Genomic DNA, 122,806 nt, shown 5'->3' with positions numbered 1-122,806 from the left:
AAAAAATACTCTTAACATGATGTGATATTGTCATTAACTTTTAAGCTTAAGTTAGCGGTTTTAAAAAGCCACATCAAGAGTATCTAACAACTTATAAGTAGGCTTTTTTTTAAAATTTCTTACCAATGTGGTACTTTCTTCGCACACCTAACAATCTCCCCTCGAACTACGTTCCATATGGCTCATTACCATAACTCACAGGTTAGAGATTGAACATGTCTGTGTGCCACCCACATTGTCAGAGTATTTATGGTTATCGAAGCCCAAAGGCTGTATATGCGTTTTCAAAGTTATAGGTAAAGGTCGTTTACCGGCCCATAGACGGGCAAAGGCACTAAGCCGGTCCCCACGCCACACTCTGCTATCTTCATACTCGTCCCGCCAAATCATTGGCTCTGATACTAGTTGTTAGGCAAAACGGCCCAAAGAAACTCTTAACATGATGTGATATTGTCCGTTTTAAAGTTCGCGTATTTTTACTAAAAGCGCCTCACATCATTAAGAGTATCCAACACCTTATAAGTAACTCTTTTTTTTTCCAAATGGCCGAATTAAGATTTTTGTTATTTCAGGCAACAAATCTCTAGTACATAAACCACTCTCTCTTTCTCTTGCATTTTACATGATATTATTAATAGTTGAAATTTAAATAGCTTTTTCTTTTATCATGTTTTCCATCTTTTTTATTTGTGCAATAGAAAATTAAAGATTTGTTGCTTATCTGTGGTTGTTGTAGTTGAATATATTTGAAAATATCATTTTTATATTTTGATGAGTTTGACTATTGAAGAAGACAAAGTGGTCTAATGATTTTGAAGGTTTGGACTAAATCTAACACTTGAGAATTGTTAAGATTGGTATTAAAATATTAGATATCAAATCCGGAATCATTTGAAGGTTGGATCACTTTTGAAGCAAAAACGTGTGGTAAACTTTCTCAGTAGCTAATGATGATCTGACGGAAATTGTTAATAGTTAGTTCCAACATGGTGATCCACCAGAATTTATGAATAATTCATTTTAGAGCTATGAAACAAATTGTACTAAACTGTTGGTGATTTATTAGGATTTGTGGTTAGCCTGTTCATCAAAAACTCCTAGTGATCCGTTAGGACATTTGGTGCTAAACTTTTGGTGAGATCTGCTATCAGTTATGGCCATGCAAGTTTTACTTTTTCTTGCGCGGATTGCCCTTCAATTGGGGTGGTCTTTAAATTTTGCACTTCAAATTAATGGTTTTTAAGTTTTGCTCTTCGCCTAATACCCCGAGGTTGGGGATTTCGAACCCTATCTCAGTTTAAAAAAAAATAAAAATCGCAAGGCAAAATTTCGCAAATCTGGCGCAAAAGGCAAAATTTGACAAAAGTTAAAAGACCACAAATTTGAGGGGTAAAAATTAAAGACCACCCCAGCGAAGGGCAATCCTGCAAATTGCCCCAAGTTTTATGGCAGTCTGCCAAGAAATAAACTTAAACTTCTGAGTTCTGACCCAAAATTTATTTTTGCACAACTTAATTTAAAGAAGTCAGAAAATTAAATAACGGCGCAAAATAATCATATTCGTGCAAATCGCACGAAGAATTATGTAGTCTACGCATGTTCGCCTATCACGTTGGGGGCCCTGATTACATAGTTGTGTCATGTCCATCTTCTTACTTTTTGTATACATGTTCCTTTGCTTTTGATGAATTATTGTCCATCATCCTTCCTTTCTCTTGTGAGTGTCGGTGCAAGATTAAAGTTATTTTTCATGCTATTCATAAGTTACATATTCCAGATATGAAATTAACCGGTGATGTTTGTATTAAGGTATGCCTACCTTACACTTTTAGGGTGCAACTTTTTGGCAAACGCTACGTGAATACAAAATGTTTCGTCAGACCGAACTGCCCTTTTTCTTTTGTGGGTGACTTTCTCTTGCTTCTACTTTTTCATCTCATTGGATAAGCAAATTCATGAGAAGTTAAGTAAAATGTTCTACGTGCATCAGGTTAGGAAACAACAAATAATTGAGAGTAATCTTAGTGGTATATTCTTCCAAATTTTCCACACATTAATTGTACATGTGCTTTTTTTAGTCAGGCATGCTCAAGGTTCTATCTTGCAAGAAAATTGCGAAGCAATTTCCACGGACTTCCCATTGGTTGTCACTTCTCGATAGAGATAAATTTTATTGGCGGCAAGGGAGTTCAGAGACGAAACTACATTGTTACACACATCGTTTTCATCTTAGAAGGTAATACATAGTCATTTTCATGCTTTAATCAACTAGTTTTTTAGTGGTGACTACTGTAATGTTAATAATTAAAATGTATCGTAACATTTCTATGCATCGTGATTCGTGAGTTAAGATATTTCTAATAAAAGTAATTTACTCAAGAGCCTCTTCGAGAGACAAAAGAAGGATTGCCATATAAACAACATGATCAAAGGTGTGTTTCTTGGCTCCTTCCGTTTGGGGTGCTTTAATGCCATTTCCCAAAACGAAAAGATAGAATTATGGGTTCAAAGAATAACTTTTTTTGGTTTAAATTCCAAGCGTGTTATAACATATTAAATTACATTAACAATTCAAATTATTACATTACTACTCCATAACCTAAATACTTTGTATATTTACTCGTGGTCATGTTTACGTCAAACTAATTAATTAAGTGCAAGTGCACAACTTAAAATATAAGCACAGAGGTATTGAAATTGACACTTTCTTTAGAAGATACATAATCAGGGACATGAGCAAGTGAAGGAATGAATTTTGTCGTCGATTATTTCACCTAGATTGACCTTCTCTAAAATGATGTGATAATCAAACTCGAGATGCTAAGTTTTATCGACAATTTAGTTAAAGCTTTTGTTACACTGGGAGTACATAATTATTTACTCCATCATAGACTATTAACACCTTTTCATTTTTACTTTAATTTTGTATAGTGTTTGTGGCAGATGAATTTAAGTGGCAAAGTGTGATTAGTGAGGACTCTTGTTTCAGACTGAGGCATTAGTTATGATTGCAATATTTTTTGTCATTTTCCATTTTGGGGCCACAAATCTGAGCGTGATTTCCACTCTTCAATTATCATAAAAAACCATTGTAGAAAAAAAAATCATAACCTTGTCCTCTCCAGTATCATAACAAACAGTTCTTTTCACCTTTTCGTCCAAGTTAACGTCCTTGACCTCGAAGTCTCCACTGAAAAAGCCTTCTTATTAATCTTGTCTAGTTTGGATCAATTTAACCAAAACATCAATTTACCCTGTGTCCAATCAGGCGTGCACACAGAACTAGTTTCCGGCTCTATATTCGATATCTACTGTACGGCCTGATTAATTTGGGTTCTCGTCGGAAAGTCCCACTTTAAAAATAAAGCACCCTCAATAAAAGATAACTCCATACAAACGACTCAAATCCGACACCTCCAGTTACGGATGGAGGAATACATATCACTTCACCACAATGTTTGATAGTAATAGCTTATTGTACTTAATTAATATTAACCGATGTAGCTCGAACTCCTCCAAAAGTCTTTAAGTATCAACAAAGCAATCAAGGACAGAGCTATAGTTCTGCTTACGCGTTTGGCAGAACTCAATAGCGTTGATTCAAATCCTATATTCGTGTTTAAAAATTCACTTAATATGTATAAATAGTTGGGAATTTTACATAGTGTAGAGAACATATAAGAGATATTATTATTATTATTATTATTGACTAAGAATCTTAGGGCTAGATTTGAGATGCTTCTTCTCCCTCCGCCGCCGCCGGAGCTCCGGCAAAACCCACTGCTCCCTCTTCTCAGATCTGGCGTCGTTCCATCACCGTCTCCTCCTCATCATCAACAACAAAAGCAATGACAGTGGCATCGACAGCTTCACCGCCGAAGTAAAGTCGCGGTTGTTATTCGACCAGGAAGCAGCAACAACTTGTGCAACACCGATGTTGCTACATATTCTACGAGCTTTAACGCTCAGCTGCCTCACAAAGTTTGGCTGAAACCTTAGGATCATAGAAGACATACCACCGTTGACGGCGGAATGTATTTTTCAGATCTGAATGTATTTCTTAGATCTGAGTATTTATCGTTATTGTTGCTATGTAATTGTTTGAATACATAGAAAGAACTGGTTGGATCCTTACTCGATGACGGCGCCGCTTCCGGCGGTGGAAAAATCTCAGGCGGTGTATTTAAGATCTGAGTGTATTTTATTTTTTGTATCTCAAATTTGAGTGTATTTTATTTCTTGTATTGCAAATCTAAGTGTAGTTTTTTTTCTTGTATCTCGGATCTGAGTGTATTTCAGTGTATTCGTTATTTTTTTAGTGTAAATATAGTGTTTCTTTATGTATTTTTCGCCTGTATTTCGAAGAAGGGTTTTTTGTATACAATAAATACAGTGAATTTGAATACAGCTGAATATCCCTATATTTTTTGCACTTATGTTGTTCGAATACAACCGAATTTAGAATACAATAAGTTGAATACAGTGTTAAAGTAGTTACGAGTGAATACAACAAAATTGAATACATCCGAATTGAATACAACGAAATACATGTGAATTTGAATACACGTTACTATAGCTACGAAATGTAATTAGTAAAAGTGTAGGTATGCCTAAAAAAAAACCCCAAAGTATAGCCATTTGTGTAAGTTGCCCTAAATAGTTTGTCGAAAACCTAGTAAATAGTCAATATCACAGGATGTAGCTCGAACTCCTCCAAAAGTCTTTAAGCATCAACAAAGCAATCAAGGACGGAGCTATATTTCTGCTTACGCATTTGGCAGAACTCAACAGTGTTGACTCAAATCTTATATTCGTGTTTAAAAATTCACTTAATATGTATAAATAGTTTATCGAAACCCAGTAAACTCTCAATATTACAAGATATAGCTCTAACTCCACCAAAAGTCTTTAAGCATCAACGAAGCAATCAAGGACAGAGCTATAGTTCTGCTTATGTGTTTGGTAGAACTCAATAGAGTTGACTCAAATCTTATATTCGTGTTTAAAATTTCACTTAATATGTATAAATAATTTATCGAAAACCTAGTAAACTCTCAATATTACAGGATGTAGCTTCAACTCCTCCAAAAATCTTCAAGCATCAACAAAGCAATCAAGGACAGAGCTATAGTTCTGCTTACGCGTTTGGCAGAACTCAACAGCGTTGGCTCAAATCTTATATTTGTGTTTAAAATTTCAATTAATATGTATAAATAGTTTATTGAAAACCCAGTAAACTCTCAATATTACAGGAAGTAGCTCGAACTCCTCCAAAAGTCTATCAACAAAGCAATCAAGGACAGAGCTATAGTTCTGCTTACGCATTTGGCAAAACTCAATAGCGTTGACTCAAATCTTATATTCGTGTTTAAAATTTCACTTAATATGTATAAATAGTTTATCGAAAACCCAGTAAACTCTCAATATTCTAGGATGTCGCTCGAACTCCTTCAAAAATCTTTAAGCATCAACAAAGCAATCAAGGACAGAGCTATAGTTCTGCTTACGCGTTTGGCAGAACTCAACAGCGTTAACTCAAATCTTATATTCGTTTTAAAAAATTCACTTAATATGTATAAATAGTTTATCGAAAATCCAATAACCTCTCAATATTACAGGATGTAGCTCGAACTCCACCAAAAGTCTTTAAGCATCAACAAAGCAATCAAGGACAGAGATATAGTTTTGCTTACGCGTTTGGCAGAACTCAATAGCGTTGACTCAAATCTTATATTCGTGTTTAAAAATTCACTTAATATGTATAAATAGTTTATTGAAAAAACCCAGTAATCTGCCTTGGCTTGTCTAGAATCCAGGACTCAAAAACTGCCGTATATCGCGCTAAGCCTCGTGGGAGGGACAACAGGCCGACCGTCATTGCACACTGGCTGATCAGTGGGGTAAGAGTGTTCCGTTGAATAATCCACCCAACCTCTCTTCTATAAAATAAGGGTCTTCACCACCAGTTGAGTAATCGAACTTGTCTTTTATAAAATAAATTTGAATTGAAAATTATTTGAAGCGATTTGTTTCACTTTCAAGTTTTGCAATTTATTCTGAACATGAAAATTTTCAAGATTTGTAGACTAACTATCCCACTTTTAGAGAAAATCAGATAATTAATGATTAGAGATGTTAAAAGCAGTACAAAGGCAGTTCATTTTTTTTTTTTTTTATGACAAGGGGACCCGCAACCGCTACCCTTCAGGCCACAAGGGGCAGTAAACCCCCGCCAATGCAGCCCGCAAATCACACAAGTATAGATAACCCATATTAGGCAAGCCTCGTGCGACGAATTCGACCGAAAAGGCAAATCCCCTACGACTGTCGTGGGCAGGGATTTTGAACCCGTGCTCAACCAACTGAGCCACCCTAGCGGGTAGGCAGTTCATTTTCTATAAAGAATTCTAAACCACACAACCAGATTATAAGTCAAATTCACTGACCTTTGAAGCATTACAATGAAATAGTTTAGTCTAGTTTTTCTCAAAATTCCCTACAATAGCACATCATCCTTGACTTATCACGGATTAATTGGTTTTATGGCTCTATATAAATTTATTTTTAGTTTTATCACTTTTTTACAAGAGATTTATCTTTACATATAAAAGAAATCTTTACAAAGTCATGACTTTTCTTCTATTTAAAGCGTAAAGGGGAAATGTATTCATTAGCATCTTCAAGAATTTCCTAATGTTATGCTATTAAAAATAAGAATAAACTTATCACAGGTGACAGGACAGGCTGTTGTGCACTGTGCACCCCTCAAAGTAAATTATACGTATACCTCATTATCAAATGCTTTTTGGATTGAAGTGCGACCAAAGGGGTACAAGTGATCTGTTTTGAAGTATTAAGAGTTCCATCATTACTAGTACTAAAAATAGATTGAAGAGGGCAAAAGAATGTTCACTAGACCAAAGTTTAAAAGGCTAAGTTGTACCTTAGCCCGGGGTGGCGAAACTAGCTCATGGAAACACGACCCACCAGACCCACCAATGACCCTCCGTGTATTAACCAGTCCAATTTGGCTTGGCCGATTTAGCACATCTAAAAGTTGAACTAATTTGGACGAAATATATAGCCCAAATTGACCAATGAGAAACCTTGTTAAATATTTATAGAAAAGTTTTTTTATTTTTGAAATGCTATATATAGTCATGATAATATTTTATTAGTTTGGTTTAGTAATTAAACCGACTATAGGAAAACAAATATAGAAATTAAACTTGGTATGAGTTGACAGATTGGTTATGACCCAATGATTGGCACATCTTAACCCAACCCTTTCGGCGCAAATAACTTTGGGTGGATCATACCCGTCTATTTATTAACTCAGGACATTTTGACTCGCCCAATTTCAGTAATCCGCCTATTTGGAGCCCCTAATTAGTCTTACCCTATGTTGCTCCGACTCTCCAAAAATGTTGCCGCACACGTATCGGATTATCCAAAAATGCACTACATTTGAAGTATCTGACACGAACTGGCGTCGACATTTTTAAGAATTGAACATAGGTCTTACCCATGACTGATTACACTACAACCAAGTTTCGGTAGTCAAGAGTTTGTTAGTATACTTGGTTTAAGCAGTATATAGAGTTAAAAAAAATAAAAAATGAATGAATATTGGGAAAGGATGCTAAAAATTAATAATGGCTGAATACTTGCCTTACTTTAATAACTACTAACATAAACAGGACTTACAAAGGTAATTAAAACATCAAGATACTAACTTGAACCTCTTCCAAAATGCATAGAAAATAAATGTATATAATTTTTTTTAATCAAAACTCAAGTTCATGCTCCACACATACTGAGGAAAGTTGCCAGGTTAATGTCTCTGGTCAAGTTTTATCCCGGTAAGCAAGCTGCCGTTCAAGGAAAATTTGAGACGAATCATCCCAGAGATCTTTTGCAAGTTTGGAGTTATAAGAAAGCCGAGAAGATCTTAGAGTTCTACCATTTCCTCCGAAGAAGTATACTCCCGAGGTTTCCTGGTACAGTCATCAAAGAATGAGGAACCCCAGATAATAGCCAAGAACATTTAATCATAGTTCAAGATGAAATAGAAGTAGTAACAGCAATAGCATAAATGTTCCAATAACTGAATGCATAAAATTAGCTAATGCGAATAGCAATTATAAGATGTTCCGATAAGCACCCCCTTGATGCGGTGAAATCAAGATCCTAATATCGGAGGGTAGATTCAGTGAAAAGATGAAGAGAAAGAGGTAGTTTAACATGAACACTGGCTGAAGAAAGATGGCATAAATAGGTCACTACACAATGGTTAATGGAGTCTCATAGGGGCAAAAAATAAAAAGGACGATATCGATGTGTCCAGTTGCATTTATCTCGTAAATGATATGCAACTCATAAGAGTAAAGTGTGATTGCTAGAGCGATCAAGGAATTGTACTAGATTGCTATAGCCTGAGTCGAGCGGTATAGCGTGCGCAGTGGGGGTAACGCCTCAGATGAGGCAGTAGTGTACTGTGTAACACTGAAAAAATTCAATGAGATTGCTATACTGCCGGAGTGATCTCTATAGCGATAGCCTTATAGTGTCGAGAGTATAACATGATCTCTATAGCATCGTTAATGCGACCCGTTATCAAGAAAGCACTAACACAGGTGTTCCCCTAGTTTTACCCCAAAATGCTTTCCAGATAGCTAGGACACATATTATGAGGGGGAGAACAGAGCTCCATTCAATCCAAACAATTAAGGTGAATTAAGAAAGGGCTATTCTAACTATCAAAACTTGATTCTTACCATGAATTCTTGAAATTACATATATTTCATCACTGGGAGAAATCTACCATCCAAACACAAATTTCTTCAGTCATTGACCACAAGAGGTAATTGTTTTTTGTTTGGTTGTTAAAAAGTGAGACACAGACAACAGAGAACCTGAGGAAAAGAAGGCTTATGTCAGTTAGTGCTTTGTGTACAGTTGGTGATGCGCAGTACAGTTATCTGTACGTTGCACAGTTAGACATCTAAAAGCAGGAAGAGAAAATCAAGGGTGTGGAAGGTTGCCCCTTTAGTCCTTTTCTGGGTAGTATAGAAGGACAGAAATAGGAGAGCGTTTGAGGGATTGAATATGACTGTACATTTGAGGGAAAGTCTCTTGTATCTAATTTCTATTTGGTGCACCGACTGAGATTCCGTGTCTTTTGTAGACAAACCATATTTGGAGGTAGGTGCCCTACAATTTTTGGTATATTGCTTGTATACGGCAGCCTTTCCTTACATTAATAAAATTATCTATAAAAATGAGAAGAGAACAATAAAGGATTGTTTACTCATTCCTATGGTAGTGATATGCTCACCCGTTAGGTGTGATGAAATTCACTAGCTACTTGGTGATTGATAGTTGATGGGAATGTATCTCTAGACACTAGGTGACTGAAAATGGACATGGATGGTTCACCTAGCTGCTCAGTTAGGAGCAGACATGGATGGTTAAACTAAGAAACGTGAAGCTAATGCACTTAAGAGCAATTACCTAATTATATGTTAACTAGTGGCTTGTCAGGTCCCAGATTTTGGATTGTGACGATACTCTGTGAGAAACTGTATATACAGTAGCACCTGTGCTCTACGAATGAAATGAAGAAAATAAACCTGCCAAGTGCATGGAAACCAGTTATTCCCGAATGTAGCATTATTCAGCGTACATTAACTCTTATTAATTTTTTAGCAGTTGCTCTACCGTGAAGGGTAGCCTTGAAGCAACGGTAAATGTCTCTGTGTGACCTATAAGTCACGGGTTCGAGCCGTAGAAGCAGCCACTAATGCTTGCATTATGGCAGGCTGTCTGCATCACACCCCTTGGGGTGCGGCCCTTACCCGGACCTACTAACGCGGGGATGCTTTGTGCACCGGGCTACCCTTTTTTTATCAGTAGCTCTACTTTAACTCTTATAATTGATCACCCCTTGGGGTGCGGCCCTTCCCCAGATCCTGCTAAAGCGGGATGCTTTGTGCACCGGGCTAACCCCTTTTTCTTTTATCAGTAGCTATACCTTAACCCTTGTCTGATCAGAAATTTCACAATGCACATGATTTATCAATCCCATTTTCTGTCTTGAACTAGCAGGACTACTTCCAAAGGAGCATTATTAAAAAATAAAAAATAAAAAAATAAATGAGGGGAATCCATCAACTATACAAGTACTTTAGCCTAATGTCACAGAGAAACAAGTTCGAAAGAATTTTGTGCTTCGGCTTCAACTTGAAAATTGTAGACATTGACCAAACAGGAAATTAAATCAAAGAAATGAACCAATAAATTGAGAGCCAATTGATACATATCACAAAACAGATGATAGGAGGACAGACTCACTGGGGGCGCATGTACTGCATCTAGAACAGAGTCAATTCCTACTTCAGGAGACTGCAAAAGCCCCAAAAGATTTAAAATGTAGAACGCAAACCATGAGAGGCATGAAGGAATTTCTCGCATAATGTTGGTTTTCACTGCTCCAGGATCTGCAGCACTTCATCATTCCAGAAACCAAAATAGAAGTGTTCAGGCAAAATAAAATCACCACTTGAGACACATGAAAGAGTTCTTCAATCAGTTAGGATTACATGATTTAACTTACAAAAGTAAGACAGATAAAAAGTTAGAAAGAAATATTAGAAGCTAAAAAGCTGAAAGTAACAAACATTTCACTGGTTTTCACCGTGAATCCAACGCCTGTTACTGACTGAGAGGCAGGCAAAAGTGAGGCTGAAAGTAGATTAACATGGTGGAGCAATTTTCTATTACACACTCTTTGCTCCAAAACCACTTTACTTTAGATGACCAATTCAGGTGTCACAGACTCGATTACTTTCCAAAATATGTCATAGATTGCAAGGGAAGGATCTGAATTAAGTCCACCCACCCATCAACTGCAATTAAGACACAGCATCAGCCTAAATTTCATGCCTAAACACCTCAGTTAACTTCTCAATGGGCATGAAAATGCGTATTTCATTAACAAAAACTAAATGAGCACAACATGACTTCTACTATTCTATTGCAGAAAGTCATAGAGACTAACTAGATGCTTCACAACCCTACAACTGAAGCAGTCCATAGTAGCCATTGTTTATATAAAATATGCTCCTTTGAAGTACGATAAGCAAACGCAGTGAGCGTGCAGCCGAACACTACTCTTGATATCAATATCTCCTTCAGAAGGTATCATAGTTCCGCCCTCTCTGTGATGCAACTATCATGTTGCACCAAGAAAGCTCAGTTTTTACTTAAACATATGCATAAACTTGAAAGAAGAATTAGCCTATAATTTGGCTTCTAAGTAACTGGATATGGAAAAACAGATGTATGACACCATAGGACAAGTACAAATTAACCTTTAGAAACCCACACAAAAGATAAGCTTTACCTTAATAAACAAATACATTCTTGAAAGGTATAGAATTAAATTGATAACTATAATGACTTTACGAGGTGATATAGAGAACATAACATTTGTTTGATAAAAGAGAACATAAACATACATGACAGAGACACTATGAGATTTCTCCACCAGACAAACTTGCCGATGAAGCTCATATGTGAAGAGCAGAACGCATACTGCAAGAGAAATGGCCAGAGTTTTTAGCAGCCAATCAGCTCAAGGATAGCAAGAGTAACTTTAATCTGGAAAATTCAACTTACATTTGGAATACTCATACACTTGAGCAAATGGATACAAACTTAATTTTGAAAAATACTGCCCAGATATTGTTTCTCCAGTGACCTCCATGCTAGACACTATCGATCAAAAGTAGAAAATGTCAAATGAAAATCTTATATGTAAGCTCACCAATAACAGCCGAAAGACCACTCCAAAAACAAATATCAATTCCCAATTCAAAACTACCCTCGTCGATTTATATTCTACTATATTTCCGGAAAAAAGCATAAACGAACAGGATACAAGAAGCATTCTTAGCAGAGACTTTATTAACACAAACTATGTTTCAATGACATCTGTCGATTTAGCAATGAAGAATCTATTATAATCTAGCTCATTATCTCAGGCAACCTTCGTCCCCATATCTCGAGGGCTGAGTTGTTAATCAGCTAAAAAACTTCAAAATGACGGAATGACACTAGCCCTAACACTGAAGAATATAGAGTAGAGGAACAAAATAAAGACTGTCAAAGATATAACCACAGATGAACACTTGAAGCAACATACTATGCACTAGAGTAGTTTACAAATATGCTTTTGAGTTTTGACACAAGCCAACACCTTTTCTGTTTACAAATCGAGTGTCCATGATGCTGATAGACATTGAGTTACATAGTACTGATAGCATATGAATTATACCTACCATTCCGATGAGTGAATGAAGTAACATTAACAACACGAGAAGGGACAGGGCTCTGTTCTAGTAGCGGCAAAAGCAGTTTTGTAAGACAAAATGGACCAATATAATTAGTTGACATCATCCTGCAGACAAAAATAAGAATGTCCAATTAGCACGTTATTTATGTTTCTCAGGATCATTGCAATCCTCATAGCAGAAAAACGGGAGACGGTGAGAGAGACAGATTAGCTCCTAGGTGCCAAGTTTGCCATGCAACTCACCAATGCAGGATTATAACATGCAGAAATGGAAAGCGAATGCACAAAAACAGAGCCTCTCGTTGTGGAGTGACAAAGTTTCTAAGCTTGTCAGCTCCTTTTAATAAAAGAACTCCACAAATGAAAAAGATGAACTGCTACAATTTTTCCATTCCTCCAGAAGGATTAGCAATGAAATATCAGAGTCTGGTAAAATACTAATTAATGTTTTTTCCAACAAAATTAAGGCAAAATGCAGAGCTTCTTGCGTGTTGAAGGCAAGTGGATGGTGTTGATTCCAATGCAGCATTATCTAAAACGCAAGAACACACTACTAAAGGTCTCGCCACTTATCTGATAAAGTGAACTTGGGATAAATAGAGTCGATTAAAGTGATCTTCTATATTGTGTTTCATGTCTCTGTACGTAAGATTTGCTCTGTTCCATTAGTGCAAGGATTAGCAGAAAGAGTTTTTCCACAAGAACAAAGAATGAAACGCATATACTTGCAGTTTTGTTGAGAAGAATGCTCAAGCCAACCTATTGCAAGGATAATAAGCTTGAATGAAGAAAAGCAATATATAAATATTTAGGTGGTTTACTGATCACATTGTTCTGCAGTGATTCTGTACGATGTCGCAAGGATTCCAGCATTATTTATTAGGAGCTGGACAGAGCAATGCAAATCTGAGTCCAATAGCCACTGTTGAAGGGCGTGTTTGAAGCTCAAGATTGACTTGTATGATGACAAATCAACCTGAAAAGCTTTTACGCTAGCATCATCTATCTGTTCTTGGATTTCAGACACAATCTGTGAAACAAGAATAATGACAATATCTTAAAGCAGAATTAGAATGAGGTTAATAAAAGCCAACGACTTAATTACAGTACCATTGACAATGAGTGCAATGATCTTCCAGCTGCAAGTATTAGAGATATTGTCATCATTCATGTATTGCAAAGAAAATGGTTGCATGGAAGAGAGAAAAGAAAGCCTCTTTCAAGAATATACTTGTAATAAAATTATCAAGCCATGACTAGGTAAGATTGGTTTCATAGTCAGCATGCACATCAAATCGTTAAGTCATCCAAGATTCATGATTCCTGTCTATGAGAGAATCCTTAAAGGAATCAAATGGTAACTGCCTCCTTATGGCGTAAGTCACCGGACATAATTAACAGAATTTGATAGAAGGCACACCAACAACACAAAATCGTCAACCAGGAAATAATGTCTGACACTCTCCATTTGATTTCTTAAATAAAACATATATCTTAACTAAAACATCTCTTTGAGTTCTTCAATCAATAGATTTGTAAGTTTGCAGCGTAGTTCTCATGGAGACTGCTTCTCCATGCACACATTTGATCTTCTTACAAGTAGAAATAAATAAGTATAAATAAATGAGAATGGCATTTCATTTTTAATCTATATCAAGGAAGCACGCACGAAGAAACCCACCAACAACAACATAATAACCTTCTTTAGCAAGGGCATAGGAAACAGCAGCACCTAAACCAGATGAGGCCTGTAAACGATTGCAAATTAAACGCCAATAAGAACAAGACACAGATGGTAATGTGAAGCCTAAATAGCTTGTAGCAATTGGCACATATATCAAATAGCACTCGGCTACAGATCCAACACTGGCACATTTAATTTTCCATGCTGGAATTATAAAAAATTGGTAAGGCCGAAAAGACTTTGTTGGAGGCAAAAATTAAGATAGCTATGGCTCAAACATGCTGATAGCCGAAAAGAATACAAAGTTTTCTCATAAAATAGCTAATGCCCATCAAAGATATAATTGCATCAACAAAAAATAACTCTCTGTTCCCAAGTCATTTACCATTGAATATGAATGAATACAGTAGGCAAAATGAATAGTCAATGTGACATAGGTTAGAACTGAATCACATAGAACTACCAACATAAACTAAAAGAAACCAAGACGGCCTACAGAAAACTTACACCTGTAATTATGCAAATTGGCTTTTTGATAGAAGCAATAGCAGGATTAGATGATGCTGTAAACAATAATGGTGAAGAACGCTCATAGAATTTGGATTTCCGCGAGTAATGCCTTTGGGCAAACACCTGCAGGTATGATAGGATGAGAGAGATAGTCCACATAACAGCCATTCTCCAGAATTGTCCTTTGCATAGAAAGATTAAGGCCTCCTTTAACTCATTCACCCCCATTTTGCCGTCTCTGAACAAGTTATCTATACCTTGACAAGAAAAACAAACAGGTTCCACTATTTATTAATTGAAATCTTTCAGAGAGAAGCAAGAAACGCTAAGTACAAATTGGCATTTTTGTGGGCACCAATATGGGACAATCAGATAGCCATAGCCATGAGGCTTTAGAGTTTCTAATATGTGTTGCGCCCTCTTTTTTCGAGGGAGTTGAAAAGTCTCGACAATTTGATTCACAAGGTTTTTGAAAAAATAATTTGGAGTCACCAACAACAACAACAACAAAATACCCAGTGAAATCCCACAAAGTAGGGTGCGAGAGGGTAGAGTGTACGCAGCCTTACCCCTACCCTTGGGAGGTAGAGAGGTTGTTTCCGGTAGACTCTCGGCATAAGGACAAACAATTAAAAGTAGTATGCAAAAGGATATAACGAAAACGAATAAATCATGGCAACATACTATAAAAGCACGCAACATAAAAATGAGAATTGTTGACTAAGTGTGTCGGGTCAGTTCGCTAACCTTTTGAAAACTTTGAATTCCTCTTGATTGAAACCAACAACAACAACATACATAGTGTAATCCTACAAATGGGGCCAGGGGAGAGTAGGATGTACGCAGACCTTACCCCTACCTTTGTTTGATTGAAACCTATTTGAATTATTTTATTCCAAGACTAACTTGATACACAAAGATCGGGTTAGGTTCTAGTTGAGACACCAAATTTGTCGATCGGCCAAAGCATGTTTCTCACAATACAAGTCTAATCACGAAGTTTTTTCGAGCTTATTTCAACTGCATTGCCTATCAAATGCAGTTTGAATTTACTGGTTTTGTTGCATTAGATCTTCACATGTAACTAACATCATAATGTGTCTTCTATTATTAAACTGAACCTGCAAATTTAGACTAGTTGGCCAAAAGACAAGTGATTACTAAGAATAATTTGTAAGCACAAAATAGTAGGAACTTTTGAGTATAAAAATAAGTAGGCGTTTGGCCATAGAAACCAAATAATTCACTTTATTTGAAATTCTTAAAGTTGGAATTGAAGATGAAGATGGAGTTGTGTTTGGTTATAGTTTTTGCAAAAAAAAAAATTTGGTTATTTGAATATACTGAAAGTGAAAAAAGTGAAAACAGGGTTTTAAGTGTTCTCCAAATTCAAACTGTCCAGGTAAGCCTGCCTGTACCGGTACAATTATCTCCCTACCAACACAAATACTGAAAGAAATTACCTACTCTCTCTGTCCCAATTTATTTGATATACTTTACTTTCTACTCTGTCCCAAAAAGAATAATACACTTCTAAATTTAAAAATAATTTAACTTGAAACTTACATTATTACCCTTAATGAAATGATTTACAGCCACACAAATATTCTTATCTTATTTTAGACCACATATTTCAAAAGTCTTTCCGTTTTTTCTTAACCAGCATGTCTAGTCAAACTATATCACATAAATTGAGACGGAGGAAGTATTATTTTTGCTTCTGCTAGGATTGAACTTAAAACATCATGGTTCTCAACGCACTTTATCAACCACTAGCTCAAATCTTTGAGTGCAAAAAAGTGAAAACAGGGTTTTACGTGTTTTTCAAATAAAGCGAAAAAAAAAATCCGGAAAAAAGTGAATGAATTTCCCGGAAAAGTAATAGAATTTTATTGTTTGAAGCTCTACAAAGCTACAAGTCAGGCAATTATGGAGAAGAGAATTCTAATTAACTCTAAACGAAATAGTATTATGTTGTGAAATACCTGAAATTAATTACCATACCATGCTAATACTAATTATTATAATACAAAGAGTAGAAGGCAAAAAGACACCTGAAATGCGGTAAACGGCGAGAAATGCAGTTTGTACTTGTATAGAAATGAGGGGTTGGGGAATTGGGGACTATTTATACTTTTCAAATTTTAGATTCTGTTAAGGAAAAAAAAGAAGATTAAATTTTGATGTAGGAAGATCATGAGGGTGTATCGACATTAAAAATATAGATAAAAAAAATTGAAAATGATATTTGAAAATTGGTGTTGTGTTTGGGAGAAAAGGCCAAATAGTCCTTGCTCCTACATGGGAGTAGATAAAATGAAACTATACTTTTTAGTCCTTTTTAACTAAAAAACTTATTTTGATTATATTTTTTATATAAACGACAAACCCATAAACCTTGAGATTAATGTTAAACCGTTCCTCAAACATGTCTCTCTCTCTCCCCGCATTTTTCCCTCAGTTCATTCTTTAACCTCAACTTTTTTCCTCGAGTTCTCTCTCGCTTTTCGGTTAAAGCAGGCGGATAAACAAACGTCCATCGGTTTTGTAAAAAAAAAAAAAAAAAAAAAAAAAAAAAAAAAAACCGATGGACTCGTCAGTATTTTTTTTTTTTGAAAATTAAAGAATGAAATGTAGGAACTTGGAATAGAACCATGTTCCTTGGCAAAAGGCTTTACCACTAGAAAGCGATATTCTTTGTTCATATACTTACATTGATTTAATTTATACTTTTTTTTTCGTCGGTTGGTTTTTTATAAAAAAATTTAAAAAAAAAAAAACTGACGGACTCCATCGATTTATTTTAGAAAATAATTATATTTTTTTCGCATTTTTACTCAAAAAATAACCGGACGCGGTGATCAGTCGGTTTTTGCCGCCTTTTTTAGTAGTGTTTGAGAAGAATGGTTACGAAATTGTGTGCTCCGAGTTTGTCTTTTTGAATTTCAGAGACTCGAGAATGACACCAGTGCCAAAATGCTCTTTTTTTTTTTTTTTTTTTAACAAGAGGAACTCGAGGAAAAAGAAGTGGGGAGAGAGAGAGAGACAGGTTTGAAGAATGGTTTAACATAAATCTCATGGAGGTTTATGCGTTTGTACGTTGTTTGTATAAAAAATAGACGGAGACCAAATTTGATAAGTTTTTAAATAGTTAAAGGACTAAAACCGGTAAGTGTATAGTTAAGGAAGTTTGAGACCTACTCCCATAGATAAGGGACTATTTATGGCCTTTTCTCTTGTGTTTGGATATGAATGAAATTTGAAAAAATATTGAATATCTATGAGTGATTTTGAGTGAAAATGTGAAAACCAGTATTTGGAGTTTTTCGCATCGCAGGATATTCTGAATTCAACTTGAAAATTGTCCAAATAAAATTCTGGGAAAAAATGAAAATTATCCATGGAAAAAAGGGGTACTATATAGCTCTGTTTTTTCGAAGAAAGATAAAAGGCCGAATACACCGATAACTTTTTAAGTTTAACAGCAAATTTTATCTAGACACTCAAACTGCGGTATGTTTCGATTGAGCACGACACATGAAAAAAGTGTTCTACTAGACACTTCCGACTCAGATATTGGAAAAGTTTTTGCATGTGTTCTCAAGCGGCCAATTCGCAGATAAGTTAACCACTTAAAATATGACACCTCCTTTAATTGTACGCATTAGCCTCAATAAGTCGTAAAATCTCAGGCTTGTTCCAATTGGATATGATTTGTATAATCAAACGAGGTGGCATATCTTTTGTGATAAATGTATCTTCGTAATGGACGCTTAAAAACGCGCGTAGAAGCTTTTTCAAAATTTAAGGCAGAAGTGTACAATAGAACCATTTTGTCATGTATTCATGTGTTTAAGTCGTAAATCGAAACAAGCTGTAATTTAAGTTTCTAAGTGCAATTTACTAACAAATTTGGGGCTCGTGATGTATTTCCGCCAAGAATATATATATATATATATATATATATATATATATATATATATATATATATATATATATATATATATATATATATAATATTATTTGTTTTTTATAAAGTGGATTTTTAAAAAAAAAAAAATTATTATTATTACGTAGGAGGTAGGGGAAGAGGAAATGCGTGAGGGGAGTACAAGTTACTGTTAAAAATTACTAACAAGTTAACTGTTAAAGTTGATTACGGGAATTTTTTCGTTCACAAGTTAGTTATGTTGGAATTATATTACAAGATTTTTTATGTGAGAAAAACAGTGTAAAATCTTTTAATGAGACAATTTTATTAGAGAGCATTATAGGATGGATAATTTTCTATGAACTGTTATGTATAGATTTTATATTTAGGGAATTTGTCTGCATAGACATTTGTATCTAGTTAGTATTAATACATGTATGATGTTTCATATTCTAACTCGTATGGAAAAATATATGAGACAATGGTCAAAAACATACCTCAAGCATCACCTTTTTTTGAATTTCTTACCTGAACTATCAGGAGAGAGAATTTCCTACCTAAGTTATCACCAATTAATTTGCAAAACACATATCAACTATCACTTGTTCACTTTCCCTACCTGAACTATCACCAACTAGTTTGCAAAACACATCTCAACTACCAGTTTTAATGTGTGTTTTGCAAAGTAGTTGGTGATAATTGAGGTAGGAAAAGTGAACAACTGATAGTTGAGTGTGCTTTCTGTGGTGGTGATAGTTTAGGTAGGAAACTCAAAAAACTGTGATTCTTGAGGTGTGTTTTTGACCCTTAACCCAAACTAATCTTATAGAATTTCCCGACCTGAAATACTGCGTAAAGTGTCTTTCTTGCTTGGTGATCAGTTAATGAAAAGTCATTTTGGATCCCTGACTCGTCTCATTTATGAGCCTTTGGCCAGTTTGACATTGGGTGTTCCTCTATAAATATCCATACACGCTTTCAGTTCTTCTTCTCCATTATCAGTTTTTCTTTCTTTCTCCACACAACATAAGTGAAAACAAAGGAAAAAAAGTGTCTTCCACGGGAAAAGCTAATGGAGCTGTTTAGAGAAAGCTCTTTCTTATTGATTTTCTTGTTTGCAGTTTTATTATTATTATCCAACTATGTTGTGTTTGGTTCATATGAAATATTTACATGTTTTCAATCTTCAAGAGATGTTAATGTCAAAACTAATTACAAGACGGGTTACCATTTTCAACCCCCCAGAAACTAGATAAATGGTACGTTTTATTATATTGTGTAGCTAGATCAACTATTTTTTTTTTATGCATATAGGTTGTATGTCGAATCTCGTCCCCTTGATATATTACGTATACATACATTTTTATATTTTGATTCACCTTAATGAAAGTTGTGGTTTCGCTACCGCTCATCCCCCTCCCCCCAACACACCACCTTACCTTCTATTGCTTTGTGTATACAAAGATGTTCGTTCGCACATGCGTGGTATATTATGGCTATGGAAGTGTGTGTTTGTTTCCTAAAAAGAAACAACATATTAGACAAAAGCATATTTTTATCTCCTTATAATAAATAGAACGGAAAAAGGGCTTAAAATGCCTTTGAACTATCAGATTTAGTACAAAAATGCCCTCCGTTTACCTTTGCGCTCTGAAATGTCCCCGCCGTCAAACTATGAGGCCTAAATTGACCTTATTTTTAACGATCCTCTTTTAAAAAATAATTAAAAATTTCATTTATTTTGTGGCACGTTCTTATTGGTTAGTTTTAAATTAACCTAGACTAATTATATCCCAACCCAAAATCTGGATCCACCTAACCCGCCCTGACTGTAGCGCCACCCGTCCTCGCCGGGGAGCCCCGTTAATCTCCACCGTCCCTTTCCTCCATTGAAACAACCCAAAACCTCTATTAAAACCACCACCGTAACACCCCTCATCCAAACAACTATCGAGCCACCATTAAATAACCATTGAACCACCAGTTATCAATGACTCAAAACCACCAATCGATTCCTCCATTGAAACATTGACCAATTTCACACTTATTGCAACCCCTTTGATCCATTCTCTTCTCTTTTTCATTTTAGTCTTCTTCCTCCCATCAACCTGTCCCTCCTCCAATATTTTCTCTAATTACTTATTTGTTTGCTCATTTTTTAAAAGTAAACTGCTTAATTATGCAAAATTATTTTGATTATGACCAAAATAATTAAATTAGTTGAGTTTGAATCTGATCTTAAGTTTTTATTGAGCTTATTTGTGTTGAAATTTAGTTGAATACTGCAACAAAAAAAAAACTTGTTTAATCTCAGGTTACCTCCATAAAATTTGGACATTCATTGATGAACATTGACCTCAATTTGAAAATTTAATTTCGAGATTTGTTGGCGATTTGAACTCGGTATGTTGGAATTTGGTGCTTGAGCTCAAGCGTGATTGAGTATATTTTGAAAAATAAATCCATTAAAGATGTGAGCTAAAGCCGCCATTGAAGGAGCTTTTCGAAGCTTGCTTTAAAATTTCTAAATCTGTAAATTTGGGTGTTTAAATCAATTGGGTGATACTATTTTTAAAGTTGGTAGCATGAAGAACCATCGAATTAGGGCTTAGAACCTGAAGAAAGAAATATAAAACTCCATGGAAGTCATTAATGAAGCTTGAAGCTTCAAGTTAGAAGATGACATGGTGGTGGTAGAGATTTTCTCACATGGGCCGGGTCAAAATACAGGTCATGGAAGGATTTTTTTTTTTTTTAATAATTTGGGAAGGTTTTAAATTTGAGCCAATCAGATTTGAACACGTAATGAATAAATATTTAAGTATTTTATTTTAATGTGACCGTTAAAAATAAGGGCAAAGTAGACCAATAGGTTAACGACGGGCATTTTTGGCCCGATAGATGGACGGAGGGCAATATTGTACCAAATTCAATAATTCAAGGGCATTTAAAGCCCTTTTCCGTAAATAGAAAATTCGTGTCTTTAATAGAATAATAATTTGTTTTCTTGAGAATTTTAATTGCAACACAAGAACACAATGTGATTTTATATATATATTTATTTTAATTTTTTTTTAAAAAAAAAAAATTGTGAAAGAAGAGAAGTATATAGTCACAAAAATAGATTCATATTTCAGTGTTTGTGTTTGGAGACAAACACAAGTATTTATAGTACTTTATTAAAAGTTTAATTTGTTATGTCAAATATGAATCTATTTCTGTGTGCTTAACCATTTCTCAAGAGACACTTAAATAACAAGCATACTTTTTCACTAAAAAATCGAACTAGTATTCTCTTCTCTTTCCAATTAATAACTGGGTCATAGAGTAAATAGACATCGTATAGTCTATGATTTAGATTGTCGATCGGGCAGTTTGTAGTAATATTAAGTACATTTAATTTAATACTATGTAAATCATAATGAACGTACAGATAGAGTTCCAAAAAAAAAAAAGGACCAGGACCCTAATAATGTAATAAAAATAAATGCATAGGATAATTGGGAAAAGAGGACCACAAAATGATTCTTTTTCCATTTTTAATCCGAATTCCCGCTAATTAGGGAACTAATTACAGCAACTAGTGATATTCTAGCATATTGTTCTAATTGACGTGATTTTTTTCTAAATTTTCCTTAATATCTTCTTAAGGGTTAATAGCATTTTTGGTTCATTAATCGTTGATAAATTTAGATTTCAGTCCTTGTAATATGAGGCTAAGCACATTGGACCTTTAATTAGTTGAAGCACTTGGGCAATTCGCGGATCCCTTCTTTAAATGTGGTATTTAAATTTTTCTGATTTTTTCATGTTGTGGCTTTAAATTTTGCCCTTGTTAAAATCATAGGTTCGGTTCGAACCCCCGCTAGACCAAAAATTTAAAAAAAAATTGCAAGCAGTTTAAATTTAGTTAAATACTAAATTTTATGTTTAACTAAAGCGGGAAAAGAACTTTGAAAAGATATATATATATATATATATATATATATATATTTTAACTTTTCAAGGTAAATAACTTGTGCCCTTAAAACATAACTAAAAGTATATTTGTGGCGTAAGTTTTCCTTAAGGCATAACTAAAAGTTTGCCTTATAAGACAAAGTTTAAATTTTGTATGTGTGTGTGTGTGTGTTTTGTTGTTTGTAAAAGTGTGTTATGTTTAATTATAAGTGTTAGTGTGTGTGTGTGTGTGTGTGTGTGTGTGTGTGTATGTGTGTGTATGCCTTAAGTGTTCTTATCTTATGGGGCATAATTTTGTTGTGTTAACTGTGTGTGTGTGTGTAACTAAACTATGTCTTAGGAAAAATTCTGGGGCGGACTTTTAGTAATACGGCATAACTTTAGCTTTCTAAAAATTTCACACACACACACACACACACACACACACACACACACACAAATTATTTTTATTTTATTCTTGAGCGGGGTTCGAACCCCGGAAAACTTCATGTATTCGCCCACCTTTCCAAGCGAAGGACACAACTTAAAGACCACGGATATGAGGGCAAAATTTAAAGACCACAAATTTGAGGGCAAAATTTAAAGACCACCCCGAAGGGCAATCCGCGCAAAAAATGAAGCACTTTGATCCTTCGCTAGTAAATATTTACAAATTTACCATGATTATAAATTGTTCGCCGCTTAGTGGGATAACACTGGGCATGTTGTTGTTGTTATCCACGTTTTAGGTTAACCTTGTACTGTTACTCCATATTTGCTAGTAAGTAGTTCTAAAAACAATACAAATATAACATATTTCCATAAAATGACTAAAAACACGCTATGTCAATTAATTGAATGTTTGTACTTAGTCAAATATCACAAAGTAAAATCAATATTTACCAATAATTGAGGACCAAAATTATCCCTTTTCTTAATATATTTGTGGGTGGGTGGTTGGTGTGTGTGTGTTTGCGGGGGGGGGGGGGGGGGTTGTACGTAAGTGGGAAATGAGGTTTATCTTAGATAAAGAATATGCTATTACAAACTTGCTAGGGGGATCTTGGTGAGTTTTTTTTTTTTTTTTTGTAGTTTCACCTTTTATTGTATTTACTAATTGTTTCTAATTATATGTTTTTCTCTATGGTCTCTCTGGACTCTGCCAAACAATACAATAGACCCCAATGGTGATTAAGATATTAAATTTTATTTTTTCATCTATTTTTCTCTAACACCATACACAAGCACTAATTTTTCAATTATGTTATTGATTTTCATGTAATTGACAACAGCACCAGTGTACTACAACGGAGTCTATCATCTATTTTATCAGTACAGTCCAAATGGATCAGCAGTTGGCAACACTGTTTGGGCCCATTCAATCTCAATGGACTTAATCAACTGGACCCCATTGGAGCCTGCAATTTATCCATCCAAAGAATTTTGAAAAATTTGGAACTTGGTCTGGATCTGCAACTATTCTCCCTGGTAACAAGCCCATTATCTTATACACAGGTAAAAATTAGGTGGAATAACCATTTTTTTTGCATATTCGTCAATATTTATCCACTCTATGAAATATTAAAAAAAGAATCACCTTTTAATGCAAAAATAAAACTTGAACAAAAATGTTGCTACTTAAAACACGTAGAACTCTAGTAGTTATTTTTACAAGTGAATCTTTAGCAAAATTGTGTTGGAATTCCAAAATTTCTCTACAAGGAGAAGACAAAGCTACGTTTGAAGCCAATGGATTTCAGGATTTTAGTCCTTTTAAATATTGATTCTAAATTAATAAATGTACATATTAAATGAAATTTTAAGACAATACATTGTTTGAACTAAGGTTACTAGATTTGTCCTAACATGTAGCTTGGTCTCTCGCTCCACCCTGTCTACAGGTGCAACTCTAGCACTATATGCTGAAAATTTGACGAAGGTAAAATTAGGTGGAATAACCATTTTTTGCATTATTCGCACATTTCAAACTCAAGAACAATTCATGGAATTGGACAATTGGTATTCGTTCATGTGATTTTTTCGTATTTTTGTTAGGAATATTTTATCTAAATATTTATTTGTATCAGAAAAATGACTAAAAGATAATAGCTTTTAAAATGGTGATTGATGCTTCACTACAGGTGTATTAGACGCCAACATGACCCAAGTCCAAAACTATGCTGTCCCAGCCAACTTATCCGAATCATATCTTCGTGAGTGGATCAAGCCCAATAACAACCCCTTGATTGTTGCTGATACCAACAACATCAACAAAGTCCAATTTCGTGACCCAACAACAGCTTGGATGGGCCAAGATGGGTATTGGAGAGTTTTGGTTGGAAGTTTAAGAACCAAAGTGGGCTTGCAATATTGTATAAAAGTAAGGACTTCATGAATTGGGTCAAGGTTGAACAACCACTTCATTCATCATCTACCAATAAAGAAATCACAGCGTCGCAGGTTTAGTTTTTGACTTCTCTTTTTTTTTCTACTAATTTTAGATTTATGTTTCACAAGTCAAGCTCAGTTAGGACATAAATTAAAATTTGGCAGGCTGATGTTGAAGTGACATTCTCCTTCTTTAGCTTGGACAAGGCAGAGATATTTGATCCTAGTTGGGTTGATCTTTATGCACAAGATGTTTGTGCCATTAAAGGCTCAACTGTTCAAGATGGGCTTGGGCCATTTGGGCTTGCAACATTAGCTTCTCAAAACTTCGAAGAATACACACCTGTTTTTTAAGAGTATTCAAGGCTCAAGAGAAGTACAAGGTTCTCATGTGCTGTGATGCGACATGGTTTGTATCTTGAAATTACATTTTAAACATGTGTAATTTGTCAATATAACTAAACATCAACATAGATTAAAATCTTTTAGAATCGGTTAACCTCGTAATTCTCCTTATTAATTGGCAGGTCAACCCTTCACCACCATAATGCAAAGTGCAAATCTTCATTTGCTGGATATGTAGATGTAGACTTGGTGGACAAAAAGTTGTCTCTTAAGAGTTTGGTAAGTTTTCTTTTCATTATCTTTTAGTAAATAGGCTCTACAGATATCCTCTTTTCTGAATCTTTTTGTTAATTTTCTTGTTTATGTGTTCGCAGATTGATACCTCGGTAGTGGAAAGTTTTGGTGTTGGTGGCAAAATATGCATAACATCAAGGGTTTATCCAAAGTTGGCAATTCATGGGAAAGCACATTTATTTGCCTTCAACAATGGCAGACAATCACAATTGAGACTCTAGATGCCTGGAGCATGGATGCACCTAAAATAAACTAAAAAATTTAAGGAAATAAACTTAGGCAAAACAAAAAATGAAAAGAGAGAGAGAGATAGCTTTTTTCCCTTGGCATTTGATATGTTAGCATCTACTCGTTCCTATATGGAACCTACCATTAAAGTATCTCTGTACGTTATGCAATTTAAATCGATGAGAATAATACAACCTATTTTTTTCAAAATAAAACAGAGAGGAAAATTACTCACCTAACTTTTTTGCATCATCCAAGTTGTAAAGGATCAAAAAACCCACGACTCAATGAAATCTCCTCTCCCTTGGCCTGATCAAAGGTACTGAATTCGGCCTGATAATAGATATTAGCTTTTCTTGTTTTATCATTGCGAATAAACTATAGGAGCAGGGGATTGTCTTAACAAATACCACATAGGTTATATGCCATAAATTTACTGAATGATCACAACAATCAGAAGGCAAACTTACATAAAAAATAACAAGATATTTGCCACTGACACTTCAAATGTTAGGTTACACCAGGTCACTTTCATATGATTGCTTCATGAAATGAAAAGAACAAATAAAGGCACCGGTAAAATGAAGAACCTATTGATGCAACAAGGCTACATTCACCACAAAAGATTCCAGAGAGCCAGCAGGATTCACCACGTATGAGATTATATAAACTTGAAGTAGTTGTCCAAATTAGATTTTCCAATATCAAGAAAAACAGCAATCAATGGACAATATTGAAACATGAAATCTCCAACTGAAATAAGGTGCTAGGTTCTTATCGTATCAGGCACACCTCAACATTTCTTTCCTATGTCAGGACTGAAAATAGACAACGTTAGCTAACATCAAGAGATAGGCACTACATTCAATCATTGAAGATAACCCTTTTAAGAACTAAAACCAGAAATCACTCTTTAGAGTTAAAGATGGCTTGCTAGTTATAACTTAAGACCGCAGGCACAGAAGTCATTGGGCATTCGGCTCTTCGGTTTCTCGATAGTAATATACCAAATACCGAACCATAGGTTCGGTTTTTTCTTGTTCAATTCTCCGGTATGGGCCTGACATGGTGGACTTTTTGGTTAAAAAATAGGCCATTTTTAATTTGGCATGAAGGCATTAGTTGGTCACGCTCAAGATATTTATTATGGTTGACATGTCTGTTGATAGAATTTTGCATCCATGATATTTCAAGGTTCTAGAGACGCATAATTGGAACGAATTTTTGAATCCAAGACAGAGAAATATATTTTCCTCATCAATGACTAATATATAGCATTTCACATTTAATATGAGCATTAGAAAGAGCAACACCAAAATGAGCTTAATTAAGTTAGGAGCAGTTGATGGGAATGCACTCTGTACATGGTGCTGCTTGAGTCAACAAAGGTTTCTATCAGTTCAAAAATAATAGAGAAATGAAATGAGACAAATATAAGCACACAATCTTAATACTTAATCGATGAGAACGAAGTAAGACAGTTAACACATCTCCTACTTTTTTTCTTCAGATTGTATTTGTTCATGTATACTTTTTCTAAAGAAGTTTGCCAATTTTTCTTGGCACAGTTCTATTAAGAAATTTTAGAAATTAAATTGTCTCGAGATCCACATATTCCTCTATTCTTCGTCGACGTGATTCAAATTAAGTGATTAAACGAGAATTTTTCTTCCTACTACCATACAAGTCAATCAACTTCAGTTTTCTTCCAAGTTCCACCTTGCAGTCCATTCTTTACAGAATGATATGCAAATAACTTTTCTGCATTATACAGGCAAAAAATGAAGAGGACTGTTCTAAGTTGGAAACAATGCTGAGACTAAGTAGTTTGGCATCATTTGATTTCTCTCTTTTAAACAAATTAACTCCACATCCAGTAAACAAGGAAAACACACATAATTCCACGAACAAAACTCAATAACTTGACGGTATAAAGAAGGTAACTTACTGGAGTAGAAGATTTGAGTTTATAAAAAATGACAGAGCTTAATAACAGACCAAAGAAATAGATATACGTTGTGCCCTCAAATATTTCTTATTGTAGTGCTCTATATAGAAAATTCTCAAAGCTTCACCCTGTTGAAGTGAGCAAAGAAGCATAGGAAAAATAGTTCGGTATTTCGATTTAATTCTAAAACCTTACCCCAACCTTTGTGGGGTAGAGAGACTTAGACCCTCGGCTTGAAAGAAAAGAAAAGAATTTGAAGCACGGCATCAAGTAAAATGTGATAGCACAATAACAAGATACGAAGCAAATGAAACAACATATAGTAATACATATTGAAGAAAAGAAACTACGAGATAAGGAGAACACTCGCTACCTACTAACCTTCTAGCCTAATCCTCGACCTCCACATCTTCCTATCTAGGGTCATGTCCTCAGTAAGCTGAAATCGTGCCATGTCCTGTCTAATCACCTCCCCCAGTTCTTCTTCGGCCTACCCCTACCTCTTCTAACTCTTGTTATAGCCAACCTCTCACACCTCCTTATTGGCGCATCCACGACCTCCTCTTCACATGCCCGAAACATCTTAGTCTCGCTTCCCTCATCCATTATCAAATGAATTCCAAGTTACCCATAACATTATTTCATCAAAATGGACTATTCCATTCAATTAACTCCCTTCTTCTATTTTATTTTTATTTTTAGAAGGTAACATATAACTCCCGGTTGTCAATCCTTTAATTCTATACAATTCAAAGGAGGTAGCACAATTGAAAAATTATCTATCACTTCGACCAATTGATGTTTTATTCATGGAACATGAAAAAATTATCTATCTAATGGTCGAAACCAATTGATGTTTGACAAGTACAGATTTAACAAGTACAGGAGAATATACATAGCATAAAGCTATTTGTATACCAAATGACAGCACAACATAAGACAGTAAAGAAAAGCCTACTTTAAAGCTATAAAAAGATAGCTTTAATCACAACTCAGAGGTAATGAAGTTCTTCCAATCACAATAATATAACAATCTAACAAAACTATCTTCCATTTAAATTCTCTTGATCTCCATTGCCCAAAATGTACACCAAAATTTCCAAGAATAATATTTTCAATTCCCATTAATACAGGAAAACCCCATAAACTGATGAAAAAGCATATAGGACTATCTCCATTGTATAATATTAACTAAGTGATGGACTCCATGACTGAAAGTTGGCTAGAAAAATTCACCTCAGTCCAGATACTTTTAACAATATGTATAACTCGTTCAGATGTATCAATCTAGAAAACCTGTTTGGCGGAAAACGGCATTGCGAACTCGACGAAGATCTCTCCCTTTGAGTGTTCTTCCCACGCCTTCGAGCACAGAAAACGTGGTTTTAGGTGATCTAGATGATCCTCCTCTAGCTACAATCTCATGTGGCGGAAGCATCTCATCATCTCCCTCCTCATCATCATCGATTTCCACATCAACCATCTCACCTCTTCTCGGCGCCTTCTTCGGCATCATCGGCACATTCACTGGCGCCGAGTGTTGGAACTTCCTCGCCGGCATTGTCTGTGAATAATTACGGTTATAGCCACGTTCTCTATCCAATGGAGGCTTGGGAATAGCTCGCGAAAAAGGCATCGCTGGTGAAGGCGAAGACGAAATCGGCGGTGAATGAAACAGCTTTGTACCTGTTGGAAAAAGTAACTCAAAGTTAATAGCTCCACATTATTGGTTAATAGAGAATCAAAATCGGTTTACCAATGAATCACCAAGTGCTGTAGTTCTTACATAAAATTTCTGAATTTATACAGAAGTAATTTGTGAGATCATGCACCTTGGAAACCAAAATTGATTAGGATTTGATAATTTTAATTCATGTCTAGCTAGGATTTATAATCAAATTTATATATAGAAATAGGTTTTCCATTTTAAAGTCAAAATAGGTTTCATACTACTCCCTCTGTCCCAATTTATGGGATAACTTTAGCTTTTCGAGAGTGAATTTGACTAAACTTTGAAGCTAAATTGCATCAGATTAGAATTTATATATTCGAAAAACTACATTAAAAGTATTATAAGTTAGCAATTTTTCTCATATCAATTTGGTGAAAAAATGCAGTTTGAATCTCGGAAAGCGAAAAGCATCACGTAAATTGGAACAGAGTGAGTATTCTAAATAGCAGTGCTGCTAGCTATTTTAATAGTAGAGGTATCGTGGAGATTGATTTAAGAGTTTATGAATCAAATATCTGGAAATTTTCAGAAACATACAGTTTTTGAAACTCGGTGCATACATAATGTATACAACAACATTGTACAAAAGTGTATAACAGTGTATTAAGGTGTTTATACACAAATATGAGCTAAATACGTAACAAACTCAACGTATATTCTACGTGGCGAAAATATTTTCAAAAATAGACATAGAGCGTAATTCTACTTCAATCAATGAGTACCAGTAGGTGAGGAAGTTATGGAAGGTTTCCGGTAAACAACTGGACGGTTAATTGTCTGGTGATCCTCAGGCAATGCAGCTAAAATACCGAATTTCTCCGGTTCACGGAAGATAGTAGAGTGGCGGTGAACCGCCGGTTCAGTGAAGTCTTGTCCGGTCCAGAAAACTTCATCTTCGTTAAGCTCATCGCCACCGCTAATAGCGCTATCAGTTTGAGGGGGAGAGAATACGCCGAGAAATCGATCGGAGGACGGCGAGCGACGGTGCCGAAACCTTACGACGCCGTTTTGCTCCATCCACACCGTCACTCCACTCCCGTTTTTGCCGATGAAATGAAACCTCTTTTTCGATATTAAATAAAGAGTTAAATGGTTAAAATACCTAAATTATCCTTTTTCTTTTGGAGTTTCACAACACAAATGGTTCAAAAATGCCCTCTTCCATATGCTCTTAACGTTTTCTTTAGGATAAAAAATGTCCTTAAGTTAACAGAAAAATGACATAAAATTTAAGTAAACAAGTTGAAACTTTTTATTTGTTCACATAAATTTCTGACTCAATTAAAAGATCTGATCCGACTCAACACCCAAATCCGTTTAGAAATGAACATAACTCATCTTTTACACCTCTTGTTCCTCTGATATGGTGATTTAAACTTTTCATATATCTTTTAAATATTTTGAATTGTTAATTATTGTAAATTATAGTCTTTTTTTATCTAGTTTCTAAATATATTTAAAATTTGTATGTTAAAATTCATAGTCAAAATTAAACTGTTTAACTCTTGAAATCCGAACGTAATTGGAATACAGGAAGTAATTAACATGAAAGAAACATAGATTATGAACGGTAGGTCACACTTTTAACTTTTGCCCCAAATTTCAATCACATTTCATATGGTGATTGGTCTAATAAGATGGGGCAAAAGACATAGATTGACCCTCAAACTATACCCGAAATGTCGATATTACGCTTAAACTTTCATGGTGACCTATTACACACCTATACATTTAAAATGTGAATTTATTTACCCCCTGCAAGCTGATGACCACTTGCAGATAGAAATGTGTTGCACTCGCCATTTTTCCTTTTTTTTTAATCCCACCCCCACCCCATTTCTTCCTGTTTTTCCACCACTACTGCCTTCTCCCCTCCCTTCTCCTCCTCCTCCCCTATCTTCACGCCTCCCGCCCCTTTCCTCCATTTTCCTCATCACATTGTTTAATTGGGCAATTAATTGTTACTTTCTAATTTCATTATATAAAAAAATCCACAATCCAATGGAGTTTGCAGAGATTTAGTAGTAACCTAGGTTTCATGGCTACAAAATTCCAAGTTTTAATGGCTCCAAAATCTGAACCTTTTCTTGTAGTATTTTGATATTTTTTTCAAGAAAGGAAGAGAAATGGGTGAAATTGATGGCGGTGGTGGTGGTGTCTATGGTGTTTTCCGGTGAGATGATTTGTGGCAGATGGAGTATTCTTCGCAGAGCTGAACAGGGGGGTGGGGGGATGGGGTAGAGGGCGGTAGTGATGTTGGAACATATGGAAGGCGGCAGTGATGTTGTTCTTTGTGAAGATGAAGAAGAGGGAGGGGCTTGGAGATGGGGAGGAGGGGGAGGGAGGCGTCGTCGGAGCTCCATCAATGGAGGAAAAATGAAGAAGAAATGGGGGTGGAAGTGAGATTGCAAAAATGAAAGAAGAATGGGGGTGGGTGGGATTACAAAAATATGAATTTTGCAATTCAAAAAGAAAAAGAAAAAATGAATTAATTTTAATCAAAACACGTCTATTTTTTTTAATTATTTTTACATTTTATGCCACATCAGTTCAGAGGGTATTATTAGTTTCACTTTTTCATATATTAGGCGTGTAATAGGTCACTAGTAAAGTTTAAGTGTGATATCGATATTTAGGGTATAGTTGAGGGGTCAATATATGTCTTTTGCCAATAGATGGTAAAAATTTATATTAAATTAATAATTTAGTTTGAGTAATTAGAAGCACAATGATCGTCGGAGGACGGCGATTGATGGTTCATCGAGCGTCACTCCAAACTTCATTTAACGGCTAAGATCACTCCAGTGGGACCTACTGACTAATTGATGGTTGATGCTTAATTTTTCCGCGTTGATGCTTAATGAAGCTGAGAGGTAATAATAACACCAAATAAAGAGATTATGAACTGTGGGCCCAGTTCCAATCACATTTAAAAACTTACTTTGCCTCAAGTATAAATTAAGCAATTTAATTTTAATGTTAGAATTAAAATTAAAATCCTATCATTTAAATTATATCTAAGTGAGAAATATGTATATCAAAAATTTGTGTCCAACATTTAATTGGTAGATATAAATATTATAGAAGTCAATATTATATATTTACTATAGTACTTACCATCAAATATATAAATGTATAATACGTATTTTTTATATAAAATTTATCACTTAACAATAGAGCCAAATTAGATCATGAATTTATAAGTCTCGTGAGCTCAATAATTTGAGTTCAAAAACTATTTGTGTGTTTAAATAAGTACAAGTAAATTGACATACATTTCAGAATTCACACCGTAACTCAAAATTTAGAAGACCCAATTTTTTTTCTTTTTCTTTCATCACTTATGTCTATCAGAAACAACCTCTCTATCCCTACAAAGATAGGGGTAAGATCTGCATACATCGTATCCTTTCCAGACCCCACTTGAGAGAATACACTAGGTATGTTGTTATAAAGAGTGTTGGATCTAACGTAGATCGTCTCCAAACCATTTGAACAATTTGAAAATAATTTTATCGGTTCTCAAATTTCTTTTTATTATGTTCATTTATTACTTATAAAATATAATACTTTTTATGAAGTTTTTAAATACATAAATTTTATTTAAGTAATTCAAGAGGCAAAGAGTTGAAAGATGTAAGATTTATTTTAGTGGGAGGAAAATTTAACGGGGGACGATTCAGGCTCGTGATCTGATTTCATTTATTTATTTTCACTGGTTTTCTGAGGTGGGGTCCATCGGATTTAAGGAAATTGGTAGAGAGGAGAACATCCTTATCCAAAACAGAGTATTTATTCCTTAAAAAAAAAATATCATGCTATTAAAATCAGTATTAGCTCCTGGTCTTTCATTAAGGGGTACAGTGGTCGGATTAAACAGAAAGATTATTTATCAAACATAATATTATTATTTCCCGGTTTACCTTTTTGGCTTTTCAGTTTGACATTAGATGTACATTTGTTGGTTTTACCTCTCTGCCGAAGACGTATTCGAAATTTTAGCTCGATGGGTTCAATATTTAAGATTCTAAGCATTAAATTTATTATATTTTTAAATAACGCGTTCATATTTATTGTTTATTTTGATTTTAATTGATTCTTGCATTTGAATTTATGTTCCATATTAAAAGTACTAAATTTGTTTGAAGCCCATACATCTGTCCCTGTCTCCCTCCGGCCTATGAACTCCTTTGTTAGTAATGGACAATGGCCACCGGCCATGTACTTCTTGCAAATTTTTCTCCTCAATATCACAGTAGTGAATTGTTTCGATTTATTGTTAACCTTTATTATTGGTCGAGCTACGACACTCAACATTTCTATTTTTTTACAACCTATAAACGCTTTCATTAAAAACGGGCAATAGTTGTCGCTCATCGGTTTTTTAATCTTATTGCCAACTTTAACTCGTTAATACCATATTATTGTACAATATCTTACATTACATTTGTGCGCCATACTTTTCTAGAATAACGTTATGTTTTATTTTATTTGTAAAGTATAATTTTGCAAAACATTAATTCGATCGAGATTACGTATATGGTAGAAACATTTAGTGATTTAAAGATATGTTAGTAATGAAGCATACTATTCATAACTCATAAATCGTGTTATTTGAGTCGTCTAATTACTCTCTGCCGATTTAAATGAGCATATTATTTATTTTGGTGGCAAAAGATTTTGCGTATTGTGAGCGTGTAGACTATGCATATCAAAGATATGAATAATTTTAAAATTATCTTTCAAGTTTTGACTATATAATATTGATTTCCGTTATGATTTGTTATACTACACTTTCTTTCCTTTGCTTATAACAAATTTATTTTAAACTATCTGTTCCAAGTTCAAAGTAATTATAACTCTACCGATTTGCTTGTTTTAATATTGTGGTCTTTGAATTAATTAATTTTATAAATATTTATTAAGCATACTAAGAAAAGCATTTATACAGTTAATTAGAGTATTGTTTATCAACTCACCTTCAAGGATCACCTTTTTACCCAATTTGGTAATGGTTCAACCGAAACATGTTCGACATTCATCAGTCGTCACATGAAACTGATTAATTAAAAAAGTAAATACGAATGAGACAAGTTGATTAAATTGTAATTAACTGCATAAACAGTGAAGAATTTAAAATAGTTATAAAGAAACTAAAATAAGGTTGGTTGACGTTACAAATCATAAAAAATCTTTCTTTCAATTGATATTTTAAAGCTAGCAAAACTTTCGAACCTATACTCTCTTGAACTGTTATTGATCAGTCCTTTTTTCTATCGATGCTGAAGACGGTCTCCCATATCATGTATAATAAAGACCCACTACGTATCCTATCGACGCTAAATTCAATATCTCACTTTCTTATTAATACACGTATTAGACGCATATTCATTATGATTGTGTTCATCAAATATGGACTCAACAACTTTAAACACGGGTCTAGAACAATAAGAAAGGAGATCCATGAATAATGAGATTTAGAAGTACGGTCCGACGATCAGCTCAGTGAACACTGAGTACATAATTCACCAACAAAGCTACACTTGGAGCAGTCAATAAAGCCAGGTCCAACGATTAGCTTAATAAACAACTAAGCACATTACAATATTGATGAAGCCATACTTGAAACGAGACCTATAAAATTATTTCAACTAAGCATTATTAGTACAGAGTCAGAATTTTTACTAAGAATAGTCACATAAAAATAGGTAAATTCACCTTGAAGCAAAGGGTGTCAATATGTAAGTATACATAATTTTTTTTTTCACCTAGCCATACAATGTAATTTTCTGACCCCCTTAAAGCATATATTAGGAAATGCTCTGCCCCTCAAGTGAGATTTTTCGGCGCGAATTCAAATTTAATCGGACACGAATGTGTATAGTGCACATTGGTTTTTTTTTTTGGAAAAGAGATACTTACTACTAATAAGTCCGTCATATATTTCACGTGCAAGACACGACTCCACCATTAAAGCCAAAGTCACGACTTACCACAAACCCACCAATCTAACAACCGTCAAATCCCAACCCTTCTCCGCTACAATCTAACCATGAACACCACCACGGTAATTATTATTATCACAATCTTAACTTTGTATGATTTTTGCACTCTATTTTTTTCAAATTCGAAACATGAATTTTGATTATGAATGTTGTAAAAAATGGTGTTGCAGCAGCAACGAAATGGATCGGGGGGTTCGTTACAGAGCCCTAGATCTCCATCTTCACAAGGTCCGTATTTATCAGTATCAGTTACGGATCCAGCTAAAATGGGTAATGGTGTTCAAGCTTATATCTCCTACAAAGTCATCACCAAGGTCGTCATTGACTTCTCTTTCCATTTACTTTGTTATATGTTTGCTAATTCATTTGCATGTGTAATTGGTATTATTATTATTATTATTATCCCTGAGCTGGTGAATTTAGGGTTGCCATCATAATGATATTTTGCAGAAACCCCCTTGTGGATCCAATCTAAGATCAAATTAAATAACATCTACTCCCTCAGTCCCATATTAGTTGTCTAAGGTTACAAAAAATAATTGTCCCAAAATACTCCCTCCATCCATTATACTTAAAATACATGTCCACTTTTACTTGTCCAGTTTAGCAAATCAATACATAAGTTGTCATTTAGTTCCTAGTTTACCCTTATTATTAACTATAATTATTATTCGAAGGGTGATATAGTAAATTTAGCATTTTATTAATTACTGCTACTTCTTAAGGGGTGTGCCAAGTTTTATCATTTTACAAAAAATATTTTTATCCCATTTTACCCTTAATATTAAGTGTTCCTGAAATAGCTAATATTGACTAGAGGGAAATTTATTGGAAAGAGGTAAGGGTAAGGATAAGGTAGTAAAAATACACCTTTTATTTATGATTTATTAAGGGGCCTGCAAAAGGGAAATGTGACAACTAATATGGGACGTAGGGAGTAATAAGACTAAGAGTAATATTCTGACCATATGTGAGTGTGCCATATATTTGACATATAGAATCAGAGTAAACAAATGAAGGACTTCCCCTTGGATGTGTATTTGGAAAGAAGCGATGTTGACATAATTTGCATTACTTAGAAGTGAAAATGTCTTGATTTGACAGGATAGCCAGTCCGTTTCATGGTGATAAGAGTTATGTAGTTTAAGATATATCATCCATAGACAGAGAAACTAGATAGTAGGGTGGTTTTGATGAGGCGTTAGGAAATTGAAGAGTTGAACATTACATGCGCATAGATCTATGCCTTAGTCTTCTCTTGTTCATATCTTGATTTTTCTTGCATTTCATTGTTTGACCTTGCCATGATTTCCTCAAATGTCCTTAAACCAAAGGCTCTCTTGTACTTCTAACTGCAAAGAAAGTTCTTTTTTTCTTTTTGTTTGGTTTCTGTAATTTCATTTATACATCAGTGTACATCGTTCGATATATTTTTACAATTCTTTATCTTGGTGTCTATGGGACTAGGCATCCTGGATGAATACTATCTGGTGGCGAAGTTTGAAGCTCTTTTGAGTTATCTTTGACCGGTATAAAAGAACCTATAGAAAATGCAGTTTTACTTTATTGGCTCGAACATGTTGAATTATTCTTTGATAGAGGTGATGGGACTTGAAATCACGGCTTCTGCTCTAAATTCTAATACAACAACTACACATCAATCTATGATTCCTTACAGTACAGGTCCCGCAATTTAAGCTCATCTAAGTTCAATAATCAGCTTGTTTTTATTGTGAGAACTCATCATAGATTGACAAGCTGTGCGCTAGTTATTAAACTACTAACACAACCCCAACTCCCCCCCCACCAACAAAAACACACACAAACATCTGTGCGTGAGACTGGCAATGTAACCAAGCTCACTCATGCAGAGTGAGGACCTCTACTGTAAAACTATATTAAATTGTGTGAACTGCTTATTTAAATTTTGAGCTATACTTCTATTTTTTTCACTTTATGCCTGCAACAATAACATCAGAGTTTGTATAAACAAAAAATTTAAAGTCACTTGCTCTTTTTGCGCTGAACTCTTCTTTAATGTTCTCAGGAAAAGGCCCTTTATAGAAGATACTTTTACCATCTAGGGTATTTGTACTTTCATTACTATCGTTCAATTCTAATTATCTTTTCCTTTAAAAGTATGCTTTATTCACACAAAATGTATTTAATATGTTGGTGTTCTAGTCATGTTGTAAAGAAAAGCTCTTTTAAATTTAGTTGGGATGGTTTTAGTTTGGAACATTGAGGCCTGAAAAATGAACCTCATAGGTTGTGTTAGAGACTTAGAGTCCAAGATTGCTTGAGGCTATAGGCTGTAGTCTTGGACAATCCTTACTTCATGAGATAGCTTTTGAGGTTGAGTTAGGCGAAATGTTCATTTCTCTAATAGAATGAAAAAACGAGGAACTTAAAAACGTCTTGAGACCCAAGTTAGCGTTCAAGGACTCTTTTTGGCTCCAGAGCTCACACATCCCTATCCCTGCATCAAATGGAAGTTATTTTGCTGGACTTAATGTTTAAAAATATTCTGCTTCTTCTGCTTGTTGTTGTGGTTGTTGTTTTCTCTTCTTCCTGTTCCTGGAACAGGCATTCATATGCTTTTTATTTCAGAATATAGAATATACTTCTCTTGATTCTCCTCTAGTTCTCATTCACCCAATTTTTTTAAGACAGACAAATTTGCCAGAGTACCAAGGGCACGAAAAGATTGTGATACGACGTTATAGTGATTTTATATGGTTACACGATCGTCTTTTTGAGAAATACAAGGGCATTTTTATTCCTCCACTTCCAGAGAAGAGCACAGTAGGTACTTGCTACACTTCTTCCTCATGTACTGGTTATCTCTTTGACTTTTCTCTAACTCTAAGCAATGCTAAAACCAATAGGTGTCCAACATATTCAATCTGGAAATATATTGATTTATCGCTGCTTATTGGGAAATGAGAGGGACAAGAATTGAGAGTCATGTAGGCAGAAGTTGTTATAGAGGCATATTTAACTGTGTCAAACACGTGTAAGGATGTCTGTATTTGGGGGACAATCCCATTTTTGTTGGAGAAGTATTGGTTATAAAGATTTAAGTAGTGGAATCTATCAAGGGAAGCCACCAGCTTTTGCACCAATAAAATAATCTTCTTTTGAGAAAGCATTTTGAGATAATTACTATCTACCTTCTTGCAGAAAAGTTCAGATTTAGTGCAGAATTTATTGAAATGAGGCGCCAAGCTCTGGATGTGTTTGTAAACAGAATAGCCTCACATCATGAGCTTCGGCAAAGTGACGATTTGAGAACCTTCTTGCAGGCTGATGAGCAGGTAATGAATGTTAATTTACTTGGTTGGACTATTTAGTGGAGTTCATATGTTATCTTAACTTCTTGTGGAGGTATAAGGCCTTTCTCGTCTGGTGTCTGTTAGTTGTGATGATGTTTCTGATTGTTACCAAGCCATATCATGAACGTCTCTCATCTTTATCTTGTACTGATTTTGTGGTCTCTTTAGTTTGTGTTACTTAACCTTTTACACACACGATATTTAGGGAACAACTACTGTAATTGACCCCAATTCTTTATTTCTATTAACTAATTGAGCACTATCTTTGAAGAATTTAGGGGTTGTTCGGTTTAGAGACAAGTTATGCAAAGATAGTAAATCAGGGATTATAAAAATTCACTAGCATTGTACTTGAGATATGAAATCCACCATGGGTGCACGGATATTGAACTGTGTATCATGCCTTTAATGTCCCCCAGCTTTCATATTTTTCCTAATTTTGCTCAGTTTCATCTTTTTCTCAAAGTGATTTACGTTTGTTTTATCTTACCTTTTCTGCAGACAATGGACAGAGCAAGGTTCCAGGAGACTGGTATTTTCAAGAAAAAGCCTGCAGATTTGATCCAAATCTTTAAGGTATCTGACAATTACATAAAAATTAAAAAATAAAATTTTCATATGATTATACTTTCAATTCCACACTTTTAAATTTTGATCACACTTATTGAAACAAACTCCCCTTTCTATGTTATTTCTTTGATAACATCTCTATTACACTAACGAAGTTGTAAATTGGCAATCCTATCATTCATATAAAGAAGAAAAAGGGAAATTCTGTTAATTCAAAGTGGTAGCTAAGGAGTCTTCTTTTCTTTTGTAATTCGAGCTAGATATCTAGTAAATTTCTTGTTAGGTTAATAGTAAATTTCTTATTTCTTCGTGGCTGTGTTATTGTAAGATTTAGGGATATTGTCTTTGTATTACAATGAACTACAAGAGAGGTAGTTTTGGAAACTAATGGCATAAAAGAAGGCTATATATGCTATGTTAATAAAACACCTATGTGTTGTCTCATGTATTATTCTCGTGGTCTTCAGCATATTCTTGTTCTGTCTCTAAGTGAATTGAAACTAAACTTGACATCTGTCCTTTGATGTGATTTACCGCTATACAACTGTTCATAATTTAGTGTGGGCCTGTGGGGCATAGAGCGCGTTTCTTTTCTTGAACTTTTAGGCATATTCGTGGACTTCAAACCACATTTAGCCGACACCAATGAGAGAGGGCATATTACAATGGCTTGTGCACTGGATTATTTTAAAACTAACAGTAAGTCGTAAATGGCAGGATGTGCAATCTAAAGTGAGTGATGTCGTTCTTGGAAAGGAAAAGCCAGTTGAAGAATCAACTCCAGAATATGAGAAGATGAAGAGCTACATATTTGAGCTTGAGGACCATTTAGCTGAGGCTCAAAAGCATGCATTTCGTCTTGTCAAGAGACACAGAGGTAGGAAATATCTAGTTTAAGGCAGTGAGTACTCTGTGCAAGTGTATTTGCACTTCAGATATTTAATGCAGTATTACAGCACTTTCTATTTCACTCTCTTAAGGTGATACCTATCCCATCCTCAAGCGGTGAGAGGCATGATGTTTCAGGTGCTATTGCCTTCTCCCTACCTTGCTCGCACCCTCTTAGCTTGCCTGTAGCTAAGCTTCTGGGAGGAGTCAGCCTGTACCTTCGTCCCTTAACCAAGTGGGCTGATTCATTAACTAACGTTAAAATTCATATTAGCACTTTGATCCTCATTTTTGTGCTCGAGTAATGGTGGAAGAAGTTCATCATCAACTTTTTCTGGGAGAAGACAAGGTTAACCAAGACATTGGTCCCGGCGTGGCTCGCACTCACGACCTTTGGTTCATCATCAACTCTTCTCTTCAATGGGAATGTCTATATTTGTAAATCCAAATATTAGATTGGAGAAGATTATAACGATTAAGCCATTATTAAGGAGGAGGGGGGCTGCCGAGGGTCAATCAGAAACAGCCTCTCTACCCCATAAAGGTAGGGTAAGGCTGCGTACATCTTACCTCCCCAGAACCCACTTCTGGGATTACACTGGTTTGTTGTTGTTGTCTACTGGAGAAACTCGAAGTGAACTATTGAAAAACCTCTCCTATTTCCTATCATGAAGAAAGGGAACAACATGCATGGGCTCATTTCTTTTTCCGTTTTGCTCATGGCCACACTGGCTGTAAGAAAATTCAATTTCAGTGCAGACAGGCACATTTTTATTCAGATATGTGGTTGGGCATATAATGAGGATCTTGATATTACTCAATGAAAAATTGCAAACTGGGACATTATAGCCCAGATGCAAGTTGAAAATGAGGAATTTCAAATGTGAACTGTTTGGTCAACCTCCTTCTCTGTATTTGGCATTTCTTGATCTCTTTTCTTTGGCTCGCAGTTTTCAATCCGAAGATGGCATGTGACTTTTGTTAGCTCATCATGTGTTTGTTTTTCTAATATATTGTGTACTTTTTCCTTTCTCCTCCTCATGTATATGACAAACTTGTCATTCTAAGAAGCTGACTTATGATTTCTCTTGTTACTCAGAGTTGGGCGAATCTCTGTCAGAATTTGGAAAGGCAGTCAAGCTTCTTGGTACTTGTGAGGACGATGCCCTTGGAAAGGCATTTTCAGAACTTGGGGCAAAGTCTGAGATAATATCAATTAAGCTGCAGAAAGAGGTATTTTCAACAAAGAATAACAAATGGTCTTTTCTCTTATTCAAAAGTAGGTAATGATAACAGACAGTGCTCTCTCACTCAGGCCCACCACCTTTTAATGAACTTTGAAGAACCTTTGAAGGATTATGTTCGAGCTGTGCAATCTATTAAGGTGAGCGGTCAACTTTGCTTTTGAGAAAAGGTGTATTTTTCCTCAAAATGGATGGAGTTTTTCTTTTTGCTGCAGTTCTTCAACACCCCCACCCCCCCACCCCCCCACCCCCCAACCGGCCACAAACCAGAAAAAAGAAAGTAGAAACTTGACTGGTAATCGTATTTTAACAAGACCAAAAAATTGTACTGTCAATGTTTTGCTTCAATGCAGTGTCATCAAAGGCAAAAATGTGGGTGCATTAGTGAAACTAGGCACATGATGAAGTTATTTGAAGTTAACTATAAGCACATGATGAAGTTGTATACACACGCACGCAAGAAAAAGTAATTATTGAAGACAAATGATAAATATATGGGTAGAGAAAATGCAATATGTGGTATCACGTGCATTATTTGAAGTAAATCTATTCCATATCAATCATGTTCAGCTAGAATCATAATTTTCCAATTAATCACTGGTGCAATTATAAGTTTCTACGTAAGATTTAAGATCAATTTTTTTCATACAAAAATTCTAATTTTCTGCTCTTGATCATTAGAATATCTGTAAATAACATTTGGGTAACAATAATATGTCATTTTCCAAGCCTGCTTTAAACTTCGCTTCAGGACTCGAGCATGCCTTTTAAGGCAACAAGGTTCAACTAAAACAAGGCGAAGCGCCAAGCCTGCCTTGAGTGCGCATTTCACAAATACTGCATCCTCAAATATAAACAACTGTTGCATCTGTATTGGTGCTTTCATCCTTTTCTTTGCTAAGAGTAGCGTAATGTTCTGTTACTGTCCTACACTCATCTCCATGCTAACTTTGAACAGGCTACGGTAGCAGAGAGAGCAACTGCATTCAAGAAGCAGTGTGAACTAGCTGAGACAATTAAGTTTAAGGAAATAGACTTGTATGGCTCAAAACCTTTACTGCTCTTTCTCACGTTTTGTTTCTTTTTGTGGTTTCCTGAATCTGATCTTAATTTGCATTTGGTGATAGTTCCATTGAATTATTGCAAACTTTTCTTTCAACAATGTCTCATTTATAAAATGACCTGGTCTATGACCCTTCTGTATTCTGGGTGTATGGGGAAGGTTAAATATGCACTGTGATATCTTAAATTTGATAAACAAGGCTTCATTCTGTTTTACCATTAGTATGGTCTAGTTGCTGCTTTATCATCAAGGCACGCTTAGTACGAGACATGGTTTGTTGTTGATATAAATACTTCTAAGTCTTGTTCTTCTGGAGTAAGTTGCAAAATTGTTTTTCGGCCACTAGATCTTTCAAATTTGCAGTATGAGAATTTTGTGCATTTAATTAGTTTATCAGTGTCCTCCATGTTGTATATAAATAAAGCTTAATTGCTGATTTCACCTACATCTGAGCTCAACTTTGTGACTGTTTATTACCCATATTCTAAAGAGAGTCGAAACACGTGTTTGTTACTCTATCTAAGACTGGGAAATACGCATCCTATTAATAATCTCCGTTAGTCACTACATGAAGCATCTCAGAGTCTCTGTACTGAAATATTTGGCTCTGCCTTTTCATTGCAGAAATAAATACAGGCTGACACGATCAGAGAAGTTGGCTGAGGCTGAGCGCGAGTATGAAATGGTCAGTCTGCTTTAACTTACTCATTTTTCGGCTGGCTAATTGTGGAATTGCCCATGCAGTGACTGACATTGTCTTTATTTGTACAGCTCAAGGCCGAAGGGGAAGAAGCATCGAGAAGATTTGATACGATAGTGAGGCTTATGAACGAAGAGATTGTTCGATTTCAAGAACAGAAGACATCGGATATGGGACTTGCTTTCCATGAATTTGCAAAGGGACAGGCACGACTAGCAAATGGCATAGCAGATGCATGGCGAAGTCTTCTTCCCAAGCTTGAAGCTTGCTCTTCATAATAGTTTTACAACAAAATGAAGACAAACTTCAGCGCGATGTGCTGTCAACGTGAGTATACATGGAAGTTGTTCCATTGGGTTTCCAAAAGAGTCTTCGACAGTTGGTTTTGTTGCTGCAGCTTGGTGGTTGTATGAATTTGAGTTAGATAGTTGTGTAACTTGTACAGCAGCAAAGAGAAAAATTGAAAATAGCTTAAAATTAATTTCTTTTCATCTGACAGGCAAAGTTCCAAATGCTGAATAAACTTGTTTAATGCATAGTTTTATTCTTCATCATCCTTTTAATGATCCCAATTTCCATGTTTCTATATTTAGGATTCTCAGAGTGAGCTGTGCTTGAATTTACTATTAGCTAAACTTTTGGGGGCAATTTGCAGGATTGCCCTTCGCTGGGGGTTTCGTTGGGGATGGTCTTTAATTTTTACCCCGCAAAATGGTGGTCTTTAAATTCTGCCCTTCAGGCAAAATTTGCATGGGCAGAAATTCTGCCTGTGAAGGCCAAATTTTGTCTTAAGGCAGAATTTTGCAAAGTCTACCTTGAGATTTTTTTTTTTTTTTTTTTTATAACTGATTTGGGGTTCGAGCCTTAAAGCTCATGTTCTATCCCATCTCCTTTGTTTAGTGAAATTTTCGCTAGGGTGTTAGGCGAGGGGGGGAGAAAGTAAAATTTGAAGACCAACAATTTGAAGGGCAAAAATTAAAGTACAAATTACCCAAATAAAGGGCAATCTCACACAAATACATGAGATTTAATTTAAAATACATGGGGTAAAAAAAAAGAACTTTTGGTTGCAGCAATATTGATGCATTATTTCTGGTAAATCTTTTTCAGAATATGTGATTATGATTCCAGTTTGGATTTATCTACGACATATCAAACTGGACAGCTTGATTTTGGGATATTGGCTTAGCTTCCTCAAGTAGGAAAGGAGGTGCTATAATTATGACGTGAATTATTTGCTAGAGAATAGGGAAATATAGAAGGAATAGTGAAGCACTTTTACATTATCATTACCGATTGTAGCAGGTTATAACTCTATCTAGCATATCCGGTTGTAGTAAGAGTGGAATATATGTCATTGTAGATTGTATATAAAATCTATACGCAGTCATATTACTTGAATTAAACTCCAGTATAGATTAATGACGAGGCATCATGGTAACAGTCTTGCCAGAGATTCATGAAAGGAAAAAAACAATATGGTATGCTTATGAAAGAAAAAAAGCAATACGGTATGCTAGGCTCTCGCTGTGCGTGGAATCCGAAAAAAGGCTAGACCACTGTCAGATTTTTCCAATATAGATTATTAATGCGGAGCTCCCACTATGCATGGGGTCTGCGGAAGGGCCTTACCACCGTCATATATTTTTCCTAAATAAATTAATGATGCGACATTGTTGTATACTGATCCGTCAAGGATTTATAAAAGAAAAGAATTAGTTCGGTGTACTAAGCTGCCCTATGCGTAGTGTCCAAGGAATGGTCGAATTTTCTTTAGAGATTTTTGCATTACAATGAATGACTCGACATTATCGTGTTAGAGATTTATAGAAGAAGAAAACAACACGGTGCACTAAGGTCCCTTATCGCAGGGTTCGGGGAAGGGCCAGATCAGAGATTATATGTCAGAGCAAAAAATTTAAAATATCTAGCGCTAGAGAAATTAATCTTTTTACTGTAACATTTTTGGATTAATAGTTGATCTCACTTGCTTGACATGGAGCTTAGCAGTAATCTTTTTGTTCTTTTCTAGTAGACTGTCCACCACTGATTTGCAAAAGCCCTTATCCTATCTCATCATTATGGTCACAAAATAACCATTTCTAACAGCACATGGAACAAAACTAAAACACAAATTGGAAAAAAGGAAGGCAAGTAGCCATGTTTTCCTCAACAACCAGACAACTGTTTCACATAACACATAATTCCCAAGTGCAAATTTGTCCTTCAAGGTCTATTCCTCTTTCAACTTTGTTCATCACCAACAAGAACAACAACTACAACAATAAAAATAAGTTCTTTAACCTCAGCGAGTTTTCTAGTTGCCAGAATTTGTCAGTTGTGGTGAAAGCAACTGGTGGGGATGGCAGCATTTCATCTAAAGGTCAAGATTATGAAGATGGGGTTTCTTTGGGAACAATGAAATTGCCTATGGATATTGATCTTGCAAGATTTGAAACTCTACTTTTTCAGGTGCCTTTTGATTGAGAATTTGTTTCAAGATAGTTATTTTCTACCACAATCTGATATGATTTCATGTTTAAATTTCTTTACTTTTTATTTGTTTAGAAAGTCATTTGACTGCAATAAGTAATTTTTATCCATTTAATTAGAAGTGGTAAGAAGAGTTTGCTACTTCTTGAATCCCAAGTGACCATTCCCTTTGAAAACATAGAGAGATTAAGTCATATGGTTCTTGAACCATATTCAACTCTTAAGGCATTTCATTGCACATCACCCTCGTGAAAAGGCGCACTTTGACACCATTGATGTCCAATGGCTTTATAGTAATGGATGGATCTACTACTACCTCGTCTGTTGAGTATAGCAAAGCAAATGATGGTATAGCAATGAAGTGTGGTGGAATGTAAAGGTTTCTCCACCTGAACTTGAGGTCTCGGGTTCGAGTCTTCGGAATGGAGTCCTATCTGGTAGGGAGCGCCAAAACCCTTCATATTGGTCTTTCTGTAGTGAGAGGCTGCATTAGTCGGGCCAGTGAGTTCTAGATAGGGAGATGGGGATGTTATTACCTAAAGGGTATTTAACCTCAAAATATTGAACTCAGAAGTAATATAGCTTATGTCAATTATCAGATTCACTCTATCTAACCCAATGACATTCAAAGGGGTTCAAGAGAATGACTAGTGCAGAAACAGTGTTGCTTCCTTAGGCATTGTGGCTTAATTTAGAGACATTAGCTAAGGCTTCCAAAATTAAAACTCCACTATACAAGATAGGAACGAAAGAGTTTCTAGTAGAGAGGCAGTGAAAAATAGTCGTAATTCCCTAGTTTTTCAGAGACTCACTGGATGGAGCTCCATTCAGAGTCTTCAATAACCACTTAAGGACTCGATGCTTTAGCATATAAAGCTGGAAATCTGAACGAGACATGTTTTAGTTACACTTGATTCAATTAGCGGTAATGCAAGACGAGCAATCAAGATTGATACAAATCAAGAAACTCAAACGACTAATTACTCCTGACACGTGCACTCTCTTCATTAGTCTGATCTCCGTATCATCAGCTTGAGACCTAGAAGAATATGATTGAGAAACCAAAGGGAGTCAAAATAGAGTGCCATATTCGTGTTCGGACTTTTCATGTTTGGACGTTGGACTTTGTGTTTATACTTCATTTCCGTCTGGCCACTGAATAAGGAACTTTAGGTTAATCGTAGTTAATCTTGTCTTGATGCTCCATTTTGCTTGCAAATTCTCTGTATAATTGTTAACATAGAAAGGAAAGATAGAGATTTAATCACTGATCCTTAACATTTTCTCCTAGTTTTTTTATCGATAAAAGGAGATACAAATACCTCCTCTTATGTTATGTTAACGACGCTTTATTTTATGACACACAGTGGGCTAACAGTCTTTGTCAAGGAGCTATGTTGCCACTTCCGGTGCCTCTAAAGGTAATTCATCCTGATTTCTAAGCTCGTTATGCTGTAAAATTAAGCAAAACTCCGTTCAACCAATTCAGTTAGTAGGAAAGTCATATCACTGAACATTGGATTATATACAATATCGTGAACATTATAACCAATCAACGAAGAGTCTTCTATAGATGTAGGAACTTTATATTCATTCCCGAACGCGTCCTATTATAATAGGCTGTAGCCGCAAAGAGATAGCTATTTGCATTGCGGGAAAATGCTGCTGGTGGAGCCAGAGAAGTTTCGAGGTGCTGCGGCCATAAGTTTAACTTGTTTGGCTCATAGGATCAATGATTTCTATTACAGAGAGAACAAAAAAAAAAACGAAAAAGAATGCATCAAAGTTTCAATAAACGAGGGATCAGTCAAAGTATACAGAAGTGAATTTCAATTGTCCATAAAACAAAATAGGCAGATTCTGTTTTCACTTTTCTATCTTTTGACTTCTTTCATATTCATCATTTCATATCCCCTTATTTTAGATTAATACTTTTGATGGTACAAACCATAAAAGTGTCAAATTCAGCAAAGTCTTTCATAAGGAAATGCATACGGTCGCAGACTAATTATAAAGACTTGAATTGTTAGTTTTGTTTGCAGAATCTTGATCAAGATTACTTACTAGTTAAAGCTTCTTTTTGTACAGGTTGATAAAATTCCTCGCGGAGCTAGAGTTTGCTTTATTACAGTTGACGGTGCTCAAACTGAAGTGATTGCATATATAGATTGTATGGTTTTCCCTGCTACTGAGAACTCACCTCCAATATTTCGAGCCATACGAAATGGACCCTCTAGAGATAACCCGCCTCCCGGAGAGCCAAGAATTATGAGAAGCCTTTTAGGTGCCCTTCAGAAATCTGTTGAGATAGCTAGAGTTTGAAAGTTGGGAACACTTTTTTCCTATTCCAAAAGAATGTTCTTTCTTTCAACACCCTTTTAATTATGTATAAAAGCATTTCTATTTTCTGTTATAACTTCCTGATTAATCAATATAGCACAGCTTCTTCAAATTCAGTGGAACTTCATTACTACAATTTACAAGTGTAATAGAATTTAGGGTATCATACATACTTGAAGTGAAGAATCTGGTAGCCTGTTCGACAAGTTTTCAAAATTTGCTTATCTTGATAAGTGCATTTTGTCAGAAGCATTTTTCAAAAAGTCTTTTGGAGAGTAGTAGTTTGTGTTTGGATAATCAATTTAAAAAGCACTTTTGCTGATGTTATAGCAACAATTTGTGCTTAGCCAAGGTTTCGAAAGTTCCGAGAAAAAACTACTATTTTGCAATTTCCATTACTACTCAAAAGCACTTATCTTTTTTCCCGAAAAGTTTGCCCAAGCACCTCAATTCTCTAAAATAAATAGTTTGATTTCCCAGAGGCTTCGCCAAGCATGCAGTTAACTTGAAGAATGACATGAAAAATATATCTGACAATGCTATGGAGAACTCTTCAAATTACATAATAATATTGAAAGCAAACATCAAAAGGCCTTAAGTTTACCTATAAACTTATGAGTAGCTCATAATGCATGTCCTATTTTATATTGCAATCATGTAGTTGGAATAGAATGTACCGAACATTAAGAGTTGCCAAAAATGAAAAAACAAAAAAATCATAAAAAATTGGTTCAATGCTACCTATTGTGCAAATCACCCATGATTAATTCATCAAAGTTATCCCATCGGGAAGGAAGGCCGGCCCAACTTGGTTCTAGTAGGCTGCACGAAAGAAACATTTTTTTGCGCGGATTTTCCTTCAAACGCACTGGTCTTTAATTTTTGGCCCTCATATATGTGGTCTTTAATGTTTGCCCTTACTATTTATTTAATGAAAATATCCAGACCTTCTTAGGAATTAAGTTATGCGGCTTAAGTTTTGTAGTATTTTTTAGATTATGTTGAATGTTAAAATTTTTGCCTTGTCCGACATAATTTGTGTGGATGTAGGATACATATGACGAAGTTAAACGTAAATTATGCCTCGCGAAATTTAAATTATGCTGCGCCAAAAATACTGAAGGGCAAAAAAGACCACAAATTTGAGGGGTAAAATTAAATCACCCCGAAATAGGGTATTTGTGCGAATGGGGCAATTTGTACGATTTCCCTTCGTTGGGGGTGGTCTTTAATTTTTGCCCCTCAAATTGCTGGTATTTAATTTTTGTCCTTCACCTAAAATACCCCGAGATACTGAGTTTCGAACCCCGGCTTAGTCATAAAAATAAAAATAAAAAATTCGCAAGGCAAGACTTTGTAAAAAGTTTGCCTTATGTGGCAGACTTAGCCTTAAGGCATAACTAAAAGTTTTACAGATAACTAAAAGTGTCAATTTACGGGAGCCTTTAAGGCATAACTTAAAGCAAACTTTTGCTTTATAAGGTAGACTTTGATTTGTTGCATGCATGTTTCATCTTTGCTGCTAAATATAATTAATTTCAGACCAAAGTCATGGAGTTCGAGGAGCAGAAGCTTCCAGATGAAATAATGTTTCACATATTGAGCCACTTGCCATAATCTTCTTTAATTTGTTCAAATTCAGAAGTGTTCGCAAGCGTTGGAATACCCTATTTATGCACCCTCATCTCTCCCTCCTTTTTTTACGTCATAATACCTTGCGCAGTGATTTGGATGATTTGATGGATGTGCCCATTCGGAAGGAGGTGGAATATGATAAGTGGAAAGGAGTCCGCTTTTCCTGTAATGCTAAAAGTAGTCGAGGCTTACTTTTGGAGCAAACTAGTCATTATTTTGGTTTGTTTTCTTCTGATTCTCCCCATCCTCCTTTGAGATACCGCATAATGGACCCTATGTTGCGCCAAACACTTGCTATCCCCAATCCACAAAATCCTAGTTTATGCATGGCCTTGGAGTTTATTCCATCTAACCAACCTGCAGTCAAGTTGGTTTCTGTTCATGAAGGTCATCAATCATTCAGTTATGGAGTTCTCACTATTGGGGATTGGGACTAGTGATCAAACTACTTATTGCTGGCGAGCCGTTAAGGTACCACCCAGCCCTAACTTATTAGACGGACGAATGAGTAAAAGAATTGAGGTTTTCTTTAAAATGGGGGTTGCTTATTGCATTTGGTATGTTGAAATGGAGGATGATGCTATTGATATAGAAGTCGATGCTTTGGATATGGTTAATGACACCAACATCGGTCATAATACTTTCCCTGGAGGTTGTGGTTTCTTCCCAAAGTTGAGCAGCACTAGTCTCTTAGATTGGAATGGCCGGCTTTCATTCTCTCAACTAGTAAAAGATGAGCTCCATATCCTGGTATTAGTCGATTACAATAAGTTAAAATGGGCTCAAATAAAGCGGATCGTCAAGCTGCCATTCTTGAAACCAGATCATAAGGAGCTAATAACATTCTCTGCTTTTGCAGACAATTCTATGTTGTTTTTGTATGGAATGACAAGAAATCTTTCTCCTCGTCTGACATTAATACGGGGGAGTTAATTATTGATGAAATATTCGAGGTCTACGTCAATTCTGGTGAAGAGGTCGCATTTCTGGCTGCACAATTAATGTTCGACAGGGCGGAACTGCCTAGGAAACTAATTGTGGGTGGGGGGGGGGGGGGGGGCGGTTAGAATAAGGAAACTTTTATTTTGAGATCTTTGCTCAAGTGTTAAAGTCTAATGTTGCGTTTTTCCTTGCTTCCTTAAACCTTTTTAGTTATTTTTGTACTCTTCACCATTGTGAATACAAACTCGTTGATGTTTATCTATGATAATTGAGTGATTGATTATGCAATCCATACTTAAATGGCTGATCTTTTAGAATTGTAATGATTATATAGTGTTTTTATCTCGGCCTATCCTTTTGTTTTTTGACAGTTGTATTTAGATACTATTTTTCTGACAGTAGCCTTATGAAGTTTAGAATAGGTCCTACAAAGTATTTGAGTAAAATGAACTTAGGTATCTAGCAATTCTGATTTGCTAAGAGTTGAAGTTACAGCAGTTCAATATTCTTTAAATTTCTTACATGAATTTCATCCCCTTATTGTGTTTTTTATACCAGAAATAAGAGATCTTTAGTAGTTCTTCTTGTCCTTCTCTATTCATACATATTGAAACTAAATATCAAGGCTATTTGTGTCCCTCAGTATATCAAGTCTTCCACATCTGGAGATGTTCCCAAGGCTCATTTTACTGTGTATGCTGGGGAGAACTAAATGAAGAGATTTGTGATTCCCATATCATTCTTAAACCACCCTACTAGTTTCCTTGTTGTATGTGTTGTCTGTGCTCGATTATCCATGCCATGAGTGCATACTAGTAAAGGTATAAGACTGATTGAGACATTCTTCCACTGAGATCCGTCTCAAGCACTTTCTTTTCATAGCCAATAGGAGAGGACTGTTGAGGTCAGTTCATCTTCAATTTTTGCTCTCCAACTGCTTCTTCTATCAATGCAGGTCTATTTGTTTCCTGCTTCTTCACCGCCCTTTTCTTTTGGACCCGTTTCTTTGTTCTTTGATAGATTGTCCTGGCCTGTATATTCTTACTCCTTTTTAGAGAACCGGTTCCTTTATATGGTTTTCCCATATCATTCTTGAGCCAACCTTTATTTCAAGAGTTCCTTCGTCAAGCTGAGGAGGGAATTGGCTTCGACCATCCAATGGGTGGTGGGACCAGGGGCGACTTTAAGGTAAGGCAAATAAGGCCTTTGCCTTAGGCCCCCAATTATTAAGGGCCTCAAAAAATAGAAATTACTATATTATTATATATATAATTTATATATTTGTTATTAATAAGAAATTTCAAATTTTAATATTTTTTAATTGAGTCGAGGTTGCACGGTTGAACGAGTACATCACGATAAATTTTTTCCTCATTAAATTATATAGTTTTTTCTGCTTTCTCATCAATTCTAATTTTTCTTTCTCTATGTACTCTTGTTTTTCATGTTTTTGATGATGTCACTTTCTAATTTCATCTTAGTTCCTTTCAATTAGTTATTTCTTTTTGTCAATATTGGATTGATTCATACCTGATCAGAAACATAAGTTATTTTATGTTGCATATTTTTAACTAAGAATATACTAGCGCAAGTGAAGTAAAGTTCGAAATTTGGTAAATCATGCTCACCCATTTGTTCTTTTCCACTTAAATATGATATGAGAGAGTTTGAAAACGTGATGTATGTCTAACCATACACCACACTTTGTGTTCTTGCAACTAGATCGAAGTCATGTGGGCTTCGTTCTCTTCTCATTATTATATGAATTTATTTTAAAAGTGTAAGGCCTTTTATATATTTTGGCTTTAGGTGACCAAACTCGTTGAGCCACCCCGTGGTGGGACAATTACATGCAGTGAGGATGTGATCTCACATCTCAAGAAAGTGAGAGGGAAACTAATCCCAATTTTTTGCTTACATAGTTTTGTAAAGCTGTAAAGCAGAATCTCTAGTGTGTAAACTTTCAGGAGCTAGAAGAAACACTATTTTGATGTTGAATGAAGAGACTAGGTAGACTATATGAATATAGCTCCATTAAGAATGGATGTGATTCCCCTATCTCATGACTAAGGACTATACTTCAAAACAGCAAGTACTTCAAAACAACAGGTACTTCTGTGGTTCCGTTCAGTTACATATACTGATTCAATTGTTCATTTCAATAGGGAATTTATGCTCAAGTTTCTTGGTTTTCTAGATACAAATTAATGCAGCAGAAAAACTATTTTAAGAAGTGATTGATAAAAGCAGCTAAGCTTTGTGTCCAGTGAACTTATTGCAGATATGCATATTTGAGCAAGTAGATGATAACTAACACAAATTGTAATCTATTTCACAAATTGTACAGCATCTTTGTGGATAAAAGGAGACCACTTCCCGTGCCTCTAAAGATAACTCATCCTGATTGTGCTATGCCGTCAAATTAAGCAAAAATCTGTTCAAGCAATTCAGTCAGCAGGAAAGTCATATCAGTAAACATTGGATTATATACAACCTAGTGAACATTATAACCTCGTGAACCGGGCGAAGGGCTGGGGCCATAGGTTTAACTTGTTTGGCTCATAGGATCAATGTTTTCTATTACAGAAAGAAACAAAAAATGAAAAAGAAGGCATCAAAGTTTCAATAGATGAGGGATCAGTCAAAACATAAAGCAGTATATATCAATTGTCTATATAACCAAATAGGCAGATTCTGTTTTCTCTTCTCTCTCTTTTGACTTCTTTCATATTCATTTTCCTTTCTTTTAGACTAAACTTTCTGATGATACAAACTACAAAAGTGTCCGATTTAGCAAAGCCTTTCTTATGGAAAATGCAAAAAATCGCAGACCAAAAACTCGAATAGTTGGTGTTTTTTGGCAGAATGTTCATCAAGATGGCTTACTAGTTAAAACTCTTTATTTTACAGGTTGATAAAGTTCCTCCTGGCGCCAGAGTTTGCTTTATTTCAGTTGAAGATGCTCAAACTGAAGTGATTGCATAAATAGATTTTATGGTTTTCCCTGCTGCCAAGAACTCGCCCCCAATATTTCGAGCCATCCGAAATGGACCTTCGAGAGATAATGCGCCTCCCGGAGAGCCAAGAATTATGAGAAGCCTTTTTAGGTGCTCTTCAGAAGTCTGTTGAGACAGCTAGAATTTAAAAGTTGGAACACTTTTTTTTTCTATTCCAAAAGAATGTTCTTTCTTTCAACAGCCCTTTATGTATAAAAAGGTTTCCACTCTTTAAATTCAACGGGACTTCACTACAAGTGTATAATACATACTTCAAGTGGAGAATCTTGAGTGTATACATAGGCAATGTTTGCAGTTAACTTGAAGAATGGCACTTCATAAAAACAAAAAACAAAATTAACTTGAAGAAAGGCATGCAAAAATTTATGAGAACGAGGACTACTCGAGTTGATTTTTCATATTGTCAACTAATAGTAATTATCACGAAAAGTCACTTTTTTTGTTTTGTAATAGAAAAATCACTAAACTAATGATAATTATCTTATGAAGTCACTTTTCTTTTATTTTATAACACAAAAATCACTCAACTATTGCCATTTCACCGATAAAGTCACTCAACCAATCCAGGTGATATTTTTGATATATATTATTGGGGTCAAAAAATTTTAAACCAAACTTTTAAAAATTAAAAAGCTCTCAAGTTTAGCTTTTGTAAAACAAATTTTAATACTACTCAAAAAAACTTAGCTTTTTTTATTTTGAAAAATTAAGCAATTTTTTTCTCTAAAAGCTTAGTTAAACAACTCAGACTTTCTAAAAGGTTGGGCAAAAGGGCTATTAGACAACTCCCGCAAGTTGGGATTTGGTATTTAACTAGTGAATAACCTCAATCCTTAATAAATTGAAATGACTAGTTAACTTTACTTATTTATTTATTTATTTAAGCTCAAATCCATATGAATGATCATATCCATAGCTGTGCCCCAATCTTTAGATATTGACGGTTGGTTCCAAAAGGGAAAGTAACTGCCTAAGTGCCTAACTAAAGCAAGTTGGCTTAGGTGAGCATTTTGGACTTTGGTCATCCACTTCACAAAACTTTGATTCTCAGTGTAATCTTCAAAAAACCCCATCTTCTTTTGTTTTTTTTTTGCTCTCACTCACTTTTCTAGAAAGGGTAAAGATGGGTTCTATGTTTTTTTGCTTTCATCCATTAATATATACTTCTTCTAAGCTTGATTCCTCAAAGACCCTTGTTTTTTTAAGCTCCTCTGTGAGTTCAACTCCAAAGAACCTCTCTTTCTTCAATTGCAAATCAAGAACTCAACTTGTTTGTTGTTCTTTATCTAAGGATAATGGACCTGAATCTTCTGGAGATAATAATCCAAGGTGGGGTTGTCAAATTTCTTGTTAATTCTCCATATTTTCCTTTTTTATTTTTTTGGTATTTTGGTGCTGTTTAATTTGCCCTTAATGATTATGCTTGGTTGTGAGATATATTGGGTAACTTTTAGTTTGTTGAATTTGGCAAAGGGAAATTCTTTGGGTTATAAAGAAATCTTGTTGATTCTCCAGTTTTTTCCCTTTGTTTTAATTTTGTATTTTGGTGCTGATTTACCTTTAATGAGTATGCTAGGTGTGAGATGATGGGTAATTTTTAGTTTGTTGAGTTTGGTAAAGGTGAAATCTTTGGTCTCCCAAGCGTTAAAAATTGGAAATTTTATCTGTTGAATTTAAGGTAGATTAATCCTCCTTTGAAATTTTAACATTTTCATGTATATGGCTGAAATTTTGATATGGGAACTGTATATATGTTGATAAAGTTTGCAACTTTAGTAATTGGTTAGCATCCTTTTTGGTTCTTATTGGAGATTTGGTTTCCAAGATTATTTTTACCTTTCATGATATCAAAGGCTAAGCCAAGATTTGAACTTTGTGGTTCTTTTTGTTTTCAGACACTATATTTTAATTATTTCTCAAAAGAGTGAAGATGGGTTCTATGTTTTTTTGCTTTCATCCATTAATACATACTTCTATGATTGATTCCTTAAAGACCCTTGTTTTTTTAAACTCCTCTTTGAGTTCAACTCCAAAGAATCTCTCTTTCTTCAATTGCAAATCAAGAACTCAGCTTGTTTGTTCTTCTTCATCTAAAGATAATGGCCCTGAATTGTCTGGAGATAATAATCCAAGGTGGGGTTGTCAATTTTCTTATTTAAGTCTCCAAATTTTTTACTTTTTTTTTTTTTTTTGGGTGCTGATTTGATCTTAATGATTATGCTTGGTTGTGACATATAGGGTAATATTTAGTTGTTGAGTTTGGTAAAGGTGAATTCTTTGGTCTCCCAAGCTTTAGAAATTGGAACTATTGTCTGTTGGATTTAAGTTAGAATAATCCTCATTTGACAGTTTAATTTTACCATTTATATGGCTGAAATGTTGATATGGGAACTGTATATATATGGCTGAAGTATTTCTTGTTGATTCTCTAAAATTTTCCCTTTATTTTAATTTGGTATATTTGTGTTGATTTTCCCTTAATGATTATTCTTGGTTGTGAGATATTGGGTAATTTTTAGTTTGTTGAGTTTGGCAAAGGGAAATTCTTTGGGTTGTCAAATTTCGTGTTGATTCTCCAAATTGCTCTCTTTGTTATAATTTGGTATTTGGTGCTGATTTTTGCTTGATGATTATGTTTGGTGTGAGATATTGGGTAATTTTTAGTTTGTTGAGTTTGCTAAAGGTGAATTATTTGGTCTCCTTGCTTGAGAGGCTTTAATTTTAGAAATTGGGCAATCCGTCTGTTGGATTTTAAGGTAGATTTCTTTTGACAGTATAATATGACTATGTATATGGCTGAAATATTGATATGGGAACTGTATCCATGTTAAATGAAGTTTGCAACTTTAGTATCTGGCTTCTAGAAATTTTTATTTTTTCATGGTTTGCTCGAAGTTCTGATAGTTAAGTTAAAGAAAGAAGATCATCATGAAGTATTTTGCTACATATGGTTTTTCTAGAATAATGTTTTTTGACTCATAACTCGGATGTATGTGAATTCTGTAAAGCATAGCCATCTCAAGTCGGGGTAAATGAGGAGTGTTAACTGTTATAGGTTGAAGGCTATAAAAAAACAGTTTCTAACTATGATGAACTCTTGAAATACTCGACTCATTTGGATGTTGGACCTGAATAGAGCGGAACTGTATATATGTTCATAAGTTTGTACTTTAGCATCTGGTTAACATCCTTTTTGGTTCTTATTGGAGACTTGGTTTCCAGGATTTTGACCTTTTCTGAATGGCATTGCTTTACTTGAAGTTGTGATTGTTAAGGATGGTGAGGTGAAAGAGATCATTATGAAATGATGGTTTTGGACTGATGTTGTGTGTGAACTTTGTAGAATATAGCCTATCTAAAGTCCGGGTTAATTAGTAGGGCTATTTTAGGTTGAAGGCCAGTGTAAAAGTAGTTTCTAACTAACATGAATCGTCTGAATACTGAACTCATTTGGACGTTCGACCCAGTGGCGGAGCTAGAGTGTAAGCTACGGGTTCGGTCGAACCTAGTAGCTTTGGTTCAAACCCTGTAGTTGTCTTAAAAATCCTTTGAATATGCTTAAATTATTAATTTAGAACCAAAAGGGCAGCCCCGTGCACTAAGCTCCCGCTATGCGCGGGGTCGGGGGAAGTGCCGGACCACAAGGGTCTATTAATTTAGAACCCAGTTACTTAAAAAGATTAGAATTCAAAACCCTTAAGCTTCAAATCCTGGCTTGGCTTCTTCACTTGGACCCACATAGAGTGGAATGGATACACAAGATTCATAAAGCCAACAACTTTAACATTGAAGAGTGGTTGATTGTTAGTCCATAATCTATAAGCTTGCATTCTTTTGAGATAACTAATGTTGGTCCATGTTTGTTTTAGTAATTTCTGCATCATTGAAGGACCGGAGACCGTTCAAGATTTTGGACAGATGCAGTTTCAAGAAATCCAAGATAACATAAGGAGCAGGCGCAACAAAATCTTCCTCCTCATGGAAGAAGTGAGTTTTCTCAAGTTCTAACGTACTAGAATAATAGTTGAAGGAATAACTTATTAATTTCCTAAAGGTTGTACTGTCAAATAGCTTCTTAATTTTCGGAATAATTTTCAGGTATGCAGGCTAAGAATACAACAAAGGTTAAAGAACTCGAACACAAGAGTTGAGACTCGTGAAGATGAATATGAGATGCCAGATATCCCTTCAACAATACCGTTTCTTCCTAACATGGTAACTTGCTGACTGCTCTAGTTACAACTGAATTACACTAGGTCTTTAGTATATTTTGGTCCTTTTGGAGGGTATATATCTTTTGTCATTAAGAAACTTCTTCTGTTCTCTGAAAGTCATCCTTAGATGTTATGACAGGTTATGTCTGTTATAAAATTGTTTCATTGGAGTATGCTTGTTGATAAAGACCTTCTGTTTGATCTGATTAGCTTACTTTTCTTACTCTGGAATTAGAAATAGTTTTCAAGCTACCCTGCTGTTGAGAACAAATAGATGTAAAGTCTCGGAAAGCTTCATCACCACTGCAATACTTTGTCGAGATATGGAAGTTTGCTTAACTGACTCATAAGGAACGAACTACCTGTATCTAATCTGCTAGATAATCTGCTTTTTAGCCACAAAAGCTGCTGTTGTTGCTTTATTTATCAATTGGCATATCTTTTGATAGTTGTTTATATTTGTCATCTGAAATGATATGTACCTGTTCCTTCAACTTACTTCTTTTAAGTCTACTCCTTTAGCAGTAACTTCGTGTATTCTTTGTTTTCAATTAGACTCCAAAGACACTGAAGCAGCTTTACCTGACAAGCTTTTCGTTTATAGCTGGGATTATGGTCTTTGGTGGATTACTCGCACCAATAGTAAGCTCATGGACTCAATTATTCTTCTCCTTATTTTGGTGCTGAGTTACGGATATCACGAATTTGATGTTATTTCATTTGATTATTCCTAAGTTACAAAGCCTTCAGACTACTGAACCTCTTTGGCATGGCAGCTTGAGCTGAAATTAGGCATAGGAGGCACCTCATATGAAGATTTCATACAGAACTTGCATTTGCCTATGCAATTGAGGTATGTAGACTGAAACCAACTTCATTTTCAGGTAAAGAGAAGGTTGTAGAACTGTTCCTTACAAACATCTATGAATTGTCTTGATCTTTATTTCCCAAGGAAATGAGGAAATGATAACAAAAGAAATTACATCGTCGGACTTCCTTTTCTCTTCTTTTCAGCCAGGTCGACCCCATAGTAGCATCCTTTTCAGGTGGGGCAGTGGGAGTCATCTCAGCCCTCATGCTAATAGAAGCTAACAACGTGGTCCAACAAGAGAAGAAAATGTGCAAATATTGCCATGGAAGTGGTATGGCCATGCGAAACTTATTACATATCATCGCACAATATCTAAATCTTAAACTCTTGAATAATAGTAACCCTTTTTGATTATTTAGTTCATGTTACTAGATTAATCATTAAAAGTAACCATATTCTCATTTCATGGTCATTGGGTGTAGGGTACTTGGCATGTGCACGCTGTTCAGCAAGCGGTAAATGCCTTTATACTGAACCGATTTCAGTGAATGGTTCTTATCAATCGTTGCGTGTACCATCTCTTAAAAGATGTGCAAATTGCTCCGGGACAGGAAAGGTATGAAACATTATGATCTCCTAACTTCATGCACCTAGCAGTCTTCTTATTTCAGTCTAAAAGTAGTAAGTTTCTGTTACATCACAAACTTATTCTTCATATCATCCAGCTTACTCTACACAACAAAAAATAAATTATGTCTGAAGAATCTGTCACAGTCCGTCAAATATTCGAGCATCGCAAATTTTGTGACCTAAGAATGAAACCGTCATATTTGTCCACATTAATGAATTCCATCATAATACAGGACCAAAAGGTGACCTGTCCTCGCTAGTTGGAATAAAAACCTCAACAAACATTCTTTAGTTGAACCCCTTCTTCCCATATATTTGCTACCTATGAAACGAGTCCCTCAAGATCCTCTTTCATTCACTAAAGAAGATGCAACTGATAGATGGACCTGTCGGTCATAAATATTCCGTCACAAATAGTACTTGTTTTTCTTGTAGTGTAATAAATATTCCGTCACAAATAGTACTTGTTTTTCATGCTTCTGTCATCGTGTATTTCGACTACTTCGCCTTATCCTATATATATGCTAATGGATTTTGTTTCATATTATGATTTGTTTGTCTAGGTAATGTGCCCTACATGTCTGTGCACTGGGATGGTGATGGCAAGTGAACATGACCTTCGTATAGATCCATTTGATTAAGACATACAACCCCTTGACATAATTCTCATTTTGTAACTTACATGCAGAATACCTTTGATTATATGTGAAAAAAGATTGTTATCTTTTTCCTTTGTTATAAATCACAGTGATATATGCAATATCGTTGTTAATGTCAGGCCTTTGGTGCTGAAGATGATAACTTCTCATCTTTTTTATGAGTACAACAACAAGTACTCCTCAATCCAAACAAGTTGGGGTCAGCTATATGAATTCTCACTTCTCCGTTTAACTCAAACTCATGTCATCTTTTTATGAGTAATTGTTGGATTTTAAGAATACTGATTAGTACATAAATGGTCGGAACTGTAAACAATATGTCCGGCCGAAAGTGTGAAGGGCTAAGATCTTAGTAGAGTATTTAGAGTTAGTAAGGGCAAATATATAAACTGATTTAAAATTGTAACGAAGCATCGCCTGTTGATAATATGTGAATTCCTAAGTAATTTTTCATATCACCAAGTATTTCTGTTGGAGCTAGAAGGTAAATTTTTGGTATAGTAATCCTGGAAAAACTTCTTTCGAGGAAAGGGTCATATCATTTCTTAAGAACAATAGTTACAACTCCTAATACAACCACTTGGATTTGGAACCTTTATAGAGAAAAGAAAGTATATCCAATTTACTCAGTGTTACTTTGTTCGGACAATTTTTCATATCAAGTAATTAGTACATAAAATACGCAGACACCCTCATGTGAGACAGTTTGGCCGAGTGGTCTAAGGCGCCAGATTTAGGCTCTGGTCCGAAAGGGCGTGGGTTCAAATCCCACAGCTGTCAATTTTTTGAATTTCATTTTATTTTTGAAAATCTTATTTCTAATGATAATATTTTATTATACTATAGTTTTTCATGTTCTAAGTTATTATATTGTAAAAACGTATCCAATTTTCTTCATGATATCCTTGAAGACCAAAGCGCGAGTCTATCGACGCATAGTGACATGTTATAATTAGAGGTTTTTTGAGTTTGTGACATGCAAGAGCCCAGACATAGTGACATGCCGAGGGAAAGGCCCATTAAGACACAACGTGCACTTTCATTTAATGTTTAATTTGCCCTTCTAATTTCATGATAAAATTTTAAAAAAAATCTATATTTTAAATGCTTAAATTTATTTATCTGGGCGAACACCCATAGGTTCCGTGTTCAGGATTATGCCAAGGGCAAGGCGCGACACTTAAACGATAAAAGTTTCTCATTAAAGTATGCCACGACCTATAACTTTTGTGAAGGAATTATCAAAGTTATGCCTTGTCCCTGAGAAATAAATATTTGAGTGATAAATCATAGCATGTTTATTTGATTATCCGAGAAAAGTTGGTTCAAAATATTCATCATTCTTGTGGTGACATGTCATAATTAGAGGGTTTTTGGGTTGTGACATGCAGGACCGACACATAGTGACATGCCAAGGGCAAGGCCCATGCCCAACGACACTAGGCATATGCAAAACAAAGGCGATACTTGTTTAGACTCATCATAACTCTAGACTCGTTCATTCATTGGATTTTTCACATCCATTTAATCAGCCGCTTATATTGATATGTTATTCTGGCTGAATAATAATGTAGAGTATAAATTAGTTATTACTCAAAAAATATTTTAGAGAAAATAATACCTTCTGCATTCTATGTTACTTATTTGGCCATATATATTTGCATGTGCATAAAGATAGCATGTCAAGCTCAATTCTACATCATAAAATGTGAAAATAACTCTATTCAAGAAAGTGTTAAGCTGAGTGACATATAGTAGTGTTCTAGAAAAATGGAAATCAAACCAAATCAAAAACTAAATTAAATCGAAGTAGAAAAACTAACATGTTTAAGTGGCCACAAATTTGTATTTTATCAAGATTTTTATTTAAAAAAAATATATATATTTTAGCCATAAAAAGATGTATAGACATATTCATGAATATGCTTGCTTGAGTTTTGTGTTCTTCTACATAAAAAAAATGTTTAGGAGAAATTTATTTATTATTCTAGTCATCAAGGATGGATAAGTTTAAAAGCATGTAGATGTAAAGTTAAACGTGTATATAATTGTCATGTCTTATGATGGTATTTTTGACGTATAAATATTTTAATAAATTAATAGCTTCATTAATTTGTCGACCCCCCAATATATAAGAAGTTTTATCTTTTTCTTAAGTAGAATGAACGAATTGAATAAGTATTTCATACAAAAAAAATAAAAATACAGTCTCTATTTGATTTGGTTTAATTTGTATATATATTTACCAAATCAAATAATGAGTTTGATTTCTTTTTAGTAATAACCTAACTAAACTAAACCAAACCAAACCATACCAATTAGTGAGAGGGGTAGGAGTACACTTAATCCGAACTATAGGGGCCACTCACGATCAAAGTACAAAAAAGAGAGGCCAATATATCACAAAAAACCTCATCTCCAAACCCTAATATATTAGCCATTTTTCCACTTTACACCACAAACTAGGTTTTTTTGCATTTGTCACTGCCAAAGTCAGCCGCCACCATGGTACGTATTTACTAGAAATGTCTATTATTGTTAGCTTGATTTGTAAATCAACAACTTATTATTGATGGTATTGTGTGTGTTTGTTTTGTAGTCTAGGAGAAAGACTAGGGAGCCTAAGGAAGAGACAGTTACACTTGGACCAGCTACAAGGGAAGGTGAATTGGTCTTCGGTGTTGCGCACATTTTTGCATCCTTCAATGATACTTTCATTGTGAGTTAAATGTTTTTTCAAACTGTAGAATTGGTTTATTTATTTGTATGTTTTGTTGAATCATAGTTTATGTGTTAAATGCAGCACGTGACTGATTTGTCTGGAAGAGAAACTATGGTTCGCATTACTGGTATGTTCTTAGTGTGACATTTTTTTTGGTAGTAGTTGCTGATGGATTGGTAGCTTTATCATTTAAACTAGTTAATTTCGATGCAACACAACATACCCAGTATAATCCCACCAGGTGGGGTCTGTGGAGAGGTAGGGAGGCTGTTTCCGATAGACCTTTCTCCCAAGGAGGGATGAAAACGCATCAGTAATTGCCGCAAGATAATAGGATGACGTATTAAAAGAAACGCAGGTTATATGGATGTACCTAGATTAGTGATAGAAAAATGTAGAGAAACTTCTAATGTCAGGGGGGGGCCTTAATTTGTTCGAGACAACAAATTTTTGGTATTGGTGAATATTACCAGTTTCAAAAAAAAAAATATTGGTGTTTGTGGAATGAAATGGTTTTGAGTAGAGGAAAATGGATATTGAGGTGTCTTATAGCGAACACCATCATGTATGGAGTTAACTTGTAATTGCTGTTGATAGTACGGAGACGGCTTTCATCTCAATTTTTATACACTGTGGTTGCAGGTGGAATGAAGGTGAAGGCTGACAGAGATGAATCTTCTCCATATGCTGCTATGCTTGCAGCTCAGGATGTGTCAGTGCGATGCAAGGTAGTGTGTTGTTTGGTTTTTGATAATGTATTATTTCCTTAAATCTACTTAACTGTTAGTTAAACCCTTCAAATATGAAGTTGTCTAGTTCATGTCTTCATCCAGGCCAGTGCAGTATAAACCATTTATGTACGAATGAGGGTCTTTTTGCCAAGATGGTATTGACTGTTTTACATAGATTGAATTTTAGCTTCTATTTAAGAAAAAAAGACATAATTTCACTGAAAATTGATATAAATTTAGGTATCCTGGATATTGCATTCGGTGTATGTGCAGGGTGCATTAACCAGTAAAACAGGTGCTAACTTGGCTATAAATTTTCTATAAGTTCAGAGTGTTATTTTTTTGGTGGACAAAATTGAGCAGTTAAGAACATTAGACCTTTTGGAGCTTCTGATGCCTCCCTTCTAATAGAAGATTTTCCTAAACGTGTCTTAAAGCTAATGACATTATTCTGTTGTCTAATGATTCAAAGATGGCCTTTGCTCCTCTCTCTCTCTCTCTCTCTCTCTCTTGAAGGAAGGAAGGGAGGAGTGTAACGTTGTTTTGGGGTCCCCTATGCCTGATGATCTCACTTTGTTGCTTAATGATATCAAATTTACGTACATAGTTTCCAGGAATAGAAGTTGTCCCATCAAACATACTTGTTGACCCGTAGATTTTATGTCACTTGTTTGGATCTAGTATGCTTTATTCTAGAAGAAGATGCCATCCTGAGGGCTTTGGGTTTCAAATAGGGGAGAGCTTCTGAATATAGCTCTGAAATACTTACAGGTTTCCTGTGGGGTGCCCTGCAAATCTAAAGCCTTAAACAACAAATGAGGAATGGCATCATTGTACGGATTTGTCACAGTTCTAAGTGGGCTTCTGCTTCTTAAAGTGATTGTTGTTCCTCTTTTTTGAGACAATTTTTGGTTTTCAGAGGCTACCCACTTAGACTCTTTCGTTCACAAATTCGCCTCCAAACGCCATTACATTTTCTTTTATTTTGACTTGTTCTTGTTAAAAAAAAAAAAAAGGAAGATTCAATTCTGAAGTGATGTGTGTGATGTGTACCTTCCATTTTTAGACACTTCTGTCTTCTTCCACTAACAATTGCATAATGGTTGATGATGCTTGAACCGTGGAAAATGTGTACTTCAGATTCTGTTTAAACGTTAATGTTTTTGAATGTTCTGCAGTTTCTTAAATCGATTCCATGTTAACTGAAGTCCAGATATAGCAACCCTAACTTAATTGAAGACTGAAGCTCTTGCATGCTTCCATCTTTATCCATTTGGTCTAATGTTACTATTTGATGTCTCGTCTCTCTTGCTAATCATTTAAAATATTATTCATTAATTTTTTATCTGCAGGAACTTGGAATCAATGCTCTTCACATTAAGCTTCGGGCTACAGGAGGCAACAAGACTAAGACTCCTGGTCCTGGTGCCCAGTCTGCTCTCAGGGCTTTGGCTCGATCTGGCATGAAAATTGGACGTATAGGTACGATAATTGTCATAATGTTTGATTATAGTACTTCCATAACTCTGTAAAAAGCTAGTGTTTTTTCTATCCATGGATAGAATGATCAAGTTCATATGATGCTCATATTTTGTTGCGTCGTCGTTATGTTATGTTAAAATCATTTCAAGTAATTCTTGCTATTTTGTTTTTGCAGAGGATGTGACTCCAATTCCCACCGATAGTACTCGCAGAAAGGGTGGTAGAAGGGGAAGGAGGCTGTGAAGACTCTTTTTCTTTTCTGCAGCATGCTGCAAGTTGGAGAATATTGTTTTCGAGGATGCTCCCTTCAGTATCTATTTACATTTGATTTCTAAATACTTTTTAGCTGCTCACTTTTTGTCCCGAACCACCTTCACTTTTGAGTTGGCCAGCTTTGCAAGATAGTGAAGTTTTCTTGAATTTGGTTTTATTGATGTTTTTCTAGGTTGAAGGGTGACAGAATTTAGACCCTCTTGTTATCTTAGAAATCTGTTGCTTATAAAACTAATTTCATCAAATTTAGAGATGCAATTGGAATTTCTAATGCAATGCCCCTCATGTGACCTCAAATTAATTTGGGTCATGACAATCCTTCCCGCGAGAAATCGACCTTGTCCCAAGGTCACTTATGTTACACTCAAACCAATCAGCTGTTCAAATGAAACATTTTCAAGCTTGTCATCAAAATAGCTAGCGTTCTCAGCGATCGCATTTGTGCAGTCATGCTCTAACCTGATAACTTCTCCCTGTAAAGTCTTAAGCTTTTCTCTAGTCAATTTTAACTTGTATTCCCCCGTCACAATCTTGTAACAAGGGTATGATATCTGATTTGCAAGCAGAGCTACTTGAGTTTTCAATTCCTGGATCCTTCTTTTGTCCATCTCAAGATCATAATTTTGGATCTTTACCTCATTTTCAACTGAATCAAGCTGCACATATGGTAAATGAGAAAAATTTCCCGTAGCACCCGTACTACCAGAGAAATGCCATAGGCGATATTCCAATAGAATGAGCTGCTCGATTGAAGTAATCGAATGTGAGCTTATAGAAGAAACAATCATGTCAGTCTGAACTTTGTTTAAATCCAAACTACAGTCTTGATCAGTGACATCTCTTCCTATAAGTACTGAAATGCCCACCAAGTTGCCTCTCATATAATTCCCATAGCCAAGAGCTTTAACGACGCAATGAAGTATTGGTCTCAGACTTAGGTGGTGAGTATAATTGATTGCAGCAACTAAATTATTAGCCCACAACTGTTTCCTTCCAGCATAACTCTTTGATGGTCCCTTTACTGTGAGATAGTTCCATGTCCAAGCAACTTTTGCTCCCAGTTTCTTTAAGACAACATTAAGGTTGAAATAACTTTGTCAACTGAGTGGGTCACAACCTTCAATAATGATAGTTTCATTTGTGACAACTACACCAGCTAATAAAAAACTACCATTTAAACTTTCAACATCCACAATGTTTGTTGTACTCACCCTGAGTATACTAGAAACATGGAGCTTTGCAGTTGTAGAATTGTCTAGGACAAGTTGAGTTTCTTTCTTGAACTCTCCATCCAGAATTCCTTTATCATGAGATCCATAGCAATGGAAAACAACCAAGTCTTCTACCCTGAGTCTATTAGAAGCTTGAAGCAGCAACCCAAGTCCAACCTATGAATTCTTAATCGTACCTTCATTTGAGTAATCATTGAATAAAAAATGCAAAGTTGAAAATTGAATGCATCACTGTATTTCACCTTCAATGCCCGTGATACTAAGAGAGTATCTGTCAGGTTGTCATTCTCAAGGGCTACAAAGTTAAAGAATGCCTTAGGACATTTCTGATTGGTCCTCTTGCCTCCCAGTTATGCATTTTCACCAACTCGTGCATCCGGAATATCAAGTATAAAGGCACCATACCTTGCTCATAGAACATTAGACAATAATTCATTTCCGAGGTCCCTAAGGTTGTAGGAGTATTTAGCAGCAAAATGGAAGTGACTACACCATTAATATTGCCGCATCCAAGCAAAAAACCAGTTGAAATCACTTGAGTCGCTGGTGAGTTATTTATTACTTCTGCAGTCTCAATCCTTGTTTTTTCATTTTCGTCTTCAACCACAAATACTCCTTGTTGAGAATTAGTTGCTGCTATCACCTTGGAAGTAGATTTCGAGGAACCACCTTTTAGCTTACTGTTGTAAATCGACACTACAGTTGACAGCATCATTCCCTTTTTCTTAAAAATTGCTTCAATTGCCTTTTCCTGTGACCTAGCTTGTTCTATAGCATGAGTTAATGTAGTAGGTCGAACCAATTCCACGTAGAACTTGATTTCCACCCTAAGCCCCTTTATGAAACTAGATAAGAAATAAGCTTCATTCAAAGCAGAATTTCAGTCCAACATTTGAGTTCTTAGTGTTTCAAATTCCTCTAAATAATCCTCAACACTTCCCTTTTGAGTCAATTTATCAAAATCTTCTTTAAGGTATCTATTGTCTGCAGTGTATGACTCCCTTCCCCAACTCCAAGCTTCAATCCCTCTGTGTTGTCTTCTCTCTATGGCAGTCGAACTAATAGAGATTTTTTTTGACAGAGTCTGAATTCTAACCCGTGAATTCACCTGGAAATGAGCCGCTTCCTCAAGTCTTTGGTTAGTCTGCTCGAGTAGTACCTTTTGTCGACTTATCCTGTCGTCCAATGCCTTCAAAGGCTTACCCGCAGCCATCGATCAGTACTAGGGTCGCATAATCGAGGCTCTGATACCAATTGTCACGATCCAAGTATGGATCTGAGAATTATTAATAGGAGATTAAAATACAAATAATTTTGGGACAGTTTTCTGTTTTATATAAATGGAAAAATGGATATCGATTACAAGATCGTAGAATGTTGAAATAAACTAAACTAATTATCGAGATTAAGTCTTCATAACCACTGAGAATATGCAGAAATGAAGGAGGAGTGAATTAGAATTTGAGATGAGAAGAGAATGGGATTCAGAGAGAAGAAATTTGGGAAGAGAAGTGAAACCTGATTTTCATTCTATGCCCTTCCACAATAATTTCACTGTATTTAAATTGTAGTGTGACTACATGTGCCCCTTATGTGACCCCAAATTAATCTGGATCATGACAAGGTTCCTCTACAAATTAGAGCACAAATATTTCAACGTTAAAGAGTACACGATTCATAAAAAAAGAAACTGAAAAAAGAGTGAGTAGTACATCAAGCATGTATAGTACACGTGTTCGGAATGATGCTAGCTTGTTACAAATTTGAAATAAAGAAAAAAATGTATTTGTTTTCTGTTTGAAAATTGAAAAATTGAAATTGAGCAATTTTACTCTATGTTAAACTTTTGGTCTAATATTATTTCTGTAGAAGTCTTGTGTTTACTTTTGACCTCAACTAGAGCTCTTACATGACAGTAATTTTAGTTCACAATGCGGGATGAATTTGGAAAAAAGGTTACAATATGGGCCTTTACATATCTGTGCATTATGGGCCTATATATGTAACTAGTCGGCCCAACTAACTGCATTTCTCAAGCAGTTATGGCCTTCGGCCCATTATTAAAGCTCTGCTAAAACCCTAAACTTTCAAGTCTATAAATTTCTGTTTTCAACTTCAACAATTTGGGGTTCAGCCCCCCAAAGTAGCCAAAACAATGTGAGCTTCAACTGTAATTTTCATGTTTTTTGTTTCAGTTCTTGTGAATATTAGTTGCTTGATTTTTGGTTTCTTTTTCTCAGTGTTATCTTTGAGTTTTAATGGGGTTTATAACTAGAGTCTCCTATGCAATTTTTGTATGCTAATGGGAATGTTATAATACCCTTATATTTATTGCCATTCTCAACTTAGTCAGCTGTGTTTCTTTTGTTGCAGTTGATTATCATGACTGGTAAATTTTACACCTTCTTTAAAAAAATCTTAACTTTAATATGAATTTTGTTTTGTGTGCTTAATTTGAGATCTTTGTTCTTACATTATTTGTTATTTTAATTTATGGGGTTCAATAGTTTACACTTCAATTGTTTACTTGTAAGTTTTACACCTTGTTTGACAAAAAATAAAAATAATCTTTGTTCTGAAAGTGGTTTATGTGCTTGTATTTTTTTATATGGAATTTTTATGGGGTTCAGTAGTTTACCCTTTAATTGTTTACTGGTAAATTTTACACCTTGTTTGAAAAAGAAACGATCTTTCATATATGGTTAATGAGCTTTTTTTTTAAAAAAAAAAAATAAAAATAAATCTTAATTTAAGAATTTTATGGGGTTCAGTATTTTACTCCTTAATTGTTTGTAATTTAATGTTGTGTTCCTGAGGGACTATATATATTATTTTCTCTCTTGATTTTTAAGTGCATTTGAGATTGGTTTTGGTTCCTAAAATTTATTTCCATTCAACTTTGTCAGCTGTAATTGTTCTTGCAGTTTGATTTTCATGGATGGTACAGTGCTATTATGCACCTATTTTTGCATATTAATTACTAATATATCACCACTGCATTTTTCTTTTCCCAAAATATAAAGATTTGTATTTTCTTGTTCCTGTGATAGTGAATTAGGTGAGAATTGTTGATACAATGACACAGATAAAAAAGTTCGATATGTATGTTACTTGGATGTTCCAAAATGTAGTCGGGTGTGTGTTGAATTTTCTGAAATTTATTGTTTTATGAGTATATGAGCAACATAAGAAAATAGCTGATATTTATATCTCTAATCTTTGTATATAGTTCTCTAGGAATATATTTTGTGTTGTTGATTACTTTGATTTTGATGCGCCGCCCTTAAGATCGCCTTCCATTATGCTCCATGGAAGCGTTTTGAGTCATAGCTGCGCTATATTAACTGTATATATATACACTCTTTTTATGTACAATGTATATATGAAGGGTGTGTTATATGCTGGAGATTCTCTTAAGGGTTTTCCTTTAGGGAGTTTCTGTTTGCCTTGCCTAATTATGTTGGGGTCATATCCTTTTTTGGTTTTATCTTTCCCATATGGGATTATAGAACCAAAGACACTGTAAATGGCTCTAGTTTAGGTGCGGTGTACATTATATTGAATGTTTTAGGAAATTTACTAATTTGTTATGGCAAGAATGATGAAAACAAATTAGATGTGCGAGAGGTGAATTCCTCTATGAGCTCACTTATCGAGGCATATTGATAGTCTGACTTGCCTTTATGAAGTACTTTCAATTTCATTTAGAAAGAAGTGAAGCTTTTGAAACTTGTGTTATCAAATATGCTATAACATTTGTGTAGTTGTAAAAAATGGAATTTCTCGTTTGAGTCTTTTCAAATTTAGTAATGTCTATTCTTTTGGAATTTTCTAATAAGTAAATAGTGCCTATCTTTTGGGGTCATCTCCCTATTTAGTTTTATCTTTCCCATATGGGATTATATAATTGAGGTTGGGTGTACATTCTATTGCAAACTTTTTTTGTTTGTAAATGTACTCTTTGTTATGGCAAGAATGATGAAAACAAATTAGATGTGCGAGGGGTGAATTACTCTATGAGCTAACTTATCGAGGCATATTGATAGTCTGACTTGCCATTACAAAGTACTTTGCATTTCAATTTAGAATGTCTTATTTGATTAGGCATAATGTTTGAGAAAGAAAATGATGACCTTTGAAACATGTCATCTCAAATATGCTATGACATTCGTGTGATTTGTAAAAGTTTGTCAGTAACATTGGTGTCATATTGCTTGTTGGTTCTACCTTTATCATAGGTGATAGGGTATTGTAGAACCAAGACGCTTTGAAGGGCTCTAGTTGAGGTGTGGGGTGTAGATTATGGTTTTATATTTATTTGTAATTTACTTTGTTATGGCAGGGATGATGAATGAAATGAAAACTTTTGGTATCAGATGTTTACATTTGTGTAGTTGTAAAAAGATAGTATGTTCAGTTGCATTATCTTCAAAATTAGCACTGAGCTAGTGCCTATCTTTTTGGGATCATATCACTATTAAGTTCTATCTTTCTCATATGGGATTATAGAATGAAATACTTTAAATGGCTCTACTTGAGGTGGAGTGTAGCTTTTTTTGCTTGTAAGTTTACTCTTTTTTGTGGCACGAATGATGAAAACAAATTAGATGTTCTTGCAGTTTGATTTTTTGCTCGAGACTATCAATATGCCTCGATAATTGAGCTCATAGAGGAATGTGATGTTCAAGTTAAATTGTTTTGAAATTTTGAAAGGTGCTATCTTTTGGGAATTTACTAATAAGGAAATAGTCGGTATATTTTTTTGGGTCATATCCCTTGTTGGTTCTCCTTTTCTCTTATGATATTATAGAGCTAGTAACACTTTGAATGACTCTAGTTGAGTTGGGTTGTACATTATAATTCTCATTTATTTGTAGATTTACTTTGTAACGACAAGAATGATGAAAACAAATTAGATGTGTGAGGGGTGAATTCCTCTATGAGCTCAAATATCGAGGCATATTGATAGTCTGACTTGCCCTTACAAAGTACTTCCCTTTTTTATTTTTGCTATAGGAGTAACATTTGTGTGGTTGCATAAGTTTGTCACAAAGGTTAAAGTAGTATGTTCAACTTGTTTTGGAATTTAAAGAAGCGTCGGTCTTTTGGGAATTTACTAATTCGGAAATAGTTCCTAATTGTTTTTATCTTACCCTTGTGGGATTTTGTAGATCCAAAGACACTTTGGATGGCTCTGGAGTGCGTGGCATTATATATCTAGATTCATTTGTAAAATTACTACTACTATTTGTTATGGCAAGAGTGACGAAAAAAAATTAGATGGGCGAGGGGTTAATTCCCCTATGAGCTTAAACATCGAGGCTTATTGATATTCTGACTTGCTTTTATGATTTACTCTTTATTTATTTATACGACATACTTTGTCATTTTTTGGACATTTTAATTCTTATGCAGGTATAGGAATGATGAATATCTATTGTGTGAAGGGAGAACTCCCTGTTGAATCTTTACACTAACCGCTTATTGATATTCTGACCTCACTTCTATCATTATTTAGTAATCATAATTTATAAGTTTTATTTTCACCTTTTCCTTGTCTTGGTGGTAAGAGCGTATTGACTAAACTTTGGTGTAGTCACTTGTTTGACTTCTGTGTTTTCATAGCATGTATATTTCTTGCTTGTCAATGGTAAGAATGATGAAAATACTATGTGCAAGAGCCAGTAAATGACTCTGTGAGCTCCAATAATTATGCTAATGTATTCTGACTTACCAAACTTGTTCCAAGATTTTATTTCCTTTGTCATATTTCTTTTTTATTTGTTTTCGTCATCTCAAATTGAAGTTGCTCGATTCCTGGTATTTTATGAGAACATTGTCATTTATTTTTAATCAGGTTTTGTAGATTTACCTTGCTGAATGGGTGTTGGCTCAGCGTTGATGTTTAAGATGACTCCATTTTGAAGTTGAATATGGTTCGTGAAGCATTTGGAGTAATCTACATGAATGCCATTTATAGCTTGGAATAATCTGTTTTCCCAGTCATTAAGCAAGTGTACATGAAAACCAAGTACAGCTTGTAAGTTGTAACAATTTAACTTCTGGGCTATACGATTATTCTTCCACGGACCTGGGTGACTCAATGATGTTATAAGATTGTCTTGGAGAATGTCACGTAAAGCAGTAGTTGCATATATTGTCGATAGATACAAATTGTTGTTATTTTTTTGGTCAATTTGAGCTTGTTATTATATACAAATGATTTTTAAGTTTTGTATACTTTAGCCTGTTACTGATTATATTGTTTGTCTCTCCTAAACTAAAATGCACCGATGAGTTAATTTTAAAGATGAATTTTGCATCTCTCAGGTAGCTCTCTCTAATCATATTCTCATTGTAAATGCTAAGGAGAAAGAATGTAGAAATATCAATGGTAGCACATTTCCAAGATTGGGAGCTAATCGAACTGTTTTTGCACTTTGGCAAATATTATGGACTATTAATGCTCTAGGTAACAGAAAATGGATGATTCTAAACTCAAATATAGTGAACTATTTTGGACCTTTTCTCTACTATGAGCTATCCTATTGTTACAATTATTTGATTGTGAACTTTCTAATCATTGAGTTGTTACTCCTTTCATTTCAATTTTATGCGACAAGTTTGACTCGACACAGAAGATAAGAAAGAAATTAATACTTTAAAACTTTGTAATGTTAAACTTGACAAGTTTGACTCGACACAGAATATAAGAAAGAAATTAATACTTTAAAACTTTGTAATGTTAAACTTGATATGACATTTTTGTGATTATAAAAATATTAAGAGTAAAATGAGAAACTTAAGATTATATAAATTTTAAGGGATAATTTCAGAGATTTCTCCAAAGATTTTGCTTTGTAACACTCACCTCCTTGTGGTTTACGATATTACGTATACCTTCCTCATTTTTAGGGGTGGGCGTTCGGGCTGTCGGATTGGATATGAAAAATTCGGTTTGGATTTTGGATTTTGGATTTTCGGATTGCAGAAATTACAATTCAAATCCAATCCAAATAAGTTCGGATCATATTGGATTTTTTAAGTTCGATTTTAGATTAATCGGTTTGAATATTTCGGATTTTCGGTTTTGACTTTTGGGTCTTTAAGACAGGCTTATCAGGAACCAAATCCGTTGCCCAATTACCAAGTTATACGTCTTAGCATAATGTGAACCAAAGATGTGGATTCAGCAAAGAATTGTTACCAAAAAAATTAAAAGGTATCAAGTTACATAGTTCAATTCTACATTATTCCCTCTGTTCAATGTAGTGTAGTAAACTCCAGTTTTGCAAGCAATATATTACATTCAATTTAGTATAAAATTCTTTATTGGACTTAATATTATAATGGGTAGGGGTCGTAGGGTACTAATCTGTTGGACATTTGGACTAATTAGTATTGGACACATATAATATGAGTAGGGCTAAATATAGGTATAAAAATTTCGTATTTTCGTAAATTCAATATCTAAAATTTTTAAAGATAAAGTCTAAAGTCCAATCCATAATCCAAAAATTCAAAAAAATCGAATTTCGATTCAAATTTTAGGTTGGCCCAAATTATGCTCACCCTTACTTATTTTGATATTGTTGTAACAATTCTTTTTATCTATTATTATAAATGTTAAAAAATTACAAAGATATTTTTATGGCTGTAAAAATATTAAGAGTAAAACGAGAAACTTAGAATTATATTAATTTTATTATTAAAAGGTATTTTTCAAACAAAATAATACGAATATAGTGCTACATAAAATAGAACAGTAAAAGTATTTCCAAAACTTACATTTTGCAGCTAAAAAAATACCAAAAGGGAAGAAAGAGGAGTCAAATTTCGAGGCCTATCATTCAGCCAAAGACAATGTAGTCCAAATTGGATAGAATATATTTGATACCTTAGAATTTAGAAATGTATAGTTGGTCATATATTTCTTGTATATTAATTTGACCTTTTTTTTTTTTTTTTTTTTTTTTTTTTTTTGAAGTGCTTTGGATGTGATGGAAAATGTTTTACATCAAAAATATTTTGTACGTGATATTTCTTCTTTCAATAATATTTTTTGGAGGTAATCATATAGGATTATGAGTACATATTATGTTTGTGTACTCATTATGGGGTTAATCATTATGTTTTTAGATCATGTTTTAGCAACGATTATGAGTACACACAATAAATTCGTGATAATATTTCAAGTATTTGAATTTTTTTAGAGAAGACAATGTGCTTCTACGAGTAAAAAGCTATTTCTCTTTTAAAATCATTGAATATAATTTGAGGTAACCAAATACCTTAAATTTTGGTTCATACGTAAATTACAAAAGTTTGTTCATACGTAGATTATTAAATTTTGAATCTAAATTGGATTAGATTAACTCAATATTTTAAGATTAAAATTTATATATTTGAAAACTACATGAAAGGTACAATAAATTTCAACTTTTCGCATATCAATTTGGTGGGAAAGTACAATCTTAAAATATTGTTCAAGGTTCATGCAATTTGAATCTCGATAAGCGAAATGTATCACATAAATTGAAACACAAGAAGTAGTTCTTTATGATGTGCAATTGAACAAAAAGACAAGGAGCAACTACGTTGAAAGCAAGAACATAGAATTATTCCCATAAATTGAAAATAGAGGATAAATATTTTTAAAAAAAATTTTGGCTCCTCGAGGGATATCTAATTGACAGACAACAATAGAGTTGAAACATCATTTTTAGTCTAAATGTTTTGCTACAAACTCTTATGTCCATCAAAATCTCAAATTTTCTCCCTTTTTAACATAGTTTCTTTCTCCTAATTTCTTTGTTTAATTTATCTTAGCTTTGCCCATACTCCATGCATCCAAAGTCTCAATTGTGATTGGCTCAGTTCCATTATTGAAGGCAAATAAATGTGCCTTTTCATTAATTGCCAATGTTGGATAAACTCTTGAAGTTATGCATGTCTTCCCACCGGCACCAAAACTTTCCACCACTGAATTATCAATCTGCAAATAAATAAATAAAAAGTTACGAAAAGACTTTCAATAGAGAGAAATGGACACATTTGCTTTTTTAGGTTTTCCATTCGAGGTTTGATTGCCCGCTTTGGGATAAGACTAATTTGAATTTACGCTAAAAGTCCCTATTTGGTAGGTAAAATACTCCTATAAAGGCGATTGCGTTTGCCGGACTCAAACCCGAGACGTATTATTAAGGATGAAAAACAACTTACCAAACTCCTGAGAGACAACTTCTTGTTTGCTGCTAAATCTACATCCACATATCCAGCAAATGAAGGTTTGTACATTGTTTCATTGTGCTTAAGAGTTGACCTGTCAAACATAAACAAAATTGATAAGGAGGTCTGTCAATCTCAAGAGTTCTAAAATTGTCGAAACTCCGTTGAAATCGTAATCGACCATCAAAATTTCGATAAATTTTTGATAGGACATCCGTTGAAAATTCCTTTTTAAAGTGGTGATATATAAAATATTATATGTATACCTTGTAGCATCAGAGCACATGAGAATTTTGTAATTTTGTTGTGCTTTGAAAACTCTAAAGAAAACAGGTGTGTTTTCTTCCAAATTTTGAGAAGCCAATGTCGCAAGCCCAAACGGCCCAAGCCCACCTTGAACATTTGAACCCTTAAGGGCACAAACATCTTGTGCATAAAGATCAGCCCAACTAGGATCAAATGCCTCGGCCTTGTCCAAACTTGCGAAAGAGAATGTCACCTCAACATCACCCCTGTCGATTCGCCGTTTAAATTAGATAAATACTCGGCATGTTACTCCAGACTAATGTTAGTCTAAATAAGTAAGTAAATAATACCTGTGCGGGTGTGATTCCTGTAACTTCAACCTTTTCCCCACTGGTTAGAACCTTGTTACTCAATTGGACCTTTTGGGCTCTCAGGGCGTCTAATTCTTCAACAGGCCATTGAACCACTTGTTTTCCACTTGGGTCAAGCCATACTTTACGTGGGATCAGCTGAATTCCGGCCCATCCTTTGGCGATATCATCATCGGGCACAATATCCGATTCGTTAGCCCAAGCCCAAATAACCCTTCGGTTCTTGCTTGGGTCATAGAACGACTTTGTTGCATAAAAATTTCCATAGTCAAGTCTCAATCCCTTCCAACTATCGATAGAACCAAAGATCTGGAATAAACCTATCTTTTTTAGTATCGTATTTACCAATAGTATAGTACGCGAATCGAGTGACGTCCATATTATTTGTTAGCACATATTTATGTTGTTCGCCATATTGTTCTAGTCCATTAGTGCCTTGCAATGAAACAGGGTAAAAATCAGGGCATTCCCAATTTCCAGTACCATTTGTAGAGTGAAGTGGGTGTTTGGCCTTGACCCATTTCATAAAGTCCTTACTTCTATACATTATGGCTAGCCCTCTCTTTTTTCTTCCACCACCTATTATAATTCTCCAATGTCCATCTCGGCCCATCCAAGCTGTTGTCGGGTCACGGAATTGGGTCTTGTTAATGCTAACATCAGGTACGATCAACGGGTTGTTATCGGGCTTGATCCATTCACGGAGATATGGGTCAGAAATGTTGGCTGGAACAGCATAGCATTGGACTTGGGTTTTGTTGGCATCTATTATTCCAGTGTACAAGATAATGGGCTTGTTACCAGGTAGAATAGTTGCTGACCCGGACCATGTACCGAATTGGTCAAATGGTTTGGATGGGTAAATTGCGGGTTCTAAATTGATCCAATTGATTAAGTCCTTTGAGACTGAATGGGCCCAAACAATGTTGCCCCATACTGACCCGTTTGGGTTGTATTGGTAGAATAGATGATAGACTCCATTGAAATACATTGGGGCTGTTTCAAATACAAAAAAAACAATAGCATAATTAGGAATATTTAATTTGTGTTTTTATGTAATGAAAATTAAACAAGTTAAAAAAAAATTGACTCACCATTGGGGTCTATTGTATGTTTTGAAGGGCATTGAGAGAGACCATGAAAAAGAAATCATGACAAGAAATGATTAGTGAAGATAATTGAAACAATTAAATCTATAATTGCACCATCAATGCATGAACATAAAGAAGAAAATCATAACATATATATTATGCAATATCTATAGACACAGTAGCATAGTTGACATATAGTGGGCGATTACTGACAGACTAAACCAGACGTAACATGTCCGACGACTAAATTCAATATGTCTAACTCGAACAATATATGCCTGAAAAAAACCTGATACATATATAAAGAATAGAACTCATAAACGAAACATACCATGCATCTCTAAATACCTTAACTCGAGTAATCAGTGACGGATCTCGACTAGACAAACACGTTCGACAAATAAAATTCACTTCGATCGTCTTATTAGGACTATAGAGCGTGCAAAAAGAAATTGATACGTACTATATAAAGAACATAACCCACATAGGGCACATAGCATGCATCAATATACACATTAACATGTTCGATAGTGTATATATGGTGTAATCAGTGGCAGATCTGGACTAGACGTATTATGTTCGACAAAATTCAATGTGTATAATTCAGAGTACTATACATGTACGTGAAAAAAATTGATACATATATAAAGAACAAAACCCACAGATCGAGTAATGTATACGTACCATTGATCCAATGTTTTTCGGGTTGAAAATGGTAACCAGTTCTACCAACAGTTTGTACATTTACAGCACTCTCAGATTGCAAGTGAATAAAAACTTTGTGGGAAGCAAACACAACATTATTGGATAATAAAACTACTAAAAAGCAAACTAAGATAATTGGCAAAGCCCAACGAGAACTGCTTCCGGATGAATAATCCATTTTTTTTTTCTCAATCGAGCTTTGACAAAATAGTTATATTTAAATACTTATTTTTTTGTTATTGTGTTGTCATAAGGAGAAAGAAACTTGGGAATGAAGAAGAAATTAAAATGTGAGGAATATATAAAGTAATAAAAGAAAGGTGGAGTTTGTGTTTTATTGGGAGTTTGAGAGTTAGTTTCGGATCTTTTTATGGATAGGAGAGTTTTTTCTTTTTATTTGGATAAATATTTATCTAAAATAACGGATTTAAATGGCTTAGCGGTTGTTTTGGAAAATTTATTGCTCATTGTTTCCTTCCATGTGTATTTTACTATATCTTTTTGTGAGAACTAAGAACGAGTCTTTTCTTTGTGTGTGTTTAAAAATAAAGAATTCAAAAAATAATATAAAACCTGGGGATATATATTCCAATTTCATAAAACGATCATGGGATACATTTGACTGGAAAGAAAAAAGAAAAAGAAGCCGTCACAAATAATCTTTATTGGCGACTAAAGGGTTGTTGAGATAAGTTATGTACTCTGGCTGAAGGTTACTCGTGGCGACTAAACATGATCTCCACAAAGGTTATCACTTGTTATGACGAGTTTCCACAATAATTTTTTTTTTTTTTTTTTTTTTGCGACTAAGGAAGTCACCACAACAAAGCATTATTTTTGGTTGCGACTTAGGAAGGCGCCACAACAAAACATTATTTTGTTGCGACTAAGGATCAAGTCGCCACAAGAACTTGATTTCCTGTAGTGATCTATTGACGTTACCCTGAAAACCGTATCTCTATTCTAATTTGTTTTCCACTCCGGTTTATACATGTCTTGAAATTTGGTCATGTATACAATATCCTCAGGGCAAAAATCAATAATGAATACGATATCGTGTATTTAAAACTAAAAATAATTACTTTATGAAGTGCTTTTGGAGTGCACAGATTCGAATAGGAAGGCAAGTATTAACTTCATCAAGTTACTTTATTTGCGCCATCTATTTTATTTAAGTTATTCATTTGTAAAGAAATTTGAAGGTTGATTACTCCTCTTTCTTCTTTGCTTTTACATTTTGTCATTACTTAAGTATTTTCATTTATAATTTCATCACAACGAGTGTGTAATAAATTCTATGATGATTATAGCTTATTTAGTTCATCCTCATATATTTTACATGCAAGGCTTGGGTCTCCTTATTTGTACCCTTCTCTTTGAGCTTATTATTATTATTATTAATAAAATAAGCCGCCAACTTGGTAGTATATTAGCTCTAAAAAAACCAAACTTTATCTAACTCTTTCACATAACAACTTGCCTAATTTTACCAAATGTTAGTACTACACAAGACCACACATTTGATTGCGTAACAAAACAACAAAAAGTGAACAAATTTCTTAGTATGCATACATAAGCATGGTAATATAGAAGTCCATATACATACTCTATGGCCTCTAAATTCACCAAAATAAATGAGAGACAATTATTGAGGACTCTTGAGGACATATTGAGTACACATATAGTTGTAGACATAATTCTTTTCTTGAAATTGTTTTAGTTCATCCTAAGTGTACCCATGCTCCAAGCATTCAAAGTCTCAATTGTGATTGTCTCTGTGCCATTATTGAAGGCAAATAAATGTGCATTTTCATGAATAGCTAGTGTTGGATAAACCCTTGATGTTATGCATGTTTTTCCACCAGCGCCAAAACTTTCCACTACAGAGTTATCAATCTGAAAAACATATAAATAATAAAACAATTACTTGAAAGAAAAAGAGAATAGAGAGATGATAGCTTGTTTTGGGAAATCAGAAGTGTTTTCTTATTGTTTAAAATAGTGCTTATTTTAGAGAGTTGAAGTTTTTGATCAAGTTTGAAGGAAAAAAATAAATATTCTTGAGTAGCAGTTGAAGTGTATTTTAGAATCTGAAAAAGTATCTTCTACCCAGAAACACTTTTAATAGCTCGGCCAGGCATAAATTGATGCTCTAACATTGATAAAAGTGTTTTTTTAATTGATTAGTCAAATACAAATCATTACTTTCGTAAAATATTTTTTTTAGAAGCACTTTTCAAAATAAGCAGATCTTAAAAATTTGATCAAAAAAATTATCAATAAAAAATGATTGAAAGAAAACTTACCAAACTCCTAAGAGATAGCTTCTTGTCTACTAAATCTACATCCACATATCCAGCAAATGAGGGCTTGTACATTGCTTCATTATGCCTAATGGTGGACCTGCCCATCAATAAGGAAATTAAATAAGGTTAGTGTTTTTACTGGTACTAATGGACAGTTGATGAGTAGGTCTATTTCTTATCATGATATCAATATTGAGTCATTCCAATTTTTGGTTTACTCGATAGTGTGCTCCTATATTATATTATTCATGCTCAGTCGGCCTAAAAATATTAGAGTTTGGATTGAGTTAGGCCAAGACCCATTTCATATCAAAAGTAAGTTGACAAGTAACATTTGATCAAACGAGACAAATAATGAGAGAAAATGTAATTTTTATCCTTACAATTAATTAGATTGAATAAACATACCTTTTAGCATCTGAGCACATGAGAACCTTATAATTTTTTTGGGCCTTGAACACTCTGAAGAAAACAGGCGTGTATTCTTCCAAGTTTTTAGAAGCTAATGTTGCAAGTCCAAATGGCCCAAGCCCACCTTGAACAGTCGAGCCCTTAATGGCGCAAACATCTTGGGCATAAAGGTCAGCCCATTTAGGATCAAATTGCTCTACCTTGTCCAAGCTTGAAAAAGAGAATGTTACTTCAACATCAGCCTGCCATTTTCAATTGTTTTACAAGTTTAGCCTTAGTATGTAAAGGACAACTTATTTAAACGATCTTAACATTTCTAGTCAACTAAAAACAATTCATCTGTCTAGTTGTGTATAGCAAGTGCATGCATGATGAGTGCATACATTTGTACGGATGTTGTGTGGTGTAAAAACTTCTTTATTTATAGTAATGAGGTTTAACAAGAAAAAGTCTAAACCTGTGCTGGTGTGATTCCTCTAACTTCGACCTTTTCTCCCTTGCGCAACTTCTTCTTGTTTAACTGCACTTTTTTCTTTCGTAAGGTCTCTAATTCTTTGACAGGCCATTGGACCAATTGTTTACCAGTAGGTTCAAGCCATACTTTGCGTGGAATAGCTTGAATTCCAGCCCATCCTTTCCTGATATCATCATCTGGTAAAACATCAGACTCATTAGTCCAACCCCACACCACTCTTCGATTCTTGCTAGGGTCATAGAATGATTTAGACGCGTAGAAATTTCCATAGTCGAGCCTCAATCCCTTCCAACCATCGATAGAGTTGTTATCTGGAATGTACCTATCTCTTTTGATATCATACATGCCAATGGTGTAGTACTCAAACCTAGTGACATCAAGGCTATTTTTAAGGACATATTTAACATTTTCGTCGCGATACGATGAGTCTAAACCATTAGTATTCTTCAATGATACAGGAAAAAAATCAGGACATTCCCAGTTTCCAGTATTAGCTGATGAATGAAGTGGATGTTTGGCCTTGACCCATCTCATAAAATCTCGACTTTTGTATAATATGGCCAATCCCCTATGTTTTCTCGAACTTCCTATCACAATTCTCCAAAGCCCATCTTGGCCCATCCAAGCTGTTGTTGGGTCACGAAATTTGGTTTTGTTGATGCTATTGTCAGGAACAATCAAGGGGTTGTTATCAGGCTTGATCCATTTAGTAAGATATGGATCAGACAAGTTGGCTGGGACAGCATAGTTTTGGACTTGGGCCTGGTGGACATCTACTACTCCAGTGTATAAAATAATGGGCTTGTTACCGGGTAGAATAGTTGCTGACCCGGACCATGCACCATATTTGTCAAATTTTTTGGATGGATAAATTGCAGGCTCTAAATGGATCCAATTTATCAAGTCTTTGGAGACTGAATGGGCCCAAATAATGTTGCCCCATACTGATCCTTTTGGGTTGTGCTGATAAAATAAATGATAGACTCCATTGTAATACATTGGTGCTGTTGGAAAAAAAAAAAAAAAAAACATGAAAATCAATAATATGAATTGAGTTATTGGTAATTCTGTGTATATATATAGTATTAGAATGAATTTTGGAAAAAAGAACATCTAACTCACCATTAGGGTCTGTCGTATATTTGGAAGGCAAGCATCGAGAGAGACCAATAAGAACAAAAGAATTAGAAAATGATTAGTGAAGACAATTGAATGCATTCTATAATTAAAAAAATATTGAGAAGCAATCAAATAGTTAACGAATGAAATGTGAAAACACATAAATGTAAGAAATGAAAAAAATAACTATTATACTAGCTTCTCCACATGTTTTAGACTTCATAAGAAATTTTTGCTAGTAAGCTTGTTCGTCACGAATTTAAATTGAACTAGTAAGTTCTAAATACTAGGTGTCTAAAGCAGCAACAACAACAAAAAGAGTTAGTCCCTCCATTTTTAATTTTTAATTTATGTATCAGAGTTTAGCTAGGAAAGTAGTTTAAGAAAGAGACAGAGAAAATATTTTTTGGAACAATGGTCTTATACATGTCTTGAGATTACGGTGGCTATAAAAATAAGTCATTAAGTGTAACATGATAAACTTAAAGTTATTTATTTTCAGATAAGAGATCGAAGTATTATTCTTTTTTGAACGGACTAATAAAAAAATAGTGTCACATAAAACGAAACATATAAAGTATTTTTTTCTTTTATATTTATATATAAGAGACAATTTGTTTGGCTAGTTAATATAAGACCTACACAATATATGTCATTTTTTTTTATCGTGATATAGTAACTTAGGAGAAAACCAATATGGAAGAAGAAAATGTCACGGGGAATATAAAGGATGCCTCCAAAAAATTGATTCCAAGGCCAAAATTTTAGGCCAAAAAATACTTTTCATATGTTGCATGTTTCTTTTTCTCTTTTGCACATTCTTATCCAAAACCATAGCCTTTTCTTGCCATAATAACTAACATAATCTAGGGAATAGACTCGTTTTTAATAAGAAACGTTTTACTCTCTTAGTAGTGGTATTATTTTTTCAGCTAGAGTGCCCACAAGGGGGTTAGCTATCAAGAATGATCAATCTTACATATACGTAGCTACAATAATCAACTAAGCAGCAAAACGAAATTATAGTTCCTTATGCAAAAGAAGGAGCAATAATCTCCTCTTATAATACTTATGATCAAAATATATAAGTTAAAAATAAAGAATTTTTCAGAAGTTTCATCTCCCCTATAATGCAATAATCTTAGTAATAAAATAGCACCGTCAACGCATGAACTAGAAACAAACAATATGCTAGATACATACAACGACTAAAAATAACGCAGCCCTAGAGTACACAAACTCGCATTTAAGTTAGAACTGTGCCAATAAATTGACACTGCTTATACGTTAAATTTTGTGTATGCCGCTGCTCTTGCACACACACAACACAGAATTAGAGCCAGAGAAACAGATGAACATACCATTGATCCAATGCTTTGGGGGTTGAAAATGGAAACCAGTTCTATGAACGTTTTTGACACTAACAGCACTTGAAGATTGCAAGTCCACAAAAACATTATGAGAAGCAAACACAACATTAATGTTTGATAAAACTACAAATAAGCTAAATAAATAAACTGATAAAGCCCAAACAGAAGAATTTTTCTTAAACAACTCCATTTTTTGTGTTTCTTTTTTGTAATAATGTGGAGAAAGAAACTGAAGAATGAAGAAGTAAATAAAGCGTGTTGGAGTATTTATAGAGAAAACCAACTATGATGAGTGGATAAAAAAAGGTCGATTTTTGGAGTTTTTTTTTCTTTAGTTAATTTGGATAGGAATAGTTTTTTTCTCTTTTTGGATAAACTTTTATTTAATTATAACGATATTGGAGCAGTTGTATTATTGGAATATTTGCATCTTTGAGTTTCCTTTTTACTTGCCAGTTTTTTCTTACACGTGCCTTTTGCCATTTGCCACCCTTTCTTTTTTCACTTTATATTTTGAACATTTGGCACCTAATTACACACCCAATATTTATACCAAGCTATGTTAGTTTACCGTGATTAGTAATAAATTAGAAGTGAAAATATGTATTAACTAACGATGATTAAATAAATATAGTAACAATTTTGTTGAACACACATATTATATATTTACTGGATTGGTATGAACAAAATATTTACACAATAATATTGCTTATTAAGAACACAAATTATGTAGTTACTGGAAATATTTATAGTTCCTTGTTTTCACCGATGACATTGAAGGACAAGCTTTTCGCCTTTTAAATAAATAGTTTTCTTTTATGCGTCAATATTATAAAAAATATTACACAATCATATTCTTATTATGTAATTATATGTAATCTCTTGACAATATTTATTAATAATCTAATATATAAGATAATTAGCTTACAATTAATAATTAAAATTCACTGACAATGGTAGAACCACCTCATGACCTTGTCTTAATGTAAATTTGATGCTCAAATCCTTTCACGAGTACAAATTACAAAATTAAAATGGCAAACTCCCTTCTCATGATCATGTATGACGTAAACTCAAAAAGACAAAATTAATATGTCGTGTTCCTCTAAATATGTTATATATATGTCCTAACTTTAGTATTTTTGTCCACGTTCGGTATGTTAGAGGACCTTAGCTATATAAGTATACATGGTTCAATTTTCACCAACATAACCTTTTAACTCTTTTAATGTCCATGTTTTTTTTTCCCCTCAACATTGTTCCTTACAAAAACATAGAAAAATTTAACAAAAAAGTTAGGCAATGTGAAAGATCGAGAAAATGAGACCTAATGCCAACCTGCACCTAACTATATATATTCACATAATAAAAGTTTGCCTAATGTTAATTATCAATTATAGTAGCAACTATATAAGCACTACAACTTGTGATTGTTACTAAGCTTTATCTCAAAAAAATCTAGAATGTGACAATTAATGAAAAGGTAGAGAAGAACAGCGGCTACTTTTATTATTTTGGGTTATGGACCAAACTGATTGTGTAACAAAAACAAAAAGTTTTTTTTTTATTCACAAATTTATACACATATATCGTGGAAAGCCATACTCCACGCCCAAATTCCCCAAATAAATGAGACAATTCTCGAGCTAGTAGCTTAATAGGCGCAGTTTAGACTAAAACCCAGATAAATCTGCTTTAATACCATACGAAAGAATTTGTTCAACATGCCTAAAATGTTAAAATTACAGGTGGAGAACATCTTAAAACTGTTACACAATTGATGCGTTATAGTATGTAATACAAATTTAAACGGAAAACATAGTGAGTGAGAAACTAAGAATGTATATAACAGATCTTAACTCGTTCGAAATTGAGGTATAATTTTCACTGATTGATCTTGCATCACGGACACAAATATTAATATGTCTATGTGTATATCATAGTGCTCGAGTCCAATGATTTGATCTGTTACTACTAAGTTTTTGAACAACTCACACAATCACAACATTTCAAAAATTTATAATGATTTGGCAGTCGTGAAACTATGAGTTTTACTAAGGGTGTTCACGGTTTAACACATATTTATAAAATATAAATTTTAACCTATATACATGAAATAATTTTCTATTTGCTGATCAATATAATCAGCTACTTATATATATATATATATTTGAGCTCTTTAAACTTATTATAATTAGAAACACTCATAAGTCATAACCTTATAATTATTAACATTATAATAAGTGGAGTAGCTCAATGCATTATAAATTCCTTTGAGAATCTTACTCAGTGTGAGATAAAATCTCCAACACCTTCCAACACTTAATGCGATTCTAAGCTAGCTTTTCATATGGACTGATTTTTTTCCCTTTTTAGAAAAAAAAAATGAAATGCCGCAAGTTGAAGTACGAGTATTAAGCAAAGAGAGTAGATTTTAAGAGGCTATCTAAATTAATGTGCGCGTAGTAAAGTTAATCCTACTTTCATAACAAATTAGCGACGGATAATGAAAAAATCTTATTAGCTATGTACTATTTAGCGAATTAACTAAATAAAATAAAATTTAGCAACAGATTATTAGCAACAAACTTTATTTTATAGTGATTAAAAAAAAGACAAACCACATGGAATAGACGCGGATAGATTTACTTACAAAAATACCTTTGAATTTATTTTCATCATATTCAAATAATATGTAATCATGATGTTTGAGGCTCAAAATAAAATGGATAGGACCACAGTAATTGTTGAAAATGTAACTAAAATGGATCGATGAATAGGTGCTGAATGATGAATTTGCATAACAAGAACAAGTGCATTACACATCACATTTACTTAAGTTTTCCAAGATTCCTAACCAATAAAATCAGCATAAGTGTTTTGACTACTTGTGGAAAATTGGTTGATAAATTTGGCAAAAACTTTTATCTTTCTACTTTCCGTTTTCATATTTATGTCTTGGAACATTTGTACTTAATAGCTGGCTGCACAAGTACTTTTTTTTTTTTTCTTTTTCAAATTGCTTTTCCACCTTTGAGTTCTTAGTGGGTTCGATTCATGCCAAATATATGGGTGAATTCTTGTGGAAATGAGCTTAGACACTAGCTAACCGATAGACTCCAAAAATGAGCTCATGAAGCGAAAATTATTCAAGATCATATATAAGTAGAAGAACGCCGATTTCGTAAATTAATATGGAACTCTAGCATTTCCTAATGCAGAACCAAAACCTAGACGTTTGGAGCGTGAACAACATATAACATGAAGCCCCAAAATTGGGTAAATTAATCAGGGTAAAATAAAAAAATAGCAATCTTCCACACTTGTAATTGAAAAATAGCTACAGATTCAATCATTGAAAAATATCTGATTTTTGGTATCCTTGACAGACTCATGGATTTCATAAGTCGTGAAAGTATCCCAGACTTTATTCTTGTATCCCAGACTTCATTCTTGTTTAAGTTTGAAATACATGATAATGTGATGACGTTTCTATATTAAAAGTGATTACTTTTCGACGAAATTTCAAACACACGCTGTTTTCAAAATCGGCGCAAAAAGTGGCTAGCCCATATACTTGTTATATAGGGAAATTTGCACGATTGCCCTTCTTTGGGGGTGGTCTTTAATTTTTGTCCCTCAAATTATTGGTCTTTAATTTTTGTCCTTCGCCTAAAATACCCCAAGGTTCTGGGTTCGAACCCCTTCGCCTAAAATACCCCAAGGTTCTGGGTTCGAACCCCGGCTTAGTCATAAAAATTAAAAAAAAATTCGCAATAGGTTAAAAAGTCTCATTTTATGCGCATTTTGTCTTATAAGGCAAACTTTTAGTTATGCCTTAAGGCAACATTTGCCGCATAAGGCAGACTTTAGTTATGCCTTAAGGCAAACTCTGCCGCATAAGGCAGACTTTTTGCAGAGCCTTGCTTTGTGTTTTTTTTTTTTTTTTTTTTAACTGAGCGGAGTTCGAACTCAGAACCTCGGGGTATTTTCGACACCTTTTTAAGCGAAGGGCAAAAATTAAAGACCAAAGGCTATTGAAGGGCAATCCGCACAAAAAAATGGTTATATATGGTAAATCAAGAATATGTTGTGATGGGTTTAACTCTAGTATCATGTGGAAGAAAATGGCCTTAGGACCATAGATGGATGACTCAGAAATTTTGACTCAAATCATGTATATGTATTAAAAAAAATTACTACATAAGTACAGAAAATATACTACGAACCTTATAAATCGAATGGGTGAAAGAAATCCGAACTCAAACCTATAATTATGTTCAGCTCTTCGATTTGCACCTACCTTAGGCATATATCATTTCACAATAAAACACCAAGAAAAATTGATGACAAACTTCCTACATGCACTTCCACTAAGGTTTTGTTGACTTGATGACATGTTTCTACTATATGCTACAACAACTTTGCAAGCGTCAAAGGTACATTCTTAGCACAATTTGGTGATACCTTGGAAAGAACCAACTTCTATGTCACAACTTTTATGTTCCACTAGAATCCCCTACCCATAAACACCTAATTTTTAGAAGGAAACAAAAAATCTATTTCCCATGTCGACCTGACTTATAATAAATAATAATCATAATATTGAGAAATAAAGATCCACCTTTTGATATAGTGCCAAAAATATCTTATTCCCTTTAATTATTGACAAAAATAAAGCACAAAATATCTCGTTAAGTCCAAAGATCCACCTCCCTCTCAAGCAGAAAAATCTAAAAAGAAAGATGCATAACTCCCTGACCCGACAAATTCAGATTTGTAGCATATAGGACCCTAAAGAGGGAAGCATCGGTATAATATTTGATATCTGGAACCTACTGACCCGTCTAATTCATATTTGCTCCTCGTAGGTCCCATAAAAGGGAAACACTTCTTATCGAGTGTTTCTTCATTCTCAAAGGTCTCATAGGACCCATAAAAGGGAAACACTTCTTATCGAGAGTTTCTTCATTCTCAAAGGTCAAATATCTTTTCTGTTTTATTCTTATTGAGCTACATTAGCAACAAATCTTTTCTTTTCTGCAGCGCTGCTTCTACAATCTTAGGATTCTACACTGGCCGTCATGACCCAAACTAAAGTAAAAAAGACTTCTAATTCTTTTTTTAAGTAATTATTTTCTTTTCCTTCTTTTTACTTGAAAATCCAGGAGCTTTTTTTGTGTGCAGCCTGTTTCTCATGGTTCAGACAAAATAAACAAATAAAACTATTGTTTTGACCTTGCACTCTAGAAACAGCCCCACCGTTTTCAGATTAAAAGATTAGGTAAAGGGAAGATGTTTTTTGTGGTTGTCAATTAGTAAATCTTGATTTTATATTTTATAATCATAAGCCCATAAATGGAAAGAGGAGTTTGCATTTGTTTTGAAGTTTTACTTTAAAGTGTGGTGGAGAAAAAGTGGATGTTGATGTCATAACAATAAATAATAAACAACATCTTATATATTTAGCCATGTGTTCATTCTTGGACTTATAGATTATAAACAATAGGTTGACACTAATTTGAATAATAAAAAGGAGTTTGAATACTTTTTGGATTTTCTTGAAACTTTAATGATAGTTAGACAAACGACACAAAGAGTGAATGTTACCGAGCACCTTTTTATTCGTAGTTGAAAATTTTGACTTTTCATAGATAACGTATTTGTTGACATTTTATTTTCAATTTTGGGTCACATAATTTAACATGTGCTAACGAAGTAAACAGAGCCCGTTGTTTAATTCTCATCGCTGTCATCATCAAAGAATTTCTATGTTTTGATCGAAGGGAAAATTTATTTAATGCGGATGTGAGAGGACGAGTTGAATATTTGTATATATATGCACACACTAAATTATTATCGTGAGATATTATTATGGGCTTGTGTTTAGTGTCCTGATTATTAAGTCCACGTGGACAAATATAAATGTTAAATCAAGAGTTGGATGCCAAAAATTCACAAAATCGACTATAATGATTTTTCGTGTGAAATAGTTATAGAAAAGTGACATTTCTAACAAAATAAAGAAATACGATTCTACTACATAATTTTTCAATAGTTGAGCGATCAATTGAATAATAAACTCGACAAATTGACTTATTCTTTAGTATGTGCGCGCAAGTTGTTTTTTTGCCAAAGTTGTATAAGGTAATTGTCTTGAAATGAAAAGATGTTGCTCTTATTCATGTTGTGGTGACAAAAATTGGTTGCCCCAACTTGACAATAAGAAGGCACAATGTATGTAGTAGTCCACGTGGACTGATATTAATGTTAAATCAGGAGTTGGGTGTCAAAAATTCACAAATCGACTAGAATGATTTTTCGTGTTAAATGACTATAGAAAAGCAACTTTTGTGAAGACAAAAAAGAAAGAAAGACAACTTTACTACATAATTTTCAGTAGTTAAATCATCATTTGAGTAATGAACTCAATGCATCGACTTATCCTTTAGTGTGTGAGCGCATGTTTGTTTCTTTTGCCAAAGTTGGACAAAGCAATTGTCTTTGAAATGAAAAGATGTTGCTCTTATTCATGTAGTGACCTCAAAAAATTGGTTGCCCAACTTGACAATAACAAGGCACAATTTATGTAGAAACTACTAATAAGTGTAAGTTTTGGCAGCTTTCACTTGGTGTCCCATAAAGAAAAATATTGCCTAGCTTCTTGTACAATTTACAATTGTTGAATGTATAGTTTTGACTTGTCCTGTCTATACAAAGTGGCGGATACAAAATTTAGACATTGAGTTTCGAGTTGAAGAGTGAATTTTGAAATGTATATTTGATTCAATATAACTCAGCTATTCACACACATATAAAGTTCGACTCCAAATCTTTGGGTTCTACCAAACCTCGACCCTGCATTGGGATACGCAAATGTCTAATCTCTAGCGATAAAATTCATATGGGACCTCAAGCATAACGAGTCCAATCGAGTTTAGAGGATTACCTGTCATCATCATATGCTCTACTGAAATAGATTTCACGGAAAACAAGCTATATTCAATCTTGATTGGTGGGAGGTAGTAAGTACTAGTGGAATTAATCGAGGTGCGCGCAAACTGTTTGTGGACAGAGTTACACGATTGATATCGCCTTGGATGTTTTTGCGTGATCCCACGAAATTAGGCTAAGGTCCATCGGCTCAAACACCATAATTATTAAAGAACAAAAAATTAACAAAAAGTGAAATGATCTTCAAAAATCGTTTGCCCCAACTATCAACTACATTTCAAGAAAGAATAACAATAACACTCTGCCAAATTAAAATTTGATGTTCAAATCCAAAACCCCAAAGATTTTTGCTTCCAAATATGCAACACTTTGTTATTCTTCAGCTCCCTCCATTGTTGAGGCTACACAAATTTCACATTATTTAGATCCAAGATTCTATCTTTATGAACTTATTAAGTGTAAAACTCCTAATCAAGTAAAACAAGTTCATGCTCAAATAACAACTAATGGGCTGTTTAAAAATCAAATTGTTGCTAACAAACTTTTATACATATATTGTATGCATAAGTCTTTAGATGATTCTTATGCTTTGTTTTGTGGATTAAGTGAAAAAAATGCTGTTTCTTGGAGTGTTATGATTGGTGGTTATGCTAAAAATGGTGACTTTATTAACAGTTTAAGGATTTTTAGGGATTATTTAAGATCTGGTGATAGACCTGATAATTATACTTTACCTTTTGTGATTAGGATTTGTAGAGATACAATGGACTTGAAAATGGGTAGATTGATTCATAATGTTGTTTATAAATGTGGGTTGGATTCAGATGATTTTGTTGTTGCAGCACTTGTTGATATGTATTCAAAATGTAAGGTTATTGGGGATGCATACCAACTGTTTGATAAAATGCCTAAGAGAGATCTTGTGACTTGGACGGTGATGATTGGGGCGTGTACGGAGTGTGGGGATCCGGACAAGGCGTTAAGTTTGTTCGATAGAATGAGAGAGGATGGAGTTGTTCCGGATAAAGTCGCGTTGGTAAATGTAGTAAACGCTTGTGCAAAGATAGGGGCAATGCATAAGGCGAAGGTTGTACATGAATATATAGCTAGGAGTAAATTTTCGTTGGATGTTATATTGGGGACGGCGATGGTTGACATGTATGCTAAATGTGGGTCCGTTGATGTTGCGAGGGAAGTGTTTGATGGTTTGAGAGAAAAGAACGTTATAACTTGGAGTGCGATGATAGGGGCTTATGGTTATCATGGCCAAGGCCGTAATGCTATTGATATGTTCCCTACGATGTTAAGGAGTCGGATATTGCCTAACAAGATCACGTTTGTTTCTCTTCTGTATGCTTGTAGTCACAGCGGGCTGGTTGAAGAAGGCAAACGACTTTTCAATTCTATGCAGAAAGAGTATGGTGTGAAGCCTGATATCAAACATTTTACTTGTATGGTGGACCTCTTGGGACGTGCTGGGAAGATCGATGAATCATTACAGTTAATAGAGAGTATGTCTGTTGCAAAAGATGAAGGGATTTGGGGGGCATTACTTGGAGCTTGTAGAATCCATGGCCATGTTGAGCTTGCAGAAAAGGCGGCGAAATCTCTGATTGAATTGCAACCCCAGAACCCGGGACACTATGTCTTGCTTTCAAATATATATGCTAAAGCGGGTAAATGGCAGGACGTAGCCAAGATCAGGGAATTAATGAGTCATCAGAAGTTGAAGAAAATCCCTGGTTGGACATGGATTGAAGTTGATAACAAGATTCACAGATTTAGCGTTGGAGACCACACCCATCCTCGATTGAAAGAGATCTACGAGAAGTTGAATTATATGCTCAAGGAATTGGAGATTGCGGGTTATGTTCCTGACACAAACTTTGTGTTGCATGATGTTGATGAGGAACTTAAGCTTGGAAACCTATTCTCTCATAGCGAAAAGTTGGCTATCGCGTTTGGCCTCATAAGCACACCTGAACAATCCACGATTAGAATTATGAAGAACCTTCGAGTATGTGGTGACTGCCACACGTTCTGTAAGTTTGTTTCCCAGGTTACAAGTAGGGTGATCGTTGTCCGTGATGCAAATCGGTTTCACCACTTTAAACAAGGTGCCTGTTCTTGTGGAGATTACTGGTGATTGTCCCTGTTCCAGTCTTATGAGGTGAATGCTATGTTGTTCGAACTATTCAAAATGCCAGAGGGTAGTGCAACTTTTGGAGGATCCGACACGGGTACAACAATATTTTTGGAGAGTCCTGTAGGGTGAGAGGGGGATGAAGAAAGTGGACAAAATAGACTCACATTTTTCATCGAACAAATTGTTAGAAAACCCGTTGTCGGACTTGATTAATCGCCCTTTGCTGTGAGCATGTTTCCCATCTCTTCTCGAGAAACAAGTAGGCAATTTATTTGCAAAACTGTTCTCAATTTCATATGATTCCGCAAGATTTAGTTTCATTCAAGTTACGGATTCTAGCCCATTGAAAAGAGTTTTGATCTATCCAGAGATCATTTGGATTCCACTAGTAATAATGAGGATTTGGAAACTAGTTTTTCAATTGATTGATTCTACAATTCTGAAGTTTCTTATATTTTAAATTAAAACGCAATTTAGAAGGAATTAATGAGAGGACATCAATTCAAATTCTGGATTTTCGAATACACTAAAAGAATCACATTGAAAACGCATACGCTTAACAAAAAGAATTTTTTTTTTTTTTTTGATATACCTAGGAGATGGATCTGTATGAACCAATGGATCGTGAACTAGCATATGGTCTCTTATTTCATAATTTTAATATCAACCACCATCCAGGTCTCTTAATTAATTAGATAATTGAGATGTGTTCTTGCATCACTCTCTTTCATCACATGTAATTGTAAATCAAAAAGAAAAGGAGAGAAATTACTTCTTTGACTGGGAATACTAGGTGCTGGATCTTTGTTAAACTGAACCAAAGCAGTAATTAATGCATTAATCATTGAAATAGATCCCTTGAAAAGCAAAAAAAAAAAAAAAAAATGGTTCTATTATGCTTAGTAACAATATGTCGTGTTTTTTACGCTGCCTTCAACTCTTAATTTCACATAGACCTAGTTATTGAATTGATAAGTAGCTTGTGGGACACTAATAAGATAATTTATAAGCCTCGATCACAAACTAGTTGGGGGTCTGCTCTATGAATCCTCAATATCAATTCCATTAAGACAATGAACATATTTCTTTTCCCATACTTGAGTTGAGCCGACTATGACTTGAGTAAATTTCAAAAGTCCAGAACAAGCTATGTACAAATTTGCTCGAGCAATAGAAATTGTTATGCACTTGATGAAAAAAAGAGTTGAGTTGCTTCAGCATCTTAAGGTCAGTATAGCCGCAAAATATAAATATATCTATCTAGTATTTCACCATTGAATGTCACTATAAAAGTATTGCAAGATGAGACAGCAACTCTTCAAGTAATAGCACTTTTACAATACATAGAGCACCAAGAGTTCCTCATTTACAGCCATTTTTCTAAATCCCAAGGTGGGATTTATTTTTCAAGACTGAATCAACCTACAATATATACTGCAGTTTGCAGTATTCACTCAGTATACAAAAGAAAATACCGATACAGCTTAAATGATCATATGCACGATGGAACAACAAAGAGACCAGTCTGCTAATTGTTTATCAGTGAGAGAGGCGATCGTGGTATAAGTGAAGGCTTAAGTTCCTTTACTTGGAATGACTCAAATGAATTGTTCTCTCGAAATTCCTCGAGTAGAGTTTCCATTGGCATGGTGCGCAACGACTCAATTGTTCCCTTGCTTGGTACATCTGGCTCAGACCTAATAGGTGTTGTTCCAGTTGGCTCATAATCCTGAGCATCAGTCAGAAAGTAATGAAAGTTCAGCACAACTATATAGTACTGTCTATTCTTAACTAGAAAATGCTAAGAGCTAAAGAAAAAGCAAGACACCGAGCTTCATTATTTTTGGTTTTCAGGCTAGTTATGCAAGATTATAATGCAAGGGTTGTTTATAAGTAATTATGCAAGGAATGGTATGTAGGGATATCTACTCTGAGGCATTTTGTCTTTACATATATTCATCTCTGTATTGCTAATGCACATATTCTTATTTAGCATTCATATCCCGCATAAATAATGCATAGATTCTGCATGACTTGATGTTGGCATTATCCAATACCACCAATCAAAAGCTGCTTACTTATTTAGGTATTTATTGTTCTTATACGGCCAACAAATCATTGGATTAGTTTTTTTTTTTTTTATGACATGGAACCCCCAGCCGCTACCCTTCGGGTGCGCACAGGGTAAACCCAGATCCTGTGTAATAGCTCGCAAACCTCACAGGAGAGATAACCCGCACTAGGCAAGCCCTGTGCGACGAGCTCGACCCAGATGGCAAATCATTGGATTAGTTATTGAGGGATTATTTTTCCTAATCCCTCCAACCAAACATTGTATCATTTTATGGGATTATTTTTCCTAATTCTCCAACCAAACGACTCACAGCTAAATGCAATGCAGATAGAATATGGCAGAACTATCCTTTTTCTTCTAGGCAACAGCAAAATAAATAGTAACCAAGATAAATTTCCAAGAAGCTAACTTTGTCCAGGGCAGTTCCTGAACATTTAAATTTTAAAGTGTAAGTAAGATTCTTGATCAGCATACCATAAACTTCTGCTGAAATGTTTCAAGTGTCTGATGTTCAATGGAGGTAGACTGTGTGCAGTGATCTTTCTCAAGTACATTAAGGGTCTCCGAGTGTGCACTAGTGGTATCCAAAATGCCAGATATAGATCCTCTCTCTTCGCCTGATAAGCCTGAACGAGAATGGAATAGAGGGAACATTATAAGCTACACTTTTGCAAAAATTATTCCTTCAACAAATGAAATTACATATTAGCAGTATGCCTACCAAAAAAACTAATCATGGCAGCCAAAAACTAGACAATCTACTATATAAAGTGTACTACTCATTTTACCATATGTTACTGAATTTTTGCTTCTATGAGTATTTTACTTCCAAAAAGTTTATAACATATTGCCTATCTATAGAAGATTTTCTTTAGCATTGAACTGCGCCTACGCTTTATTCTGTTAAAGAATCCTCAATAGCTGCAGAACCCAAAATCAGAACATACTAGACAAATTTTAGAAAACTTACCGTCAATAGATTTAATAATATCTTCACTATTCCTTTTCACATCTTCTTCAGCAGCTTCCCTTGTGGATTCAAATTCAGTTACATGTTGCTCATTGCAATCGCATATGTTCCTGAAACAGGAAAAGGGGGGAAAACAAAGAGGGATATCATAATAAAGTTTGCTGGCGTGCTCAAGTTTCTCTTCAAAGAGAAAGCAATAAGCTCATATTGGTTTTTCAAATGCCCAATGACGTAGTCGATATACATTATATATCTGCATGCTCATTTCCTATTGTTTGTTATAAGCCTTCTGTGATCCACTAGTGTGGACAATGCAGTTTAACCACTCAAAAATTCCCTAAGTGGCTCTAGATATAGGGAATGATCTGATGTTCTCCCAACATAATTCAACTACTTGATGGTTCTCTTCCACCAGTACAAAATAACACCAAACATCCGTAAAAACACTCTCTCAATTTCCAGCTACAGTTAAGTTGTCTCGGTAAGTAGGAAAGAATAGTATTAGAACAGGCACAAATGAACAAAAGGAAGCAAATAGTGAGTGAACAGGCACAAATGAACAAAAGATGAAAAGATATCACATTTCCCAAAATAGTTTCATTAACTAACACTGTTAATAGGCACAAACGGAATTGAAAATTGAAATAACACTTGAAACCTTCCTATCAACAATTTATTCAGGTGGTGGTCGGAGTATTACATTGTTGTTTATTTCTATTTATCTGTTTGCAAAGGAAGGCGGGGTGGGGGTGGGGGCTTCTCCTTCTAGAAAAATTATCAGGGTGGACTTCTGGAATCAAATTGAAGATTTCAAGTGCAGAGATTTAGAACCTTTGAATTGATAATACTTCTCCGACATTCATTCTTTTTCTTGAAATAAGTAAACGAAATAAAATGATGAGCATGGCTTTAAACAATTTACTTTCAGACTAAGGAGTATGAGTTCTATCCATTAACAAAACAGGAGGTAATATACATCTTTCATTTATTAAAAGTAACCAATATGTTACTTATCTGCTCTTCAGGCATGGAACAAAATACCAAGTAAAATTGAAAATTTACCTGACAACTGAATTCATTGTTGAAACATGTTGATTGCCCATGTCGTTAACTGATTCATGTGTACTTTGCCACCGCTTCAGAGCTGTTTCAGTTGTGTTTACACTGGATAGAAAAGCAACACACAATTGCTTACAGAGAAAGAAGAAGCAAAAATATTTAAAATGAAATAGAGGAAATAAAGACTATTCACTGAAAAGGTCAACAAATTTAGATCAGAGTTCGGTTAACCAAATAACAACAACTGAAACTTGGCAGAATAAAAGAATTCAAATATATAAGGTGCAAATTCAGATACTTACCACTTCTGCATGAGTAATTCCATTCGGCAATGTTTGGCAGCTGAGAAATCAGCATTTTCTTTGGTCTCACCTTCTGCTTGCATATAGAAGTCCTGCCATTTTCTTTTTGCATCTGTCGTAATACCTTCCATAGAGGATACATGCCCATCCAAGAATGTCTTATTTCCAGAAACAGTTTCTCTAAGATCAACAAGCTTTGCACCAACCTGTGAGGTAAACTTTTAGAAAGGGAATAGAAGAAAAATCATATGTATATTCACAGGAGTGAAAAACAAACCAGTTCTTTTTGACGGAGCATGTGATTGGACACCAAGGAAGTTACATTAGCAATAAGCTTCTCTGTATCTAATCTTGATTGCTCCTGAAGAAGACAAACTCAGACATCAGAATTAGAGGGATAAACAACACTGTTGTACCGAGTCTCAAAGACATACCTCATATGCCTTTTCAAATTCAGCAATAGATTTCGTTTGAATCTCATCAACTGTTGTTGCATGCCTTTCAAGTCTTTTTGATTCGTCGAAAAGCTTGTCAAAAAATCCTTGAATGATCTCTGAGATACTTGTCAAATGCTCTGTACTGTCATTAAATCTCTACATAATTGGAAAAAAAACAATGATGAACAATGCAGAACTATATCCTCAAATTAACTTTAACAATAACAACCAAGTTCTGGATGTAATAAGTGTTGATTATCAATCAAAGTTTACAAGTAGAGTTCATATTGGAACCTGACGAAGCTCTCTAGCAAAATGTGCCATTTCTACTTGGTGGGTTGACAAAGTGCTCTGAAGTTCCTCGAAAATGACATTTGCTTTAACAGACTCCGCATCTAGAAACTGCAACAAGGAGAGGAACAAAGAAAAGGTATTCAAACCACAAATACATCTATTATTGTATACTGACAAAAATCCAAATACATCAGAAGCTGAAAGCAAACTGTCATTTCGTACTTCTTTAGCGGAAATTGAATTAGAAGAAGTCAAAGTTGAAATTTCCGCCAGAGCAGCATTAGAAGCAGCTTTATGCAGCCTCACTACATTCTGCATAGCCTCAAAGTGAGCTATGTACAAGGCCTTTGAAGAATTAATTTTCCTCGTCAAGTCTAAGACAGCCTACAAGAAAAGTTATGACGTTTCAGTTTCAAAAGAACTGGAGAGAACCAAAGAAAGCACAGCAATCACTAGCAAAAAAGACAAACAATTAGAAGCGGGGAAGGCAGAAGATGAAATAGGAGAAGAGCCACTGGGACCCAGTAATCACCTTATCATGTGATTCGAGAAAATTATTACAGAATTTCTCGACACATTGGAGGTGTTCATTTTGTCGAGACACTGATGTTGCCACTGTGCGGGAAAGAGAACCAAGTTTCTTTGCAAGCTCAGTTTGAAAGTTGTTTACCACTGACCTATTATCAGTATTCAGTTTATCCTCTCTAGCTGAAGGGAAAAAAAAAAGTAGGATGAAGTGAGTAATCCTGACAAATCATGCAGCGAAAACAATTAAATTTCATACCAATTTTTTGGAATAAGGAAGCATTCTCTTGAATTGATTTCTCCAAGTCAGCCCGTAAAACGCATGCTTGGTGGGCCAGGGCATTTTCTGAAAATATCATATTTCAGAATTAATACTGAATAGGAAAGCACACTTCAAAATGAACGTTCAGATAACTATACCAGCTTTTTTTTGTTCAGAGATGATAAAATCCCGCTCCTTGAGAGTGTATTGGTATTGTCTTAACTGTTCTTCAGAGTAGGCTAGCAATTTGCTTGTTTGGTTCAATTGTTTCTGCAAGAACCCTCCACCATAAGAACTTTCAAACAGGTTGCAAAACACAACGAAGGAATAAAAGGTTAGTAATTCACCTGTGTTGCATCAAGTTTACAAGTCAAATCTGAACACTGCTGAACCTGACTGTCATGTCTACTTTGTAACTCCTCAAGTTGCTGATTATCACAGACCAAAACACAAGTTATTATTCACATAAGAAGTGGAATATAAAAGAACTATTCAAGTACGAGGTTTCAGTCAATTACAGACCTTCTGCTGGTTTTCCATGCTAACTCCCATTTGTTCAATTTGATCTGCCATTGCCTAAAAATTAATAGGGTAAACGATTCTATATCAGAAAACTCTTGCAATAAAAAAACTGAACAAATCCTAATACAGTCAAGATGAATACAGAACAAACGGAACAGACTCGTATAAGCAGATGAGCGTTTGAATACAAACAACAACAACAACAATTTACCCAGTGAAATCCCACAGTGTGGGGTCTGGGGAGGGTAAAATGTACGCAGACCTTACCCCCATCTCGGAAGATAGGGAGGCTGTTTCCGGAAGACCCTCCGCTCAAGAGAAAACATGATGAGAAAAGGTCAGATAAGCACAAACAGTTCAAAGCAATACGAAAATGAAACTAACGAAAGCGGAAATAGAGGGCATACTAAACAGGCTAAATATTTTTACACTCACTCCTTGAACAGCCAAAAAAGGGAGAAAAGGAAAGGACAAAGAAAAAGTGTCCTACCTTTCTCTCACTCTCCTCCTGATAATATCGCTCTTTTGGTATATAAACACCATTCTTCTCACGAGCAGCGTACACCTCTGGAAGAAAGCAGTTGGAACAAAGGGGGATCAGTAAAATGCTACTCTGATCTTGTGAAAAGAATCCTTCAAAATATCTCATAGACTGAATATAAAGCAATGACCTCCTTTAAGCCGCTCAATTTCGCCATACAAATCCTTGATGAGGGTTGATTTCATCATTTTTTGATTCACCTACAGATTAACATCGAAAGAAATATGATATTGAGGTGAAGTAGAATTAAAACAATTGTAACAGTTCAAATTTGTGTAATCTTATGTAGTTATCTGGAAAACAGAGTGTATTTGATGTTGCATCAAGTATTGCACACGCAACAAATGTCAATACATTAGGTTCAAGCGAATAGAATTCGACTAAGAAACCAAAGTGGCTAGATTCAGTACCAGTAACAAATTGGAAAAATGTCAGCTAAGTTATTCATTTTCCCTGATGGCTCTGAACACTTTCTGGCTGCTATAAACTCTTCCTGACAAACAACCTTAACAATAATCTCCATCCATTATAGAAGTCAATCTGGAACATTTTGTGGTTTTGTCCATCTAGTATTACGCATCAAAGGAATAAATTCCTTTGAGGTAGAGCGGCACACTAAATTGCTTGATTAACCAAATTCAATGCCTCTCCACTCCAAAAAGGAATATAATGTAACTGCCGCTGGTGTATGGGTAATTTGAAACTTATACTTGCTCCACACAACAATACTAAAACAAGCAAATGAGGGATGCTCATATGTTGCAGTATAAAACACTAAAAAGATCATAGGTTATTATGACATGATTAGCATATGTGGAAAGATATCCATTGGGTTAAAGCACATCAAAAACATGCATGCAAACAGAAGATGGAAAGCTGTTGTATGCGAATATAAAGAGAAGTGAACAGCAGACAAAGATTTCCTATATTGAGAGAATGAGAGAGCCGCATAAGGTGACTTTGCCAAGGAAACCATTTTGCTTTTTCACAAATTTACCTCAGGCTTATTCCTTATGTTTTTTGCTCTGTGGGCGTAGTCTAGTGTGCTCAGAGTCTCCTCAAGACAGTGCACAGCAGGTGACACTGTGGCAATGATACAGGTTTTTGTTCTTCCTCCCAACGAATCACGCAGCAAACGTGTAAGTTTGCTATCCCTGGAATTTAAAAATAGCATAAAAATGACATAATAAGTACGTAGATCCAAGAATGGATAAAAAACAACCAAAAACATTAAATACCTGTAAGGAATATGCCCAAGATGCTCAACAAGGGCAGTAATCACTCGTCCAAGTGTGAGTAAACTTTTGTTTATTTCTCCAGCTTCCCTTGCACGACCCTAAGAATTAAAATTGTCAAGTAATTAACAGAACAGACTGATTTCCTACTTTAGTATAATTAACAAAACAGATAGATAGAGTGCAAGTACCTCTAAATGAGAAAACAAAAAGAGGAAAAAACAAAAGTGAGGTGCCTTACAGAAATAAGAAAATTAGAACAACTGTATACGTTTAATTAAACAAGATCAAGGAATGACTTTCTGAAAGAGTTAATAGATGGACCAGTAATGGTGTTACCTCCCTAGCCCCAGAGCGAGAAATGTTCTCTGAACCAGCCAAATCAACTAAATTTAACTTGCCACATTTTATAAGTTCTTCGCCTTCATGGGTTGTTTCCTTGATGTGTATTGTTATGGAGAAAAGAGAATGTGATCGACTGAAACAAAACCATAATTTCTATCATCTTGTACGCAAATGATAATATAATGATATCAAGACGAGCAAAAAAGCATACCTTGATTGCTTATTGAGCAAGGTTTCTGCAGTTCGACGTTTTGCCGATCCCCTTTCAAGTAAGGTGAATATCTCACTGGCACTTGTCACAATTTCCTCTTCAAGCCCTCTAACCAGAACTCCGCCTTTCCCATCTTCCATGAGTGGCAATTGTTTCTTTTGTCTGTCTTCTAAAGCGACTTTAGACAAATCCTCAGGGGCTAACAAATCAGTGATTTCTTCATTATACAACTCTAAGAATGTAACTTTCACACTGTATTCTGCATTTTGACTCTCCAATGTATCAAAAATTTGCTTGACTGCTCTAGGTATGACACCTGCTTCTTGTGGAAGCTCTCCGTTGGGCCCACTCTGTGATGTCATACAATCAAAAATAAGAAACAAAAGTGCCTAAGCAAGCTTTTAAAGTGAACTGAGGCTCAAACTTTGCTATTCAGTACCTTGGCCCTCTTGCATTCACCCTCCATAGTGTAAGTCTTCCCAGTACCAGTTTGCCCATAAGCAAAAATTGTACAGTTGAATCCCTCTAAAACTTCATTAACAATGGGGATAATTGCTTGATCATAAAGGTCCCTTTGCTGTGCTGAGGGGCCAAAAACCTGCAGCATGACAATATTATAAGTAACACTTTCTGAATTACATGAAAGTATCACAATTTACACATTATAGCACTGTGAATGACATTACATTTCATAATAATATCAAATTCATTTCCATACCCAAATAAAAAAAAAAAAAATTATTCTCTCTTTTTTCTGAAATGCCTTAATGAAGAAAAAACTAAACTTTTGTTTCATTTTTCTGCAGCAAGATATTAGCTCAAAAATACAACAAAAGTTATCACATTTTAGCACTGTGAATGACATGACATTTCCTAATAACATCAAATTAATGCCCATAAACCGACTATGAAAAAAACAAATTATCCTTTTTTATCTGAAATGCCTTAATGAAGCAAAAACTAAACAATTTTTCTTTTTTCTGCCCCAAGATATTAGCTCCATATTACAACAAAATGCTTAATCACATCCGCAACCACACTAAGTTCCTACTTTGAGGTTTTTGTTCAAACCATTTCTAATCCATGTATATAACCAACCAACATAAACATTAAAGTAATCAAACAGTATAAGCGTTACCTTATCAAAAGTGAAAATCCTATCAATGTGTTTTCCAGCAATATTTTGGGAAACAGCAACCTCTCTCTGATACTCATTACAAGTCACCACCTGTGGAGCATTACTCCGCAACTCATCGTTACTAAACGGCCTGAAAACTCAACCCAAAAATCATCACCACCAATAAAAAAAGGGGAAATTTTCAAAAATATACAGCCCAACATATTGTATTATGCCACGAAGCCATATTTTCAGTTTATACAATATTATACAACATTACACCTGGGGGGAAAAGCATTATACATAACGTTTATCAACCTTGTATAAAAAGTGTTTATACACAAATATGGGCTAAACCTGATAACAAACTCAAAATATGGGCAAAAGCGTGTACATATTTTTTTTCCCAGTAGACATAGAGAGTAATTTTCCCATAAAAGCATACACACAAATATGGGCTAAAGTGTGTAAACATTTTCTCCCAGTAGACATAGAGCGTAAATTTCCCACAAAAACACCAAAAAGTAAAGAAAATGGAAGACCCAATTTCCAAATACCGAAAAACAAAAACCCTAATGTAATCTTCGGCCATCTAGTTTAGCAAACATGGCCAAAGTATACACTGTCTATACATTTCGGCTGTATAAGTAGTGTATAGGTATGTATATTATATGTATATGTATGTAATGTCTAGAAAATCGAAGACCCAATTTCCAAATACCAAAGAAACAAAAACCCTAATCGGAAATTGAAGTAAATTACCTGCAACGAAGCAGAACCTGAACATTGACACCTTTTTCCTTATTAGACATTTTTGTTAAACGCTGAACAACACAAGGTGAACCACCTATGCTTCTCTTTGGTGTACTTAACTGAGCCACTGTGTGTTTGTGCGTGTTTTCTGTTACTGTGTGTTCTTGGTGTTTGTGTGTGTGTAGCCGTTTGGGGGAGATCTGAAAATGATGAAGCGGGAAGAAGAGAGATTTTGAAATTTGAGAGAAGGCGCGTCTGGGAATTGATCGGACGGTTGACATGGATTATGATTTCGAGTTCTTAATGGGCTTATTCATCACTGATTAGTAGCCCAATAGGTACTCAGGAAGTGGAATCATTTGCACTTCTGTCACTATTTTGTGCTGCTCTTTAATTTCTAGCCCTCAAAATAAATACTACTACTATTTTGCGGGGAATAACTTTAAATTTTCGCGCTTCATAATATCTTATAAGTTATGCCGGATTCCTTGAACAACTTATGCCCCACTAGACATAAGTCCGATTTTAAAGGACATACCGTACAATTACTTCAAAAATATTACTCGTACTAGCAATTGTACCAATGTATCAGATTTTACATTTGCATATTAAGTTATATCCAAAAAAAATTATTTAACTTGTATCTAAAAGTGTGCTCCTCTCTAGCTTTTCCTCCTCATCCTTATTCAAAAGCTATCGGTGATGGTTAAGAGAGTTTCCATGGCACTTAGTGCTATGCAACAAACATACATAATGATCTTGTCGTTCTCAATGTTTCAATTACTCATTTAAGTTGGACTAATTTCAAACTGAAATGAATGAGGCACCACAGGTAAAGTGAAATGAACGGACAATCAAAGTTCATAAAAGAGTTTAAAGTTCATAACTTCATTTGGGAGTTTTTTCAACTTCATACCTGTAACTCTTGATTCTGAAGCGGCTAAACTTTAAAAAAAAAATTATATAATTCGACTATGGCTTAAACAACGGTTCTCAAGTCGACTGCTTGCGCACTTGTCCCTAAAAATTAACATCGTGATTAATTTATGGTATTAGAAGAAAATTAGTGGTGCTATTACGTGCGGAGATTGGAGTATAAATAATTTTTTTTGTTGCAAGCATTGAATAAAGTCATGTATTAAAAGATTATGAACTCGTCATACACTCATATATTAAAGTAAAACAAAGTGATGAATAGACTATTCGTTACTTAGTTTTACTCGTGAAATTATGACATGTCACAACATCTCCTTTAAAGCCATGAAACTAATCGGCATTTTTTTTTTGTTGCATTGGAAAAAGTAAATAAATTTTTTACTATCTTTCATAATACAAATATGTATTTTCTTTATTTTGACTTGTATCTTCTTTAAAAGTGTTTGCACATTTATTTGTCTCTCTAGCTTTTTCCTCCTCCTAAAATCCTCAATAATAACTCAAAGAGGTTAGAGAACGTCAGTTAGGAGAGAGAGGTATCTGTCATTGAACAACTATAAGCCAATCTTTCTAGATGTCTCGACGCTTGATTCTCCGATTGAATGTAAGATGAATGCTTGGTTTAGAAACACACACATATATAGGCACTTATAAGTTGGCTTATGCAACAAACATATATAATGATCTTTTAAAAAAATAAGTTGGACTACCCCAATTTTTTTTTTTTATAAGTTTCAATTACTCATAATATAATCTCCATATTCTTTCGGGGACATAATTTCAAACTATACTCCAAATGTCATTTTCATATGAATGAGGCACACACCTAAACATTTAAAAAATGAATTTATTTAAAGTTTTATTAAAATTAATTCATTTTTTCTTATACCAAATTCATTTTTTTTTAATCCCACCCTCACCCCATGCCCGCGCTCCTCCCCGCCCCCACGAAATGAACGGACAATCAAAGTTCATAAAAGAATTTCTTGTTTAAAGATAAACCCAACTTGGAAAATTGCTCATAACTCTCGTTTGGGAGTTTTTTCAACTTCATATCTGTAATTTTTATATTGGCCGATTGATTGAATGTAAGATTTTTAAGATTTACTTAAATTTGGGTTTATTGGTTTATTTGAATATATACACACATAAGTTTAATAATATGAATATTTTTCTGTTTTTCCGAAAAATATTTACCACGAAAATTGTTTTCTTAAAAAATATTTTCCCGAAAAATCCGTAAAAATAATTTTCAGGAAAATATTTTTTTCGCGAAAAATGTATTTCAGAAAATATTTTCCAAAAAAATATTTTTCTAGAAAATAGACAAAAAAATCGAGTTGGGTCATGACTATTTCACCCAATTCAACCCAATTCACCTTTTGGACGATAATGCTTTATTACCTCAAATTTCATTTTTATCGTATTTTTCCTTTATATCATAAGGGCAATTAATTGTTACAATTTCATTATCAAAAAAAAAAAAAAAAAAAAAAAAAAACAAAAACCACAATCTAATGGAATTTGCGAGTTTAGTAGTAACCTAGGTTTCATGGCTACAAAATTCCAAGTTTTAATGTCCAATATTTTGAAAGAAAGGAAGAGAATAAAAAATACTTTTGGGTTTGTTCATGGAGAAAAAGATGACGAAGGATTTTGGGGGTGGCGTTGGAGGAGAAAAACAAAGGAAATGAGATGAAGAAGCCCTCTTAAGAAGGGTTTTGGGGGTGGACTTTTCTGAAAAGCATCATCTTTTCCACTCATTTCAATTTTCTTCCATAAAATTCCTCTCTCAAAGTTTCAAGGGAGAGGTCTAAGATTAGATGAAGTGAAGAAACACGGGGAAGGCACAGCTGTTACAGTCCACAATGAAAAGGGAAAAAGTTTTTAAAAAAGTGGGGCCCACAAATAAATAAGAAAGGGAAAAAGCAAAATTGTGAAAGAATAAATAAAAAAGAAAAATTATGAAAGAACAAATAACGTCTATCCAATTAAATGAGTTAAATGTAAAATAAATTTAAAATGATTAGTCCTGAAATTTCTCTTTTTCCCCCTATTCTTTCCCACCCAAAATCTGCAGCATGTGCTCTAGGCTGCTTCATTTTTCCTTTTTATTCACTAGGATAGTGTAAGCAATTTAATGTAATATAAATAACGTACATGCGAGGGTAAAACAGTGAGACGCCCTCTTATTTGGTAAAACAAATTTTTTGATAATCGTTGTGTTAAGGCACCAAAAGACAATCAAGCTCTATCCAATTAAATGAGTTATAGTAAAAATTTAACTGATTAGTCCTGAAATTTCTCATGAGAGTAGCAGCACCCTGCTAATGAACAAGCAAACCGTACAAACAGGCCTTATTGGTAGTAAGGTTCACCAAAAGACAATGCAGGTTTTGCCTATGGGATGCTATAAGTATAAAGACAGAATGCAGGTGTGGGGCCGGGGGGGGGGGGGGGGGGGAACCAGAAAATAAAGGTTACAAAGGCAAAAAATTGCCTGCATTTTCTGGTGGAACTATGAGGGAGTACCATACAACCCAATTGAAACAACTTCAGTGTTGTGATTCCGGGAAAGATTAACTTGTCATCAGATATTTATGAGAGAAAAATTAGCGAAAATTCTCAACAGTTGAGCAGAATATCTCAGATGATAAGTTTATGATCACCAGTCACCACGCCTACATGGTGTAATGGGTGTAAAGCTGTAAAAGCAAGAAAACTTCACCGAGAACCAACTACTCTGATTCTACTCTTCTGGATGCGCTCTACATTCAACAAGCTCGTAAACTTGCAATTGACTCCAAAAATCATTATTGATAGCTTAAATGAAAATTAAGAAGCTCCTAATCTACCCTAGCCTGACAAAGGTAATTATAAATTCATAAACCGAAAAACAAATTCTAACACGCAGAAACTTGGTAGTGGGCATGCTCCCTTACAAGAAAAACAAAGGATGGCAGGATAAGGAAACCTGCTAAATCCAGCAGAGGTTATTACTCCATAACCGCGACTCCTCCAGCAGCTTTGATCTTTTCTATTATTTCCTTAGCTTCCTCTTTGGTTATTCCTTGCTTAAGTATAGCAGGAACCTTTTCAACGAGGTCCTTGGCCTCCTTCAAACCTAGACTCGTAAAGGATCGAACCTCTTTGATCACCTTGATTTTTGCAGCTGCATCAAATTTCTCCAACTTGACGTCAAATGCTGTTTTCTCTGCCTTCTTCTCCTCAGCCTTTGCAGGTCCACCACCTGTAGCACCCAAATCCATGCCTTCTACTTCAATTTGTTTCAAATTAGGATGCCTTAGTATCTCTCTGAGTGAAGGACCGATTTGTCTACGTTCTTCTGGGGGTAAAGCAGCAATACGTTCAGCAAGCTGAACTATCTTGTCTGAGGGTTCAGGCCTAGGGCCATATGGATCATAGGCAGCAGGATATTTGTATCTTATTGGCTTGGCATTGGGATCTCTGGGAACAAAATCAGGCTGAAATGAACGAGATTGCAAAGGCCCTATAATTTCACGAAGAGCTGTACAGGTATAAACGGGCCTTAACCGTGCAATAAGCTTCATGCTTAAGATATCACTTTCCAAGCAATAAATTTCAGATGATGCTAGCTTGATCTCAATTTCACATGCGTGTCAGAAGAACTGTCTGTCTTCGGACAATTTGGACTTCAACCACTAGGTTAAGCTTGTATGTTACACTCTTACCTTGAAAAGAAAAATAGACATTCAGCTACTCTAATAGAAATGTAAAATATAGTTCATCATCTTGCTAAATTGTAAAAGAAGAGAAGGCTACAACAATAGCTTTTGGCATTAAGGCAGTCAATGCCCAAATGTAACCATCTATTATATAAACAGACACATTGATTCCTCAGAATTTTTTTATCATCGATTTAGTTTATGAGGGGCCAATAATAAAACTTCCTAAAATTTATAATAGAATTGAATTCTACAGTAATATAACCAAAATACCAAAAATAAGGAGACAGTATGACTTTAGATTGACAACAGCCCTCAGTATATTCTAGACACATGAAAGATGGATATCAGGCCAATTGACATCTTCAATGATAAAAACAATGTAACATTTTAATTTACTAGAACACGATCTCTGAAAGATGTACATATAACAACTACTACAATACAAGACTGAAACTAGGGGTGGGTGTTCGATACTTCAATTCGGTATTTAAGAACTTCAGTTTGGTATTTTGTTCATGAATTGTATATACCAAATACTGTACCAAAATTATTTCGGTACAGTAAGATATTTTTTCTTCGGTTCGGTACAGTTTCTCAATTTGTGGAATTCAAGACCTAGCTTTAGATAAAAAGAAACTTCAAAAATTAAATGTAATCAAAATATTGCCCAAAGTTTTTATTCGGTTTCTAGTCCTAGTTAAGAATACCCTGAACAAATCTATTCGTTTATATAATCAAGGAGACATGCTATGTTAATCTCAAATTAAAACTGCTGATTGCTACTTCCAACAATCTGATGTAGGAACAAGTTAGAAATTTATCATTTTATAAAGACTCTAAAGGGGAAAGAACAAATCCGATTACTGATACGTGACATCCACGACCAACTAACTAGCTCAACACTGCAACCAGATCAGCTATCCTATAGCAATATTAGAATTATTTCTAATGTAATAGTATAAAAGAGAGGAATGAAGAGAGATTTCAAGGGAGCTGGAGAATAAGAGAGGAAGAGGAGTTGCCTGTCACACCTTGCTTTGCTGGCTGGAGGAGCTCTACAAAGTACAAAGAAATGATGAAGATTGAAGAGGAATCAGCAGAAAGATAAAACCTAGAGTAAAAACCTAATGGGTTAGCCATGGATAAAGAAATAAGACTTGTGTTGGGCTTAGGGGTTGGACTCTTAATTATGTTATTGAATATACCTATGTATACTAAAAGAGTTCAGTATACTGCTATGCTAATACCAAAGACCGAACCGAAGAACCGAAACATTGATACACTAATACTGGAGAACCTATGGATTTTTGGTTTCTCGGTTTTTATGCCCACCCCTAGTTAGGGGTTGGTTAAGATAAGAGTAAATTACTCGGTTCATAGTAAGTGTCCACTTAGCCTTTTTATTTTGGTTCAAAATAAGTGTCCACTTACATAATCAATAAGGAATTAATCATTTTCTTCCAAATTTACCCCTATTAAGATAAGTGAGTTTTTATGTAATCAAGAAACTATATTAACTAGGTAGTATTTAATTAAAGGTAGTTTAGGCAAAATACCTATTTTTTGCTAGGAGTTAGTATTTTCTTAAGTAGTGTGCTAAAGGCTAAGTGAACACTTATTTTGAACCGGAGGGAGTATATTTATTAACCAACAACAGGTGAAACTGAGACGGTGAGACCTACTACACTCACTAAGGTTGAAGGTGACCATCATAGACGTTGCATAAAGACCTGAACGGGACTTCGAGGCCTTCCACCAATACCTACTACACTTACTAAATTAGAAGCTCGCCATAATATAAGTCTGCATAGAGACCTCACTGGGGCTTGACAATAGGCCTAGATGGGTGATTATTTGTGAAGTAGAGCTATTGTGAGTCATCTAAACTAATCTACCCCACCTTACGGTATAAAAAAAAAATCAATAAAAAAGGACTCTCACTAACAATTGAATGAGACTAACTTCTGACATTTTCCTTTGATTTTTAAAGATCATTTCTATAGGTAGCCAAAGCAGTTTGATACCAAGAGAGTATAACTAAGAGAATTCCACGTAGATTTTTCCTCTAAATTTCACAGTAGAACTCTATAAGACTCTGAGTTACTTGAGCCAAGGGTCTTCCGGAAACAACCTCTCTATCTCCACGAGGTAGGGGTAAGGTCGGCGTACACTCTACCCTCAACAAGACCCCACCTGTGGGATTACACTGAGTATGTTGTTGTTGTTTTAACTTTATAAGCCTCCCAAAAACAGGGAAAATTTTTGGTGCAATGAATTTCCATTCTCCTACTACCTTCCTAGACAAACCCCAGAGTAGAATAGCTTGGTATGGCTTATTCCCCTCCTTTTCCACACCAAATTCTAGTTCAAGGAAAAGTTTTACATTGAGCTTTATTATCCAGGAAGATGCTCCAACTTAATGCATCCTGGAAACTCAATTCTAGCACTCTTCCAACATGAACCTTTCGACAATGACAACAACCCGCCATTAACAGACTTAATGCCTAATACTCCAATTTCCACCTGTCAGCAAAATGAACCACATCTATCATTTTCTTTTGTTTTTTTATAGGTAAAAGACCCACATTTATTGCTTCTTTACTTTCTTGAATCTCAAGATATCCTCCCATTTAACCTCTAAAACTGAAAAATCAACCTTTTTTAAGGAAGCAAAACATCAACAGAAATCCACAGGCCATTGCACACAGATCCAGAAATGATTAAATGAGCAGACAGTTGATTAAATGAGGAGACACAAAAAAATTACAAAAACGAACACATAACTAAACCAACCTCAAAGAATTAAGAGTTAATAAATACCCAGCAACAATAATGCAAAATGAAATCATAAGCAAAATCAAAACTTGAAAGGCAACCTAGAACAACTGAAGATTAAATTCCATACCATATCTCTGATCTCAAGAAAAATAAGAAGTAATGAGCGAAAAATAATTATTTAAAAAAAAAAAATTACCTGGATAGGGCGATGAATAGAACCCTAGTTTCAATTGAGATTTGACTGATTGGGTCGGGTATTTTATGTTTGGGCCTATTTCGTGTATTACATATGGGCTATCGGATTGGGAATGAAATTGCATGGTATGGCCTTCACTTTAATTTTTAGGGGAAAGAACACCAATCAGTTTAATAACATCATTTGTCACCATTTTTTTGCGCGGAGTGCCCTTCTTTTGGGGTGGTCTTTTAAATTTTAACGTATTTGTGGTGTTTAAATTATGCTTATTCTTTGGTCTTTAATTTTTTGCCCTTCGCATTCTTGACTTTGAGCTTTCCTTTAGAAATCATGAGGTTCAGTTCGAACCCTGTCAAAGATTAAAAAAAAATCGCGAAAGACAAGGTTTGGGTCGCGTGTATGCGGACCGGCATACTTTTGTTATTACAAATTTTATGGGACCGGCATACTTTTGTTGGGGAATTACCAAAGTTATGTCGGGACCCAACTTTTGATAATTCCTTCCACAAAGTTATCTTAGGTGGGGGCATACTTTTAATGGCAAACTTTTATGCGGGATCAAGGCATAAACTTGTGAAGGAATTATCAAAGTTATGGGGACCGGCATACTTATGTAAAATGCGCCCGTATAAGGCATAAGTATGGGGAGCTTTGGTAATTCATACAAAAGATTGTAGCGATGGGGGCATACTTTTAATGGGCAAACTTTTATGGATGGGATCGCATAAACTTGTGAAAGATTATCAAAGTTATGCGGACCGGCATACTTATGAAGTCCATCCCATAAGACAATAAGTATGCGGGTTAGCGTAACTTTAATTCCTTCAGATCTTGAATTAAAGGGCATAGCGAAATTTAAACTACGCATTGCCCGAATTAAATTGCATGGTTTGGCCTTCACTTTAATTTTTAGAAAAAGAACATTTAAAGTTTAATAACATCATTTAAAGTCACACTTTGTCTAAAGTTAGAAGCATAATTAGCATAACTTTTAAAACTCTTCAAATATAGCACATCTTATTACTTTAATGGTATATTTACGTGCAATCACTTATAGGGATTCACATTAAAATTATCCACTAAATGAGGAATTACAGTTATTCTCATATTATTTATCACCCCATTATTTTTAATTCTCCCTCTTCTTAAGGATATATTTATGTTGTACTAATAAGTCTTGGAAAGATGTTAAAACATGGAAAAGTTGAATTATTGTTATATTTCTTTTATAGGTTTATTGGAATATATTTATGGTATAAATTTGTTATATCGAAAGTAATTTTATTTTTTTTGTTGGTTATATATAAATTTATATATGTAATGTATACATGGTATAAAACTTTTATATCTAAAATATACCATGCATTTTGATGGTATAAATTTTTTATATCTAAAATATACCAAGTATTTTACAGTATAGATATAGTATATGAATTCAAATTATTGTTATATTGCTAGTACAAATTTATGGGTATAAAGGTTACAATTGTATAATCATGGGATAAATTTGTTATATCGAGAGCACTTTTTGTGATTCTTTTTAATTAAATAAAATATTTATTTATAGTAATATGTATCATATAAGCCTTTTATATCTGAAGCATACCACATATAATTAGCAAAAGTTGGTTTACCAAAATGGAGAGGAAGGTGTCATGAGATCAGGAGATATATTTTGAGCAAGAAAATAGGAAGAAATCAGTTAGTTTGTTAGTGCTCGTGTAGCAGTATACTTTTAATGGAGAGTAATTTGATATGGTATATAACTCCAACTGCTACTGAATGTTAACTAAATAATTCTGCTAACATTTTGTAAATATTTTTATATTTTTGTATAGTTGCGTTTTTCCCCAAATAATTACCCTTTCATGCCCCCTTACTTTCATACCTCCAAAACTATTTACGCTTAACACCCCTTGTAGCTTTTGTAGGTAATTGTCTCTTTTTTCTTTCTTTTCTTTTTTATTTCTCTACTTCTTATCTTCTTTTTCTTTCTTTTCTTCTTTTATTTTTTTTTCTCCTTTTTTATCCATTTATTTTAATCTTTTTTCTTTTCTTCTCTTGTGGTTTGTTTGATATTGAGTATGTTGCACAAGTTGTGCAATTCTAGTGTTTTTGGCTGATTGAGATGTAACTGTTGTTTATTAAAATATAATTCCTGATAAATTGAAAGGGTAATTCAATTAGCTAATTGTGACAAAAAGCATATTTTAAGTGCTACACATAACTTGTTCAACAAATTATCTGAGAGACTAGTTCATTCGCCAGTGAAGTTTATTGGGAAACAAAGGAAAAACAAAATAATACAAATTAATTATTAGTAAAATAATAGCACTAAAAATAAATATTACCACAATAGTAATTTGAACAAATAAACAAATAGGCTTGATTAGTGCTAGGCATTGTCCTAAAGAACTATTTCAGCAGAGTGAAATGTTTTCCTAGGATTAAAAAAGCATAATAGTAAAGGATAGGAAATAAGAGAAAATGAGCAACTAATATTTTATGGGGAAATATTAAAAAGAGGAAGAGAACAGGCGTGTGCTGATGCACTCTCAAGGCAAATGAGAGCATCTATTTATAGGCTAAAAGAATGGCTAGTCATGGACAAGTGTCCAAAACTTGCTTTGAAAATGGAGACTCATCCGTTTCTTTTCATGAGAAATGGACAACATTGCATATATGATGCTTGGATGGACTAATTTTTGCCATCAACATTTTGAAATACTACTATAAAGTCTGAGTAACTGAGCACATTAAGAGATGCGTAGAAGTAAGTCTTGGATAGTTTGGGCGAGATTAGGAGCACTGAACTTTGTGTCCCACTACAACATGCGGGCATATACTGAATGCTGTTGAGTGTGTATGCTTCGGCTGGAATTTTCAACTGATGTTCCTTTGCTCAAAGTGTTTCAAGTGAATAGGTATTTGCTCGTTGTAAGCTTCAAGTTATAAAGAATCTCTATAAATACTCTCTTGGTTATTTTGAAATTCCTAGCCTGTTTTCTCCTTTTATTTTCATACCGTCCTACTCAACAATTCATTCATCAGCTTTCTCTTCAAAGTTGGAAAATGGTTTGTTGAAGTTGAGGTTGTGTTTGAACATGAACTTCAGTTGAAGATTTGTAAGTGAATTACTTTAAGTACACCTTCAAATCAGTATTTCAATATTGTACTTGAAGTTCAAATACTGAAGCTCAGTATTTGCAAATACTCATTGCTAAACAAATAAGTACTACTCCCTCTGTCCCACTTTATGTGATGCAGTTACTATTTGGTTGTTTGATCGGGATCTTTTCATATATCTTTTAAATACTATTGTGAATTATTATGACTTATAGTATCTTTTATGCAGTTTCTAGTTTCTATATATGTAATTTTTCTTCAGAAATCTTGAAGATTCTATATCTGAATTCTCATAGAGAATTCAATTGTTTGATGCTCGTACTCTGAATCATCTCAAATAAGGTGGGACGGAGGGAGTAATAATTTTTATGATTTATGTCCAACAGCCAACACACCTAGTTATTTCTCCTATTGTCTTTCTCATTTCTATAGAAAATCCTCACTGGCCTCACTGGCAGCAATCATATATGCATAGCAGTTTGTTCAAATTTTAGATAACTTTGTGTGAAGAATAGGTAGTTAGAAAGAAAATGCAGGGCAGAAGTTGAGTCGGCTATATGACTATGTCACCCCAACTTATATTCTGTAATGTCAGATTCATCATAAATTGATTAGTTTCACACTGGCGGTCAACTTACCACAACTCTCCACCTCTATTCGAGCTCGGGACCAACAATATGAGCAACCTCACACAAGGAAATGAGAAGAGATCTCCGGTGTAACTTTTTCAAATGTTTTTTTTTTTTTAAATAAACACTACGAAAGGTAGATTATAATTCCGTGTTTAGTGAGGACGAAAAAATGAAATTCGAAACAAAGACAGGTCAAAGTTTCTAGATTTTGAAGATATGCATGGTTGATATTAAGAGTGTAGCTTAGTACTAGTAATACCGATGATGTGTTTCCTCTTTCTCCATTGCTTTCTGGACAAGAATTTTGAAGTGGTAATATTTTCAGCTGATGAAGAATATGATAATGAAATTTTGACGATAACGAATTTGTCTTAAAGCTGACAAGTAAAATGTCTCGGCTTTGTTAGACATTTCAATTCTTAGCTACATTAATTGTTTGTTGATTTATCTCTTTCTTTGATTTTGACTAATACAAAGTTAAATCTGCGAATTAATTTGTATATATTCAATACCTCTGAGGCATATTTAACTTTAAATCTCACTTTTAGACAAAAGCTAAAATCCAATAACAAATACTGATTGTGCCAAAGGAATTAGAAAAATGGAGGTGATCAACACAAATGAAGCAAAGTATGACAGAATGGCTGAACTACAAGCCTTTGATGAGACAAAAGCCGGTGTTAAGGGACTAGTCGATGAAGGTATCACCAAAGTACCAAGAATTTTTGTTCAACCATCAGAGAGTGAAGAAGCCGCAATGAGCAGCAACAAGAAATTCAAGTTTCCGGTAATTGATCTTGATGGCATCAAGGAAGATCCGATCAAACGAAAGAAGATAGTCCAGGAAGTTGGACATGCATCCGAGACTTGGGGTTTCTTTCAAGTGATCAATCATGGGATTCCCAGTCATGATCTGGAGGAAATGAAAGACGGGATTATCAGGTTTTTTGAGCAAGATGCTGAGGTGAAGAAACAGTGGTATTCGCGAGACTTCACAAAGGAGTTTATACTTAACAGCAATTTTGATTTGTTTAAAGCACCAGTAACCAACTGGAGGGACACTTTTAGAGTCACCACAGCTCCTATACCTCCAAATCCTGAAGAATTACCTTCTATCTGCAGGTATTATATGGTTAATAATAGGCAAGTCACAAAATTTTCTTGGAGTCAATTTTTCATGTTATGTTATATTATATGTTCTCTATAACATCATTTCGCTATAGCAGTCAAAAAACATACGTTGTTATAGGGAAGTTTGACTGTGTTATGTTTTATTTGCTTATTGTGCTTATATAGGCAAGTCACTATTTGTTTTGTAACCGGTTTTTCATGTTATGTTATATTATATGTTCTCTATAAACATTTCGCTACAGCAGCCAAAACATATTTACACAAATGACGCGCACCGTTATAAAGAGGTTTGACTGTATTATGTTCTTATTTGCTTATTCTGCATCTGTCACAGGGATATTCTCCTCGAGTACACAAACCAAGTGATGAAATTAGGTGACATTCTATTCAAACTACTGTCCGAGGCTATCGGCCTCAAGTCAAACCACCTAAAGGATATGGGATGTACCGAGGGGCTTATGGCGTTAGGCCATTATTATCCAGCATGCCCGCAACCTGAAATTACTCCAGGAACCAGTAAACATGCTGACAATGACTTCCTCACCGTGCTTCTCCAAGACAATATAGGCGGCCTCCAAGTCCTACATCAGAACCAGTGGGTAGATGTTCCCCCTACTCCCGGAGCTCTCGTGGTCAATATAGGAGATCATCTACAGGCAAGTGTTACATTTAGCACATCTATATCAGAAACATACTTGTCTTATCACTTATGTTATTTAGGTTGATATTTTTTTTTACTCAAATAATTTTCAGCTAATATCGAATGACAAGTATAAAAGTGTTGAACATAGAGTACTGGCAAATAAGGTCGGTCCAAGGGTATCAATGGCATGCTTCTTCACGACAAGTTTTCTGCCAACAGAAAGGCTGTTTGGACCTATCAAGGAGTTGACATCGGAACAAAATCCTCCAAAGTATAGGGAAACGACAGTTAAGGACTACTCAACTTATTTCAATAGCAAAGGGCTGGATGGCACTTCTGCTCTGTTGCATTTTAGGAATTAGATTAAATAGTTGAGTAGTTCTGGAGATGATAGATATATTGTATCGAATAAGATTTGTGCGACTATATATGTGAAGCTATGTGTAATCTTAAAATTATGCTCATTATGTAACCATCAATAAATTTTACTCAAGAGTAAGTAATTGTCATGATTATGACTGAATTAGAGAAATTTAATTTGATGTACAAGTCATGGAAGTTGATAACAGTATGACGAAAGGAGCAGAATCACCTAAAACACCATAAATGAAAGGAAAAAAAAACGAGAAAAATCCAAGGCTATAGCAAAGTGTATTTCTCATGATACTACATACAAATTCGATCCAAGCTCTCTTATTGAGAATGTTCATTCAATGAATCGAACCTCCACATCAAGATCACCTTTACGAGAAATACGAGACATCTAAGTTATACAAGTAAAGACTAACCATTGCAATTGAAGAGAGCCAAATCTTGAATCATACACTAATAACAAGATATACTATCGTAAAAGTTGGATTTTTTTTTTTTTTTAATTACATAGGGGATAGGAGAAATGGGGGAGGAGATTACAGTGTGGGAATTCGAACCCTCACCAACAAGGTGAAAGTTCAGGTAACCAACCAACTGAGCTACTAAGTCACTACCGTAAAAGTTGGATATAACCACTGTGTCAAGTTTTACTAACTAGTGACTGATAAATAAGATATACTAACATAAAATAACTGATATATACGTAAAAGAATTCTACAACAAAGAGAAAATAGTAAATAAGACTTCAAAGGATGAAGGTATCAACAAATATGTTATTTTGCTTTGGTTGCAAGACTTGCCTTTGGCTCTTAGTTTTATATGCTTTGCCCAAAATCATTTGATCTTGCAATAACCGAGAGAAAAACATTGGCAAGCGGCTTTGCGAGTAATGTGTTATTTGAAGGAAATCTAGAACAAGGTATTTTGTTGCAAAATAAATGTGATTTACGACTCTATGGATGGTGTGATTCGAACTAGGCAGAGTGTTATTTGACTCGTGGTTTGTCTCTTTGGGCGAGTCTCCTATGTGTTGGAGTACTAAGAAGCAGCACATTGTGTCTTGGTTATTAGCAGAAGCAGAGTATAGATTTATGACGATGATAACATGTGAGCTGAAATGGTTAAAAAGGATTTGTCTAGTCTCGATGTGACACATAATTCTCTAATACGATTGTATTGTAATAGTCAAGCGGTGTTGCGTATCCCCGAGAACTGTCTTTCATGAACTAATAAAACATATTGAGGTGGACTGTCGTTTGTTCGTGACGAGATATAGTTAGCGACACCATGTGTATTAGTTTTATTCGTTCTCGTGCGCAACCGGCCAATATCTTTACCAAGGTGTTGGAAAAATTGCGGTACGAGCACTTCTTTCGCAAGTTGAGGATTCAAAATCTTCATGCATCAATTTGAGGGGTATGTTGTATTTTTTTTTTACTACTATATAGAAGCACCACTTTGGTGCACTTTTTGTCGTCCGTCTGTAAAAAAAAAATTTGTGGGCCCACATATTATTAAACACAAATCAACTAATATTTAAAAAAAAAAAAAAAATTAGGTCCCTATATTAAACACAAACCAACCAATATTAAAAAAATAAACAATGTCAAAAAAAAACGTCAGTATTAAAGAAACACTAATATAATAAAGTTTTTAGATGCGAACATAAACTACAATTTAGTTGTGGGCCCACATATTAAACACAAACCAACCAATATTAAAAAAAAAAAAAAAAGGTAAAAAAAGTGCAACCCACCGTCTCCAAACTCACAAAAAAAAGTGGACCCCATATTAATAAAATCAAGCAACATAAAAAAAAAAGTGAATCCCATATTAAAAAACAAACAATGTCAAAAAAAAAAAAATGCAAATTTTGTATTCAACAAACACTAATATAATAAAATTTTATATACGGATCACAAACTACAATGTTATATTAATCGTGTTTTGAACATTAAAAAAAATAAAGTAAAAAAGGTGGAACTCACTATCTCCAAACTCACGGGGAAAAAAAAAGTAGATCCCATATTAATAAAATTAAGCAATATAAAAAAAATAAGTGAATCCCATATTAAAAAAATAAACAATGTCAAAAAAAAAAACGTTTGTATTCGTAGCAAACACTAATATAATAAAGTTTTAGATACGGAGCCAAATTACAATGTTATATTAATCGTGTTTTGAACCCCCTGCACCATATATATATATATATATATAATAAAAATATGCAAACTAATAATGTCCAAAACTGTGGGCCCTATACTAAACAACACCAAGCAATATAAAAAATGGACCCCTATTAACAAAATCAAGCAATATCAAAAAAAAAAAGTGAACCCCATATTAAAAAAAAAAAAAAAAATGTCAAAAAAAAAGGACTTTGTTTTCGTACCCCAAAGTATCTCATTAAGTCAATAATGATGGATTCATTGCCGCGCGTATCAATCCATTAGTGGGAGCAAATACTTAATTTTCTTCAAAAAGTTAAGCGAAATTATTTTTTTATTTATATTAGCTTAGATCTAATCTAAATATTAATATATTGTATTATTCCGCCATGTCATTTATTTGTTATGTTCACTAAAATAAATATACTTAAAATATTTATATTTTAAAATAAGATATAATAATGTGAAAAGAGATTAATGTAGTAAAAAAAATCAAATAGACATCAAATAATGAATAAAGTAAATTAGTCAAATTATAATTCTAATCGACGTTTTTAAAAAACCATGCAAAGACAATAACAAGTAAAATGAGCTAAACCGAGAATATTTATCAAAAATTAAAAATAGTATTTCATCATTTAAATAGAAAATCAATTTCTATTTTGTTTCGTTTTAAACATGTAAAATTAATTTAATAATTTGAATTAGAATTATCCAAATCAAAATTTGATAAAAAATAATAAGTACTTTACACCTTTAAATTAATCGAATTAAAATTGAAAATATCAATGAGCTTAAATATTAAATTTTATTTCAAAGAGGAAAATAGTTTCCTTTTAAACAAGTCTTCTCTTTTAAAAATATTAATAAATTTGCCGATTTTGTATTCGTAGCAAACATTAATATAATAAAATATTAGATACGGAACAAATTACAATATATTAACCGTGTTTTGAACATAATATATAGTCTATATATATATAATCACTATTCAAAGACAATTACATACACATAGATGCACTGTAATTTAAAGTGTTGGGTCCGTGCGCAGCACGGGCCTAGGACGTCTAGTACTATATAGAAGCATGGGCTTCGTCGTTCGTTGAGCATTAAAAAAAAAAAAAAAAAAACACCTCGTATTAAACACCAACCAATATTAAAAAAAAAAAAAAAAAACACCAACCAATATTAAAAAAAAAAGTAAAAAAAGTGGAACCCACCATCTCCAAACTCACGGGAAAAAAAAGTGGACCCCATATTACCAAAATCAAGCAATAGAAGCATGGGCTTCGTCGTCCGTTAAGCATTAAAAAAAAAAAGTGTGGTCCCCATATTAAACACCAACCAATATTAAAAAATAAAAAAAAACACCAACCAATATTAAAAAAAAAAAAAGTAAAAAAAGTGGAACCCACCATCTCCAAACTCACGGAAAAAAAAAGTGGACCCCATATTAACAAAATCAAGCAATATAAAAAAAAAAAGTGAATCCCATATTAAAAAAACAAACAATGTCAAAAAAAAAAAGTGCCGACTTTGTATTCATAGCAAAACACTAATATAATAAAGTTTTAGATACGGAGCGCAAACTACAATGTTATATTAATCTTGTTTTGAACATAGTATCCCATATTGACAAAATCAAGCAATATAAAAAATAAAATAAAAAGTGAATCCCATATTAAAAAAATAAACTATGTCAAAAAAAAAAAAAAAAGTATTTGTATTCGTAGCAAACACTAATATAATAAAGTTTTAGATACGGAAAGACAAAGAAATGTTATATTAATCGTGTTTTGAACATACTGTGTGTATATATATATCTATATTATATGCATAAAAATAGTGCAAACTAATAATGTCCAAAAAGGTGGGCCCCATACTAAACAACACCAAGCAATATAAAAAATAAAAATAAAAAAAAGAAGAAACTATATAAAGCATGGGTTTAGACCCATGCTTCGTCGTCTACTGTCCTTTAAAAAAAAAAAAAAAAAAAAAAAAAGAGGTTGGGCCTCATACTAAATAACACTGAGCAATGAAAAAAAAGTGGAACTCACCATCTCCAAACTCATGGGGAAAAAAAAGTGGACCCCATATTAACAAAATCAAGCAATATCAAAAAAAAAAAAAAAAAGTGAACCCCATATTAAAAAAAAATATAATGTTAAAAAAAAAAAAGTGCGGATTTGTATTCGTAGCAAACACTAATATAATAAGGTTTTAGATACGGAGGAAACTACAATGTTATATTAATCGTGTTTTGAACATAACATATGTATATATATTATATGCATAAAAATAGTCAAACTAATAATCCAAAAAAAAAAAAAAAAGTGCACCCCATAAAGGGTGGACCCCATACTAAACAACATCAAGCAATATATATATATATATATATATAAAAATAATAATAAAAAAAAAGTAGAACCCACCATCTCCAAACTCACGGTAAAAAAAAGTGGATCCCATATTAACAAAATCAAGCAATATAAAAAAAAAAAAATTGAACCCCATATTAAAAAAAAAATAATATCAAAAAAAAAAAAAGTGCAGACTTTGTATTCGTACTAAACACTAATATAATAAAGTTTTAGATACGGAGTACAAACTACAATGTTATATTAATCGTGTTTTGAACATAGTATATATATATATATGCATAAAAATAGTGCAAATTAATAATGTCCAAAAAAAAAAGTGCACCCCATATTAAAAAATCAAACAATATTCATGTAATTTCCAAAGTATCTCATTAAATAATAATGATGGATTTATCGACGCGCGTATCAATTTATGGATTTATATAAATGAAATTGCTTTTCTTCAAAAGTTAAGTAGTCAAACCATACAATTTTCTTTTCTTTTTTTATATATTAGCAGATCTAATTATATTAAACCGTTGTATTTGCTATTCCCATCATTTATTTGTTATGTTTACTAAAATAAATATACTTAAAATATTTATATTTTAAAATAAGATAGAATTTAATTACTTTTTTATTTTTATTCTTACTCTAATAAATGTGAAAAGAGATTAATGTCGTAAAAAAAAAAATATCAAATGGAGATCAAATAATGAATAAGGTAAATTAGTTAAATTATAATTCTAATCAATGTTTTCTTAAAAAATCATGCAAAAGACAACATGACAAGTAAAATGAGCTAAAACTCATATTTACAAAAAATTAAAAATTAGCATTTCTTCGTTTAAATAGAAAATCAATTTCTACTTTGTTTCGTTATAAACATGTAAAATTAATTTAATAATTTGAATTAGAATTATCCAAATCAAAATTTGATAAAAAATAATAAGTATTTTACACCTTTAAATTAATCGAATTAAAATTAACCACTTAAATATCTATGATTTATTTTAAACTATAAAAAATAGTTTCCTTTTAAACAAGTCTTCTCTTTTAAAAAATATTAATAAATTTGCCGATTTTGTATTCGTAAAAATATAATAAAATTTTAGAAAAAAATAAACTACACCGTTATATTAATCGTATTTTGAACATAATATATATAATCACTAAAGACAACTACATAACAATGTTATCTAAAGAAGTGTTACTCTAGGCTCTAGTAAATATAAGAGATGTAAATATGTACTAGGTAAATATTTGTTTGTATATTTTTAAGGAACTTGTATATTAAGTATTAACTTATTGACAATAAAGGAAAAAGGCAGATCCACTTCTA

General features: G+C 34.3%; 11 protein-coding genes, 1 long non-coding RNA gene, 6 other non-coding genes and 2 pseudogenes across 27 annotated transcripts; 14 read left to right on the top strand and 6 right to left on the bottom strand.

Moving 5' to 3' along the window:
• Positions 1-7,643: 7,643 nt before the first annotated feature.
• Positions 7,644-14,912, bottom strand: LOC132057509 (uncharacterized). Of its 4 annotated transcripts, none has more exons than XM_059450138.1 (9): positions 14,547-14,895; positions 14,055-14,103; positions 13,466-13,494; positions 13,177-13,385; positions 12,342-12,460; positions 11,680-11,775; positions 11,520-11,595; positions 10,354-10,507; positions 7,644-7,997 (listed from the first exon to the last, which is right to left on the bottom strand). In XM_059450138.1, the coding sequence occupies exons 1-9, from the start codon at positions 14,775-14,777 to the stop codon at positions 7,848-7,850; spliced, it is 1,113 nt and encodes a 370-aa protein (XP_059306121.1). In that variant the 5' UTR covers positions 14,778-14,895; the 3' UTR covers positions 7,644-7,847. The 4 variants fall into 4 exon arrangements, with proteins under 4 accessions (XP_059306121.1, XP_059306119.1, XP_059306122.1 ...); XM_059450136.1 differs by having other exon boundaries at positions 14,037-14,103; positions 14,547-14,890; XM_059450140.1 differs by having other exon boundaries at positions 7,857-7,997; positions 10,354-10,499; positions 14,037-14,103; positions 14,547-14,912.
• Positions 14,913-19,552: 4,640 nt separating this feature from the next.
• On the top strand, positions 19,553-25,702 carry LOC132058047 (beta-fructofuranosidase, insoluble isoenzyme 1-like; annotated as a pseudogene).
• Positions 25,703-28,649: 2,947 nt separating this feature from the next.
• Positions 28,650-30,423, bottom strand: LOC132057508 (protein S40-7-like). Its single transcript, XM_059450135.1, has 2 exons — positions 30,077-30,423; positions 28,650-29,308 (listed from the first exon to the last, which is right to left on the bottom strand). The coding sequence occupies exons 1-2, from the start codon at positions 30,369-30,371 to the stop codon at positions 28,905-28,907; spliced, it is 699 nt and encodes a 232-aa protein (XP_059306118.1). The 5' UTR covers positions 30,372-30,423; the 3' UTR covers positions 28,650-28,904.
• A 4,849-nt stretch (positions 30,424-35,272) lies between these two features.
• LOC132057506 (sorting nexin 1) lies at positions 35,273-43,713 on the top strand. 2 transcript variants are annotated; one of them, XM_059450133.1, is made up of 11 exons: positions 35,273-35,421; positions 35,530-35,673; positions 38,033-38,168; positions 38,543-38,676; positions 39,196-39,270; positions 39,982-40,141; positions 41,252-41,385; positions 41,468-41,536; positions 42,355-42,434; positions 43,084-43,144; positions 43,231-43,713. In XM_059450133.1, the coding sequence occupies exons 1-11, from the start codon at positions 35,407-35,409 to the stop codon at positions 43,435-43,437; spliced, it is 1,215 nt and encodes a 404-aa protein (XP_059306116.1). In that variant the 5' UTR covers positions 35,273-35,406; the 3' UTR covers positions 43,438-43,713. The 2 variants fall into 2 exon arrangements, with proteins under 2 accessions (XP_059306116.1, XP_059306117.1); XM_059450134.1 differs by having other exon boundaries at positions 35,284-35,421; positions 35,533-35,673.
• Positions 43,714-45,182: 1,469 nt separating this feature from the next.
• On the top strand, positions 45,183-48,104 carry LOC132057505 (uncharacterized). Its single transcript, XM_059450132.1, has 3 exons — positions 45,183-45,631; positions 47,020-47,073; positions 47,741-48,104. Exons 1-3 carry the CDS (start codon positions 45,320-45,322, stop codon positions 47,972-47,974), a joined length of 600 nt encoding a protein of 199 aa, XP_059306115.1. The 5' UTR covers positions 45,183-45,319; the 3' UTR covers positions 47,975-48,104.
• Positions 48,105-54,513: 6,409 nt separating this feature from the next.
• Positions 54,514-60,050, top strand: LOC132057504 (protein ORANGE-LIKE, chloroplastic). 2 transcript variants are annotated; one of them, XM_059450130.1, is made up of 8 exons: positions 54,514-54,915; positions 57,456-57,573; positions 57,685-57,801; positions 58,356-58,442; positions 58,577-58,653; positions 58,815-58,942; positions 59,094-59,227; positions 59,805-60,050. In XM_059450130.1, the coding sequence occupies exons 1-8, from the start codon at positions 54,710-54,712 to the stop codon at positions 59,880-59,882; spliced, it is 945 nt and encodes a 314-aa protein (XP_059306113.1). In that variant the 5' UTR covers positions 54,514-54,709; the 3' UTR covers positions 59,883-60,050. The 2 variants fall into 2 exon arrangements, with proteins under 2 accessions (XP_059306113.1, XP_059306114.1); XM_059450131.1 differs by lacking the exon at positions 54,514-54,915 and adding an exon at positions 55,505-55,719.
• Positions 60,051-60,600: 550 nt separating this feature from the next.
• On the top strand, positions 60,601-60,680 carry TRNAL-UAG (transfer RNA leucine (anticodon UAG)). The gene has a single exon. It is a non-coding gene; the product is annotated as a tRNA-Leu (tRNA).
• Positions 60,681-62,269: 1,589 nt separating this feature from the next.
• LOC132057502 (small ribosomal subunit protein uS11y-like) lies at positions 62,270-65,265 on the top strand. Its single transcript, XM_059450129.1, has 6 exons — positions 62,270-62,408; positions 62,500-62,619; positions 62,704-62,749; positions 63,265-63,350; positions 64,706-64,835; positions 65,011-65,265. Exons 1-6 carry the CDS (start codon positions 62,406-62,408, stop codon positions 65,076-65,078), a joined length of 453 nt encoding a protein of 150 aa, XP_059306112.1. The 5' UTR covers positions 62,270-62,405; the 3' UTR covers positions 65,079-65,265.
• Positions 65,266-68,389: 3,124 nt separating this feature from the next.
• Positions 68,390-72,662, top strand: LOC132057501 (uncharacterized). The gene is made up of 2 exons (XR_009415153.1): positions 68,390-68,497; positions 72,198-72,662. It is a non-coding gene; the product is annotated as an uncharacterized LOC132057501 (long non-coding RNA).
• Positions 68,637-68,737, top strand: LOC132058681 (small nucleolar RNA snoR99). The gene has a single exon (XR_009415398.1). It is a non-coding gene; the product is annotated as a small nucleolar RNA snoR99 (small nucleolar RNA).
• LOC132058670 (small nucleolar RNA Z266) lies at positions 69,928-70,024 on the top strand. The gene has a single exon (XR_009415389.1). It is a non-coding gene; the product is annotated as a small nucleolar RNA Z266 (small nucleolar RNA).
• On the top strand, positions 70,305-70,401 carry LOC132058669 (small nucleolar RNA Z266). The gene has a single exon (XR_009415388.1). It is a non-coding gene; the product is annotated as a small nucleolar RNA Z266 (small nucleolar RNA).
• LOC132058671 (small nucleolar RNA Z266) lies at positions 71,228-71,324 on the top strand. Its single transcript, XR_009415390.1, has one exon. It is a non-coding gene; the product is annotated as a small nucleolar RNA Z266 (small nucleolar RNA).
• On the top strand, positions 71,592-71,688 carry LOC132058672 (small nucleolar RNA Z266). Its single transcript, XR_009415391.1, has one exon. It is a non-coding gene; the product is annotated as a small nucleolar RNA Z266 (small nucleolar RNA).
• Positions 72,663-75,004: 2,342 nt separating the features above from the next.
• LOC132057503 (beta-fructofuranosidase, insoluble isoenzyme 1-like) lies at positions 75,005-78,258 on the bottom strand (annotated as a pseudogene).
• Positions 78,259-79,530: 1,272 nt separating this feature from the next.
• LOC132057500 (beta-fructofuranosidase, insoluble isoenzyme 1-like) lies at positions 79,531-83,909 on the bottom strand. The gene is made up of 5 exons (XM_059450128.1): positions 83,654-83,909; positions 81,156-82,177; positions 80,696-80,940; positions 80,288-80,384; positions 79,531-79,877 (listed from the first exon to the last, which is right to left on the bottom strand). The coding sequence occupies exons 1-5, from the start codon at positions 83,850-83,852 to the stop codon at positions 79,698-79,700; spliced, it is 1,743 nt and encodes a 580-aa protein (XP_059306111.1). The 5' UTR covers positions 83,853-83,909; the 3' UTR covers positions 79,531-79,697.
• Positions 83,910-90,859: 6,950 nt separating this feature from the next.
• On the top strand, positions 90,860-93,225 carry LOC132057499 (pentatricopeptide repeat-containing protein At4g21065-like). The gene has a single exon (XM_059450126.1). It carries the CDS (start codon positions 90,936-90,938, stop codon positions 92,760-92,762), a length of 1,827 nt encoding a protein of 608 aa, XP_059306109.1. The 5' UTR covers positions 90,860-90,935; the 3' UTR covers positions 92,763-93,225.
• Positions 93,226-94,079: 854 nt separating this feature from the next.
• Positions 94,080-103,605, bottom strand: LOC132057498 (kinesin-like protein KIN-5C). The gene is made up of 23 exons (XM_059450125.1): positions 103,419-103,605; positions 102,678-102,807; positions 101,979-102,137; positions 101,540-101,889; positions 101,323-101,461; positions 100,987-101,084; positions 100,746-100,902; positions 99,879-99,948; positions 99,698-99,774; positions 99,208-99,261; positions 99,033-99,113; positions 98,844-98,955; positions 98,683-98,769; positions 98,431-98,606; positions 98,121-98,282; positions 97,899-98,006; positions 97,602-97,760; positions 97,445-97,528; positions 97,168-97,373; positions 96,869-96,970; positions 95,807-95,916; positions 95,311-95,462; positions 94,080-94,491 (listed from the first exon to the last, which is right to left on the bottom strand). The coding sequence occupies exons 1-23, from the start codon at positions 103,466-103,468 to the stop codon at positions 94,291-94,293; spliced, it is 3,024 nt and encodes a 1,007-aa protein (XP_059306108.1). The 5' UTR covers positions 103,469-103,605; the 3' UTR covers positions 94,080-94,290.
• A 3,470-nt stretch (positions 103,606-107,075) lies between these two features.
• Positions 107,076-111,193, bottom strand: LOC132057496 (uncharacterized). 2 transcript variants are annotated; one of them, XM_059450123.1, is made up of 2 exons: positions 111,030-111,193; positions 107,076-108,058 (listed from the first exon to the last, which is right to left on the bottom strand). In XM_059450123.1, the coding sequence occupies exon 2, from the start codon at positions 107,915-107,917 to the stop codon at positions 107,342-107,344; it is 576 nt and encodes a 191-aa protein (XP_059306106.1). In that variant the 5' UTR covers positions 107,918-108,058; positions 111,030-111,193; the 3' UTR covers positions 107,076-107,341. The 2 variants fall into 2 exon arrangements, with proteins under 2 accessions (XP_059306106.1, XP_059306107.1); XM_059450124.1 differs by having other exon boundaries at positions 110,961-111,168.
• Positions 111,194-113,782: 2,589 nt separating this feature from the next.
• On the top strand, positions 113,783-117,084 carry LOC132057495 (1-aminocyclopropane-1-carboxylate oxidase homolog 1-like). Of its 4 annotated transcripts, XM_059450122.1 has the most exons (5): positions 113,783-113,953; positions 114,081-114,154; positions 115,378-115,909; positions 116,253-116,574; positions 116,672-117,084. In XM_059450122.1, exons 3-5 carry the CDS (start codon positions 115,389-115,391, stop codon positions 116,921-116,923), a joined length of 1,095 nt encoding a protein of 364 aa, XP_059306105.1. In that variant the 5' UTR covers positions 113,783-113,953; positions 114,081-114,154; positions 115,378-115,388; the 3' UTR covers positions 116,924-117,084. The 4 variants fall into 4 exon arrangements, with proteins under 4 accessions (XP_059306105.1, XP_059306102.1, XP_059306104.1 ...); XM_059450119.1 differs by lacking the exon at positions 114,081-114,154 and having other exon boundaries at positions 115,385-115,909; XM_059450121.1 differs by lacking the exon at positions 114,081-114,154 and having other exon boundaries at positions 115,336-115,909.
• The last annotated feature ends 5,722 nt before the right edge of the window (positions 117,085-122,806 follow it).

Source organism: Lycium ferocissimum, chromosome 5 (assembly GCF_029784015.1).
Source record: "Lycium ferocissimum isolate CSIRO_LF1 chromosome 5, AGI_CSIRO_Lferr_CH_V1, whole genome shotgun sequence".
NCBI lineage: Eukaryota > Viridiplantae > Streptophyta > Magnoliopsida > Solanales > Solanaceae > Lycium > Lycium ferocissimum.
This window is presented reverse-complemented; position numbering and strand designations above follow the sequence as displayed.

What these genes read in the sequence shown, in the direction of transcription:
- LOC132057505 (XM_059450132.1), top strand. Translation starts at nt 45,320, where the DNA reads ATGTTTTCCTCAACAACCAGACAACTGTTTCACATAACACATAATTCC. An exon ending in TTGAAACTCTACTTTTTCAG is followed by an intron (nt 45,632 to 47,019) that starts GTGCCTTTTGAT and finishes TATGACACACAG; the next exon opens with TGGGCTAACAGTCTTTGTCA. An exon ending in CACTTCCGGTGCCTCTAAAG is followed by an intron (nt 47,074 to 47,740) that starts GTAATTCATCCT and finishes CTTTTTGTACAG; the next exon opens with GTTGATAAAATTCCTCGCGG.
- LOC132057500 (XM_059450128.1), bottom strand. Translation starts at nt 83,852, where the DNA reads ATGGAGTTGTTTAAGAAAAATTCTTCTGTTTGGGCTTTATCAGTTTAT. An exon ending in GAGGAATCACACCAGCACAG is followed by an intron (nt 80,941 to 81,155) that starts GTTTAGACTTTT and finishes TGAAAATGGCAG; the next exon opens with GCTGATGTTGAAGTAACATT. An exon ending in ATGTGCTCAGATGCTAAAAG is followed by an intron (nt 80,385 to 80,695) that starts GTATGTTTATTC and finishes ATTGATGGGCAG; the next exon opens with GTCCACCATTAGGCATAATG.
- LOC132057498 (XM_059450125.1), bottom strand. Translation starts at nt 103,468, where the DNA reads ATGTCTAATAAGGAAAAAGGTGTCAATGTTCAGGTTCTGCTTCGTTGC. An exon ending in TTCCTTATTCCAAAAAATTG is followed by an intron (nt 98,607 to 98,682) that starts GTATGAAATTTA and finishes TTTTCCCTTCAG; the next exon opens with CTAGAGAGGATAAACTGAAT. An exon ending in TATTATTAAATCTATTGACG is followed by an intron (nt 95,463 to 95,806) that starts GTAAGTTTTCTA and finishes ATTCTCGTTCAG; the next exon opens with GCTTATCAGGCGAAGAGAGA.
- LOC132057496 (XM_059450123.1), bottom strand. Translation starts at nt 107,917, where the DNA reads ATGAAGCTTATTGCACGGTTAAGGCCCGTTTATACCTGTACAGCTCTT.
- LOC132057509 (XM_059450136.1), bottom strand. Translation starts at nt 14,777, where the DNA reads ATGGGGGTGAATGAGTTAAAGGAGGCCTTAATCTTTCTATGCAAAGGA. An exon ending in CAATTTGCATAATTACAGGT is followed by an intron (nt 14,104 to 14,546) that starts GTAAGTTTTCTG and finishes AATCGTTTACAG; the next exon opens with GCCTCATCTGGTTTAGGTGC. An exon ending in AGGTTATTATGTTGTTGTTG is followed by an intron (nt 13,495 to 14,036) that starts GTGGGTTTCTTC and finishes TAATACTTGCAG; the next exon opens with CTGGAAGATCATTGCACTCA.
- LOC132057502 (XM_059450129.1), top strand. An exon ending in CCTTCAATGATACTTTCATT is followed by an intron (nt 62,620 to 62,703) that starts GTGAGTTAAATG and finishes TGTTAAATGCAG; the next exon opens with CACGTGACTGATTTGTCTGG. An exon ending in CATGAAAATTGGACGTATAG is followed by an intron (nt 64,836 to 65,010) that starts GTACGATAATTG and finishes TTGTTTTTGCAG; the next exon opens with AGGATGTGACTCCAATTCCC.
- LOC132057506 (XM_059450133.1), top strand. An exon ending in ATTTGATCCAAATCTTTAAG is followed by an intron (nt 39,271 to 39,981) that starts GTATCTGACAAT and finishes CGTAAATGGCAG; the next exon opens with GATGTGCAATCTAAAGTGAG. An exon ending in AAGTTTAAGGAAATAGACTT is followed by an intron (nt 42,435 to 43,083) that starts GTATGGCTCAAA and finishes TTTTCATTGCAG; the next exon opens with AAATAAATACAGGCTGACAC.
- LOC132057504 (XM_059450130.1), top strand. Translation starts at nt 54,710, where the DNA reads ATGGGTTCTATGTTTTTTTGCTTTCATCCATTAATATATACTTCTTCT. An exon ending in GTGGATTACTCGCACCAATA is followed by an intron (nt 58,443 to 58,576) that starts GTAAGCTCATGG and finishes TTGGCATGGCAG; the next exon opens with CTTGAGCTGAAATTAGGCAT. An exon ending in CATTTGCCTATGCAATTGAG is followed by an intron (nt 58,654 to 58,814) that starts GTATGTAGACTG and finishes TCTTCTTTTCAG; the next exon opens with CCAGGTCGACCCCATAGTAG.
- LOC132057499 (XM_059450126.1), top strand. Translation starts at nt 90,936, where the DNA reads ATGTTCAAATCCAAAACCCCAAAGATTTTTGCTTCCAAATATGCAACA.
- LOC132057508 (XM_059450135.1), bottom strand. Translation starts at nt 30,371, where the DNA reads ATGGAGCAAAACGGCGTCGTAAGGTTTCGGCACCGTCGCTCGCCGTCC. An exon ending in CATAACTTCCTCACCTACTG is followed by an intron (nt 29,309 to 30,076) that starts GTACTCATTGAT and finishes TTTTTCCAACAG; the next exon opens with GTACAAAGCTGTTTCATTCA.
- LOC132057495 (XM_059450119.1), top strand. Translation starts at nt 113,895, where the DNA reads ATGCTTCGGCTGGAATTTTCAACTGATGTTCCTTTGCTCAAAGTGTTT. An exon ending in GAATTACCTTCTATCTGCAG is followed by an intron (nt 115,910 to 116,252) that starts GTATTATATGGT and finishes CATCTGTCACAG; the next exon opens with GGATATTCTCCTCGAGTACA. An exon ending in ATATAGGAGATCATCTACAG is followed by an intron (nt 116,575 to 116,671) that starts GCAAGTGTTACA and finishes AATAATTTTCAG; the next exon opens with CTAATATCGAATGACAAGTA.